This window comes from Lycorma delicatula, chromosome 12 (genome assembly GCF_047948215.1).
Source record: "Lycorma delicatula isolate Av1 chromosome 12, ASM4794821v1, whole genome shotgun sequence".
In the NCBI taxonomy this organism is placed as follows: Eukaryota; Metazoa; Arthropoda; class Insecta; order Hemiptera; family Fulgoridae; genus Lycorma; species Lycorma delicatula.
In genome coordinates, this window is record NC_134466.1 from 16,882,386 (window position 1) to 17,016,370 (window position 133,985).

The 133,985-nt window shown below is 29.9% G+C and overlaps 2 protein-coding genes and 2 long non-coding RNA genes across 14 annotated transcripts in view; 1 reads left to right on the forward strand and 3 right to left on the reverse strand.

Moving 5' to 3' along the window:
- LOC142332922 (G-protein coupled receptor Mth2-like) overlaps positions 1–2,486 on the reverse strand; it is an 18,496-nt gene extending 16,010 nt beyond the window's left edge. For all 3 annotated transcript variants that reach the window (XR_012758440.1, XR_012758441.1, XM_075379624.1), the window contains exon 1: positions 1,720–2,486. Coding sequence is in view for 1 of the 3 variants with exons in the window: in XM_075379624.1 (XP_075235739.1) it covers positions 1,720–2,308 (589 nt within the window). In the remaining 2 variants the exon portion in view is untranslated. The remainder of the gene's footprint in view (positions 1–1,719) is intronic.
- Positions 2,487–15,414: 12,928 nt separating this feature from the next.
- On the reverse strand, positions 15,415–28,314 carry LOC142333275 (uncharacterized). Its single transcript, XR_012758577.1, has 3 exons — positions 28,125–28,314; positions 19,249–19,456; positions 15,415–15,750 (listed from the first exon to the last, which is right to left on the reverse strand). It is a non-coding gene; the product is annotated as an uncharacterized LOC142333275 (long non-coding RNA).
- Positions 28,315–43,114: 14,800 nt separating this feature from the next.
- LOC142333318 (uncharacterized) lies at positions 43,115–52,858 on the reverse strand. The gene is made up of 3 exons (XR_012758584.1): positions 52,671–52,858; positions 50,120–50,406; positions 43,115–43,328 (listed from the first exon to the last, which is right to left on the reverse strand). It is a non-coding gene; the product is annotated as an uncharacterized LOC142333318 (long non-coding RNA).
- A 300-nt stretch (positions 52,859–53,158) lies between these two features.
- On the forward strand, positions 53,159–118,002 carry LOC142332835 (dynein axonemal heavy chain 10-like). 9 transcript variants are annotated; one of them, XM_075379460.1, is made up of 7 exons: positions 53,159–53,377; positions 60,515–60,746; positions 107,110–107,266; positions 109,039–109,240; positions 112,007–112,148; positions 113,598–113,759; positions 114,723–114,893. In XM_075379460.1, the coding sequence occupies exons 3-5, from the start codon at positions 107,117–107,119 to the stop codon at positions 112,036–112,038; spliced, it is 384 nt and encodes a 127-aa protein (XP_075235575.1). In that variant the 5' UTR covers positions 53,159–53,377; positions 60,515–60,746; positions 107,110–107,116; the 3' UTR covers positions 112,039–112,148; positions 113,598–113,759; positions 114,723–114,893. The 9 variants fall into 9 exon arrangements, with proteins under 9 accessions (XP_075235575.1, XP_075235576.1, XP_075235577.1 ...); XM_075379461.1 differs by lacking the exons at positions 53,159–53,377; positions 60,515–60,746 and adding an exon at positions 103,962–104,061; XM_075379462.1 differs by lacking the exons at positions 53,159–53,377; positions 60,515–60,746 and adding an exon at positions 105,581–105,711.
- Positions 118,003–133,985: the final 15,983 nt, after the last annotated feature.

Sequence of the window (133,985 nt, forward strand, 5' to 3'; positions counted from 1 at the left end):
TTTTATTATTTATAGCAGATTCTTTCTTCAGGAAAACTATTATATATTTTAAAATTGTTTAAAAATAAAAAACCTTAATTTTTTTTGAAATTTTACAGTATTGGGTTATATTTTTTTATTAATTACGCAAATTTATAAATATAAATTTTAAAATAATAATAAAATAAAGTAATTCTATCGAGTAAAGATTAAGATTCTGAAAACAAGATTATATTTTGTTGTTTTAAATTTCAGACCTCGATGCTAAATTCTATTTTTATAAAACCATTCGTTGTTAGATAATGACAATTCTTAACCGTCAAAATCTAATCGACTTAGGGAACACTATTCAGCAAGCCATATTTACTTGTGTCTAACATATATAGATTTTTAAATCAAATTTATATTACAAATTTCATGTTTCCTTTTTATTCCGGATGAAATGTAAATTTTTTGATAAACCTCATTTAGTGAGAGACTCTTAAAAATCAGTTTTAATCAATGCGCAACAGTTCATGGTAATCTTATCTCCCCAACCTCTTTACAGACTGTAACCAAAATTAGGTGCCATCAATAATCCATATTCAAAGGTTATGATACTTAATAAAAATCATTTTATCCAGTCTGAAGATAAGAAACAAAACTACAACTGGCAAACAAGAAAAACAAGGATTATAATCCCTTGCCTCTGAATGAAATTGTCCACATATATAACCAAAACGACCCACTAATGTAATGGAATCATAAGACGACATCTGAGGTCGAGTCTGAAAATGGCAATAAAAAAAAAGTTTTTTTTTATTATTACTCCTCTATGGATTTTGAATAAGACTGAACTTCATCAGAAAATATCTTAACTAAGATACTTTTAACATAATGCCCGTTAGATATGGGGCATTAAATTATGTTAAAAAATTTACCTATACTTTAAATAAAACTTTCAGATAAGGTCTTCATCTCCTTAAAAATAAAATTGTTAATCTTTATGTCAAAAGAAACCAAAATATTGTAAGCTTCAAAATATATCTTATTAATTTTTACTAAAATCAACAATTCTGAGATATTTTGAAAAAACCTCGTTTTATCCTCACTTAACCTCCTCCCAACTTCATACAGATTTTTAGTTATTATTCCTTTGGATTTATCTGAATCCAATGATGGATTCAGATGAATAAAACTGCACATCAAACAAAAAAAAAAATTATGGCCCATTTCCTTATTCAACTTCAATTTTTATTTCACTGGACCTTAGATTCAGAACCTGTTGTCTTGAGGCTGCAGTAAGAATATATTATGTTGCAATAATATATTATATTATATAATTAATATCTGATCATACAAAGCTAGGAATTTTAATCATACCATTATCAATAACGAATTTACTGTTTATTTTTTTTTTAATTCTTTTACTTAAGGGCTTTTGCGTTCTTACCACTTCATCAGAGGTATGAAAAATTTTTTAAAAGATTTAGAATTTAAAAAAGAAGGATGTTACTTCTTCTAAGTTGGATTGTTAATTGTCAATTGTCAATCAGATTTATTTGACTAAAAAGGGTAACAACCTACTTCTTTGAAATTTTTAATTTAAAAAAACAATAAGTAGTAAGTGACATTTTTATTTCATTTATTATTAATAATAATAATTATATACAGCTAGGATGCTAAACTACAAATGCATTAATTATATTCTACATGTATAATCATTTCAAATAAATAGAATGCATATAAAACTAGACTTACCTATGTATATAGCGATCTCTTTTTTGTCCTTAAAAAAAAGTGCATATCCAATAAGAAACATGACAAATATCAATATGACACTTATGATTTGACTTAATACATTTTTACCAAGCATGTTATTATTTAAATCTGGTATAATGCAATATAATACAAATGTTATTATAAGAAATATTAGTGATATAGACGAACTGATCAAATCAATTAACCCATAAGTATTGTAATAATTTTCATCATTACATAAAAATAATGCAACCTTTTCAGATGTTTTATGCCATTCTAAACAACTGTTGTCTATATTATGTATAATACCTGTTTTCTTGCCGTAATTGGTCAAACTTCCATTAGTACGTATAAAATATTTCTCAGGTTCCACAGTATATGTTCCCATTACACAGTCAAGTTTTATTGGGTATTTAATAACTCTGAATTTATTTAAATCTAATACAGATTCATTTAATGTATGATTTTTTATGTCGATAAGATTAAACTGCATTTCACTCTTTACACATTCATTTAATTCATTCATAGAAGAACCATCTTGGCAGCATTTTCTTACACAAAACTTTTCTGAGCAAACACAGTATCTCATTTCATCACCGTCAATGAATGTCAGATTCGATGGATAAGAAACACCATTTGATATGATACTACCGTTTTCACTTTTAACAGGATTTTTTAATTTAATACTTTTCCATTCTTTACAAGAAAATTTATTTTCACAATTAATAATTTCTATTAAATAATTAGAAATATTAATTTGTATGTAGTCGATAAATTAATCATTTTCAGTTTAGTATAAATGTACACATCTACTTACAAAAACCTCTTGAATCTTTAATGTAAGATAAATGTCATTTATGACTAATGATTTAGATAAAAGACTATAATTTAATAATCTGTCTGGTTACAAAACCATCCATATATAATGTTAACTGACTTAAGGAAGTGGTTTTCCTTTATTGCAATTATGTCTTTTTGTGGGTTTTCTAGTAAATTATTTTTTTTTTTTAAGGTGCTTGATGTAATTAACATTACTAATCTGTTAAAGTAAATTTTATTGATGTCATTTCTTTTTCTAAAAATTATAATACAGAAATAAGATAAAAATAATTTTTTTACAGTTTTATAAATTACAAAATCCTTTTAAAAATAATAAATGCGATTTCTGTGGAGAAGTGATACCATCTCAGCCTTTTATCCAGAGGTCCTGGGTTTGATATCCTGTCAGACACAGTATTTTTCATACATTACAAATTTCCATTCTCATAGGGCAAAATGATCAAAGCAGTTGATACCAGTCTCAAAAAAATTCCTTTAGTAAAATTGAAAAAAATTTGTAGTAAAACTAAATTATTTTAAACCATTTGTCCTCTTTTCACATATGACACAAATCTGCCTAAATATGAAGGTAATTACGACGAATAACTGAGAAATGTAATTCACGGTGTACAGTAATGGAAGAATAAAATATCACAACAAGCAAAAGATGGTACGATCTTGTAGTTTCATTTTTCTACTACTAACATTCTAACTGTTGACTCATGTCTTCACATTTTCAGTCAGTGTTGATTATTATGAAATGATGTACGCCTGCTACATTAAGCATATAAAAGTGTGCCGCAACTGAATTTTTAACAGCGGAAAAAGTTTATATTAGTGACATTCATCATCATCTGTAATCCATTTATGGTGATAAAACTGTTAATTTAAGTACTGTGAAGAGGTGGGCAATAAAATTTTATGCATCAAAATCTGGTAAAGCGAATATTAACGATGAACATGAACATTGCAGTGGTCAACCGGTTTCTGTGATTGATGAGAAATATCAAAAGGTAGAAACACCTCCTTTCGGTGCTTCTAAAACACTTTAGGAGATGTGTGAGTTGCGTTCGACAATCCACGTAGCTTCAACACAATAATGCTCGGCCACACACATCACATGAAACTGCTGAGGCCTTTGTAAAGTTGAGATATGAACTTCCATACTCACCTTTTGGTGTCCTATGATTTTCAATTCTTTCTGCACTTAAAGAGCGATATAACAGTACCCATTTCTTCAAGGAAATCAAACGATGCGACAAGATCGTGGATCAAGGAAAGACTGCTGACATTGTTACTTGACAGAATGAAAAAACTAATGGGAAAAATATGTGTAGCTGTATTTGATGATATGTGAAAAAATAAAAGTAAATTTTTTGTAATGATTAATGTACTTTTATACCGTAATTATTTCATTTGACTATTTCTTTTCATTTGTCAGTTATGAACAACTGAACACTACATTTCAGCCACTCATACTTAAAAAGAATTGAATATTCTATGATAGCAGTTTAAAAAATTGTCTGCTGAATGGATTGAACCATCTAACTTGAAATATGGTTAAAAAATCATTTCATTTTGCTTCTCAGATACACTTAACACTGTTGCTTATGTAGATAGAATTCTCATTACAATACTTATGTTTCCCATAAAGTGAAATTTCTGGAAGTTTTATTAGATGATAAATTCTCTTGGGAGAATTAGTTTCGAAGTGTCTTAAGAAAACACTATGCTTATCATTGTTATTAAATATTTATGTCTACATATATTTTTGACTGCGCCTCTAAAACAGTTTAGCGACCTCGTTACCTAAAAGCTCCTAGTGAGCTACCTATCAGCTTGAGCGAATTAAGCAGGGTGCTATTCACCACCCGCTTATGTGTCCCAACCTCTCACTTGTCAAACTAAATCTAGATCGAGGAGGCGCACCCCTTGTTAATAATTACTAAAAGTCATTAAAGTTAATAAAATAAAAGACAGCAATTTAGGCTGTCACGCCTCGGTCGCTGTATGCCAGCTAATGCCTGTCCACCATTTAAAGTGCTTGGAGCTTGTATCTGGCTGGTGGCCGGCCATTATCTCAGGAAAATCTTCCCACAGCGGCACTATAGGAATCAGTATAACCCAGATTAATCAAAAAACTCTAGCGATGCCGGTTAAACTTCGCAACCTCATCGAGGAACTCCCACACGGTCCGACAATGCAGCTCTCGCCACACTGACTCGCTGTTTATGAGCAGCCAGTTTTCCCCCTGACCACAGGTTCCAGGGTGGCCCGGTCTCTGCTCCCGCCCCCCCAAGAGCAGGGCAGTCGAACATCATATGCTCGTTCGACTGGACCTCCCCGCAGACACACAACTCATCAGCTGCTAGGTGAAACCGAAACAGACATTGCTTCAAATCCACATGGTTGGTGAGCACTTGGGCAACCGCTGCCCTTAAAAATTAATTCGAAACATACCATCCCCCCAGATCCTGTATAAACCTATACAAGGATCTTCCCTTAGTCGTGGTGTGCCATTCAAGCTGCCATGCCTCCATCGTGAGGCTCCATAGCCTCTTCCGCAGGCAGGAAATGGGCAACTGAACGAAATTTAGATCTGGTGCATTGTGATGCACGCCGTTCCGCTCCGGTTCTAGCCCGGCTTGAAACCGCATCCCAAATGCCTCGGCTTCCCAACCTCTTCGCAACTTCCACATGGCTGCCCGAACTTTCACCACTAAATCGATTGGGAGAGCCTTTCCCAATACGGTGGTAGCCTCGTAGGAGGTTGTTTTAAAAACACCAGTGCATACTATCAAGGCTCTGCGCTGGGCACTCCTTAAATTTTGAAGCAGTGCTCTATTTCTATCCAACCTATGTGCCCAAATTGGCGCCGCGATCATGCATTTGAAGACACCTCAGTACACCAAGTACATTTGACAGCCCGTAATCCTTCCGAGCAATCCTTCTAAGTTTGTGCATCACAGAGACGGCGTCCGCCGCAACTTGCTTAATGTGGTTACTAAAAAGCAACTTGTCATCAAACAAAACACCTAGGTACTTATGAACCCTTACTCGGCTGATTACGCAGCCTTTATACTTTGTGGAGGTTACGACTGCTTGATAATTTGTCTGTACCCTTCAGAAGCATAAACTTAGTCTGGGGTACATAAATCTTTAAATTTTGCATGTCCATCCAGCTCTCGGCGGTTGACAAAGCCGCCTGCGCCATATTCTCTAGCTGCGGTCATGAATTACCACGAACTAAAAGGAGACAGTCAGCAGCGAAAGCCTGGGCCGTAACCCCTTCTGGGAATGTCAACCCCAGAAATCCATCAAACACCAGGTTCCACAGCAGGGGACCAAGAACGGAACCCTGCGAGCTTCCCCTGGTGACAAATTTTTCCACAACTAGGTGCGCATCCTTAAACAGAGCCGTGCGGTTAGACAGATAGTCTCTTACCACGGCCTGCAGGGCTTCGGGAACATTGCGGCATTCCAATTCATAGAGGACAGAACTCCACAAGGAAGGAAATGCTGCCTCTATGTCAATAAAAATTCCCAAAACGTATTTGCAGTCAGCGCTTTCCACCTTGAGCATTTAAGATGCAATCCTTGGTGCCAACCCCTTTCATGAAGCCATATTGGCCTCGATTTAGAAAACAGTTCATATCGATGTTTTCCCAGAGCCGTTCCACAACCAGCCTTTCCAGCAACTTGCCGAGGACCGGCAAGAGGCTGATGGGCAGATAACTTGCTGACCTCACCAGGTTTAAGAGCACCCTCACCAAAGCCACCTTCCAGCAAGCCGGAAAGCAGCCCCAGCTTAGGCACCCCAAGAACAGTCAGCCAAGCAGCTCTCTTATGACAGGCAGCAGACTGTAAAAATATCCGGGTCAAGTTGGTCAATCCCCGGTGCTTTCTTCAATGCCATTCAAGAAACCACTCGATCTATATCTTCGGGTTCCACGGTCCGAACGCCAAGGAATGGTGTTTCACCCGCCCTAACACCGATTTCCGCTTCACCCTCTGCAGCATCTGGAAACGGAGTATCCAGGAACGCCTGGTAGGTCACCACAGATGTTAATGTGTGGTCACAACCACCAAACCTGCACCGAACACTGGACAACGAAATCGTTTGAGTAAGTCATTTTGAGTGTTTTTGTGAAAATGAAAAAACTCGAATATCGTGCATGAATAAATACTTGCATTTGAAAGGCAATACGCCTACGCAAATTAAAACCGAGTTGGGCGCTGTTTAGCGGGAATCTGTCCCACCATTTGCCACTGTGAAAAGATGGGCAGGTGAATTTAAACACTGTTGTACCGGCTTGGTTGATGATGAGCGTTTGGGACGGCCAAAAACTGCAACCGCCACCGATGTCATCAAAAAATTTCACTAAATGGTACTGGACGACCAACAAATTAAGGTTTGAGAGATAGCAGAGGCTATGGACATAAAGAACTTTGTTTGTAATATGTTAACTGAAGAATTGGATATGCATAAGCTATCCGCGCGTTTTGTTTATTCAAACTTCATTGTTTTAAGAAATTACCCATCATAATTGGTTTACCATCTATTGATAAGTTATCAGTGATAATCTATTATTTTTTAAATTGTAAGATATTTCAACATTTTTAGTGGAAAATAATATCTGTAATTAATTGATATTGTCATATTATTACAAAATAACACATTATGATTCAGTATATTGTCGGAAATATAATAAATTAAACAAAAATATCATACAAAAAAATGTTTAAAATTATTTCAATTTTAACAGTATAAATTAGTTTAACATATAATTTTAACATTTAATATTTGTTTAACGTAACAAATAAACTATATTTTTCCTTTAAAAAGTGTTAAATTATCACCCAAATGTACCAAAATAATGACTTTGTGTCTTAAGCAATATAATCTATGTGTCATCATTTACAGTGGTACAAAACATTATGTCCACTTATTTATGTCCAATAAAAAATAAACATTTTGCATTTCAACACCGGTTACAATACATCTAATAAGTTTGATTTATCAAAAAACTTTCGGTTATTCATATTTATTTGAAGTTAAAAAGCTAAAAATTATGCACAAAAAAACTTTGTCTAGCTGTCCTGATAAAATGTAAAAATGGCCTGGTTATGTACCTCGGGTGCTGAAATAAAAATGTCTATTTGTAAATGTAGTATATCTAGTAGATTGGTGGTAATGGGAATCATAAAATATGTCGAAAAAATTAAGGAAAATTGTGATTTAAAAGTAAATAATGACACTAAAAATAAGTATATTAAAAAAAAAAAATGTTAATAAATATAATTCCTATTCTTTTACCTTTCGCTTTAAACTGATATATCAACAAAAATTACTACATTTCGTTTTTTGTCCTTTGTATAATTGGATCCATGTCATTAAAATAGAACAGGCGTTAAAATATCATGGACGATTATAATTATTCACTAAACACAGGAAACTGGATAAAGTGTAGAAGAAGAAATAAAAGGAGGAATAGAGGAAAATGAGAAATTCTTCTCATTAAACCGGAAATAATATTAAACTGTTAATTTTCTGACAAAACAGGCAACGTCTGAGGCCCTTACGTCTTACGATCATTCAGTAATCTTTACTTACATCTGAGGCTACTTTCCTCAGACAGCATCGCTTTTTTTGTATAATAGTACCAGCAAAATTTACTTCTAACATTTTTTACAAAAGTTTGTTCGTTTTATTTTAATAAACGTTTGGTAACTTAGTATATATTGATTTTGGTTTTATATATTTCATAATTTTTATTCTTTTGCTTTTTACATGTAGTTATTTTTTTAATATTTCGGTGGTGGTGGTTTGTGTATTCCATTATTGTGATGTTTAAATAAATATTAAGTGCCTACATGTGTTCGTATCTGTTTAACAATGCGCCTTTTTCATCCAGTGTATATGTTACGGTAAATTTGATTAATACGGTGATTACGGATAATTATGGGTTATTATGTATAATCTCCTCTAATGTTGAAGAAATTACTAAATATGTTGCAAAAAACATATGTAATTTTTATATGTAATAGACGAGGCTAGCGAGCTAAGCGAGAGTAAGCTGTTTGATTAGGTTATCGTGATATACGTAAAAATTGTCAGTATACTAAATCAACATAATCTAACCAAACACAACCTTCGCTCGCTAATCGTGATTAATTAACAGTAATATTTTGATTAATTATTTAAATTATGAATTCAGTAATAACTCCTAATAGTAGAGTTGTTACTTTACTCAATCAATCGTAACCAAATTTTTACCCGTGTTTCTTTGCATAACTGAGAAGGTTTTTGATATATTTCACCTCAAAAAAAAAAACATATAAACGCAGTAATACAAATTTACCGCTTTAAGCACAAACTTTAATGAATTGAATTAATGAACTACGAACTGAGAGTTCTATCACTGTATGAGCTGGGTTTCAATTGAACGATTCAAATCGATCGAATGAATAATATTAAAAAAATAATAGAATTAAATTTACGTTAAATAAAATCTATACAATTATATAAGGAAGAAGAGGGTTTTTTTTATATAGTCGCATCAACAATCAAAGTCATTAGCGAATTAACAGTGTTGTAATGTAACTGTACCGGTAAATTTGTAGTCTTGAACAAGCTCAAATCGACTATTCCTGAGACGTGTGGTGATATGAAACCCAACCACCAAAGAATACTGGTATTAACGATATACTACTCAAATCCAAATTTTAACTTCAAAATCAACTGATTTTTGGTAACAACTCTACCACCAGACCAACCCTGGGGGTTAAAGGGTTTTTGTTTGTTCGAGAAAAATAAAAAACACTACTCGATCAATTGCAATCAAATTTTTACCCGTTTTTCTTTATATAAGAGAGACATTTTTAGATATAGTTGTAAAGATATTCATTTTCTCTAAAGATGGGAATTACAAATTATTTTTATAGTGTGATTATCAGTAGAAAGTGTTTCTAAAATTTTAAAAATTATTTTCTGAAATACATTTTTTTTTTAAATACTAATTTACTGTAAAATATTTTAATTGTTAAAAAACACCAAGTGAAATTTAATTAAAAAATAAATAAAAAGCTATTGTTTTTTTTTTTTTGTCTTCAGTCATTTGACTGGTTTGATGCAGCTAAAAAAAAAAAGCTATTGAAAAATTTTATATTAATATATCTTAGTAACGCATGTTTTGTTTAAAAATTCAGTCTACTATGGAGCTGGTTTGTGTGAGATTTCCCTACCTCAAAAATATATTAAAAGTATATTCGCATTAGAGAATTTATACGCTTTACTGAATCTAAATATTAAAAAAAACGCAGAAAATTACTTTTGGAAGAAGACAGTTATAATCAAATCTAAAAATTATTTGCATTAATTTTATTAATTATGGGTTTCTTCGATTCCGTTACAGCAACATAAATTTCAGCACTACAAAATGGAAAAAAGATAACAACTATACATCAATTACAATAGTTTATGCTCTATGTAGTTCTTAAATTTAATAATAAAATTAAGTATTTGTATCTGTAAGCATCATCTTCAATTATTACTAATGGTGTTTCGTTCCTGTAAATGTTGGCAATTATTCTTCTATCTCTGTACTTGAACGCCAATTTTTTTAAATGCTGAATTTTATTCCAGTGTACATTGTCGAATGTCTTTTCTAGATCTGAACTGTGCAGTAATTCTTCAGGTATTCCGTCTATTCCAGGAGTCTTTCTGCCATTCAAATCTTTTAATGAGTATTGTTTTTCCCCTTTCATCCTCTTGGACTTCCTCTGTAATACCGCTTTCTAATTAATTTCCTCCGTATAACTATTCAGTATATTCCAGCCACCTATCGACCTTTCCTTTCATATTATAAGTCGGTGTACCATGTTTAACACGTTATTAGATTTTAATTTATGTACCACAAAATTTTCCCTAACTTTCCTGTATGCTCCGTCTATTTTACCAATGATCATTTCTCTTTCTACTTCTGAACACTTTTCTTTAACCCGCTCTTCTTTCGCTAGTTTACACATCAAATTTATAGTATTTATTAATTATCGAAAGTTCCTTTTACTTTCTTCATCGCTAGCATTCTTATATTTTCTACGTTCATCCATCAGATGCAATATACCCTCTGATATCCACAGTTTTCTACCGGTTCTCTTTTTTCCGCCTAAGTTCGTTTTTGCTGATTTATATATATTATTATTTAAATTTATATGTTCTTTCAATTTTACCACAATTGGCAATTCTTCAGAATGTCTTAACATAACTCCCAAGTACAAAATAAAATTCATTTCACAACAGAAATTCTACGAATATCTTTAAACAGTATCAGAAATAAGTTAAATTAATTAAAATTTTTAATAATTTTTTTATTTTCATTTCTGCTGACGCAGGGGGAACCCGATGGGTTAAGTCCTACAGGACAATTTACAGAGGGGTAGTCAACTGCCATGGATCCTGGGTCAATTGATGTGCTGCTTAATGGCAGTTTCGGTTGCCCTGGGGGGTGCTTAAATAAAATTAAGGGAGAAAAAAGGGAATGTTGGTATTGTGAAGCCGTTGTTTTTCACTTATATTTATGTTTTATTTACTTTTTAAATTTTAATATCGGAGTCCTTTCCACCAAGTATTTTCAGTGTTTGTGTCTAAATTTTCTGTCTTGTTTAGTTTGGTGTTTTAATATGACATACCTGATAGTGATTTAATCCCTACTTTAAAGAGTGTCCAAAAAAAAAATATCCTACAGAAAAGATTTTATTAATATTCTTTTAAAATTTAATAATAAACATAAAATTGGTATAATTCATATTAAAATAATCAAAGTACGAAATTTTTTATATTTTAATTTATTATTCAGGAAAGATAGAATCACAATATTTAATTAAACAAAAGCTATGAAAATTTTAACATTTATTTTTTAAATAATAGATTTTTTTTTGTACAGATATTATATGTTAATCATTTTAAAACTGATATTATTATGAATTAAAATTACATAAAATTATAGAATAAATAGTAACTTATACCTGTGATTTCAATTTGTATAAGTATTTCATTATAAATAAAAATAAATAAGCTATATTAATTATTATTTATAATTTATACCTCCAAGACGGATGTCAACAACTATAGAAATATCTCATTGTTGCCAGTGACTTATAAAATACTGTGAAAATGTTATTGAATAGATTATAACCCCAAATAGATCACATATAGAAGGGTGTGAAGAAGGATTTAACAAAGGACGATCATATTCAGAAGAAATACAAGACTTTGGTCTGATCGATTCTAAAATATTACATATCCAGAAACAAACCTATCTTATATCTTTTACAAAATTTCAGAAAGCGTATGATTTTGTGGACAGATAGACTTTTTTCAAATTTTGAGAGAATATGGGTTGACCAGAAAAATTTTAACCTCATTAAACTCACTCTTACAAACACATTCTCTATATTTAAAATTACACGAAAAATAGGCAAACCTTCCCTAGTCAAAAAAAGGGTTGAGACGAGGTGATGAACTATCACTGATCCTATTTAAATTGGTTTTGAACAAAATAAAGAAAATCTTTTGTGAGATGGATGATTTGAGTGCAAAGATCAGATACACAAAAACCGAAACATCAAAATAGGATGCCTATTTTTTGTTGAAAACCTATAAATAATTTTAATATTATAGTAATATTTTACATTCACAATAATATTTTGTACAATGATATTTATTTAATACAAACTTTTTTATTATTTATGTACAAATGCCATACAAAAATATAAAATAAAACAATCATTTTGTTATTAACCAATATTTTTAACCAAAATATTACATTTCAATCCCCACAACAAACAGCTTTTGTCATAATGCATTTAATTTTGTAACACAATTCAATAAATATTAATACATATCAATTAGTTCTGTTTTATCAATCTATCCAACCACCCCAAGGGGCCTGCACCATATCAATGGTGCAGGCCCAGCAACTGCAACAATATCAATCTGTAGTTAAAATAAACATAACAATTATATATATATATAAGTAAGTTTGTACATTACAATAGAAAATTATAAGAAACTTTTATCATATTCGTGTTATGTCATTACAGCCTGCTTATTATAATAACTTAAACAAAAATTATCCAAGTATAACTGTACAATATTACCAAAAGATGTTAAAGTAATTGTAACCGGTTAAAACCATGTCAATATAAAAACACCATTACATGTATGTATACATACATACATATAATATATATAATACATATATATATATATATATATATATATATCCTTTTTTTATTTGAAATGGAATATTAATAGTTTCAACAAAAAAAATCTGTATGACACCATAATTATTAAAATTATACTAATATACAAAATAATTATACAAATCTATCAGAATAAATTATGAAGATATAAATCACATTTAAAGTTTATGATCATAAAAATGTTATATGCAAAAGAAATTAATAAAAAAATGACCAGCAATTTATTTAAAAGATTTATTAAATATACCAAAGTGATACAAGAATGTTAAGTATGTTGGCAATGAATCTTTGCAGATGATCTACTACTAAAAATATCAATTGTCAATTTACAGAAAAACTTTGTAATTAAAATAAAAATTTTAATATAAATAGGTAATACAAGTAAAGTAATTAGCAACAGATTGTCATTATTAAACCAGAACCAGATATCTAGAAAAAAAAGGAAAAACATTAAGAATAATTTTTAAATTAGGTTTGGACAGCCACAGAAAAGCAAATAAAAACAAACACGGGAAAGAATTACAATAAAGGAATCAACACTTTTAAATCAACAAATTATTTTATAAACAAAAAATAAAGAAACAATTATTTGTTAATATAAAAAGAAATGCTATAAACAGGAAGTGCAAACTGGCGAAAGAAGAGTGGATTAAAGAAAAGTGTTCAGAAGTGGAAAGAGAAATGAACATTGCTAAAATAGACGGAGCATACAGGAAAGTTAAGGAAAATTTTGGGGTACATAAATTAAAATCTAATAATGTGTTAAACAAAGATGGTACACCTATATATAATACGAAAGGTAAAGTCGATAGATGGGTGGAATATATTGAAGAGTTATACGGAGGAAATGAATTAGAAAATGGTTTTATAGAGGAAGAAGAGGAAGTTGAGGAGGATGAAATGGGAGAAACAATACTGAGATCTGAATTTAAGAGAGCATTAAAAGATTTGAATGGCAGAAAGGCTCCTGGAATAGACGGAATACCTGTAGAATTACTGCGCAGTGCAGGTGAGAAAGCGATTGATAGATTATACAAACTGGTGTGTAATATTTATGAAAAAGGGGAATTTCCGTCAGACTTCCAAAAAAGTGTTATAGTAATGATACCAAAGAAAGCAGGGGCAGATAAATGTGAAGAATACAGAACAATTAGTTTAACTAGTCATGCATCAAAAATCTTAACTAGAATTCTATACAGAAGAATTGAGAGGAGAGTGGAGAAAGTGTTAGGAGAAGACCAATTTGGTTTCAGGAAAAGTATAGGGACAAGGGAAGCAATTTTAGGCCTCAGATTAATAGTAGAAGGAAGATTAAAGAAAAACAAACCGACATACTTGGCGTTTATAGACCTAGAAAAGGCATTCGATAACGTAGACTGGAATAAAATGTTCAGCATTTTAAAAAAATTAGGGTTCAAATACAGAGATAGAAGAACAATTGCTAACATGTACAGGAACCAAACAGCAACAGTAGCAATTGAAGAACATAAGAAAGAAGCCGTAATAAGAAAGGGAGTCCGACAAGGGTGTTCCCTGTCTCCGTTACTTTTTAATCTTTACATGGAACTAGCAGTTAATGATGTTAAAGAACAATTTAGATTCGGAGTAACAGTACAAGGTGAAAAGATAAAGATGCTACGATTTGCTGATGATATAGTAATTCTAGCCGAGAATAAAAAGGATTTAGAAGAAACAATGAACGGCATAGATGAAGTCCTACGCAAGAACTATCGCATGAAAATAAACAAGAACAAAACAAAAGTAATGAAATGTAGTAGAAATAACAAAGATGGACCGCTGAATGTGAAAATAGGAGGAGAAAAGATTACGGAGGTAGAAGAATTTTGTTATTTGGGAAGTAGAATTACTAAAGATGGACGAAGCAGGAGCGATATAAAATGCCGAATAGCACAAGCTAAACGAGCCTTCAGTAAGAAATATACTTAATCTTTACATCAAAAATTAATTTAAATGTCAGGAAAAGATTTTTGAAAGTGTATGTTTGGAGTGTCGCTTTATATGGAAGTGAAACTTGGACGATCGGAGTATCTGAGAAGAAAAGGTTAGAAGCTTTTGAAATGCGGTGCTATAGGAGAATGTTAAAAATCAGATGGGTGGATAAAGTGACAAATGAGGAGGTATTGCGGCAAATAGATGAAGAAAGAAGCATTTGGAAAAATATAGTTAAAAGAAGAGACAGACTTATAGGCCACATACTAAGGCATCCTGGAATAGTCGCTTTAATTTTGGAAGGACAGGTAGAAGGGAAAAATTGTGTAGGCAGGCCACGTTTGGAATATGTAAAACAAATTGTTAGGGATGTAAGATGTAGAGGGTATACTGAAATGAAACGACTAGCACTAGATAGGGAATCTTGGAGAGCTGCATCAAACCAGTCAAATGACTGAAGACAAAAAAAAAAATAAAAAGAAATAAGTAATTACAGTAAAAAAAGCAGTAAAGTAATCATAATAACTTTTTAAACCAAATAACGTCACTTGATATAAAATACACATTATTAAAAAAAAATTGCATAATAAAACAGAACTATTAAGAGTATTTTTAAATTAAAGATAATAATTATTATGTACAGTACAAAATAATGGCCAATCTTAAATAAAATTAAAAAAAGGTAGACCGAATAAACAATTATACCAGTGTAAAGTTAAGTAGAAAATGAGCTCATTGTAAAAAAAATAGGAAAACTTAATGTTATTATAATAATTATTTTATCTCCTCTTAACAGTTTGTGTTGCTTGAGTAAAATGCATGCAGCCTTCTACGTTTTCTGGCCAATCACAGACATTTTCAGATTGAACAAAAGATTTTATGGGAATAGCATATGATGTTTTCTTTCACCTTCACACATATAGTACAAAGTGCAATCTGCTTTATCTGGGTGGTATGATATTTAATAGTCTTCCTCTTCACATGACACGGCATTTGCTGTGGAAAAAATATATTCATTAGACTTTTAGTTTTCTGAACAAAAATATTCAAATTTTTCAACATTTTGCTGGTTTTGCAGCTTAAAAAAGGAGGGAAAATAAGGAAATTATATAATATTTTTCCTGGTATACACTATCTTTTCCATTCTTTTTTATGATTATGATGCACATACAGCAACAACTGAGATAAAGAAGACACCTGTCAGACTAACTTTCTCTGATAATGATGATGTTCACTATACACAATGGCCAGTCCCTACAGTGAACAGAGTGAATATGTAATTTGTAGTACTGAACATCACCAGTATTTTTTTAGACAAATGCAAAAGTATATTCATTTAAATGAAGAAGGCACAGGAAAATCCCTAATAAGCCCATCGTGAAATACTAGGTATTTTAAAAAAAATTTTGATTGTTGAAAAAAAATATATATATTTATACAAATAGATATTATTGTAAATTGTAGTTACGTACCAAATATTAATAGTGTATCGATCAAGATTGTAAGGCTTTTTTATATTTATAAGTTTCATATCCAAATTCTAATGCTAGTTTCTAATTTAATTTTTTAGGTCCTGTTATTCAGTGTTTCATGATGCACTACATATTTGTCAGGATATAACTCAACTGATCTGAAATTTGCTTTCTCTGTAAGTATATGAAGAGCAAGAAGCAGGCTCGTAGACGATATAATAGTTGCTACACAACTATAGAACAGGGAATAGAAAAGTTGAAGGAATTTGATATACTTAGATAGGTTTGTGAACTGCAATTGCTCCATCCATCTCTCGGCAATTATCTAAAAGGTATGTGCCCCCTGTGTGGCCTTGTAGTATTTGTTGATGAAGGTGTTGACAGGTCTTGAAAATCTCAATAATTGGTTTGGAAGGATGAATATTTTTGTGTTTTATATAGGTACGTAGAATGCCGTCATGAGCAGAATGTCTGTCATGTTATTTTGGTATATCTACATTTGGAAGATTTATAGAGAAGATTGTGTTGCATCCAGTTACTTTTAAGATAATATCTACAATTGAAATTAAAAGAAAACGAGTAAATAATCACACTTAAATACAATTAGTGTTTGGGTATGGCTCAAAGAACTGTAATTCATTACTGCTAGTAAAGAATATAAAAAGCTAATATAGAAAGTAATTTTTATCTTAAATTTCAAATTTATTGTACCTTTTTATCACAAATAATAGAAAATTCACTTTCATTTGTTTTAAATAAATACTGATAAAGCTCTACAGCATTTTTATAGATTTCTCAAGTTTATACATTTTGTTGATGACAATAATAATAATTAACAATATCTTTTGATTAATGATAATTCGTGTTTAATAATTTTAATTATTATTTAATTATAATTTTATTTTTTAAAACTAATTCAATTATCTTTTGAACAATATATTTAATGTTCTTAACACAAAATTAAAGCAATAATAGATAATTAAAAAAAAAGTATAACAAAAGAAATGAAAATTAAATAAAATAAAATATCAAACACATCATTTTGATGTGTTTGATATTTTATTTTGTTTACTTTTCTATTGTTTTGTATGTAAAGTCTTAAAATATCCATCTTATTATAAATCTCAAATACAATTTACTTAAAAATTACATTACGTTATGGATACAAGCACAATTACAATTAGGCACTTACATCAGTTCAATTTCAGTCTGACAATTCATGAGAAATTTCTGTATTCTTTATCCTTATGAAAAAAGTAAAAAAAACAGTAACATGTAGGGGATTCAAATCCATTAAAAGTTCTACTTTTAGTAGCTACTTGAATCTGAGGTAGTAGCATCGCATATCAATTAATATCAGGAATATTATCTACTCACTCAAGTAAAGGATTACCACCACTTAACCCTCCATTGGGGGGTCTGGGTGAATGGTGTATAATGCAGTCAGATAATTCCACAGGGCATACAATTTTAGGAATGGAAGACTGTTTTGCTTAATAAAGAAAGGTTAAATTTGTTTTCAGGTAGCTGTTTAATATGTAAAGAATAGAGATTAATTGAGGCATACATTAACTGAGCTGAGGTTGCTGATCACTAATACGCAGTTCCCATCCTAGGTACCATAATTTCTCAAGGAAATGAAAGTGGAAACTAGGTGTCCACAGCGAAGCTTGAAATACTCCTACTGATGGGGCTGTTTTTCTTATTATGTGGTCCACTACAGATAGATGGACTGGATTTTTAATTATTCAGTCTCTTCATTAGTCCTGGATCCATTCCTCCCTTGGAGTGTCTAGTGGGTTTTATCTGATTTCTAACTGGGGTCTGTACTGTGGTATGGACATTTTAGATATTTAGATAAATGTTGATTTCTTTTAACAGAGTAACAGTATTTAAAATAACACAGAATTTCAAATAATTTGTAAAAGTGTAGATGTTAAGGGAATGAAAAAGATTTATTGTATTCCAGAAGATGAAGGAAAAGTAATAAAAGATTAAGAATAAAAAAGTCTATAAGAAATAAAACAAATGGAGCTTTACAATTGCAACTACCAAACATAAATTAAAAGTTATTGAGAGATTGAACTACATCAATAAAATTACTGTGAATAAGTTTTCACATATAAATAATGAAATATGAGGGAAATTTATTGTAATTAATGGACAATGAAAAACATCACTTATATTTTTTATATTCCTCACACTTCCTCAACAGCTGAAGTCTGTTACATATCAAAATCCCATTATGATTTATAACAATATTTTTGACAAAGTGAAAAATACAATGGAAAAACATTTCTTTCTTTTCCTAGTATGCCTGGTGTTGGATGCTCATTCTTGGAGATGTTTGTACATTACTAATTTTCATGAATGATTTGTATTTCATGTAAGGTCACTTACAACCGATGAGATTATATATTCATCTTCTAAGCAACAGCAGTTTTATACTCGCTTACAGTCTCTTAGTGATAACTGAATTTTATAGTGAATAAAAAATGCCAAGCCTTATTCGAATTTAAATTTTGTGACAGCCACTCTGGCAAACTAACAGATATTAAGTTATGGCATCTAATGGACATCCTCAGTAAAGAATCATTTATTTAACTACAGATGTATGAGCAGAAATTTAGTGGAAAAATTTCTGTTGGTATTTATAAACTGACATTAATAACTCTACATAATGATTATAGAGATTATATTATTTTTATATATTAGATAATGAGATGGTTATTAAAAATGTGTCAATTCTAAACATACAGACTGAGGAGAATATGGTTTCTTTAATAATTATTTAACCGGGTTGCAAAAAGTAAAGGTTATTTGGATACTCAAAATTCACAAAAAAAATCTATCACATAATATTTCTATTCTACTCCACAGTTAGTTAATTTCATTCAGCTTGGAACAATAAGATAATTCTTACATTAAGTAAGTAAATTAAACTAGCGATTTAAAAATTGGTTATCGTTATACAGAATGTATACAGTATAATTTATTATTTTATTTTTGGTAAAGAACTTACGATCTTTAGTTGTATAACCACCACCACCAACAGGATTAGAAGTTTCCTAAGGACCATCATATTCAGATTTTACTGTGTAACCATCTAATTCTTGTCCCATTGCATTCATTAATGGGAATTTTCCTGTTCCACAAGACCCTCTGAAGTCTTCCATAACTACAGACCAAACCATGATATCTCCAAATCCTTCTTCTTTTAACCAAGCCATCTACAAATGAAAAAATTAAATATAATTAGTAATAGTTATTTATACCTTAAAATACCTGCATCTTGTAAAAATCTGTAGTTCTTTTTGATGTTTACTACAATAATACTGCCAACTCTGTAGGATTTATGAAACCTCCTTGTGTTCTTAAATTCTGAGTCTGTTGCGTATGGAGTTTCACTATTGTTTAAAACTCTCCTCCATTCAATTGTCATCTGTTTAGCATGTTTATTTTATTTTAAATACACACAATATGAAATTTACTTCATTATCTAAAGTTGGATTAAGAGATTTTTATTTTTGTAATATAATAATTTGTTCAGTTTGAATTTTTCAGATAACTCAGCCAATAAATTTTTTCTTTCATTTAACTACTTATAGTGTAAGGTGATACACAATAGGCATAGATTTACAAATAACTTATATAGACCACTGCTACTGAAAAAATGTATAAAATGTGCTTTATTGACAGGGCAAAAGTAAGTTAAATTTATCAACTGAATTTTCTTCACAGTAAATAATAATAAAAATTGAATAATTCATTCAATGGAATAAATGATAGATTTGCATAAAATTCATGTAATAATTTATTTTATTTAATGGAATTTACAACTACATAGATTCAGACGTTTGGCTACCTCTGTTATATCCATTGAATTGCAGACCATGATTATTAATTTGCAGTATCATTATAACAACATTTATATTACACAAGTAAATGTAATTTTACCCATCATGCCTGATAAAGGCATTTGAGGTTCTTTATAGATTGTTGGTGTATGTCTTTGTCATGCCATTATGAATCTTGAAGTACAAAACTCTCAGTTTCCATTTCCTGAGCAAAAATTCTTTATTTAACAACAAACTTGTTCATTAATATTTTATTAAGCGACTTGCAAAAATAAAAATAATACAATATTTGAATCTTTGAGGATGAGCCTACAGTCACAAATTAAGCTTTTTATATGGAAAAATTATTATTAAAATATCTTTAATCCACCGGCAAAGAGTTAAAAAAATAATTGAAGAATGAAAATATATATAAATATAAAATATTGCAATTTATGAGATATTAATAAAAATCATTCGAGAAAAACTATTATTCCATTTAATATAAAGTTATTTTATTTTAAGATGAAGAAAATTAAGGTTCTTTATTTTTTTGTTGATTATACTTCAATTAGATTTTAACAACTGCTGTTTGTACAACAGCAATATTTGTGGATAAAAAACGTTTAATTTTATTCATATAAATTTATGTAAAGATCTTTCAAATAATTCAGTAATTTATTAAAGACTAGTCGGAACCTGGACCCCCAGCCAAGATAAAACTTCGACCCGTCAGGGCCTCCCAAGGGCGCAGCGCTCACCATTCCTGTGTTACAGAGGGACGGTGCCTTGAACACCCAAAGAGTTAACTTCAGTCGCCATTCCCGTCTACCTAGAAGGCTACGCTCCCCTGGACCTGCACACTGTTCATTATTCGAGAATAATACTGATAAATAACAAATATTCAGACCTATATACTGATAATACTGATAAATAACAAAAAAATATAGAAACTAGAAAAAGACAGAATAACAGTAGCTTTTCTTTTTCTGTTTAGCCTTCGGAATCACCATAAGACTTCACAGGATGATGGGTTTGAAGTGTAGTCTTGTACAGTCTCAGGTCGACCATTCCTGAGAATTGTGGTTAATTGAAACCCAAGAACACCGGTATCCATGATCTAGTATTCAAATCCGTATAAAAGTAACTGCCTTTACTAGAATTTGAACGTTAGAACTGTCGACTTCCAAATCAGCTGATTTGCGATGAAGAGTTAACCACTAGACTGACCTGGTGGGTTAGAATAACAGTAGCTATAACTAAAGTACACACACTTTTGACGACAAAAATTCATAACTTATTTCATTATTATAATAATGAAGTAAAAGAATTAATCTTATTTTTTCCGTAATGAATATCTTTAATTTACAACTTCACGCTCCTTGGTAGTGAAGAAATAATAAATATTTTAATGTTCAAGGGAGCTAGAGCCTCGGTCTGTGGCTTAAAACCAGGATTTATTCGTATTACACCAGGGAAGCCTGGTGTAATACAAATGTATCCTGAAAATTTGAAAGCAATCTATCAGTTGGTTCTTCGAGATTTTTTGAAATGAAATACATCAAAAAACCTTCTCAGTTATGCCAAGAAACATGGGTAAAAATTTGGTTGCGTTTGATCGAGTGGTTTTTTGTTTATCCCAAACAAACAAAACCCCTCTTCATCTTTATGTAATAGATATACAAGAAAGCATTTTCAGATGGCCGGGAATCAGTTGCGGTCGATCCACGCTCGGGAAGACCGTTAATGTCAAAAAAGTGACGACAATGTTAAGCGAATCAGAGACTTGGTACAGTACGACCGGCGATTAACTGTCAGAATGATTCCAGAACAATTGAATTTGAACCGTACCACAATTTATCAAATTTTTACAAACGAATCGGATATGAAAAAAGTTTGTGCAAAATTGGTCCCAAAAAACCTCACTGTTGAAAGAAAAATAACAGGGTGGAAGTGTGCAACAATTTTCTAAGGCTAATTGAAACTAATTCTGATTTTCTAAAAAATATTATTACTGGTAATGTATCTTGGATATTTGAGTACGACCCAGAAACAAAACACTGACGAAGGAGTGGCATACTTCAAATTCACTGCGTCCCAAAAAAGCAATAATGAGCAAATTAAAACAATGCAAATTTGTTACTTCGATAGTAATGAAATTTTCCATAAAGATTGTTGCCTACAGGATAGACTGTAAATCGATATGTTTACCTAGAAAATCTTGAAAGACTCCATAAAACAGTTGCTGGTGTGAGACCAGCCATTGAAGACAACTGGATGCTGCATCATGACAATGCACTCTCAATTAATGAGTTTTTGGTAAAGAAAAACATTCCTGTAGTTCCTCAATCACCTTATTCACCTGACTTGAATCCCTGCGACTTTTTCCTGTTCCCGACTTTAAAAAACACCTCAAAGGACACCATTATGGAACGGTAGAAAATATTAAAAAAATATATAACCGACACCTGAAGGATATTCCAGTTCTGAGTTCCAACACTGCTATGAAGAGTGGGAAAACTGTTTTCCAAAGACTTCTTTGGAAAAAGAAATTCTTTTTTTTATCTTGACGCTCCTTTTTTGGGGTTTTGTTACAGAAAAACACTGGCATTATCGCCCGGGATTATCTTGACAAGGGACATACAATATTCATGGACCGGTTTTACAGCTCTACAGCTGTTTTTAATTTGTTAATGGCAGCGACAGAGTAAAGCTGGATGTCCTATTGGAAAGAGCTGCCAAAAATAAATTTAGTAAAAAGAAACTAGTCTGTTTACATGATAAAAAATCATCTCCTGTGTGTCAAATGGAAAAACACTAGAAATATATTAGCCTTATCTTCAGTGAACAAAGTACACGTGCATTCTAAGGGGACACATTTTAGTTTTTGACTTCAAAAACAAAAAACTGGATATAATTATCAATTTTAATAAAAGTAAAACTGGGGTGGATAGAAATGACCAGATTGTCATACTATCCATACAAATGTAATCAAATAAAGTGGTGGAAAAGATTATTTTTCCATTATTTATGTCAATTGTTCTTTAACAAATCTACTTTGTTCTAGTTAATTTGAAATTCAATTATAGATTGCAATGCCAGGGATCAACATTAGAAAAAAATAGATGTGTGGATTGTGGCAGCTAAAAAACAATATTATAGAAATGAGGGAATTACCTACCAAAAGATAGTGGAGAATTATAAACCAGTATATTGGTATATCTATTACAAATAAACTATCAAAAATATGTATAAATGGTAATATTTTTTTAATGAATACTTTGTTGTAGTATCTAATAAAGTTATCAGTAGCACTGGTACTGTGAATGATAGAATCATGCAGAATTATCATGATCACTAATTCTCCCATTCTTTAAATGCTATTAGTTATTATGAGCTTGATATATATATAGTCTCTTAAAACCAGGTACCGATAAGATCTGTTCTGCTTGTGTTAAGGAAATCTCTGTTCATGTATTCCTATCTTATCCATAAACAATAGTAGTCTTGTTATGCGTAACTTTACTTACACCCTGAAATCTGCAGAAATTGTTCCAGTTGATAAATCAGGCTCTTTAGATGTGGTTGGCAACTATCAGCCCACTTTACTTTGTTTTTTTTTTAATTTCTAGAGAAAGTAATTAAAAAAAGTTGGTTAGGTTTTATCAAAAAATTTATTCGTGTAATTTGGGACTCAGGAGGGTGAGTAATGAATTTGCAATGCTTGTTTCTGTATTATTTTTTGTTATTTATAACATCTGAAAGTCATCAAATTCGCCTTTATTTAAAATGTACAGTACTGAAATTAGAAGTCTAGCTTTGAAATGGTTTGTGTATTATATGCAAAAAAAGAATGAAATGCATAAGTGTGGGTGTTTGTGTGAGCAATAACCTTTGGGTGAATTGTATAATCCCTAGGGCTCTGTTATTAAGGACCTATTCTAATTTTTATTAATGATCTATTTCACATAAATTTTACAGTAAGAGAAAGCTATATATATCTTATGCAGATTTTGCTCTAGTACATTCATCTAAGAATATTTTGATAAGTTGTAAACTGATCTGGAATGCATTAAACATCAAATATCTGATTTTTTCTTTTATCATCTGCTTCTAGGTTAATAGCTAGCTCCATTAATATACCAGAATGTTGATTGTGCTTGTATTCAATTACAATGTCATAACACTTTTCAATCATATCTTGGGTGAATTCTATTAAATACTTAGTTGATGGTGGATGGCAAATTATCAAGGAATTTACATCTATGTGTATGAGTTTTTAAGAGATGTTTGTTTATAGGCTTTAAAAAATGTTATTTTTTCAATGTTTTTCAACAAATCTGTTATAGTTCATTCAAAATTAAAGTATGCTATTTTACAGATAATGTGTGGTGCGAGTAGGAAAAAATTCTTTCTCTCTTTTTCAGTAAATATCTGTATTTTGCATTAGATCTCCTTATTTATAAGGTCTTCTAACCTTTTACAAATGAAGTGGTAATGTCTATGTGGTGATCGCTAAGGGTGAAAGCTGTTATATAACTTAGCAGACTTTTACACAAAATGTTACTGTTGCAAGGCCTTATTGTACATTGTTTCAAAAACGTTTCTTTTTCTACACCTAAGTTGTTTAACTACCTGTTGGGTAGTGTAAGAAGTACCTGTAATCTTAATTTAAATTTAACTTAAAAGGGTGGATTTTCTGCTTTACAATTGACGAGATGGAAGCACTTTATTCAATGGTGATTTAGTCTACACATGATTGGTGTCAATATTCTGTGTGTGTGTGTAAGAGAGGAAGATAACTGGGGTGTGTAATAAAACGTTTATTTTAATATTTTTCTCACTACATGTACTGATTTGGTACTACAGTAATATCCAAAACAGTGGGCATATTAATATGATTAAATATCAGTATGCTACATTAGTACTACATTGCTTGAAATTTGACATAACCTACAAATGTCACCTGAACTTTTATCTAAACAACCACAAGTGCTTTTTTCATCACTTCCCAGACGAGTTTTTAAACTATACATTTGGTTTCTTGAGGCCTTTTTTGTATTTAACCAAAGAACAAATGAACGACCAACTCAAACTATTTACAGACATTCATACCCAGTGCTTACTTGAAGCTGCAATAATAATTCTAGCAAAGCCAAAAAAAAAAAAAAAAAAAAAAAATTCTTTTTAACATAAAATACCCCTCTAAGAGCCAGTATTAAAAATTATATAAGTATTTAAATTGCTCAGAGATAATACTAAAATACGTGAAAGATAATCTTTTGGGGGACAAAATTATTATTATATTATTACTAAATTTTGTGTACTATCGCCCCTTAAACTACGATCAATTTGTTTTACAACTAATATATCCTTTCAAATTTATCTTGTGCTTCAACGAAATTGAAGATAAATTTGAAAGGATACATTAGTTGTAAAACAGCTTGACTTCTAAGTGTATACTTATAATGTCTTAAATCTATTGCAAAGATAAACTTGCTTTCAATTATTTGCAATATCTAAAATATTAAATAAAATAACTGTTCTAAATAAATGCCTCTTTTTCAAATTTTTTTTAAACATTATATATATATAAAACCTATGCACTCCCAGTAAAATGATTCCAAGTAGAACATCTAAAATCGGTTCAACTGTTGAGTTGCTACGGTAGAACAGACATACACTCTCCTTTACATTACACTCCTTTTTGGACAGCGTAAAAATACATACAGATATGTACACCAATATTCAATTTTCTTTCTCAAAATGGATTTTTACTTTCAGAAAAATAAAAATATCATCTAGTAGAGGGAGATTCAAACCTTCTTGCTCCATTAATTCTGTAACCTCCTACTTACACCCTTAACCCTTATGTTCATACCCAACTTTACCAACGTTGTTTCGCACCCGGGTTCCTTCTTACTGTTATATTCCAATTTTTTATATTTCAATAATAGAAAGTGTTTCCATTTTGTTTATTTTTATATGCCAACATCATTATTGAGTATCTGAGTAATTCTAGGAAAATAAAATTGCTGTAGAAACACAAAGACAGCATAAACCAGTTAAGATTAATTAATAACATTTGATGACAGTAATACTTGCAGTCAACGCAAAAAAGAAGTTACGGCAGCTCCAATTCGTGATCTGTGAACAATGCTCAATGCAAAAGTATCTCAGATGTATAAGCCTATGGAGAATTTAATGATTGATGAGCAGCAATAACCTGTTTGAGGTTGCACAGGATTTGCCCAATATATGCCTTTGAAGCTAGCTGCTGTGTATGAAATCAAAATTAGATGGATTTGCGATGCTGAAAAATGAGTATCCTTGCATGGCATAATTTACACTGGCAAAGCAAATAACAAAAAAAAATATCAGGGAGAGAAAGTGGTAAATGAACTTGCATCCGTGTACAGAGGAAGTGGGAAAAACATCTGCATGGACAATTTTTTCACAACTTTGCCCCTTGCCACTTGCACTTGCACTTTGCACTTGCTATCGTAGAATCTCACAATTTATGGCACAATAAAAAAAATGAACACCATATACCTAGTATCATGGCTCCGAGAGAACTACCAGACTGTTTTTGGTTTTCACAACATACTGACTATGTGCTCTTATGTCCCAAAGAAAAATAAAGCCGTAATTTTTATATCAACCATGTATTCGCATATGACTGTGAGTAACGATTTGAAAAAGAAACCTGATATCATCAGTTACTATAATAAATATAAAACTGGCGTTGATACTATGGAACAAATGCTAAGAAGGTATAAACCATTAAACATCAATGTTGAAGATGGCCGATGGCTAAGTTCTACAACATGCGATACATAAGTTCACTCATGGCACAGAAATTATTGTGAAAATAATAAAATGTTATCACAAAAAATAACAGAATGTCATGAACTAGTCAAATCAATGATTGAAACTCGCAGGTCAAATGTCCAACTGATGCACATTTCCACTACAAAAATTGTAATTGAGACCCCTACAGGTCATCAAGTAATATCTACAGAAGTTGCTGGTTCATCTGTTGAGCAAGACACAATAGGGAGGAAAAAGTTCACAGATTCTTGCTTACCACATGTTATAAATTAACTATAAAAAACAACGAAGTGCAAAAACTGCACTGAGTGTCAACTGCCTGTTTGTGATAACACTTTATAAGTATTCTAAAATGTAATGATTGTCATAAATATTTTTTAAACATAATTTTTTTTTTTTGTTTGGAAAAATAAAATAATTTACCTCCATGCGTCACAAAAAATAATTTTTAATTACAAAGTATATATGTAGTGGGTACCAGAGCGATGGCTTCCGTTCAGTTCAATTTTTTTTATTAAAAAATATAAATAAATCTAATTTATAATTTACTTGCTTTTCAACTAAATGACGAGCTAGAAGCTCAAAAGAATTTTTTTTTTTCATTTTAATGACATGAATGCACCGCAGTGTGTAGAGTCCACTATGAACATAAATACAATCTGCTTTCAAAAAAAACTTATGTATTATGCAAGGGAAGTTCATATATTGACTCTAGTGAATCTTGTACTCTAAAGAGAACAAGGGCATAAACAGGAATTCTAAGATTTGTAACAATAGATACAAATCTACTTCTAATTAATATTTTATATCTACGATGCTTTCTAATCTGATACTTACAATTAATCGTAAATCTGAAGAATACACATATTCTAGCTACTTTCAATAAAACTTCATATGTAATGATATTCAACATCTTTGTCGATAAACAATTGTAATATCAGTTCTGAAAATGCATAACTACTTAGAAAGCAGTATACTGTTTTATTATAATATTGTAAATCTACTCCAAGGATAAATTTTCACTTAAGAATTAACTATTACAACAGGCAAATAATAATTGGAGTAAAAAGATACGAGTGTATGAGAGGAGTTTGATTCAATGAGATCAAAACATCATTAGATTTGAATTTTTAAAAATACTTTTACATCATGAATGCCACTTTGATAATGGCTTCATCAATAACTTGAATCCCCTTCAATTTATAATTAGTACAAAATAACTTTGAACCACCTGTAAGAATCCATAATTTCAGGGCTGCAGAGTTGTCATGTTGGAAAGGTCAGAACCTGTATCCGATGTAGGCCAAATGTAAGAATCGTAAGAATAATGTTCTGCTTTTTGTAGGACATTCTCTAGAATCCCTTCTAAAACTGTATTTTTTTGATCTGGACTATGATCTGGACCCAATCGTTTACATACCTGGCCGTTTACATACCAGTCCAACATTTCTGTCTGGAAAATATAAAAAATAAAAACTTAATAATTAATCAATAATTTCAACTAAATAATTAACCTCAAAAATTAAAAATAAATAAGTTAAAACCTGACAGAAAATTATGGTGTGTAATTATAATTTAATTTTAACAATTTTTTCAATAAAATAGAAATTAATGAAAAAATATATCTTATATGCAAGTATAATTTTGCCTATTAGTGTATTACTCCATTCTTTCTTTATAGGCATCCAATATGGTACAAAGTTAAACTTGATGTTTTCATTTCCACCTGACCTTGCTGGTTACAAAAAACTTTTAAAAAATGTTGTTTTTCAAAAGGATAACAAAAGTAAATTGGGCTTTTCATAAGTTTTACTTAAATTACTCTAAGTAATACTTAATTTAAGTCTGAAATACTAGTTGCCCTATTTCCAGTTGAAAAAAATTAGAAAATATTTTTTTTTTCTTTAGATAAAAAAAGTATTATTACCAAATGTTATTCAGTTTCAGTTTAAAAGCCAATTAAAAACAGTTATTACTAGTAAAGATAAAAAATTGAAAATGACAGTTAAATTAAAAATATTAGTTGGTTTGATACAGCTGATCTTTAAAAGATAATAATCTTATCAAAAAATTACATCTGGAATATTTATTTTTTCTAAAATTCCTAGAGGCATATGATTCAATAGAGAATTTCTGGTTAAAATATTGAAAGTATTTATGTCAATAACACTACAACATTATAAAACAAACATACTCAAAAGTTCAATTTTTAAGTGTAATTTCCAAAATGAAGATCTCAAATTATTAAATATTTCCAAAGAAATAGTTTTTAATAAAATCTTTCAGAAAACTAGTGGGAAGAATCTACATCTCCAGAGAAACAGAAAAAGAAACACTGTGAATCGACCAAAGAAAGGAGAAATATTTAGGGGAAAAATGAAAGAATTTGGAAAACAAAGAACTTGGGACTATACATGGGTGATCCTTAGAAGATATGATAGGAAAATAATAATAAATAACAAACAATAAGATATGTTTATAAACTTTTGAAATGTACCATAGCTATCAGAAACAAAACTGAATCAATCTTTTACAACACTCTTGGCTATTGATTCTGCACATTATTTTATTATAGTTCACATCTTTTTTACATTGACAATAGGATTAACACATTTATAATTGAACCACCCTAACTGAATGACTGTAATTACCAAATTTATCAGGAAGATCAAAATAAAAGATTTTAGATGAATTCACTTTATAATTTCATTCGGATTAGGATGCCAAATTAAAATAACTTGATCAAAAAAACAATTTTCTCAAGAATTCTTAAGACTTATTTCCTTTTTTAAATTATAACTTTTTTTTAATAACTTACAGTGGCTTCTTCAAAACAAACAATATAGTACATTTACAAACTCATTCAGAATTATATACTACTGGACAATGTTTTATCTGTAAAAGTGTCATAAAAGGAATTTCATTTAAAAACATTTCATTGCAATGAATAAACTTTGAAAAGTATATATATTTTTTTTAATAATGACTAGTCATTTTTAATTTAGTTTAAAACAATTATTTTGAAGATACTTAATGCTACACATTAACTTAAGCCAATTAAGTAACATAACCCCTACGATCTCACCCATTTATGTTCCATTTTCTTCTGTTGGATTATATATAATTCTATGACAGTTTATGAAAAAAATCATGAAGTAAAAATCATATTATATTCACTTAAAAAAGTAAAATTAATACACCAAAAAACAGTAGTTTTAGTGGTCTATATATATATTTGTATATAGACCAAATAACACTTTTTAGCAGTAAAAGAAGATAAAACATCCAGAAACCTCTTCCATGTTTTTCTTCCTTTAAAAATCTAAATTCTAGTTTTTATTCTCTAAATACCATATTTTTTTCATTTAATTTTAATTAATGAGTCAATATTTATTTAATTAATGAAACTCTTTCTTCCAAAATGCCTTATGCAGCTACCACCTCATTACTATTTACTCCAGGAAGGTGCCAATTAGCTACATCCTGTTCAATGAATAAATGCACTATACATTTCACAATAGTATTATTACAAATTTGAGTTTCTCAACAAAACTTTTTGAGGCTTACATTTAAATCATTTGTGTGAGGAAGTAAAGCACAAGTATTAGACATTTTAAACAAATCATAAAACAGATAGCTAAGATGGTAAGTTATTCAGCAGGAATAACCAGTCTCCCTTAATAATATTAAAAATAATTAACATGGAAATTATTTACAAGCATCAATAATAAAAATAAACAAATAAATGTATAACAATTAAATGTATAAATGTAAACAATAGTATAAATTAACTATAAACATAACGTCTTAAAAGTTACTTATAGTTTTATATTACCTAGATAACACAATTAGTATGAAGTACAACTGTAAATAGTTAATTTAAAACCGGTTCAAAAACAAATTCACATAACGTACAATTAAGAAAATTAACTAGTCATTACTTTCTTTTAGTAGAACACCATGGCACAAAATAGTATTTAATTATTCTCAAAAACCAATCAGTACACCTATCTAATTATTTCTATTAGTAAGCACTCGAACTAAGATTATTTGGACTAACAAATTAATCTACATCGATAAATTGAATAGCCGTTTACGTTACCGTTAGAAAGGACGCTAACAGTTTACAACCGTGTGTGTTGATGTATTTAACGCATTCTTTCGTGTCTTACGAGAAATAATTTTAATCTGCCGCCATATTTTATGCAATTTTTAATATCTACGCGGGAAAAAAGTAAAGTTAGTGTTTTAAATGTACTAAAAACAATGTTATTAAGGAACTTATCAAAGCCTAATAAAGACGATAGCTTAAATTAAAATTCTATACTTCGATTATTTATTCACACGAATTCATTATCTTTTTTTAATACACAAACATTTTAATTTATTTTTATTCACGATCATAGTTTAGATGATTATTATTATTATTATTACCTTGTAATATTCTTTGATGATTTACATACAGTACGAATGAAAAATAATGTAAAACGGGTTCAAAGACTCTTTACTTTTTAGTAGAGGACCATGGTACAAAATACCATCATTTCATTATTTGACGAAACCAATCAGTAGACCTATCAAATTATTTCTCTTGGTCTGTCTGTCGGTTTGAAATTTATTATTTAATATATCACAGAAAAAACAATATTTATTTCCATCAAATTATTTAGTACAGATTAAATAGTTATTTTTTAATTGTTTTTCAATTAAAGTTTAATATTTACCTCTGTTAATTTATTATTTTGGTTTACCTATATATATATATATATATATATATATATATATATATATATATATGTGTGTGTGTGTGTGTGTAGGTTATTCAGATTCCTGAATATATATTTATAATAAGTAGAGTAAAATATTTAATAACATTAAGTTAACATTATTGTAACAGAAATATGAACTAAATCACCAAACAATAACGTATTGTAGTCCCAATCAACTTGTAATAAAGTATTTGTTGCCTTGATTTACCATTCCCTCTTTCCTAAATTGCTTTTAAGTTCCCTGTCGTAGTGTCGAGGAACTCTTGTTTCTTTTCTAGAAGGTTGCAAACAAAACCAGTCTGAGGTATAAGTCAGGTAAACCTCAACCCTTCTCCTAAAATTTAGAATATAAATCCTTTCTAATTCAACAGCTAAAGTACAAAATACTATAACTTCTGATATATGAACTTATCTTATTTTAATATTTAATAATGTTACTCTCTTTTTTTACAAATAACTGTGTATCTCTTATAGCAATGAAAATAGTATCATTATTACTTTTTTCATTGTGCCTATATGTCATATCTCAATTCTTCATTAAAAGTTAATTTTTTTAATAACAAAATTAGTGAATAAAATGAGAATTTATTATGGCACCTCCAAAATCAGCTGACCCTGGTTTGAAATAATTAAACTAACATGCAAGCATGCACATCTTCTTTGAAGCAGATGGCTGACGATGACTGGGAAAAGCAAATTGGTATTCAAAATTAAAAATATTTCAAAATAAAATGTCAAAACTGTAATTAGATATAGATATGCCCCCTAACCTTCAATCTGTTAACTTCCTACCAAAAAAATTTAAGAAAAAGCTTATGTAAAATAATAATAACAAAAGGAAAAAAAAATTGAAAATGGATATATAATATCCTATGTAATATATATATATAATATCCTATATATATATATATATATATATACTTTATATAATCATATTTATTTGATAACAAATCCTTGTGGTACAATAAAATTGATTAGTTTGCAACAAAATTAACCCGCATTATTGCTTGCTTGTAAGTATTTTAATAAAGCGCAAAGCTTATTATCACTATTAATTTTATTTATTTTTATTTTATTATTTTTCTTCAGATATTTAGGTTTGTTTTTTAGATAATTTTTTGTATTTAACAAATAATTAATACATTAAACAATTTTACCCGTACATCAGTCATTTATAAACCGATTTGTACAAATGAAATGCGATTTTGTTCATAATAAAAGGCTTAAAATTTTAATTAATACATAATTTGATTAAAAAACTTTAAAATCTGTTCTGAGATGTACATTTTTTATTGAACAAACAAAATGGCATGGAGAGGAAAATAATCAAGATACGGCATTTCTCTACTTTTAACTTTTTTGTTTACTTCGATATCCTGAAAATTTTGCCAACACTTCTTGGGATACCTGTACACTAAGTTAATGTCAAATAAAAAGTGTTAAACCATATATCTTACAGGGTTATATTTAAAAAAGTGGTGCCATTTACAATAAAAATCAACGGATTAATATTTCTGTTAAGATGTTATAACGTTATAATAAAATTAGAAATTGAAAAGGAAAACTATATCATTACTATATCATCATTATTATTATTACTATATCATTATATTATTATTGAACTGCTTCAAATTTAACAAGATTTTTTCAAATTTTTTTAATCGTTTAACCAGCTCAGGAATTGACTGATTTATTTTTTTTTTAATCTCCAAGACTACCATTAGATATTGTTTTAGAGGATGAGATGAATGATGAAGTAGTGTGTGAAAATGCCATGCCTGCCCAGGATTTGAACCCAGGACCTTCGGATGAAAGGGCCAAAACGGACTGATATATTTAAAAATTAAGGGAAAGAATGACTCATTTTAGCTAAAGCATCTAGAATTTATAAATAAATAAAGGAGAAAAAGAAGGAAAGTAAAGAGACCTTCTTAAATAACTATTTTAAATAGATTTTAATAACTATCTTATTACTTAAATAATTATTTATTTGATAAGGAGTAATAAAAGGTAAAATATTATTGAGAAGGTAAAACTTAACAGAGAAAAACAAAAATAAATCCATTATTGATAATGCATACGACTGATGAAACAAGTGAAAGCTTTCACCAATAAGGTACTGTATGCTGATGCTTGTTTTTCTTTTAGTTTGATTCGAAATGCTAAAAATTTAAAAGTCTTTGATCAAATTTTTCAACGGTATAATAATATTAACACATAATATATTCACGAGAAAAATAAAGAATATGTGAAAGTAGCACTAAGTTAATTCTCTGTAGTATTAATCTGACCCACGCTAAGTTTTATAATTGCAATATATAATTCTGAAATTAAAAGTGCAATACGGTTTTTAAATTCAGGAAACTTTCCGGCCAGTAATAATTTAAAAGCAGATAATGAAAATATACGGCAGTGAGGTTACGAATAAATCACATTCAAGAATTTTTCCTTCATCCTTTGATGATGGGAAATCAAATGTTCAGAAAAGAAAAACGTCCAACAACCCCTTTATTGTCATCGGAGAGAAAAAAATATGTCAATTAAATTCATAGGAATAAAATGATTCTCTATATATGAATAATGTAGTTCATTTCAGCAGTTTTGAAAGAATTAATGAAATTTTCAACAAATAATTTGGGCGATAAAAAGTTTGTGCCAGATAGGTTTTTCTTCTATCTAAAAACATAATAGACCGATAAAAATTTTTTTTTACAAATTCTTAGGATTAGTCTATAGAAAATACATAGTTTAACTTTTTTTTTTTTTTTAATTATATGAGGCAATATCATCAAAACGCTTTTATACCTGTTCTGCCTGTCAGTCACTTGGCCTTCTGAATTTGCATCTTCCACTAGGTTTGAGTAATCAAGGATGCTTAAAGGCCAATCTACATGTGCAACATGTAATTATGGCAACCGGTTTATATTTATCCATCCTATTAAAAATGTTGGAGCAGCAAATTTTTGAATAGTCGTAGTATTAGTTTCTCCAATTTTTCTATACGAGTTAGCTAATAATTCTAAAAACTATGTGTTCTAAAAATAACTGATACAATGATAATATTTAACAAATAGCAATTATTTTCTCAAAATGATGCCTTAGTAGTAATTAAAGGTAATTATTTTCTCCAAGTGCATCGTTGAACAACATAATTAATAGCAATATTACCTTCATTATGGAAATTTAATCATAAACAAATAGATTTATTGTTGCACTTAGTCGTGTGCTTTAAGTTTGTTTCAAAACAGCAAAGAAAATACTTTTGATCCGATAATTTTTGCCGTATATAAATGTTTATTTTCTGAAAGAATAATATAATGGACCAAAATATCCCTGTAATAAACCAAAATATCCGGGGTATTATTATCCCGTAATAATAACTAAATGTTATTATTGTTATATAACAATTATTATATAACAATTTATTATTGTTATTATTATTATATAACAATTATTTGTTCCTCAAACAAATAATTGTTAGGATATAAACGAATAGAATTCCAGATTTTAATGTAAATTAACTAGGTATTCTGCAGAATACTTTAGTGTAAGTTATACGGCTCAGAAATTGCATATACCAAGAAGAGTAAAATTTCAAAAAGTAAAAGAGAAAGATTTTGATACGATAAAGACACAGCTATTACTTTATGTTTTTATAAGGCCAATTTATCTTCAAAATAATCACTGAAACAACTTGAAATTAATATTTTATAAACATAGTATGTAAAAGTTACAAAGCTCTGAAATTCATATAGGAAATTTATAAAGATTTAAAAGGAATGAGAATCAAGTATTCCAATGTTTTTCTATGAATGTATTATTTCAACAAGTTTTACATGTCTAATTAAAATTGTACAAAATGTGATAGGTTCATTTCATGGATATTATTTTTTTTTAGCGCTTAGCATCAAAATTATAACAGCTCAAACTCTAATTTCTTCTTTCATCGGCTAAACTATAGTGGCATATTCATATAGATTTATTAAATTTACCTACTTTGAACCTTTGAACCTACTTGTAGGTTTATCTTCCGTTTTAACTAATACAAAGAAAAACGTCTGAAATCAACAAAAAACTTTTATGAAATTTATATACGAATATGTATGTAGGTATGTATGTTCACATCATACTCCTCATCGATCAGATGTAAATTCTATTTTAAAGAACTTCCTCTAATGGTCTTGTCAGTTATGTTCAGATAAATTAACAAGTGCCAGCTTCTGTGGCACAAGTGGTAGCGCCTCGGCCCTTCATCCGGAGATAACGAGTTCGAATCCTGGTCATGACATTTTCAAATGCTACAAAAACTGTCATTCATCTGAAGTTAGGTATTACTTCAGATGAAGTAATACTGAACGGTGGTACCGAAGGAAAAAAAACTATCTACATGACAATCTGAAGAAATAGGTCATCATTACATTGTCCGTGTCATTGCTTAATACTGAATTATTACAATGACAAATATCCTGATTCCATTCTGATAATCGCGTGAAAAATATATTTTTTCATTTCAGACACATTACATTTGATAGCGATTTCATTACATTATTTCTCTGCAATTTTTTTCATTTTTGCATTTCTTAAAAACTTGTTTTTATTTTTACAGGTTTATCCACAGTTTAAATAAAAATTATGTTAAATGTTTTTAAATAACTAAAAATGAAAATTAGTAAGATAATACCTTTGAGGGTATGCACCCCTCAAGTACTTACTATACGAGTGAATAAAAGCGAAGCAAATTTCTTGTCATCTTTAATAAACTTGTGTAGTTTTACACCAGCAGTAATATATAACAAAGAAATAATCTCAAGAAATTCTTTTTTTTCATCCTTTCTAAATGTTTCAGCCCGTTCAATAATTAGCGTCTAAAATAGCAACCGATATGCAATAGTAATTACATTAATTTTATAAAAAAAAGACGTAGCTACAAAATGCTTATCTGTCCCCCTCGGCAAATAAAAATAAGTTAGTTCAGAATGGTGAAGACTCCAGGTTTAAACGATTGAAAAATGGTGGAATCGATGATGGACTATCCATAAAGGGACTAAACATTAAATCCATTACAGTTCAAGAAAAGCAGAAAAACAATGATATTTATGATGAGATTTTGAAGAACGGTGTTCAAAACTAGCATTTTTACTTTCTGTAAATAACACTCTTTATTATTGAAGAGAGCATGACAAGAAATTTACAGATGATATCAGATGTTGAATAAACACCAGATGACTAGTAAAGCACATTGGTTTCTTTGAAGAACAAAAGACGTAAAGAATTCAAAAGCAAAATATTAACTGTATACACCGGAATGCAAGTGTGAGGAAAGGATGGCAAATGTAATGGAGATTTACATGTAATGTAAATGCGGACTGTAATATTTTGAACTAAACTAAGTATTTTGAAAAAGATGAAAGAGCAACATATATTCAAGAGGCAAGAAGAGTAAAACATGTTGAAGAGTGTGACACATATTGAGGTCAATATCAAAAGGAGAAGGGACAAAATCGGCAAGAGAATGTAAGGATATGAGCCCGACTTCAATTTACAAAAGCTGGCAGCTCTTTGAGATTTATCCATTTAATTACATTATTATTAAGAATGTGTTCACATATCAGAACATCATCATAAACAATCAAAATCAGTTCTCATTACTGCCATTGAAAGTTTTCATCACACCAAAATCATATAAACTGTGAATTATAAGTGTTAAAATATTATTTAAATTTATTATAGTTCGTAAACCCAACAATCGCTACTTTTACTAACAATAATTACTAATGGTCATATTAAAAAATATATTTTTAATCACAACACTTTAATTCTCAATTTGATGTGCTTATAATTTGTTCCTAATGCGATTTAAAAATTCCGTAACTGTTACCAGAAATCAAGCTAAAATTTTTTGCAAGACTCTCAAAGATTTAAAGAGATATGTCATTTGACATATATAGTCATTTGACCTAATTTCATTTAAATTTACAGCGACCAAATTTACAATAACATGAACTGTGGAATAGGTTGGAAATACTTTGCTAGATTTTAATTACATTATTTTATTTTACATAGTTTATAATTTAATTTAGGTTTTAGTAGCACTTTTTAACTTTAGCCTGACTTTAGTTTGACTAAAAAAATCTAAAAATGGAAGAAAAATTGTCTAAAGGACAAATGATATTAAACAAACAGGCACATTTTCTCCTGAACACATAGCTGCTTTTGGGTGGCAGTATCTGAGAGCTAACCTCACAGTCATGTGAATGATGCATGCTCAAGTTTTTGGTTAAGATATTTCTTGGTAAACCCCAAACCAAATTACAAAATTAATAGATAATTCACAGATGAGTTCCAAAATCTTGTCCACATTTTCCAGTATTTTACTGGTAGTTAGCTATCCTGAGTGATCATTTGTTTTTAGCTGCTATATTTATTCTTAATTCCTTTCAAACTTTTAACAATAGTTTAATTTTTTCTAACTGTACTTAAATTTAACTTTTAATTTTTATTTGGTTAATTAACTTTTCATTTTTATTAGTTAAATTAGATATATTGTAGAATAACTCTAAAGCTTTCTCAGTACTAAAAACAAAATATCACATTTATGAATAAAAATTATAATTATATAATTATATTATTAAATTATAATTATATATTTAAAAAAATAATAAAAAAGAAGAGAACACTTATCAATATTCTTACTCTAGCTATGGTGAGTATGGTGGCTTATGTAACAATAAAAAAAATCAATTCGATATTTCACAACCTTACTTCCATAAATAAGTAACCGCATTTACTAGGATTTGAACCTTAGAACTTTAGACTTCGGAATCAGCTGATTTGCGATGACGAGTTCACCACTAGACCAACCCGGTGGATTCATTTTTTTATCCCATTTATCTATTCTTTTTTTTTTTAACCTTCGAGACCACAGTTATGTATTGCTTCAGAGGATTGAGGTGAATAACAATTTTTGTAGAGTGAAAATGCCATGCCTGACAGGGATTCCAACCCAGGACCTCCGGATGAAAGACCGAGACGCTACCACTCGCGCCACGGAGGTGACTTAATTTTTCATTCTAAAATTTTTATGTCAACTGTAGTTAAATTTGCATATAAAACGTATACAGTACATAAAAAAATTATTGCAGTATCATACACTACCCTATTATAATTTGTAAGTTCTATGGGATACAATGAATCGGTACAAGTGAACAGGATAATTCCGGTATAACCAAAGTGGTTGGGTTTCAATTAACCACACATCTCAAGAACGGTCGAACTGAGAATGTACAAGACTACACTTCATTTACACTCATACATATCATCCTCATTCATCCTCTGAAGTATTATCTAAACGGTAGTTACCGGAGGCTAAACAGGAAAAAGAAAAAAGTAATATTAAGTTGCTCAAACAGTAACAATCAAACAAACTATAAATAAACATAAAACTTACAAAAACAAATGATTTCTGCCTTCCGATAGTAATACAGATTAGTATTGAGAAGGCATTTAATAATTGAATTAACAAAGTGTGAGTCTCAATCACAGTGTGAGCTGCGGTTGAACTGAATGAGTCGAATGAATGTTACAAAAATAATAGAATTAAATTTACGTTACAGAAAATAAAGTTCTTTTTAACACTAATAGGCTTCCCGTGGAGACTGTGTGAGGCTAGAATAGTGAGATATGCGAGCTCCTCACGGAAGGCAAAAAGAGTATCTATGGGGCGTCAATCGTCCGATTTTCAAAATTCAAACTGTATTTTTTAGCAAGTTGAAGGCTAACTTTTAACTTTTGCATGCATCCTGTACTCTCCATTTAACAGATCACGGTTGTTCAGAGACAAACTATATGTACATAGTTTGTCTGTTTGTTATCACATCATGCAAGAACTAACTAACCAGCCAACCAATTACTTTCAAATTTGGAGGGTATATTCATGTTTTCCCAGGGAAGGTTTAAAGACATTGTCTACATGGTTATGATATTAAAAATATTCATTAAGGAAAACACAGATTAATCCTCCTTTTATTGTTATATTTCTGTCATCATGGCAACAGAAATAAGTTATGAATTTCCTATTGTCAAAGGTGTGTGTACGTTAGTTACCATGTTACTATTATTTTATCTTTACTTTCTTTTTCAGGTTTCTATAAAGTTTGAATACTAAAAATATTATTTATCAGTATTATTCTCACAACCATGAGGATAACATACAGTGAGTTGGTTGAAGGGGTTAAGCCCCCTGGTTAGATTGGAATGGCGACTGAAGCAAGCTCTGTGGCAAATTGTAAGTGTGAGTGAAGCCATCTCTGCGGCCATGGGGTATTATTCTTCTTACAAGAAATCATTACAAAACTGAATAAGGAATTAAGAACACAAAACGTAAAGAAGAAATGGCTTTTTGAGACGCCTGCTGATATGTAGAAAATTCAGAAAAAGCAGGGAAGTACAAACTTATGTGCAAAAAAGTAAAAACAGCAACATGAAATAAGTTGATGTATTAAAGAAACTACCAGTAAAAATAGGTAGTAGTGTTATAGGAACAAGAAAATGTATTTGAAAGGTGGAATAAGTACAACACTGCTCAAAATGAAACCAAGTGATCTTCTTATGAAGGCTGTAATTAAATCGAAAAACCTGAGACAGAAGCAGCAAACCTAAAATTGGAAGTTTTATTAGCATCAACATAACTGATTAATTCTTATAAGAGGATTTCAGGAAATAACAAAATTATGTAATGATAACAGTGGGATATTGTCAGATTTTCTTAAAACAATCATGATTCCATTTCCAAGAAACATTGTGTTAAGTTTTTTAATCTTCTCTTCAACAGAAAGACCAAGTAAAAAAAAAACACACGATTTAAAACAAAATAGATTTACAAGGAATAGAGGCACTGCAGATGTGATTAGGCTAATCAAAACTATTAGCAATAGGTATATAGGAAGAGGAAAGGAATAAGTATAGTGTCAATTAGAAAAACTAATGTAAATAATAAGACAAAAACAAATGTAGAATCCAAATATACAAGATTAATTAGAGAATTCAGCTGAATCAGGAATTGGTTATTAAAATAAAGTATGCTCAAATTAAGTTTAACCTAGGAAGAGGAATAAGCAAGGATGCTGCCTTTATTTAATGTGTAGTTAGGAGATATGATCAAAAATGCTCTAGAAGATGAAAGAATACATCTAGGAGAAAGGAAAATAAATTGTAAAATGTTAACAGTGTTTGTAGAATATTTTTTTTGGAGATGAAGCACATGATTGCACATTATTGCTGAATAGTGACAATGTATGTTAAGAAAACAAAAGTAATGAGAGGTTAGGAAAAAATAAGCCATGAATATCTACAAAAAAAGAATAAAACAGTAATGGTGAACAATATCTAGAAATACTTAGCACAAATGGCTAGAGTTAATGCTAATAGAAGAGTTACTGAGAGTATGATAGGCCATCCTGTATTGATTACATTTTCGATCAATTTTACATTAACACACAATGTTTCTAGTGCTGTCATTCTGACACATTTTAATGATTATAGGGCTTTTGTCATAGCTATTAATAAGGACAGAACCCAAAATAATTTTAAAGGGTCCTGGATTAAGATCATATTTATATGAACATATAAATTCTTGATGTTGATTTTCAGTTTAATAACTTTTTTGATTTAATAATATATCAGAATCTGTTATTTATTTTAAGTCATGGATGAAGTTGGGCTGCACATTACCTATCTCGAACAGACGGGTTGTATAAGATGTGGCATAAAAAGACTGAATACATTTAGTTTAAGAAAAAGATAGATGTGTGGATTATGGCAGCTAAAAAATTTTTTAAATGCGAGGGAATTACCTGCAAAGAATCAGTCGAGAATTAAAAAAACAGTATACTTCTATGCCTACTACTAAATAAAAAATATATGTAAATGTTGTTTCTGATAAAGATAAAATTGCTAATATTGTTAATGAATATGGTTCTTGGATCTACTCTATAATTTTTAATGTACTACTCTCACATAAATTTTACGGTAAAGTTATAACTTTTGCAGATGATACTGCTCTAGTATATTCATAACAATCTTGATAAGTTGCAAACTGTAATGCAAGTGATCTGGATAATTTAGGCTTATAGTTTTATATCAGTAAATTAGTTCATAACGCTTTAAAATAAAATATCTAATTTTTAATTTTCCATATACTTTCAGCTTATTAGTTCCATGAATATACCATAATGGTGACTGTGCTTATATAAATGCAACTGTTAAGCGAAATATCAGGTGAATTTTATTACATACTTGGGTTGATGGTTTATTAAATTTAAGGAAGTTTTTTCCACTCGATCTTCTTCACCAAATCTACTTTGTCCTAGTTAATTTGAAATTATAGATTACATTGCCAAAGATCAACATAAGAAAAATAATAGAGGTGTGAATTATGGCAGCTAAAAAACAATAAAAAATTAGGGAATTACCTACCGAAAGATAGTGGAGAATTATAAACCAGTGTATACCTAAGTTCTTTAACTGCCTGCTGGGTAGTGTAAGAAGTACCTGTAATCTTATTTTAAATTTAACTTAAGAGTGGATTTTATATTTTGCATTTGATGAGATGGAAGCACTGTCTGGCATTGTGGCATTGACTTCTTACTAAACTGTATACTTATAATGTTGTAAATCTATTCCAAAGATAAACTCTATAGGTTAATTAAAGAGAGAGTGTGGATGATAAATTTGTATATTGTATAATTTTTATACATATATATATATATATATATATATATAGCCTAGGACACTCCCAGTAAAATAAGGAATCCAACTTAGTCATATGTCTAAATTGGTTTAACCTAAGTTCTTTAACTGCCTGCTGGGTAGTGTAAGAAGTACCTGTAATCTTATTTTAAATTTAACTTAAGAGTGGATTTTATATTTTGCATTTGATGAGATGGAAGCACTGTCTGGCATTGTGGCATTGACTTCTTACTAAACTGTATACTTATAATGTTGTAAATCTATTCCAAAGATAAACTCTATAGGTTAATTAAAGAGAGAGTGTGGATGATAAATTTGTATATTGTATAATTTTTATACATATATATATATATATATATATATATATATATATATATATATAGCCTAGGACACTCCCAGTAAAATAAGGAATCCAACTTAGTCATATGTCTAAATTGGTTTAACTGTTGTGCAAACAAACAAACAATCTAAATACATTACACTCGTTTTTGGGCAGTGTAAAAATTGAGATACACCAATGAACTGTTAAAAGCTTTTTCCAAAAAACTGTCTGCCTTTAAAAAAATCCTGTCCTTGAACCCACCTTCAATTTATAATTAGTACAAAGTAACTGTGTACCACCTTAAGGGAGGTACAAATAATGTTAATTTTTCCATTATGTTAATATAACAATATATATTCTATAACATTAAAAACAAACCTGCAAATCCACTTCTAATAACACTTTACTCGTACATCCGTCCAGCTTTCCTTTCTAATTACATGCTTCACTTTAGACCTGAAGAATACATGTGCTGTTGCTGCTTTTTGAGGTCACAAATCAAATTTTATGATCAAATAGTAAATGTAATCATAACAGCAAGTGTTTCCTTAAACCCAACTGATGCAGGGATGATATAATACTGCCTATTATTGTGTACCTAATTAACAGGATTTGTAATTGGATCTCATCAGTGATCAATGACAGCTGATTGGTGATTATAATTATTATTTATTACGTTAGTTATGTTATGTTAATGTGCTATAAACTAATACTATAATGCCAGATTAAACTAATGGTTAAAATGTAGATAGACATTGGCAATATAAGTTGTAAAAATGTTTGACTTCTTAGTAAGCAGTATTATATTTTACTTGATAATGTAAATCTATTTCATGTGTTCCTGTTGCTTTTTACTATCCTGCCTAGCGCTATAGCAGTGGAAGTTGAAAGTATGGTAACCCATCAAAATAACCTTTTAAATAAAAACTACAGTGAGACAAGAGGATGGTCTTACAATATTACTCGATTGTGCTCTGGAAAAATTAATTGCAGAATATAATAGGAAAATACAAATACTTAATAAAAATGGGTGGAGGGGGGGGGGGGTTAACATCTTAATACTTAAATGTAAATGTTCTACCATTAGCTGATGATCTGGTAACTTTGGTAAAAGACTTTAGATAGAGAAAATGAAAATCAAGAACTAGAAAAATGTGCAAACAAAATTAGGCTACAAATCTTATATAATGGATTCCAATAATAAAAGTAGAATCCAAACGGTGAAAATTTCAGAATAAGAATCAATCAAGAGTCAAAAATTTAAAGCAAAATAATTATGCTGAACATGTTTTAGAAAAAAATAAAAACCGGAACACAAAAAATCAAAGTGGCTTTCATCTTACAAAATTTCTTAGGAAAATCTAATAATTGTAACTTTACGGCCAAAACTCAAAATAATACTGCTAAATTAAGCAAATCTGAAGAATTTTACCAAAATTTTTAAAAGTCATACAATTAGAAAAAGAACTAATTTTATGGTCACTTGACTGGAATGGATGAAAATAAATTAATGAAACAAATATTTAACTTTTTTTTAAAAAAAGGAAAACCAAATAAGCTAGTTAAAAAAATGTAAGATCTCAAATTATTAAATATTTCCACAGAAGTAATTTCTGATGAAATCTTTCAGAAAACTAATCTTTCAAGAAAACTAGATAACAGCAATAAAGTAAGCAATAAATAGCAAGATGATAAAGCAAGCAGTAACGTATGCAAGGTAATAAATAGCAATAAAAGGACTAAAATAAAATAGCAATAAGATACGTTTCTAACTTTTGAAATGCACTCTAGCTTATCAGAAACAAAACTGAATCAATATGTATTGACACCCTCAGCTATTGAATCTGCACGTTTTTTTTATTTATTAGTTCACATCTTATTTGCATTGACAATAGGATTCACACATTTATACACTGAACCTAATTGAATGACTAATTACCAAATTTATCAGGAACATGAAAATAAAAGATTTTAAGACAGATTAGCTTTATAATTTCATCCAGATTAGGATGCAAAATTAAAATAACTTGATCAAAAATTTTCTCAAGAACTCTTATGACTTGAAATTATAACTACAGTGGCTTCTTCAAAACAAACAATATAGCACATTCAGAGTTGTAACTTATTCAGAGTTGTATCTTACTGTGCAATATCTTATCTGTAAAAGCATCTTCAAGAAAAGAATTTCATTTAAAAACATTTCATTACAATGAATAAACATTGAAACACATTTTTTTGAAATGATTGCCTTTACATAGTAATTTTTAATATAATTTAAAACATAATTTCAAAGACACTTAATGCTAAACATTGACAATATTAATATAACCATCTATGATCTCACCATTTGTGTTCCATTTACTTCTGTTGGATTATATAATTCTATGATAGTTTATAATTTAAAACATTATGAAGTGTTTATAAACATTATCTTAACACTAAAAAAACAGCTGAAGTTCATTACTGTTTGAAAGACCTATAGAATTTCTTAGGAAAAATCTTATAAAAGTTGTAAATATACAAATATGTATTTAGAGCACGTAACACTTTTTGGCAGTAACAGTAGATAAGAAATCCAGAAAGAAACACAACAGAACCTTTAGAATTTTAATTACATTGTTCAATGTTGAAGATTTTGTACCTAATTAAAAAAAATTAGTTTAAAACATTTGTTCTCAAAGTGGGCGATAATGCCCAATCTGAAAATTGGAGGCATTCAAGCTGTCTAGGAAGGTGATGGCTGATAGGAAGGTAACGGCAAAAATTATGTTTTCCTGATATTTCAAATTAAAATTAAATACTTACTAAAATATTTTTCAATTGAAAGCTTTGTTTTAAAATTATTGTATTGTTATACTGAATACGCTATCACTGTTATTATATAATTATATATCATTCATTCTGTGAAACCTCCTATGCGCCTCAAAAATCAATTTTGAGTTGTATATCACTGGAATCAGCTTTTCAAACTCTACAAGTCTATGCGGTGAAAAAAAGAAATCTCCTAGGTAAAAACTGAATATTTCTCAAACCTCTTGTGTAACATTAATCCACACGGGAGTTTTCCTCTATTTGATATCGTTATGTAGATGGCTTAGGGTGAACTATGTTATGTGAACCAGATGTTACTTAAGAGATTTCATGCAATCAGCTGTTTGTACTTGTTTGTATTAATGTGGTTAATGGTTTTTTGTTTTTTATGTAGATTTAACTGTGTTTTATTAATGGTTTTCGTAAATAATCAATGAAAATGATAGCTAAATTTAGTACATCCTAACCTTAAATTGAATTATACAAATTATATTAAAAAGGAATTGAAATTAACTTACCAGTAAATTTTCTTGTTGCTAAGCTCAGTAGAAGTTCCCCACAACTAAAAATGGGATTACTTTTATTCATATTTTCAAAAACACAGTTTTAATGGTCAAAATTTACTGGTAAGTTAATTTCAATTCCTTTAAATATAATTTGTATAATTCAATTTAAGGTTAGGATGTACTAAATTTAGCTATCATTTTCATTGATTATTTACGAAAACCATTAATGATACCATATGAAATTTGTAATAATTTTTTCCCTAATTATGTTATTTGTTTAAGGTATTGACCTATAAGCAGAATTTGTTTCAAGATTCTTTAGAAATAACTTTTAGTACTCAGATTAAAAATCTGTTATGGTTACATTTTTCCTTATAGCCTAAAGTATCTTATAATAGAAAATTCATTACACATTTTTTTGTTATGATTTTGTTGTATTATGTTCTTTTTCTAGAAACCCAAGGGGCAACAAAAGATGAATTTGTTAATGAAATTGAAACAGAAGCAGTCCAGAGCTCCTGTCCTTTAGACAAAACTGGTAAGTCTTGATGTTTAAAAGATTTTTTTAATTGCAGTCTCTGCAGCCATTTTTACACACTAAATTCAATCTATCCTTTAACTTTATTTTAATAAGTTTAAAATTGGTAATATGTTCTAGTAAGCTGATAATTTCTTGATAATTACTTTTTTTTAGATGTGCACTTTGCACATCTAACATGCTGAATGCCTTGCGTGATGATCCTATGCTATTAAGTAAACAATATAAATCGGTTAAATAATATCTGGTAGCTCTGTCAACAAAATAAAATTCCAACATTCATAAATTTTTGTTCACTACCATATTATTAGCTTTTATGATTTTTTCTTTCAGGTACCCCAGATCAGTTGAAGGTATATTGAAAGCAGCGGTAGGTGCAAATGCCAGTATCGAATTAGTTCAACGAAATGGATCTTCTTTTGATGAAGCCAATGAAGATAGAATCCTTTTTTGTAATTCGTTGATACCGATTTCAGGTAACACTGCTGTCTATATATTTTTAGATTCTAATAATGAATATTCACAAGACCAGCTAGAGTTTATTGATATAGTTGTCTCAAATAACACACCAAACAATAATTCAAGAGCTATTTCATCATTGGTTGACTCTGAGGTAAATTCTGAAAGACCTAGTATTGAATTGACTGTTATTTTGAGGAAGTTGGCTCAAATATTCCTACTGCGACTAACACCTCTTGTGAGGAAGTAAATAAGGTTAGAAAGCCAAAAAAATTAAGTATTGCCGAGATAAAAAAACATGAAACATAAATAAAAAAAAAAACAAAAAACATAGAGCTTCAGAAAAAAGTATTTAGGAGATAAAAGAGTTGGAAGACAGGTTGTAGGAACACTTGTAAAGGAAGCTAGATCCCTAAAAGGTAAATGTAACCATGTCTTATTACCCGGACCTTCAAAAAGAACGAATCAAACTTTTTTGTGCACTACGGTATCTGATACCAAGCAACAGGAAATATTTAATCATTTTTGGCATAGTCCTACCTCTTGGAAAGAAAAACAAACATTTGTGACAACTTTAGTTAATTCAAGGCCCATTATTAAAAGAAGAAGCTACACACATCTCAAAAACGTCAAATTGGAGGGACATGACAACCTACTGGAAAATGATGGTGGAGAGAAGATAAGGGTATGTAGAATTTTTTTTTAGACACTTGATCTTGGAGAGGATACATTTAAAAGACGGGTTTATAGATCAGGACAACTCAATAAGATAAGTGAGAATGGAGAATCAATTGATGAATTAGATGGACAGACTGATAAAATAACAGAAAAGAACCAAAAGAGAGATTATAAAAAAAAGAGCTAAGTCCCAATAAGTGACACAAAAAAATCAAAATCTCCAGGAACTTAAAAAAGTTATAAAGATTTTTGGCCCTTCTATGATGGTCTTCCATTCATTTGTGCAGGAAAACGAGGAGCAACAGAACATGTTAAGGTAAAAAGAAATAAAAAAAAATGTAAAGAAAGGTGTCAACAAATTAATATTTTTAATAAAATAATATTATACTGTACATTTATTATGTAGAACTATAATGTACAGAACTGTTACTTTAAACTTTTAAGAGTGTTTTTATATTTTCATGGTATACTAATGAAGCTACAGTTATTAGTTTTATTTTTAGTTGGTAAACCTAATTGTAATAATTCAATACAAAGTTTAATTTTTTGTTTATAAAAGTCTGATTAAGTTATAAGTCAGTAGGATAAGAAACTAATTAAATATTCCTTGTAATGTTACTATATTTTTTTTTTTATCTTTTAACTGTTACTTTAATTTTTAAGAGTGTTTTTATATTTTCAGTGTACTAATGAAGGAATAGTTATTCATTAATTTATTTTTAGTTTGCAAGCCTAAAGGTAATTAACTAATTAAATATCTCTTATAATGTATTTTTGTACTGTTATCTCTATGTATTTTACATTCTATCTGTACAATTACTTTGTTTCCTAGTAATTTCAATAATTAAGAAAAACATTTTATAATATGGACCTAATAATATCATAAACGTACTAGGTTTCAGTTTAAGAAAAAGGCAGGCAAAATTAAGTTTCTAGGCAGACAGATGTTTTTCAAAGCATATTTTTCAACTATAACTAAAACATCCAAGAATAAAGTTCAAAAGGCCCTATGTAGCTGATCACCATTGTTTGAAATCACCTACATGGCAAAACAAACACATAGTATTTTTTTTAATTGTAAGAAATCTTCTAAGCAAGTAATAGATGAAAAAAAGAATTTATCTTAAAAACAGGTAATTAGAAATCTTAGATTAAATTTACGATATAACTGTAATATTGCATTCTGTTAATTCAATTCCAAAGGTTTTTCTGCTCTCCTGAAAAATTTAGGTCTTTGCAGGTAGGAGGTTGCATAGAATGAATGATGATGTATATATATTGTTATATAACTATACAATTAAATATGCATTTTAATTGCTCTCATTTAAAGTGTAAGATTCAACTCAGAAATAGGATATGCCACATTTAAAAACAATTGCAGTTGTTTTTTTTTTAAGAGAACTACAATTATTATTTTTAACAGTTGGTAAGTTTTAGGCTAGAAACGTTTTGATTCTTAATGTGGGTGGTGGGTGAAAAAGTTTAAGAATCAATTGTTTAAAAGAACATTATTACATAAAAAAACAAAAAAAAAACATTGTGAATATTTACACTGTACAACTATGCTGGCCAGGGGTTTGTCAAGCTCATCATTTGGCCAATAACATTTTACTTTACTTTATAATCTTCAATTTCCAGGATCTTATTCTGCACATTGTTGTGGAATCATAATACTGTAAGGAGTTGTGGTTGGATATTATCTAACCCAAGTCTCCCTGCCGCCACTGAGTTAGTTATAATTTAGTAATGGAAAGAATGATCTATCGTAATTATAAGATATAATGTTAAGAATTAATTAACATATAGTATTTATTAAACACATCGAGATCAAATGTTAAGTAGAATTTTGGACAAGTGTTCAAATGACATAACCTGAGCCTATAATCACAAATAAAAATAAATTTTGCATTGTTTTGTAAAACGGAAAAGTTAAAATTTGTTTTAAAACAATTAAAACAAAATTTCTTCCCTTGGAGAAACTGATTCATTAACCTCTTAATTTTTTCTTCCTATAAAAATCTGAATTCTAGTTTTAATTCTCTAAATAGGATTTTTTTACATTTAATTTTAATTAATGATTCTATATTAGGGTTACAATTTGACTATCAGTTTCAGATTAATGCCTTAATAATATTCAAAATACTTATTAACATGGAAATTAGAACTAACAAGCATAAGTAATAAAACGTAACTTCGTTCATAAAAAATATTAAAAAAGTTTCAGTTAAAAGATACACCATTATTAGGTCTAAATACACTATAAACATAACGTCTTTAAAATTACTTATAATTTTATTTAAAACTATTAGTATGTTTAACTGTAAATAATTAATGTAAAACGGGTTCAAAAATTCACATTCATATTGTGTACAATTAACTATACATGTCATTACTTACTTTTAGGTAAGGACCACGACGCAAAATAGTATTTCTTTATTAGCTGAAACCAATCAGTCAAATTATTTTTCTATCAAATTCTCTTAGTAAGCATTCAAGTAAGATTACTTGGAATAACAAATTAATCTAAATCGTTTAACTGAGAAATAGCCGTAAACAGTACCGTTACAAAGGACGTCAACAGTATACAACCATGTGAGTTGATGTATTTAACGCATTCTCACGTCGCTTAAGAGAAAACAATGTTAATCTGCCGCCATTTTTGATGCGTTTTTTAAAAATCTACCCTGGAAACAAGTCAAGTGAGTGTTATAAATGGATTAAAATCAGCAATATTCTGGAACTTATAAAAACCTAATAATAAGGATAGATTAAATTAAAATACTATACTTACATTATTTATTCACACGAATTCATTATCTTTTTTTCTATATACACATACATTTTAATTTTTTTATCCAAAATTTATTTTATTTCCATCAAATTACTTATAAACATTATTGCAATATTTAGCAGAGTTAATTTACTATTTTTTTTTTTAACCTATCTATATATATATATATATATTAATAAGTCCATTCACAGATTCCTGGATATATATTTATAAGTAAAGTAAAATATTTATTTAATAACATTTAACATTATTGTAAATCAACACATAAATATACACTAAATCACCAGATAGAATATGTTCTACTTTTTATAGACTTTATGAAATGTTTGTCTCAATCTTTCCTAAAATCTAGAATATATATATATCCTAATTCAATAACATAATTACAAAATACTATAACTTATGCTATATAAACTTATCTTATTTTAATATTTAATGGTGTTACTTCTCTTGTTTTTACAAATAACTGTGTATCTCGTATAGCAATGAAAACAGTATTATTTTCAGTATTTTGTTTTCATCGTGCCTACATATCATCATAATATATCACAATTCTTCATTATTATAATAAATATATTTATTTTGAAACTAACAAGAATAATGGTTGTTGATTTTTATTTAGAACAAAAGAATATTCCATAATAATTTTACTTTAAGGTAAAAGAAAATAATGAAAATACACAATATACCGTAATTACATGAGCGATGTTATAAATTGATTTAAACAGGAATTGTGATTCACTGTTTACAATGTTATTTTGTTTCTTAGAATCGAGTTAAAATCTCTTAATTTTAAGACATTACCCCAGAATACTGAATTCTGGGGTAATGCATTGTTTCATCTCTCATAACAAGCGACCGACCGACACGGACAGTTTAATATTAATTTTTTTAAACAACGTTAACAAACGAACGTAATCAAGATATCCAAACGGTAATAAGGTTTTCCATTATTTCTTTTTACCTAATATAATTTACACTTACTTTACTTTATAATTGCACTTGGATAAAAAAAAAACCAGTCTGCGTCCTTCATATATTTTTTTTGGTTTTTTTACTAAATATCGCTATTATTTATTTTGATATAAAAAACATCAGTTTTAAAAAAACATAATAGTGCAATTAAAAATAAAATGTTATCTCCACTTTAGTATCACAAAAAGTAGCAGCGAGCTAGCCTGTTACACAAAAGGTGTCGGGGTCGATTCTCTGTCAGGATCTGAACAAAATTTTACAACTTAGACTATATCATCTTTACTAACTAATCTGAAAAAACACAAAAGGACCATTTATTTTAATTCAGATGATAAAAAATATTAATGAATAGTACAAAAGGGGATTATGATATAAAACGATTATTTCCAAATTTATCTCAAGTCGACTACCGTATTTCACAGTACAGCCCAGCACATCTATAATACAAATAAGCGCTATCTTCCTTCTTATCCGCCGAAAGGTCCCGGTTCGTATACCGGTCAGGCTTGAAACTTTAATTCACTTCAAAATTTCAATACGGTACTTCCCCACACAACCTCCAACTGAATATAGTGAATATTAAATAATAATAAATTATTGAATTAAAATAGTATTATCGTTTCTTCGAGCAGAAAAGGTCAGATTTTGTACTCGAATTTTTTTTTTATTAAATTTATATTTAATACAAAAACAATATTAAGAAAACAAACTTAAACGAAGAAATAAATATATCACGGAGAATATAACATCGATTTTAATTATTTAAAAATTTTTTTTTTTTATAAATAATAGTAAAATTATTATAATATATTGATTCGTTATTAAATTAAAAAAAAAAAAATTTACCGTAAAAATTATTTTTTTTTCCACTTCCTTACCTTGGAAGATTTATTCTATGTAGTGTTGAATAATTCAAACGCAACGCATCGAATTATATGATGCCAAAACTTGGCAGGTACGGGGCCAAGGGGGGAAGGAAAAGTCAGGCTAATGGCAACATGGCATCTGTTAATCACTAAATGTTAGAACTGTGTTTTATGAATACAACCCTCCCTATTAAGAATAATATTAACCGAAGCGAACGGGTTTCTTAAATAATTTTGAAGTAATTTTCAGTTTCAGTAAACCTTATTATCTCTAAATAATTAATATATTAAATTATTTATTTATTTGTATACTCACATACGCGCGCACAATTTTAATTATATATAAATACTGAAATATACTATTCTATATAAATATAATTTTTTTTCTCACTCAAAATCTCTTTTTGCTAAACCTTTGTAATGTTACGATTCGGTTGAATGCGAATTGTATAATAGAATAAATCATTTTTAACAGCAAAAATAAACAGTATAAAAGAAAAAGATGGCTTCTGAACGATATAATGAAAGAAAAAAAAATTAGTAGTGTGGTAAGTTTGTACGTATTGGAGACTGTGAGAGGGAGTGTGCACAGAGAATGGAACAAGATAGGTGAGTGCATTTGACTTTCTCGTTTTCCACCTGGTTCGTCAAAAACAACTGCGTATGTCAAAATGTGTTACGTAGATGAAAAATTATATTTATTCGGGAGTGTGCACGGAGAATGGAACAAGATAGTATTATAACTATTGAGTGCATTTGACTTTCTCGTTCATCAAAAACAACTGAGTGTGTCAAAATGTGTTATATTGTATTGTGTTTATTATATTATTAGTTGTTTCCATTATATTAAGCGATGTAGAGAAAATAAACAAATCTTACATAGTAATATTATTTAACATTTTCTTTCTGATAATTTATTAATCTAACAAAAGTGTTATTAACGACGTTGTCGTACAGTAAATGGTTATTTCTTTACGATCTGTAGTGGTGTTTTTTTAGAAAATATTTCTAAATGTAAACTAGGTAAGTTCTTTGAAATATTTTGTAATAAGAAAAATAGTACTCAATTAAATAATGGTTAACTTATGGGAATTTAATGAACTAAATTTTTATAAAGTACAGATTACTTTATAAAAATATGGAACTAAAATAATTTGCTTTCAAGTAAGTACCGGTACACTAGAAGAGAATAGGTACTTGCTTGAAAGCAAATTATTCTTTTGTAGACTAAACATTTTATTTACGTTTTAATAAAATAATATTATTATTTCTATTTAAATCTGCTCTTCTTACTAATTATTTCGGATATCAATATTTTATTGAAGTTATATTTTTTGTTTAAAAAAAATTAGATTTCTGTTAATAACAAAACCTTTTGCCTGTGTTTACATTTGGTGATTAATAAATTAACTATCTATTTTAGAAAGTAAATTCATTTTGTTCTTCAGTTTGAAATACTTAGAAATATTTTCTTACTTTTCTTGAAACTTACATTGATGTGTTATGCAGGTCGGTTTTATGTTAGATGGTCAGACTTATTATTAATTTTTTTTGACAAAAATTTAACTAAAATTTTTATTCTGATTTTATTTTTCATAAACCGTGATAACTTACAACATAATAAATGAAAACAACTTTTAAAATTCACTTGTATGTGTTAGCTAAAGAACATAGTTAACGGTACATAAACGAGCAATGCTTTCAATTATTTAATTTTATCTAATTTTTCAATTTATATATACAATTACATCCGCGCACGTAAACGTGATGATTCCACACACACATATATATATATGTGTACATTCGCGTGCGCGCTTTTATACCTTTTTTTTTTTGGTAAATATTACTAAATATTTTTATTTTAATTTAAAGCAGAAATTTAAAAAATCGAATATTGTAATTAACAATAAAAATATAATGTCGCCGCGACCGAGTGGTACATAAGGATGTAATGATATGATTTCACTATTTATAAATTTATCTAAAGCCGATTAGTACGTTAACAGTAAGCACATCTACAATAAAAATACGCGCGCCCGCAAACACACACACACAAAGAAAGAGAGAGAGAGATTTATTTTTTAATACTATCAAAAAGTAATGTGTGAAGTTTAAGGTCTCGGGATCGATTTTTAACTTGGACACCCCTTTCTTTTTCCTGTTTAGCCTCCGGTAACTACCGTTTAGATAATTCTTCAGAGGATGAATGAGGATGATATGTATGAATGTAAATGAAGTTATAGTCTTGTACAGTCTCAGTTCGACTATTCTTGAGATGTATGGTTAATTGAAACCCAACCGCCAAAGAACACCGGTATCCAGATCTAGTATTCAAATCCGTGTAAAAATAACTGGCTTTACTAGGACTTGAACGCTGGAACTCTCGCCTTCCAAATCAGTTAATTTGGGAAGACGCGTTCACCAACCCGGTGGGTTAACTTGGACACCCCCAGATCACAAGGTATTCACATATGACTATCGCCTCCCAAAAAAAAATCATTACTGAAGGTTCTAGATTTAATTCTTGGCTTTAATTATCATTAAAACCCGATTTACATGTTGAAAGTTCACATAAAAAAATTTACATGTCGTTCACTAAAAAAAAAGAAATATTGCTTTAAACTAAAAGGATCAATTCTTGGTTTCAATATACATAATCACATGCTCAATCGCTATTAATAATAGTGATTATTATCACAACCTATTGGTTTCTTATGCAAATAAATATTTTTTATATCGACATTTATACATAAATTCGTAATAAAAGATTTTAAAAACCTACTGATAGACCTGAAGGTCTGCGGTTCGACTTATCGTAGATAAGAATTGACTTATAAGGATGTTTTCAATAATTTCAATCGAAATAATCTTCACGATTAAAAAAAATAAATAAATCTGTGATGAATCGATTACAATGTTGAAGTTTAATTTTATATTTTGGTTCGGTTTAATCATTTTATAAATAATAGTTATATACATAACACCACTACTGAACAAGGCTGACACTGCTAATGACTGTCGTAAACTGTCTAACTTTAAACGCTTGTAGTTTAATGAAGTGAAGAAGGGGAAGTTGACTTTCTTAGCAACAAGATGTTGCCATTTAGAGTATCAAAAAAATGATTGTACTAAAACAAATACTCAATTAACCCATCTTAATTAATTAACAAATATGCTTTATTTTTGTCTCAATATAAACAATTTAGGTTACCGAATTTTGTTTTTTTTTTTTTGTATAAAACGACAACCTAATGAGAAAAATAATAAGACATTAAATAATTGTTACGACATTGATCTCAAATACAACACACACACACACACACAATATTTCATGGCAGGTACTAGCGCCTTTCTCTTCAACCCGAAATGTTTTGAATTCAAATTAAAATATATATATATATATACTTATACACAGGCGTTAGAAGAAACAATGAACGGCATAGATGAAGTCCTACGCAAGAACTATCGCATGAAAATAAACAAGAACAAAACAAAAATAATGAAATGTAGTAGAAATAACAAAGATGGACCACTGAATGTGAAAATAGGAGGAGAATAGATTATGGAGGTAGAAGAATTTTGTTATTTGGGAAGCAGAATTACTAAAGATGGACGAAGCAGGAGCGATATAAAATGCCGAATAGCACAAGCTAAACGAGCCTTCAGTAAGAAATATAATTTCTTTACATCAAAAATTAATTTAAATGTCAGGAAAAGATTTTTGAAAGTGTATGTTTGGAGTGTCGCTTTATATGGAAGTGAAACTTGGACGATCGGAGTATCTGAGAAGAAAAGGTTAGAAGCTTTTGAAATGCGGTGCTACAGGAGAATGTTAAAAATCAGATGGGTGATAAAGTGACAAATGAAGAGGTATTGCGGCAAATAGATGAAGAAAGAAGCAATTGGAAAAATATAGTTAAAAGAAGAGACAGACTTATAGGCCACATACTAAGGCATCCTGGAATAGTCGCTTTGATATTGGAAGGACAGGTAGAAGGGAAAAATTGTGTAGGCAGGCCACGTTTGGAATATGTAAAACAAATTGTTAGGGATGTAGGATGTAGAGGGTATACTGAAATGAAACGACTAGCACTAGATAGGGAATCTTGGAGAGCTGCATCAAACCAGTCAAATGACTGAAGACATAAAAAAAAATACACAGGCACGTAGCTAGGATTTTTTTCGGGGGGGGGGGGGGAGGGGATAAGGAATAATTTATGATGATGATAAAATAATAACAATGAAAATCATTTTATATTGAAACGGTTTTTATATTTCCTTGCATTTCAAAAATACTAAACAAAAGTACTAATACAAATTCTTCGCAAATAAGAATCATAATTTTTTCATAATCCACATTTATACTTCACATTCACACATTTAAATTCGAATAAAAGTAACTTTAATTATAATTCGTAACTTTTATTAGAATTTAAATGTGTGAATGTGAAGTATAAATGTGGATTATGAAAAAATTATAATTATTATAAAGCTAGTCGTCGATTTTTCTTTCTCGCCATAATACCTAAAACTTCATCAGCATTAATTCTATGCACCGACAAAGAAACTAACGAACTTAATCTTCACCGACAAAGAAACTAACGAACTTAATCTTTCAATCATCCCCACAGGTTCGGGATTGCGTGTAACAACACGCAATCGTTTTGACTATCTTTATTGTGGAGAACGAGCGTTCATTATTACATTTTGTTACCTGAAAATTCGCTAAAACATGTAAGATATAATGGATATTCGGCAAATATTCTTTACTGCAGAGATCCAATATTTCACTCACTTCTAAATCGCATTTTAATTTTAATGATCTCTTCGCACCAAATAAGATACTCCGCTTGGAGGACAGATTCAGAACATTTAATATCATAATACATAGCTAAAATTTTTAGTTCATCCACTTTTCCAGGACTAGCTTAACCTGGCAAAAGAGTTTGAAAACCTTTTGAAGATTCTTGGAACGCCGTCTAGCCGTCTACGCATGTGTTTGGAATGCGATAAGCAAGTGTTGCATTTCTTTCTGGCTTGCGGGAAATTCCTAGTAATAAATTATTTTTATTAGTATTGCGTCAGAGTTAGCCCGACGCTCACACGTCGAGTAACGGCGGGTTAAGGTATATAGGAAGGGATTAATGACTAGGCAGATGATTATGTACCGATTTATCTCAGATTTTGTGAAAATACTTTTGAGATGTTGTACATTACTTAAATTTAATATGCTAAATTTTTTTTTCTCAAATTACTAGATTTAACCCCTGAATGATAAAGCTTAATGATTGTCGGGCGATGGGAGCTGCAGCCCCCATCGCCCGACAATTTTGGCGGTGGCTATAGCCTCCTCAGCCCCTCGCTAGCTACATGAGAGAGAGAGAGAGAGAGAGTGAGATTTGGTGAAGATAGCTCAGTGGTAGAACAATAGAACATTTATTGTCTAACCAAAAGTTGCTGGTTAGGATCCGTAAATATATTTCCTTCCTTAATGGCGGTCGCAACGTTTCAATTGCAATTAGTGTCTCTTCTTCAGTAATAGAGTCTGAGAAAGATGTTCTCAAAATTCGTTATCTACCATCGGGTTCAGCGGATTATATACTATCTATAATTATACATTCTGAATTACTTGCTGTAAGTTTTTGAGAATGGAGGTCGGATAATCGAGATTTTGATAAATGCCAATCATAGAATATATTTATTTTGAATAGATTTACTTGTTCCATTTTTTTATTATTAATTCATACAACAGTTGAATTGTACAATAAAACTAGGACTATTTTACGGATAAATGAAACACGGAAGTCCGGGTAATTGAGAATCGGATTAGTAAAATCACTGAGTGTTATAGTAATTGTATCGTTTAATTTTTTTTTTGTAGCACGGCGATCCGAGCGGTAACGTAATCGTATATTCATTTTTTAAGGAGTAAAGCATGGTTTTTGTATGAAAATAAATTATTAAGTACAGACTATAAATATTTATAGTTTTTAAATTTTTATTTAAATTATTATCTAATAGTTTTTTTTTTTTTAATTATCTGATACTACAAATCGTGCTTGTATTGTGATTATTTTATCATAAATAACGCTTGAGTCACATATATTTATGATACATGACTAACTATATATAAAGATTTTAAACACCGCCAGAATGTCTTTAAAATAAGTAATCTTTTTATTACTGAATAAATCAATAAATTTACTCGGTTCATCGGTTGATATTTGAATACATCAAATTTTGTTGTTTTACAAATACTGTTATAAAGAGTTCCTGTGGGCATTAAACTATGTAAACTACCGGTAAGAGCTAAAAAAAATTTAGACGGTTCCGAAACTTCAAAATTTTCCGATTCAAAAATAAAATGTTAAATATCGTATTCAATATTCGTTAACACCTCGGAAATCAATAGTTAAAAATTATTTCAGATGATGCGATTCTGATCGATTAAAACGAACCGATCCCGACTGTCGGTTAGAAATTTTTCTTTTTGTTTTAAAACTTATTAAATAAAAAATACCATTTTAAATATATTATTATTGTAAATATTTTAAAACTATGGGACATAATGAAATGTTTATTCGAAAATTTAAACCAAATAATTTTACGTTAATATAGAACTATCAGTAACAAAAACCGACATTAAATCAAAATAAACTATAAAGAAAAGAGCGGGATAACTTTATGTAGTGTGCTTACGAGAGATGTATTAAGACACAAGTGAAGTAGTCTATATTGCGTTTGCTGTGTGCGTTATTTACCGGCTAGCTGGTGTACCCGTCTCGTTCGCTGTCTTTCTCATACGTTATTTGTCTCTTTCTGTACCGAACAGTCAGATCTGATTTACTACATGCAACAAAACATCGTGTTACGTCGATGAAAAATGCATTATTTATAGTTAATTTATCTTGCGTTTTACGAATATTTTGTATAAATACAAAAACAAAATAGAAAAGGATTCTTCTACACAAACTCGGTAAGTAATTTAAATATTAGTATTTTGTACTAAGAAAAATAGTACGGTACTAAATAATGTGGTGACAGAATAAACGGGAATGGTGAAAATTAAATGAACTAAATATTTTAATTTTTTTTTTTACAAATTACCAAATTGGTTTGTAAACCGATCGATTTAGACATAAACATTCGATATAGGCGATATCTCTCGATATATACAACTACATTAAATCTAGTAAAAAAAAGTTTTTTTTAGGCTATATATTTACAGGTTTTTTGTTTTTTTATTTTTATTTATATAGTAGTGATAGTAATGAGTTTTAAACTGTAGTAAACATTCCGGGGGTCATAAGAAGAAAGAAAGAAAAGTAATAGCGAATTAATATTATTATTTTCATAATATAAGTTGTCAAATATAATACAATAATTTATTTAATTCGTACAACATAATGCCGGTCCGCTAGATAAAAATTGTCGGTCCGCTCGGTTTACCGACTTCTCTCGTTCATTTATCCGAACGTTCGTGTTGTTTTCAGTATTCTTAAGTTAACATTAAACAAATCTCTTTGTTTCTCTTTCTGCAGCTGAAATAACATTAAAATATCTAAATTGAAGTAACCGTTTTTTAAAATTAATATCTGAAATTTCGATTATCCGAACATTCATAGATCGTTTATCGGAGGTAATAAGGTAATATACCTGTCAATTTAAATATTACGTCAGTTATTTTACGAAAATAATTCATTTTTTTGCTTCAAATTTAGGTATTTTGTAATTTATTATATTTCTATATTTCTATATTGTAATATTTTCTTTTCAGTGATTCTAATCCTACTGCGATCATTTTATTTTATTTTTTTTTTATTTTTAAATTTTAAGATAACAGCGTAACCTTTCACTAGATAAAGTAAACGAGATTAAAGTAACTAAATTTTATATGTATAAAATAATCATGAAGTCAAACCGGGAATGGAACTCAGGACCGAGTGTGCAAACCTCTCCTTGCAAAAAGTAGATTTTTACTTTTTAACTGGCAATATGTACATGTTTATCAAAGGTGAATCCAAATCCAGTCGGATTATTACAGGAAGGAGTAGTATGCAGTTTTATCGAATAATATGTATCTCAGTAGCGATTGAAACACAACCTAATTTTAACATTTTTTATATAAAAAAATAATCATTTAATTTTTTTTCTGTTTAGCCTCCGGAACCGCATAATGTATTATTACTTCAGAGGATGAATGAGTGTAGTCTTGTACAGACAGTGTCACAGCTCGACCGTTCCTGAGGTGTGTTGATTAATTGAAACCCAACTCGCCAAAGAACACAGTTATTCACGATCTTACTGTTCAAATCCGAGGATTTGAACCTTAGAACTCTCGATTTCGAAATCAGCTGATCTGCGAAGACAAGTTCACCTCTAGACCAACACGGTAGGTTCATTTTAAAACGGTTATATTAAAATTTCTTTGGTTACTGATCTAGGTTAAAGTTTTCAATATTTGGACTACATCTTTAACCAAAGCTGCAACTATCAAAAGCACGTTCTTAAAAATTAAATAATTAAATATTTATAAATTCTGTATCACAGTGTTCATTAAAAATTATTATTAGAAAATAAACATTCACAGTAATTATAGCATTTTGAAAGTAGCAGACATGAATTCATAATCGGGAGAAATATTTAAATAAACTCAAATACATTTTGTAACAGTGGATAAAGGTGTATAATTAATTTACATTTTTCAAAATTTTATATTTTGGATATTGGATGTAAAATAAGGTAAGTTTGAAAATCTAATTTTAATTTTATTAATTTACAAGACAATTATTATACTAATTAATTTATTTTACTAATTAATTCTGTTACATATAGATACACGAAATTTCTTAATTTTTCTAATTCAACAGAATGATTTACATATTACGTAATTCCATAAAATTATCTTCAATTTATGAAACTCATAATATCTGTACTGAGACTACCGGTCATTAATCTGATTTACAATAACATTTTGTTTGTTTTATTTCTTCTAACAATTTTTTATATTTTTCTCCATCATAAGCATGTAAATTGGTAGTAAAGAACAATCAAACCGAGACCATTAACAATTCGTCTTTTATTTCTTACTTTATTACTTACCAAGACTATTTTTAACTTATTCATTTTCGAACGAGTAATAAATTTTAAATAATTACTTCCATCTCTAGACTTATGACTGTTTTTACTTACATTATACAATTTATAATTAAAAGGTATAATTAAAACAATTTAATAAATATTCATAAATATTATTCAAATTTTATAAATAGATTTACTACTTTATCATAATGAATAAATGTACCGGTAAAAAGCCTCTAATTTGGCTAAATCTAATTCTATCGGGACCGTTTCCGAATTAATAGTTAGGACCTGCAAGATATTTTAAATACAGATTAGTTTCTGTATCGGAGGATTTTTCTGTTGTATCTGTTTAACCTTTCGAGGTCGTTAAATGTATTTTACTTTTTGTATATGTCGTGCTGTTTTTCACCGAACTGACTTTTCCTTCATCATATTTATTTTTCTCTTTACTTCATCATCTTTACTTTGATTTTTGACGTAATCGTTTATTATCTGCCGCTGTATATCTGCTTCTAACAATGAAGTTGGGTTATGTCTTTAAAAATTTTCAAACTGTTTTAATTTGTTAACAGAATAAATACTACTCTTGTACGCAATAACTGCATATTTTATTTCATTTTTAATACTATCGTTTTTAATTTCTTGTCGGTTATTAAAGATTCTGATATGTTCAGTTACCGTAGACTGAAATCTTTCACGTTGACGATGGATGTTGTGCTTGTAAAATATATTTTAATTTTATATATCCGCATTCATTTTTGAATTATTGAATTCGGTATCATTATTAGAAATAAATTTTTTCAGGTATTTTATGACGGGTAGATTAATTTAATAATTTATCAGCTGCTTCTGTTAATTGTGATCTTTCAATCCATTATACTTGTGTATACCTAAAAAAACTATCTAAATTGACAAAATCTTTTGTTTTTCAACAAACAAAAAAACGCCTATCGATATGAAGTATTTTCAGTGGTTTAGGTGTTGGAGTCAAATTCATTTCTGAATTTAAAGGAATTCTTTCACGATTTGTTTTTAAACGAATTTCACATTTATATAATTTTACATATGTATTTTTAAATGCGGGGTATAATATTAGCGGATCTAAATCTATCAAAAACATGTTCAAGTCTTGATATATGTTCCTCTCAACCAGGAATACATACCACTAATAATGCTTACATATGCTACATACTGAATCCTAACATGCGCGTGTGTGTGTGTGTGTGCGCGTGCGCGCGCGTGTGTATGTAAAATTTTTCATAAAAGGATATTGATAACATTTTAAAAATTACTTCTGCAGGAATATTGATAGTTATGCCCCAAAAGGGTTTGTATCTTATTTTTGATATATTTACGTACAAAAAATTTTTTAAATTGTTAAACAACGGGTTTCTTTTAAAACGAAATTGCTCTAAAAACTAGAAAATATTTGTAATTTGTAAAAATTTTCAACATTAGTAAAAATTTTGCGCTCACAAAATATTACTTAGTTTTATCATTTTAATTTACGTTCGTTCGCATTTTTACCTTTATTAATCCTCGCTGAACACCTATTCCAATTCTTCAGTAAAATTTTATGAGCCACAATGGATTTCTTTTTACAAATATTGAAAATTACTTTGATTATATTACAGTTACTGAAAAATTATTTCCTACTTTTTAGAGAAATTTTTTTAAAAGAATACCATTTTTTAAATTTATTTATTTTTACTTTTTGGTCTCCCGCCTTCGCTTGTTCGTTCAAATGCTATCGATTCATTCACATCGGTTTATAATTTTTTTCTCATTCTTTCTTACTCTAGTAGCGGGCGCGTAATAAATAAAATAAAAACTCAACTTTCGCCCGCTAAAAATCAACTCGTCAAATCTCGCCCGTTTTGCCTTTTCGCTTTCATTCGCTCGCTTTTCATGCTATTTCTCCAACCGTATTTTACGGTGTGTTGCAGTTTTTTTTTTGTTTTGTACTCTAGTTTCATCTTTTTGTTCCGATGAGAATCTACACTACACGAAGAAAAATGATTTTGTTATAGTAACAGAATTCATCTACTTACGACAACAAATCGGTTTGTCCTCGTAACAAAATCAGATAACTTACAGAAAAAAATCAGTAACGATAGTTAATAGTAACAAATCCATTTTCTAATCGTAACAAAATCGTTTCGCTGCCACAACACACCCTTAGTTACCGAAACATATGATTTGTTACCCGTAAGTAAACAAATAAATATGTTTTTACAAATGTTCGACATGTTTGTTTTAGAACGATATTAAATACGGTATATTATATTATCATTCGTGCCAAACGTGTATGATTTTTTTAAATAGTTTTCTTATGTTCGAAATCCTGTTTAGATGACACACGTGAAATGCAAAACACGTGTTTTGCATACGCGTGAAATTTCAGCTTGATTGGATAACGGGAAGTTTATCAGATTTCAGTTACTAAATTTCATCTAAACAGGATTTCGAACATAAGAAAACTATTAAAAAAAATAACTGTAATTGAGCGTTATTTCTACGCTCATTTCGTACGGGTAAAAATGTACTTTGCACGATTCATTGCGTTATCCGACAAACACCGCAAGAAAATGACCAATTTTCTTTAATCTAAACGCTGAAATTGCATACAGAATTACAGTTATTCTCTCTGGAATATGTATATATACGTTGTTTCTACATCAGCATAAAGCAAGCGACTTTATTTGAAAACTGAAGGTGTTTGAATCTAAAGGGCAAGTCTAAAGGAATGTACGCCGAACATTCAAAGGTATATTTACCGATAATTCAAATAGTATCGCAAAAGATAGAGACCTTTTTTTGTAAAAAATTTAATTTCAAAAACTGTAAATGGTGTCAGAATTCGATCGATCAACGGTTTGACCGTAGTAAATTTAAATATAGGAAAGGAACATAATCCGGTTGTTACCGCAAGCAATTTAAACGATTACCGTCATGAAACGATGGAATATTTCGTTACGGTAATAGTCGTAAATTCTTTTCGGTTATAAAACCTATGTTAGTACAAAATTTCACCTCAATCGGCCGTGTAGATTTTGCGTGAAAGAATAACAGCCTCATAAAAATTACTATATATTTACACAGATTGTATCACAAAGTTTTCCCGGGCCCTTTCATAACCTTTTCTACTCGTTTAAATTTCATTTAAACATTCGTCCTAAAATACTTCGTTTGCGATTTACGGATAATGAAAGAGACGTGAAAAAGTTTTCTTTGATTCAACTTACTCTATACCATTTTGTTTAGAATTAAATCCTCTACAAGTTTTGTTTAAAAGTTATTTAACAAAGTTATTGTACGTCTAACATTAAGAACAGGGTTTTTACCCCGATTTATTAATTTCACACTAGATTTCTACTACTACTGCAGATACGGTTCTAGGATATATTTTTTTTCGATTTTTCCGGTCAAAAACAAAACGATTCACTAATTTTGTCCCTTAATTAATGTTTTAAAAATTTCAGTGACATTATTTCACCGGGATAGCTGAAATCCGACGTAACTCGCAAACGAAGCATTTTAGGACAAATTTTTATTATGAATTTTCTCCATTATCTTCGCGAGTAGGTTGTGAAAGTCCCGGAAGAAATTCGTGATACACTGTGTATATATAACAAATAATTGTATATGTAATAGATAATACATTACCGGGAAGATAAAATTTTAATTGAAATTCAATGAGATTCAATTGAATCAGTTCTTTTTTCTACAACTGATGAATGATTCACCGTACAAGTTTACAAAGGAATGTAAAAATGGAAATTTTTAGCATAAGCAAAATGTTACACCTTACTGGTATTCGAATCCGGGACCTCCAGATGAAACGCCGAGACGCTACCACACCGCCACGGTGATCGGAAGAGTGGTAAGCTTAATATAATTTATTAAATCAGTATATTTTAAAATCTGAGTTCGATTTCTAAACGGTTTTTTAATTAAATTTTTTTAATATTAATCTATTTTCTTTTTTAAATAAACCTTTATTTAGTTTATTAACTTTTGATAATAAATAAAAATATTTATGTATAAAATTAAATTTTTAATTATGTTTAACTGTTTATTTTAACATTTATTTTATTATTTTAGTTGTTTAAAATAGATTTTTAATGTATATGTGAGGGTGCGCGTACGTGTTACGTAATTGATAATAAAAAAACTGTAAACAACAACCGTAACATTAATCTATATTGTACGAGTTAAGAAGATGTGTATACACCGAAGATCACCGATTGTACGATGAGATGGACGAACATGTATACAGCCTAACTCACTCTATCCAGTCGCTTAGCGTTACGGGCGATAAACGAAATTAAAATTTACGTTTCATCAATGTGTGTTGTTTTATTTAAAGAAAATTAACGTCTTTATTTTAACATCATGGTATGTGCTTTTTAATATAGACTTAATAATGTAAATATACTTAATATAGAATGTAGTGTATTACCATTTTTATTATATTTAAAAAAAATAGTATTGAATAACTTGTTCAACCCTGCTTGTAGTGTGTGTGCGTGTGTGTGTGTGTGTGGGCGCGCGGGCGCGCGTCCTAATCCTTTATTGCTTTTATATTAATCCTTTATAATCATCAAATTATTGTTGATTTTATTTGCATTTTTGTGCGAGTTTGCGTGCGCGCGCGCACATCTATGTATGTGTATGTATGTAATTTATTCTTTTAACTGATTGTTAAACGAATGGATTTTGACGTTTTTTGTCATAAGTCAAGCCGATCTTAACACACTAGTTATGATATATTTTTCAGTCTACCGGTTGTGAATTATAAAAAATAAAAATTATTTTTTTCTTATCACACTTTGGAGGTACTGAACCGACTTAAAAAAAAATTCGGGTTTTCTATATAACGTAGACGTACGTAAATAAATGATTTACCATAATTAAATAATAAAATAAAAATGAAGAAATTTTCCAGAACATTACCAATATAACTATGAATATAATTTAACCGTACTTAACCTACGCTCGCTTCGCTCGCTAACTTTGACTAGCGAAGGTTAAGTTTGGTTATGCTTTTAAATTTATTTATTATATATACATATTTATTTGTTTATCTCATAACCGAACACGGATATTGCCCTTTTTGTTATCTTCAACTGCTCATTCACGTTATCTACGAACTTTCGGGCAAATCGTGTCTCTTCTTTCGTCTTCGTGTTGACCTCCAATATAACGTATTGCAATCTGGGAAAAATTGAGGTCGGGGGAATAATTGCTCAGAATTACCAAATGATATATAATATAACTAATGTAATTTCACAACTTCCATAGAAACAAATTTCCCCGTTAGACCGAGTTACTTTTTACACTTTAAATATTATTCATTAATTTAATTCTACCGCTCACCTGTGACGTCACAACATAGGAGTAAATTGGAGCAATTTTTGTGGTGCGCATGCGATTTAAAAAAAGTTTTTTTTGCAAATATTGTTATTTTTTAATTATTAACAAATGCGCCTAAGTAAAATATGACCTTAATTAGGCGAAATCTCGAGACTGAGGGTGACCTTGCTTCACAGCCTCATCCCTTTGAACTTTTAAGTTGAAAATTTAATGGCATGTGCCTCATACGAAGAAGTAATCAGACCAAGTTTGGTCTAAATCGGTCCAATAGTTCTGGAGATATAAGGTGATTTATATGCAAACACCGAACACATGTTTATACGAACATTAACAACAGGACAATTTCCATTCGGTTTTTTTGGTTCCTTAGGCGTCAAAACGTCAAGATCCGGTGAAAACCGCATATGCCGAAATCGGACCGATTTCAATACTTTCTAGAGCTGTAGCGCTATCGAGACGGGAAAGTTAAAGGTAATTTAGTAACTCTTCTTTGCGTTTGTACTGTTAGACATTGTGTGACGTATAATAAATCGACTATTCTAATTAAAAAGGTGCACTAATAAATTTATTTATAGGAAAATTGCTCTATTTATGAAAAAGATGCAAAATCTCTGGTTCCTGTATATTTTATGTCCACATTTAATAATAAATTTGGTAATTATATAAGTTACGGTCTCGCCACTGATTTTGATGAAATTTGGAATATAACTTACATAAAAGAAAGTTATTCGTTACTATTAAAATTATTAGTGGGAAACGCCTTCCTTCGAGTTACGCCTTCCCCTTGCAAGTTACGCAGCACCCTTACCGAAATTTCGAAATATTACAAGTGTAAATAAACTTTATTTTGGGACTGAATAAATTGGTTTCAATGAAATTAAATTCACTTAAGGTTAAATTAATTTAGGTTTAGTTTACGATGTGGGTTTTGGTAAATGTACAATATACATTATTTGCGGAGTAAAACGCTTGGTTTAAATGAAATTTAATCGAGTATAGTTAGTTTAGAGTTAGGTTTACGAGTAAGTCGGTTGAAATTTTCCGTAGTTTATCCGATTAATTCACATTTCAAGATTTCTGTTCGACTCGACTTTAAGCAAATCTAACCTTATTCTTAACTAAATTTATATGAAACAAAATTTTAGTCGACAATTATTGTATGTTACTGTGAAAGCTCGATATCTGACAAATATGGATTTTCTCCGGTACATATCGGCTCACACCAAATACATCTGTGAAATATCAAAATATTTACTTATTCAGACCTTCCCCAGAATATGTGACAACACAGATAAGTTCTGGGGTAGAGGGTTGAAACGATAACTAAAAATTTAAAAAAAGTCACTCGATACCAACGCTTACGGTAAATAGATTACAAGAAATGCTCGTAAAAAAGGAAGTTTAAATTTTCGCCATATGTAACCTACGTTTGCTAATCTCGTCTAATTAACGTTAAATTTACAAATTAAATATGTTATTCTCCCACACTGGAGGCGATTAATCAAATTCACCGCATTGATAAACAATCTAATCAAATTTTCAGAATTTTATAAATGGAAAGGTCCAGTCGCTATCAGCGTACCCTGAATTCGGTGAGTCAAATTAATCGCCTTTGAGAATAACATGTATAATTTGTATATTCGATTTAAAATACAAATTTATTCCGATAATACTTTTACAAATAAATACACGAAGTTCCATTTTCTGGAATACCTAAAGTTACATTTTTTTATCCTCCGGGAACACCTTTAGGTATCGCTTCAGAGGATGAGATGAATGACAATTTTTGTATAGCGTGTGAAAATACCATGTCTGACCGGGATTCGAACCCGAGTCCTCCGGATGAAAGGTCGAGACGCTACCACTCGCGCCACAGAGGACCGCTTAAAAGCTCCATTGCCGCAGGTAATTCTATCCTACTAAACGGCATTTGTATATGTGTGTGTGTGTGTGTGTCCCCTTAGCTTAGCCGGGAATGTACTGTTCACTATCTGAAACTCCTGATTCGTTAGTACATGTCTAGCGGTGATTAGATTTATACTTGTTATATTATTATTTATCGATATACCTTATTAATATACGTTATATTTAAAACGATCTTTGGGGAATATTTAATACTTTTTAACCGCATCTGAATTTCGGTAAGAAAATCGTAAATATCTCGAAATCGGTTGGTCCTAGCGCTCTGAAAGATTTTTTCGAACCCCCCAGGAAGTAAATGTATCCGCTCCCAGTGGTACCCATCGGATGATAATATTTTCAAGCGCCCCCGGGGCGCCGTTCGGAAATCGGTGAGGGGGTGTGATGAGTTGACACCGTAGTATTTCGGCAACCGCTCGTCCGATTTTCACGATTCAAACGGCGTACGTATCGTCAGCCGGTTGAACGCTAACTGTTAAACGTATCGGATACACTGTTGTTCCGCTGTATCTTAGTTATACGGAAATTAAATAGTTTACCCTGTGTTCAGATTGCAGTCGGTAAAACGTACCGATACGATCTTTCGCTAAATACGCTCAAACATGTGCTCTAGCGCAGCTGTAACGTATAAACTTATGAAGATAAAATGTAGAAAATAAAAAATATATTAAAAACACTTTTTATAAACCTCCTTAAATTAAACACGTTTAACGGTAAAAAAAAAATTAGGACTGTATCTAAGAATGGATTTGACAACAAATACTTTTGTCGTTACTGTATCAGAGGAAAATTCCGATTCGTTAGTATCTTTCTTGAGTTAAATTTATAATTTAACTTTCGTTATATCGGTTTTCATCATTCAAAAAAAATATTTTCGCACAAGAGGTAATCGATTTTGGACACCTAATAATCCCATTCCGAGACGCCGCCCGCCAGAGCAACCCGTCCGGGGGGGGTCTAGCTGCGAAGGGCGTGCCTACGGCAGGTCTCTACAGCCAGTAATACAAAAATGTAGCCTAATCTAAGTACAATTAATCTAAGGTTTGTCGCATCGAGTCTAGTTCATATTATTACTCATTACGTGTAAGGTGGAGGTTCATTCATCAACAGGAGCACAAAACCGTGAAAATTTGAACGTATTTTAATTTTATTCGTTCTATATTAATTTTATTCGATGTAATTTAGAAAACATAACAGTAGTGTCCTGAATACTGGTAATCCATTTCTTCACCTCTTTATGAAGACATTTTCAACAGTTATACGCTTTATACTATCGTCTAACGTGATATAAATTTTAGGTCCTAAATAGATAAATGATTTCGAAACTGTTCTTTAAATACAGCCGGGATTTGTGAATCTTCTGCATCCGTACTTCTTGTATTATACACATTATTTTATGACTTTTACAACTATTGAAAAATACTCTTAATAATTTTTATACGTATAGATTCTTACGGGTAAAACATTCAGTTTTTTGGAAACATCAAGAGATAGGTTGAAACTGCTTTTGAATTCCATTATTCTAATTATTATTTTTTGTGGTATTTCCACAGTTAAGTGAGATTTATAAGCGATTTAATCAGTGCATTATATAGATACAACCCGACCATTTTTAATTGCAATAATTGTTTTTAACGTTAACCGAACGAGGTTAGCGAGCAAAGTGAGTGTAATTATTTTTTTTTTTTAGGACTTGGTTTTTTAGCAGGATTTCTCGTAATCTATTAGCCTTAGAGATTGGTTTCGGGTAATTTTTTTTTTTTATTTTAATTTCTAGTTATCGTTTCGACCCCCGCCACAGCTTATCTGTGTTTATCGACATATACCGGTGAAGTTCCGAATGTATAATACGAAATAGTAAACATTTAGATCTTTCACCGACGTATTTGTTGTGCGTCTTCATTCACTGAAGAAATGTCGATCGACATTCTCTAATTTCGATCTTTCACGTTTATATGTGTATTACACGCGTATAGTGCAATATAAAGATTTTTTGGTGCGGGTACTGCATAAATTAGGAGGGATTTAATTCGGGTGAAAGGGGTTTCTGACAAAAAAAAATTGTTTTATAACTCATAACTTACGTCTTTATATTTCAAATTTTATAAAAATCAGAGACGAGTCCGTAACAACTGTAACTACCGTTACGTTTGTCATGCAATTCTAATCCGGTATGAAAATAAACCCGTTATTTAAGAGCTTAAGAGCTAGTCAGTTAAACTGCAATATAGATCTACGAGAATTATTTTAATACATTAAAATACGTTTAGTATTACACAAGTGAAGTGTAGAATAACATTATTTTCAACCGCATTAATGAAAGAAGTTTGTAACATATGTTTCGCAAGCATATATAGTGTTTCGTTTACGTTCCTTTTCTATCTTTAACGGTTTTTGTTTTGCTTCGCCTGACGATATTACCGTACAGATTAAAATTAAAGTACGGAAACGGATTCATATTATGAAACCGTGGAATACTAGGAGGTAGAAACAAAGACGGATCTATGTAGTAAGAAAATTTCTATTTACGATGCGTTTGAAATCTTTTGACAGCCATCTTGGATCCGCCATATTGAAACAATTTTTTTTTTAAATAGGAAACGATACACGATTTTAATTTAATGTTTTACAGAAAATACAGTGTCGAAAACCATTTCTCTTCAACGCCTCGTTTTTTATTTATGAACAATAAAAGTTGGAAAAACGGAAAAATCGCGATAGAAGTAAAACGAGTTAAAATCCCCCCCCGTTGTAACTTTTTTATTACATATTACCTTCAGAATTACATCCGATAACAAACTGTAAACAGTTCATGTCGGAATTAATGGCCCAAACCCTAATAACAACAGCCTTCTCAATAATTATAATAAAAAATAATAATTTGGAATACTACTAGAAATTAAACGGCTACATAAAGTGAGGTATTATTTACTTAAATTATAACAATATTTAATTTTAAAATTTAGTTAAATGTGTTCAGTTCTAAATTATTTAATACAGCAAACTTTGAAAAAAATTTAACAATTTTGAAATTAAAAAAATTGTTACAGATTTATAAGGTAAATTTGTTATTTTACAACATTACGAATTATTAATTTATATATATATATATATATATATATATAGTATCCCCATACGGCTTCGTCCCCACTATATGCTTACTTGCGTTTCCCGACGCAGTCAATTTTTCTAATTTTATGTATGTTTTTTAATCAATTTATCGGAAGGCGTGTACTACTCTTCGTATCGAACATACAGTAACACTAACAAGGGCTGTGTTAGTTCAGCCGTCATGTTGTACAACGTCGCATTCCTTACAAAATCAGAATTTAAAAAAATGCCGATAACAGTTTTTAGATATTTATCTGAAGGGTATTTGCAAGCCCAGAAATTTCTACTGAATATCTGTTTTTTTTTTTTGTTATATATATTATAGCGCTGTTTAAAATTCGTTATTGTATGCATTATGAATGTAAAATACAATAAGATTATAGTATTTTGTATTTATTGTATTAAATGGAAAAGCGCGTTTTACCTCGTTTTATTGTTAACACGATTTTTCCTTCATCGCAAATTTGATTGCTTATAACTCGACAACGAAGGAATTAACAGAAAAACGGGTTTCACCATTGTTTTTGTTGTAAAATTTTATATCGAAATCATCCGTCATACGTCCACCTTCCTATTTAAAAAAAAATAAGTGATTCAACATAGCGGATAAAATTTTAAAACCAACAATAATGCTGATATTTTTAAAATGTGGAACTCCATTTTTTCCCGTTTCCAAATACTTCTCAGATACACAGCAAAAAGCTGTTCCCGTACTTAAATATCACCCGGTATGTATAAAAGAACATGTCCTGAATGACTGATTCATCAACGTCCAGCAAAAATACTGAAAAATGGATGAAATTTGAGTACATGTTCTTGCGCTGTTCCATTTCAATAAAATGGATTTTTTAACATTCCGAATATAAAAGAGTGAAAACAAAGTAACAATGAAACTTAGTATTTTTTTTAATTTTTAATTTGTCGGTAACAAATGAAGATATCAACTTGATTTTTGAAATTTCATTTAAAGATTTAAAAACAAGTTTCTACTTTTTTTTTGAAAGTCAGCCTTGAAAGTTATAAGAAAAGTAAAAAAAAGAAATATTTGATCAATCCTTGCAAATTTTCCCCGTTTTCGACTATATTAATTGAGATACCTAATCACCAGATTGGGGCTTGCAAATACTCCTTCATATTTTTTTTGTCTTCAGTCATTTGACTGTTTTGATTCAGCTCTCCAAGATTCCCTATCTAGTGCTAGTCGTTTCATTTCAGTATACCCTCTACATCCTACATACCTAACAATTTGTTTTACATATTTCAAACGTGGACTGCCTACACAATTTTTTCCTTCTACCTGTCCTTCCAATATTAAAGCGACTATTCCAGGATGCCTTAGTATGTGGGCTATAAGTCTGTCTCTTCTTTTAACTGTATTTTTCTAAATGCTTCTTTCTTCATCTATTTGTCGCAACACCTCTTCATTTGTCACTTTATCCACCCGTCTGATTTTTAACATTCTCCTATAGCACCGCATTGCAAAAGCTTCTAATCTTTTTTTCTCGGATACTCCGATCGTCCAAGTTTCACTTCCATATAAAGCGACACTCCAAACATATACTTTCAAAAATCTTTTCCTGACGTTTAAATTAATTTTTGATGTAAACAAATTATATTACTTACTGAAGGCTCGTTTAGCTTGTGCTATTCGGCATTTTATATCGCTCCTGCTTCGTCCATCTTTAGTAATTCTACTTCCCAAATAACAAAATTCTTCTACCTCCATAATCTTTTCTCCTCCTATTTTCACATTCAGCGGTCCATCTTTGTTATTTCTACTACATTTCATTACTTTTGTTTTCTTCTTGTTTATTTTCATGCGATAGTTCCTTCATATATATATATATCGAAAATACAGTTTTCGAGATTTCTTAAGGGGTGCGACGGCTTACAGTATATTTGAGAATATTAATAAAATTGTTTGGGTTATTATTACGATTATGTTCCAAAATATGTCTGGTAAAATTAGATCGTTGCTAGTTGGTGTATTCTTTATGACTGCTATGATACAATAGAAGTAAACTATTTTTTTAAATTTTAATCCTCGATTAGATTTTAACCTTAAATATGAACTAAATATAATTCATATGAACATAAGAAGCATAAGAAAAAGAACTAAATATAATTCATATGAACATAAGAAAAAATTCTGATGAAATTTTTTTTTACTTAAGTAATAGTAAAGTTAAGTTTCAGATTTTTATATTGACCGAACTTGGATCGGTGATGACATTGTATTTAATTTCAGTTTAGGTTATAACGTATTTATTATTCAAAATAATAAACTCGCAAAGAGTGACTGGTATATGTTTATTTGTAGATAAAAATATTAAACACGAAATAGTGTAAGTAGAGTTAGAAAATGCAACACATCGGGTTGGTCTAGTAGTGAAAGAGTCTTCCCAAATCAGCTGATTTGGAAGCCGAGAGTTCCAGGTTCAAGTCCTAGTAAAGTGACTTATTTTCATACGGATTTGAATACGAGATCGTGGATACCGGTGTTCTTTGGCGGTCGGGTTTTTAATTAACCACACATCTCAGGAACGGTTGAACTGAGACTGTACAAAACTACATTTCATTTACACTCGTACATATCATCTTCTGAATACCTGAACGGTAATTCCCGGAGGATAAACAGGGAAAAAGAAAGAAAGAAAGAAAAGAGTTAAAAAATGCGAATTCAGTCGGTATTAATTTTAGAATTAATAACGGGAACCGTAAACTGATTGCCGTTTATCGATCGCCTTTCCAGAACATACGTTTTTGCCTGACTAGCTTAGATGCTTATCTACAAAATATAAAGACGGATGATAACGTAGTTTTAATAGGGGGATACGAATTTGAATATTATTGATAATAATAAGCTAATAAATGAATTTCATTTCTTAGTATTGTGCAATTATATGAATTTAAATCATGTGTAAACAAATCTATACGATTACAAAACAGTCTCGATGACGTAATGCTGTCGACCAGCTGCATAGACAATATTTTCTTTAATAGCGGTTCCGTTGGAAGAGTGACGTGATCGGGGCGACCGTGAAGGCTGCCATCATTGACCATTACTATACTTTTTTTTATACGACACTTATAAACTTTGTAAAGATAAGACAACAACCGATAATATTATCGATAAAATAAATTATGATGAACTTAATCTTTCTTTCTCCTGTTTAGCCTCCGGTAACTACCGTTTAGATAATTCTTCAGAGGATGATATGTATGAGTGTAAATGAAGTGTAGTTTTGTACACTCTCAGTTCGACCATTCCTGACCCACCGGGTTGGTCTAGTGGTGAGCGCGTCTTCCCAAATCAGTTGATTTGGAAGTCGAGAGTTCCAGCGTTCAAATCCTAGTAAAGCCAGCTATTTTTACACGGATTTGAATACTAGATTGTGGATACCGGTGTTCTTTGGTGGTTGGGTTTCAATTAACCACACATCTCAGGAACGGTCGAACTGAGAATGTACAAGACTACACACTTCATTTACACTCATACATATCATCCTCATTCATCCTCTGAAGAATTATCTAAACGGTAGTTACCGGAGGCTAAACAGGAAAGAAAGAAAATTACGTTAAATAAAATAGACTAATATTAAATAGATTAAAAAAAATTCTGTTTAATAAAGATTTCTAGTTAATATTAAAATAGAAAAAAATAAAATAAATAGATCTATCTATCTAATAATATGGCTTCCCATGGGGGACGGAGTGTAAGGCTACTGGTGAAGTGATGCAGAAACCTCGTGCGATCATCGATTGGTAATACACGTATAATGCTCGTAGGGTGCTGTTTTGGGAGGTGCAATGGGATGTTCTTATAATATTTTTGCAAACAATCGTCCGATTTTCAAAATTTGTTACTTAGTAGATTGAAAGCTAACTTTTGCGTTTATCAAATACTTTCGATTTAACAAATAACGGTTATTCGGAAATATTACATCTTCGCAACCGATCTTCCGATTTCGGGATTCAAGCGGGGTGTTTACTAGTATAGAAAATCATAATGGAACCAAACCAAAAGAAAAAGAACAACGTTTGTCAGCAGTTTCTTTTGGGCAGTCGTGTTTTTTAATTTTTAATATTCATCTCTTGTTTATCTTATAATTTTTTTTGTAATTTTTTTAGACGTAATCTATATAATGTATTATTGTGTCTCGATCAGAATGAAGGTTAATCTATAATAATTAGTTTTATAATGTGAGATTTGCCGGTTCAAATACTACCTGCTGCGAGAGGTTAAAATTTGTAAACCAAATCGAAAACTCTCCAACTAACTCATAAAGGGTACATTGATAGTTTAAGATCAGGCATGTTCCTTTACTAAAAATAGTTCTTTGTGTACCGTCGACTATCAAATTAGGCTAATTTTAACGTCTAAATTTTACCGTGATCGCTTGCTTGTTTCTATTTTTTCTCGAGAACAATCGGTCGGTGTTTTTGTGCCCTCAAGTGTTTCTTTATTAATAAAATATTACTTTTTAAAGGACCTGCCAGAAAATTTTCAATAATATTTTGAGCATTTTTGTCAGGGTATCTTAAAATCTAAGAAAGTTTTGTTTGTTACGTTCTGTAACCAAACGGTAGACGGTGACATGATTAAACTTTTTTAGTTATTAAAAAAAAGCGTAAGTATCTCTAATATTTCATACCACGAGTACTAGAAGAGTAGCGCGTGGCTTTCCCGTTCCCTACTCGTTGAGCCGAATACAGAATCTTTGTCATTCGATCAACTTTTGTAATAATTTCACCAAAAATTAATGTTTAAATCAGTCGAAGTACGACCGAATGATTTTTTTTTAAAATGTAACATTTATTACGACATTACAAAAAAGTGTAAGATTTGTAAAAAAAAAACTTCATTCGCGAACCAGGTTGTATTTTCGAGGGTTAAAAAACCCCATGAAAACGCTTTCGTGCTTTTAACGCAATAGTTCAGTTTTTATTTATTAACTGTTCTATAATGTATATCCAACGAGTTAATTGTTAAACAAATATTTTGTTTAAAGGAGGAGAATGCCGTTCGAAGTGTAAGACCCTTTTTTTTTCTATAAGATAATTTTTTTTTTGGATTTCTTTGAGAAGAGGAAATGAGGTAAACGCTAGTTTTAAGTTAAACAAATTTTGTAAAAAATTAATTTTCTTAATTTATGTCCTTTGAAATGTTCTTTAAATCTATTTTCAAAGTATTATATGAAAAAAGTTTCGGTTCGGTTCAAAATTTCCAAAAAATATTTGCAATCGCATTTCTTGAAATTATATTTGTACAAATAAAGAAAATCAATTCAAGGTGATAGGCTGAAGTAGAAAAGGATTTATTCTAAGCGATATATTTTTGTTTAAAGAAAGATAAAAATTAGTTTTATTGCACCCAATGAGGTGTGTGTTATTATTATTTATGTTTTTTTTTTTAAGTTCAAACTCACTTTTAGGTTTACTAATGTAGATGTAAATACTGCGTATATCTTTGTGCAGTAAAATTGTAATTTAAATCTACTGTTAAAACATAATTTTGGAAATTATCAAAATTCTGATTTTGTTTAAAAAAATAAAACGTCGATTATTATTATTAATATTTTAATTATTTTAAATGAACTATCAGAATGTAATGAAATTTACTATACGTTCCTGTTATCGGGTTACAAATAATAAATATATATATTCGTTAACCTCTTTGATGTAGCGAAGGTTTTTCCTCTATTATTCTACGTTTAGTAGGTGACACGTCAGGTTGGCACCTCAAAGTTTTTTTGTGTGAAACTTTTCTGCCGTAAGTAATTTTTACACGTGTACGTTGAATGAAATGCGATAAAAAAAGCATTGAATTTATTTCAAACGCTAAATTCCAAGTCCTTAATGTTATATGAATTTTCTTATAGTTATTTGATTTACTTGATTTAACTTTATGGTTTTGTACTTACTATTATTTCGCCTCTCAAGCGATGATGAAAATATATTTTGGGTTACCTTGACCGGGCAGTGGAGTTTATTATTAAAGAACTTTGGATCCGACTAATTTTTGAATTCGGCTGACCGATTTCACTTATTACTTTTGTATGGAAAAAATTACGTTACCGTTTTTGCGTAATTAGCAGATTATTTTGTTAATTGAGGAATTTAACTGTGCAACAAAGTTTGTTTATATTATATTTTTACGATTTCGCTGATCTTTTAGTACGGTTATCTGAATTCTCACGCGGTGCTAGTTTCTTTCACCGCCGTAATGTGGACATCTACTTTGTCGAATCAAAATCGTAATGCATTTTAAATCCAAGATAGTTCCAAGTACTGCGTTAGGTATTAAATAAATACTATGTACTGTATGTTATGTACTGTACTGGAATTTTTCTATTTTGTTAGTTTTTATATAATGAAGGTAGAATGTGATACGTACTAAATTTATCAAACGCTATTTTTACCGAATTCCCGATAGATTTTAATTTAATAAATAATTCAAAGGATAATTAGCCAAACCTGTTTTATTACGACGAAATTCAGTTGTCATATACCTCGCATAGCTTACTCTTGGTTTACGAATTCTGTATGCGATTGTTTTAAATTTTATTTTATTACCGAAAATTAACTACTAGTGAGCGAAATTACTTTCATATGTACAGGATGAGAGACTTAAAACCGAACCGACCCGGTTCGAACTGTAATTATTAGCGTCACTTTTAACATTGCTGCTACTACGAACTCCACTATTAATTGTTTATTTTATTACTCTCGTCTAGCGACGGGCATAATCGAATTGAGATTAATCGGACGGCTCATTTGAAATATGAATGTTACTTATTTTTTTCACAAGTACAAACATCGAATAAGATTAATTACTGTTGAATAATACCCTAATGTTTTGACTGTCTACGGGTTATTGGCGCCGCAATAAGCAAATGCTGGGGTTTCATTTTAATTATCTCATTCTCAATCAGTAGTTTTTGTTAATATATCTTGCGTGTTAATTCGTACAATGTTATTTATTACCGTTTACTAAATTTACTTTTTATTCTTTGGTGATGGTATTTTTACGAAAAGAATTCGCGTTCAAATTTTATTTGATTACTAGCATCCCTCGTCGCGGGTTCGCCCGTACTATATGCGTAAAGAACTTCAAACATTTGGAATAGATTTTTAGTAATTACGTGTGGACTGTTGATCTCAAGATTTATCGCTATTCACAATTACTTGTTAAAAGTAAAATGTTAAGATAAAATTCAAATTCCAAATTCTCAGATTCAAATTTTTAATAATCATATCAACATAAGTCTTGCTCGGCTTTGTTTTCCTTCGGACGCCGGTTTGTGATATTAAAAAAAAAAATATTTCTCAGGAGCGGGTAAACCTACATTAATTAAATTTAGAAAATCTAGTTTTTTATTTTACAAAATAAAAATTTTGAAAACTTCACCTTCAAAATGGCGGCCATCATAATTTTTATTCGTCAATATCTTTGTAATTGTTTCATAACATTTTTACTAATTACAAAATTTATTAAGCGTTTTATTTTGAACAAAATGACACCTCACTTTTAAAATTCCGTTGACAAACAATCAAGTTGTAGCAGACAACCCGGGGCAGTACGCTTTTGGACCGTAATGGAAGCTGATAATTATTTTTTCTGTTTCTATTACCTCCTTTAAATGTAATAAAAATTAATAACAAATAATGATAGTAAATTAATAAAAATTATCAACTTTTAATATTTTAAAAGCCCTCGTATTCATTCTAAGTTATATGCTTGGAAATGTAAAAATTTTAAAAACATTTAATCAAAGACAAAATTATATTCGTATAGATAATGTAGTTTTAAATAGTTATTTCATTTAATTCTGCAGTCTAAACATTTTATTTGCCTTGCCTACATAGTCAAAAGACCAAGAGAATAAAAGAAACGAACAGATTTGTTAGTTGTTCATAATAATTCGTTCATATTTGCCCAGCTGCGCATTTACTAGCTCACTCACTATCATCTCTCTCTTTCTAACATGAGTTACAAAACTGTTTTTTAATATACTGGACAGCTGTCGTTATTTGTCTATTAATAATGATTTATGTCTTTTGGTTGTATGCGGTGTCACTTTGTTTTTTAACGGCAATGTATTATACTACTGTAGTCTGCAGTTGCTTCATATCTTTCTTTTCTAATGTACTTAAATCAGTTATATTCTTTCTAATAATAAATACAATAACATTTCTTCAAAAATATCTTCACTTATTTGAATTATTAAAAAATCTACAATCATTTTTTTTTTTTAATATTTTTTTAATTTGAATATTTTTATATTTGAATTTATTAAATAAATCCCTTGTACCAGTTTAGTTTAGTTACACTTTCTTTTTCATTCCTTTCTTTCCAAAAATAATATGATTCTAAATTATAATTTTCAATTATTATTAAATAATCAGATGTTTCACCATCTCTATTACGTACACACACATGTAATAATGCCTGTGAAATTACATATAGTCTACTCATTTTTATAAGTACATAAAATTTTATTTCACTAATAACTTTTAATTTTTTTTCCATATTTTTTTATTATTGAAAATAATTATTTATTGTAAAATTCTTTTTACAATCACGGGTTAATAATTATTAATAAATCAATATATTTAAAAAAATAAAAAAATGTTAAAAAATGGAAAAGGAGATGTCTGATCGAACCGATATGCCTTCCCGTTATAGATCCAGATATTTCATAAATTGAATTTTCATTTAGGTTCAACTCTAGAACCGATGGAAAAAGTATCACTTGTGATATATCATTGAAAAGCCTCGATGAACGCTTATTACTGCGGTTAAGAAAAAGTCCAAAATCAAATTTGTTTTGGATTTTGGTTTTTTGGATTCCTTAGATGTCAAAACCTGAAGATTGGCTGAAAACCACATATGCCCGAATCGGACCGATTATAATACTTTCCCTTGTAGAGCTACAGCTCTGCTATAGCACTACGTAGATGGGAAAGTGAAAACGCTAATATTGTCCAATATTAGCGTTTTCACTTTCCCATCTACGTAGTGCTATAGCAGGAGCGCATGAATATTTCCTACCGAGTTAAAGCAGTGTGTTTATAATCAATCGTTTCAAAATAGAAAGGAAAAAATTAACACGTAGCGTTGGACTGTTTGTCCCGGTCTCTTTTTACAACAACTGTAATGCATGTAAAGATAACAAAGCACAAGAGATACCGGTTAGAGCAGCCTTCTATGAGAGCAGTGATGTTTACTAAAAAGCCAGTCCGTGTATCGAGCGTAGTAAAAAATCCATTGTCAGCTAAATATTAGTTGAATTTTTTCTGCAGACTCGGCACGCTGATATGTTTGACTCGATGAAGAAGGCCGTAGGAAACATATCATTTCTCGCATTTTTTTGGTAAATCTGGCACATGATTTTTTTTGTTCTTGAGGATGGCTCTACTATTTTTAGAAGTAACTGGGATTCATTTCAGGTCATCTACAACTTTATGCCCTTATGGAATTTAATCGTACATAAGAACGCATAGTCGTATTTGCTGTAAAATATTAAATCAAATATTATGGATGTGTAATAATACATATATGTACTGTCTTTTCTTTTTTTTTTTCTTCAGTCATTTGACTGGTTTGATTCAGCTCTCCAAGATTCCCTATCTAGTGCTAGTCGTTTCATTTCAGTATACCCTCTACATCCTACATCCCCAACAATTTGTTTTACATACTCCAAACGTGGCCTGCCTACACAATTTTTTCCTTCTACCTGTCCTTCCAATATTAAAGCGACTATTCCAGGATGCCTTAGTATGTGGCCTATAAGTCTGTCTCTTCTTTTAACTATATTTTTCCAAATGCTTCTTTCTTCATTTATTTGCCGCAATACCTCTTCATTTGTCACTTTATCCACCCGTCTGATTTTAACATTCTCCTGTAGCACCACATTTCAAAAGCTTCTAATTTTTTCTTCTCAGATACTCCGATCGTCCAAGTTTCACTTCCATATAAAGCGACACTCCAAACATACACTTTCAAAAATCTTTTCCTGATATTTAAATTAATTTTTGATGTAAACAAATTATATTTCTTACTGAAGGCTCGTTTAGCTTGTGCTATTCGGCATTTTATATCGCTCCTGCTTCGTCCATCTTTAGTAATTTTACTTCCCAAATAACAAAATTCTTCTACCTCCATAATCTTTTCTCCTCCTATTTTCACATTCAGCGGTCCATCTTTGTTATTTCTACTACATTTCATTACTTTTGTTTTGTTCTTGTTTATTTTCATGCGATAGTTCTTGCGTAGGACTTCATCTATGCCTTTCATTGTTTCTTCTAAATCCTTTTTACTCTCGGCTAGAATTACTATATCATCAGCAAATCGTAGCGTCTTTATCTTTTCACCTTGTACTGTTACTCCGAATCTAAATTGTTCTTTAACATCATTAACTGCTAGTTCCATGTAAAGATTAAAAAGTAACGGAGATAGGGAACATCCTTGTCGGACTCCCTTTCTTATTAGGGCTTCTTTCTTATTGTCTTCAATTGTTATTGTTGCTGTTTGGTTCCTGTACATGTTAGCAAGTTCTTCTATCTCTGTATTTGAACCCTAATTTTTTTAAAATGCTGAACATTTTATTCCAATCTACATTATCGAAAGCCTTTTCTAGGTCTATAAACGCCAAGTATGTTGGTTTGTTTTTCTTTAATCTTCCTTCTACTATTAATCTGAGGCCTAAAATTGCTTCCCTTGTCCCTATACTTTTCCTGAAACCAAATTGGTCTTCTCCTAACACTTCCTCCACTCTCCTCTCAATTCTTCTGTATAGAATTCTAGTTAAGATTTTTGATGCATGACTAGTTAAACTAATTGTTCTATATTCTTCACATTTATCTGCCCCTGCTTTCTTTGGTATCATAACTATAACACTTTTTTTGAAGTCTGACGGAAATTCCCCTTTTTCATAAATATTACACACCAGTTTGTATAATCTATCAATCGCTTCCTCACCTACACTGCGCAGTAATTCTACAGGTATTCCGTCTATTCCAGGAGCCTTTCTGCCATTTAAATCTTTTAATGCTCTCTTAAATTCAGATCTCAGTATTGTTTCTCCCATTTCATCCTCCCCAACTTCCTCTTCTTCCTCTATAACACCATTTTCTAATTCATTTCCTCCGTATAACTCTTCAATATATTCCACCCATCTATCGACTTTACCTGTCATGTACTGTCATGAAAAATAAAATAATTTAAAAATATTAATATTGGCAATTTCAATAATCGATATCTTATGAAATAACATGGCATTTACAATCGGTGTTAGTAATATTCATTAAGTTTTTTAGAAAAAATTGAAAACGCACATTTTCAATATCGACTTGGTCGAATCTAAAGATTTTTTCAAAAATCTAGTTATCGGTCATCCAGTAAAGTTTAAGTCAAATTTTGTATATATACTGAGCATCAGGAATGCTGAATATAATAATCGATGTGATGTAACATTTTTTACATGAAATTACAGGCGGTACATGCAAACAACATAGAAACCTGGCTGAAATGTGTTATTAAGCGTGTAAATAATACATCTTGATAGTATGAAACAATTCTGAGGCGGGTATCTTAGACCAGGTGAACAAAAATTCTGTTTCACTATTTACTAATTAGAAAAAAGTTAATAAAGAAAGGTTTTATTATGTCCAATTCACATAGGAAGAAGTGTTAAGAGTGTTGTCTTTCTGTTCTTACGAGTTCATACAGCGTTTAACCGATGAAGTACATATCTTTTATTTTTAATAAAGTTTCATTCTGATTTATAAAGTCAGAACAAATATTTAAAAGCTTGAAATTGTTCGGGTCATTTGTATTTAAAGGAAATACCGTGTTTTTTTGTTTAAAAAAAAAATTAAAAATTGCAGGCTTCAAATTACACGAATGCGGTTGCTATTCAGTTTTTCCTTTGGTGGCTTAAACATTCATAAAAATTTTGATCGAGTTATTGTCTAGTTTAACCCTAACTTGCTCAAAAATCAGGATAACACAGATAAAGGCACCGGGGACTGATCAACTCGACTCGGATATTTTCTATCATATGTTGCTATTTTCTATCAGAGTCGCTTGACAGGCTGTTCTCGGGGTGCCTAAGCTAGGGTTGCTTTTCGAGTTGTTGGAAGGTGGCTTTGGTGAGGGTGCTCTTAAAATCAGGAAAGGATCCGAGTGAGATCAGCAGTTATCGACCCGTCAGCCAAGTTGCTTGAAAGGCTGATTGTGGAACGGCTCTGGAAAGCATCGATATGAACTCGCTTCTTAATCGAGGCCAGTACGGCTTCGTTAAAGGGGTTGGAACCAAGGATCGCATCTTAAATGCTCTTGCCGAAGTGGAAAGCGCCGACTGTAAATATGTTTTGGCAATTTTTACTGACATAGAGGCAGCATTTCCATCCTTATGTTGGAATTCTTTTCCTTTTTCCTGTTTAGCCTCCGGTAACTACCGTTTTTAGATAATACTTCAGTGGATGAATGAGAATGATCCCGCAATGTTCCCGTAGCCCTGCAGGCCGTAGTGCGTGACTATTTGTATAAGCGTACGGCTCTGTTTAGAGATACGTACCTGGCTGTAGAAACGTCCGTCACCAGGGGAAGCCCGCAGGGTTCTGTTCTCGTTCACCTGCTGTGCAACCTGGTATTTGACGGATTTCTGAGACTGACATTCGCAGAAAGGGTCACGGCCCAGGCGACCCTCACATTAAGTATAAAGGCTGTGTGATCAGCCGAGTTAGAATTCATAAGTACGTAAGTGTCTCTGATGCACAAGCTTAGGAGGATTGCTGGGAAGGATTACGGGCTATCGGGCCGTCATTTGTACACGGTGTACTGAGGTGTCTTCGAAAGTATGGTCTTTTATGCTGTGTCCGTTTGGGCCCATAGGTTGGACAGAAACAGAGCACTTATTCAGAATTTAATTAATAATAATTGTTTATTTAATTGGGTCGGTTCCAATCCGACTTCATCTCTTTTTTTAATTTAAATACATTGATTTATAAACAATTATTAACCTCTGATTGTAAAACAATTTTTACAATAAATAATAATTAAATAAAATAAAGAATATGAAAAAATATCCGAATTTATTAATGAAATAAAATTTTATTTACCTTTCATTCTAAAAAATGTGTATATGTAATTTAATAGACGTACAATTAAAGTCATGCGGGGTCCACAGTATTTTTTTTTCTTTTTGTCTTCGTAACTTTGGAGACAATATTGGTGATGGGAGAATCGATCAAAGTTTAAAAATATCAAATTCTGGAATTTTTAAAAAAGTTTCTAGTTTATTTAAATCTTTATTAATAATATTACAATAAAAAATCATCATAATTCACCCCCACCCCTTAAAAAGAAACCTTAGATAACTTTTTGTTGTACATTTTTCAGTGAAATTTTCTTATTTCTTCCATTTAACATACTAAATGAAAATAAACCTAATCATTTTCTTGGGATGTGATTTTGGGGGTAGGAGAGCAGAAAAAGTAATAAAATAAGATTTTTTTGAATTTTTTAAACTTTTTTCTTGAATCATTATTTTTTCACTATATAGAAATAATTAACCGGTGTCAGGAAAATATTAAAACAGCCTGACACCGGCCAAAAGCCGCAACTTCAAATACATTCTTAAGAACAACAATCAAAATATACCAAGTTTAACTAGGAAACCTCAGGAGTGAAGCGGTTTCCTGTTTCCTTCTTCGTTAAAGCTGAACGAACAGCTTCTGCTATATACCTGCGTTAAACTAAAATTCAGGTGATTATCAGCTCTACAAATGACATCTCTCCGTTCTCACTATGATCGCGGATGTAGTGAACATCATTACTATCAGAAAAAGTATTATCTGAATGACGGTTCTTGTACCTCGTTTGTTTTAAATGTGTTCGATGCCAAAAAAATATACTGTAGTAGATAATAAATATATTTAAAATTTAAAACGTTCTTTAATTTACTGTATATACAACTAAAAGTAATAAAACGCAATAAATCCACGATCGGAAAGGATTTTTCTCGGTTATAAAATTACATTTTCTTTTTTAATATTTATTTTATTTAAATAAGTATTCGGATATAACAAAAAATAGAAAGTAGTTTGTAAAAAAATATTCAAAATATATTTGTTTATTCCACAATTTCTTTTTTCCTTAGAGCTTTACAAAGGGAAACAATGTTTCCCAATGTTAATGAAGATTCATTCCAGCGTAATAGAATTTACAGTTATTATTCAAAAGCGATACCGGCAACAATTTATTACGCGTCTAATCTTTGTGATCATTAATAAAAATTAGATTATGCTGAATAAAATAATCGTAATTAAATAAAAATATATTTATATACATCGGTAATAAGCGTTGTAAATGCAAAGATAGAAATTTAAATTAAAAAAAATGAATTTATAAAATGATACCCTGTAACCGGCCGCTACTTCACTTTTCTTATTTTAAGTTTGGTATTATAAAAAAAGATTTTAACTCAAGACTCGATGACATGAAGATTCAATATCGTCAACCGTTAAGAGTAACGTTTAGCGTTCTAGAAGCTTTTGCGAGAAAGAAAAATTAAAAGAAAAAAATTTTAATTTTAAAGTTTTTTAAACGGTGTTTCCGTACTTTTATTTAACGATAGTTTTCTGCATTGCTGTTACAATAAGTTTCCGATAATTGTTTTCTAACTTAAATTTATTTTTTTTTCAGTCGCCTAGCGCAAAGGCGTATTTCTCTTTTCTTATAACGAATCAAATTGGTTTTTATTCTAATTTCAATATAAATTTTCCGTAGGAATCTGTAACCGGTTTTATTTTCTTTAAAGAATAATTTCGCACCGTCTTGACAAAATTAATTTTACGTTTAATATTTCCAATCTTAGAGATTAGTTTGCTTAACGCGATCTCGTTAACGCTAAAATTACGTTTATTTATTTATTTTTTTCAGTGTCTGTATTCTTTTGTTTTACGAAAAGTGTAAGCGGTTGTTTTTTGATTATTATTCTGTCCTTACAATCTTTTTAAAATTAAGATTGTTTGTAGAAAAAAAATTTGGTCGATTTCCTTTCTACGTTCACGTATTAATGACTATTTTAGTAATACCGTTGAACTCATCTGTATTTTAACTTCCCGACTAAAATTCTGTCGATGCTGAAACAGCATAGCTATAAACAAATAGTATAACGATTTGGGTTTTGGGGCTTTTGTAGATGCTGAAGTTTGTAAGCGCTATTAGATAAAAAAACTCAAAATAGAAATTTCTGGAATTGTATGTTCGTAGCATACCTGTATTTTTATTAATTACTTCAGACAGACTCGACATAAACACTTGGAAAACGACTCAAAATGTTCTTTATGAGGTATTGATAGGATTAAATTTTTGAAAAACAAAGTCGAGGGAGGGCTAGTTTTCGTTATTTTGAATTTTTATATAGCGATTGTAGAAAATTGAGATTTAGTAGAATGAAAGTACGTATTCAAGTTTTAAATCGATCGGTTTAACGGTAGGAATATTCAACATCATTTCTAATCGGATTTTGCCTCCTACCTAGTAAACGAAAACCAGTTTACAAAAAAACAATTGAAAGTTGCTACAAATAGTCGGTTGACTATAAATCGGTTGATTTTTCGTCTCCATTGGACAAGGGAGAATCAAACAATCCATTTTTTTCGAATTATTTATTAATATTGCATCAGATTGAACCAACCGATTGAAAAAAAATAATATTCATAGTTTTTTACTTGGGTTTTTTAATCCGTTTTACAGTCTTTATAGGGGATAATACTATTTCGCTATAAAAACATCTATATCTGTTTATAGTTTTCTTCGGGTCATTTTATCAAATAATATCGCAATACTAATTTTACGTAACATTTGCATTCTATTTCTGTTAAACGTACGAGAAAAGATAAAAGATTTACTGAAAGTGAACGCTGCATTTAGGGATGAAAACTTACTTAATCAGGTACGGTTACTTAATTCACAAAACCTCATTAAATCTATTCGGTAGAAGAGAGAGAGTGTTGAGTGTGTCTACGAGCGAATGTGTTATACGATGTCGATAATTAGACGCAAAAATTATTTTACTATTTAATTTAATTGTATTTTTAAGGGCTCCTTTTTGCATTTTGTTACAGGTATATTTATTGATCGGTCAACTTATACTGTACTTTTTAATGTTTGTGGTAGCTTTATATAATAAAATAATAACTAAGGTAATAAATTAATAGTTCAATTTAAAATATTTAATTAATCTATCCGTATACAATCTACCGATTAAAAAAAAAAAAAAAAAAAAAATGTGGCATATTTTATTGTAGTGTTTCTAATTCTGGTGTATATTATTATATTGTTTTTTGGGATAATATTTAGATTTCGAATAAAATAAAAAACAAACGTGTAATATTAAATCGATTTTATTACGAGACCGGTAAAGGATTTTGAAATTTCAAGGAACGATTTATTTAGGTTCAACGGCACAAAACAATCGCGTATTAGTTAAACAATCTGTAACCTATGAATTCGTTTCAAAATCAAAAGGCAAATTTATAAATTGACTACGTATATTTCGATAAATGGATTTGCGTTAGTGTAATTTGATACGGTAACGGCATTTTGAGTATAAGTAAACCAATTTCAAATTCTTCTACCTTTTTATTATTTTTTTCAAAATTAGACGTTCATAATTAAAATTAATAATTATTAATTTTAATTAAAGATTAAAAAACAGATAACAAACTAGAAAAGTTAGCTCTTATTCCGACTAATGAATATACAAGGATATTTTCACTAAACAATAATACTTATGCGATAAAAAGCAAACTTACTGTATTAGCGATAAAAATGGTAATTAAAAATTATTACGGAATAAACTGGAAACGGTGTTCATAATTTCCAAAATAATGGATCGTATTTGTTTTCCGATTTAATAAATCAAAAGGATATCTCGATGGTGTGTGACACGACTGAGTGTCGTCGGTACGAGGAAATCGTACGAATCAATAAATTAATACATACATTTACGTAATAAATATTTTCTAAATAAATAAAATCAAAATATTTCGTATATTCTACTTACATTATTAAAGTCGTGTTTTGCCTGATAATCATTTATAAAATTTTATTTGTCGCTTATTAAAACATTTCATCACAAAACTTTGTTTCACCGCAGTATATCGCATTAATGAAGGAAATACGCTAATGAAAATTAAACATATTAAAAAAAACTTGCAATCCAAAAGCAGCATAATTCAAATTCTTATTTTACTTTATTTTAAATACATAAATTTTAATTTAATCATTTAAAGGCTGTTACAAAAAAAAAGAAAAAGATTAATTTTAAAATTAATGATTTATCTTTGCTAACTATATACAACTTAATTCTAGTTCTCTCTTTAGACAGCATTACGGGCTGATGAAAAAAAAAACTTTTACGATGACTAATATTTTCATGCCTCACCCTCTAATCGACTAGAACAGCGGGGGGAGTGAGAGAGAGTGTGAGAGAGCGCGCGTAGCGGTCACGTACACGCCATTTGTTAAGTTTTTTTCTATAGTATCACTTGTCCTTGAAAGCATTACAAATAATAGCGTCTGTCTTTTTGTTTTAAACTATTGTCAGTTTTAACTGAATTCTTTTTTTCTACCACAAGCGGCAGTGTAGATATAAAAAGAGAAAACTCTTTTATGTTATAGTCTAAAATAGACTGTAACATATATATAAATATATGTTAAAGTTTTATGGTTGTTTCATCAATTCCTTTATAGATAGATATACATAACTCTTGTACGAACAAATACAAAAAAATTTCAATAAATAAAACTTTTTTTCAGGCTTAATAGGGAATATAGAATGAGAAATTAAATAAATTCCTGTCTTCACCAAAACACGAATATACATTTTATATACTGATATACCGATTCAAAATGTTTATAATGATCGCCAAATGGTTATCTAATTAATAAACATCATTACTTTCATAGTAAATATTACTCTTAATTAGTAATATTATAGTAGCACATTTTTACATACATCACAGTCATTAGAAAAAATAGAAATAATATGTAAAACAATAAATTAATGTACGAGTTTTGCGCAAAATCCTTTAAAAAAAAGAATGACAGAATATGAATCATCAAACCACAACGATCCAATGATGTTGCCAATGTGTTGTGTTTACCTTCAAACCGTTTGTAATCTTTGCAACGAATCCTACATGCGTAATAATGTAATAATAATATTGAATACGTAATAAATAATTTGATCAAACCGAGTAATAAACCCACCGGGTCGGTCTAGTGGTGTACGCGTCTTCCCAAGTAAGCCGACTTGGAAGTCGAGAGTTCAAGCGTTCAAATACTAGTAACGGCAGTTAGTTACTTTTATACGGATTTAAATACTAGATCGTGGATACCGGTGTTTTTTGGTGGTTGGATTCGATTAACCACACATCTCAGGAAAGGTTGAACTGAGACTGTACAAGACTACACTTGATTTACATTCATACATATCATCCTCTGAAGTAATACCTGAACGGTAATTCCCGGAAACTAAATACGAAAAAGAAAAAACTACGTAATAAATAATTTGAACATCTGCCCGAATATTTGTACATCTGAGAAACGTACAATTCACAGAGCTAAACACTGTCGAAACAATTTTATCGAATGCATTTACGGAATTACTCTTGCACTTCTCACCGATAAATTTATCGACGATGATAAGACAACACTCGCCGATAACTTCTTATCTTGGTTCTTATCTGAAAAACAGAACGGGAACGGAATATCATTTCATCTGTAAGCACACAACAACCGCATTCTTAGTGTTATTTCACGATTGTGTGCGTTACATTTTACTTTGATAATAAAGATGAAGATGATTTTGAGGGTGTTTTTTGAAAACACTTAGGAACATTCTTACTATCGAGATACCATTCTACGTTATATTTGCGGATTTACCGCAAGACGAGTTGCAATGCGAGAATTGTAGTTCTCAACTTGTACCGGACAACAAAAATCTTAGTTCGTTCACTAGTTTGGTAGACTTTATCGCTAAAGGTAGATCGATTAGGCTCATGAAGGCCTACAGAAGACCGTTTAGTTTACGTATAAGAGATTTCAGTTACACTGTCTAGAACAGCAACCGATGCGAGTGAACTCGAGCGTGTAACTCAACGACTACCTGAAAAAATAGGCAACTTATAAATTCATACTTTTCAAGGTAATCGATAATATAATTTTTTTAATCGAATACAATCATTTAGCTTAAGAAAAGATTATTACTGCTGTTATATAAAGTCTGAAAGCTTTATCTGTATTTAATTATTCATCTGTACTATCTTTACGTAGTATTCATCGGTATTCGATAAACTACAACGAAAAAGATTTGTGAAGTTATTTACACGGTAAACTACGGTAAGAATTTAATAAATTATTTAAGCGCTTATTTATACGAATAACTAATTCGATGTGAGGTCGACGGATAAATGAATTTAATTACCGGTTTTACTAAATATTTAAAACGTAAATATATTACACAAACGGAAGTTTAGAAACCGTACGAAAATTAATACTCGTAAATAACGGGATTCTAATAAAACCTGATCGGTTGTTGTCTGATTAGACGTAAGAGAACGGGGGAAACTATGTACAGGACCAGATTTACAATTCTCGGCCAGCAATCCATATATATACGGTATATATCGATGATTACAATAAAGTAAATAGGGGAATAAGCAGAATCGGTGGAATAGATGAGGAAGCGGCGTGACATACAAAGCGCTATTATCGTAATTATAAAACGCTCACCTCACCTCGGAACAAAACAACGTAATTACTCGTAGTAATTTTGGCGGTTTTTTTAACAATGACATAATATTATGTAGGGACAGAGTCTGCTGTTCTCCGTCGACGTATTACTCCGTAGTAACCTCCAGAAAAATCAACTCGCGCAGTGAAAACGAAACAATAATAACTCTTGGAATGTTTGTCGATCGGTGTTGAACTTTAGGTACGTCTGAAACGCGCAAAAGAATTCCAAAATATGTTTTATTAACCGTCTAACAACTAATTTTATTCCTGTTTGTTCAGAGGAACGGCGATCAAAATCCGGCCATTTATCGAGCGATAACTTTCGATCAGAATTATTTTTAAATTTAAAAAATACGTTCTTTTAGATAAACAGAATGAGAAAATGACTTCGGTAAATAAATATTAGTTGCCTACTGTATTTTTTTATATATAGTTTCATTCTTTTCGTAATATCTGTTATTACGGAAACAATGAAACTATTTTTTTAAATTCTTTTAAAATAATAGCTATACTTACTGTTTAGGAAAGGTAGAATCTCAGTTACCAAGTATTGACTTAAGAGTCAAGTTGCTGTTGCGATCATAATAATGAAAAAGATTTTCTTACTCGGCTTATAAAGATGTTTTTTTTCTTATTAGAAGTAAATATAACCGACAGAAACAGCTATCACTATAATAACCGTCGGTAGCCAAAAGGTCAACGACCCGAAACATAAAAATCGGGTGATGAGAAAATTTTAATTATATTATTAACGTTTTAAAATCCGTCCAAGTTTTACAAAGGCGTAAAGTCGAATCGGGTTAAAAAGAACACTAAAACGTAATTATTTTTCTTTGTTTAGTTTTCCTTTAATTTTTACGCGATTCAATAATGTAATGAAACCGCATAGGTAAGCAGAAAAACAACCAGAAAATAAAACATAACAACCTTGTTATTTTATCATCATTATGGGGCGAGTTTTTAAGCTTTAAAAACATTGGAAAATATGTACGGCGACACTCGACTATTACAAAATGTATAATTATAATAAACGATAATTAATTACTAATATAAAACAACGACAAAATTAATAACTAATAATGTTATTATTTATCGAAGTCTATTTAAACAAATTATACTTTTCTATTAAGTAGCGGTCACAATACACGGTTTTCTCTTTAGTCGGCAATTAAACGGAAACATTTTTAAACAAACGGCTGTATTACGTATCGATTAATAAAAAATTGTACCGTTAATGAAAATGGACAAACGTTTCCTATCGCTCGAATAAAGGAAATGATTTTAATAAACTTAAAGGGTGAAGTAATCCCGACCTCGATTCTATCTTACGAGATAAAATGTTTAATCCTTAGACTTTTTTTTTTGTCTTCAGTCATTTGACTGGTTTGATGCAGCTCTCCAAGATTCCCTAACTAGTGCTAGTCGTTTCATTTCAGTATACCCTCTACATCCTACATCCCCAACAATTCTTTTTACATACTCCAAACGTGGCCTGCCTACACAATTTTTTCCTTCTACCTGTCCTTCCAATATTAAAGCTTTAGACTGTTTTTAGCTGATTTCGCTTTCGACTCGAATCGTCCTAAAACCAAATTACACTTAAAAGCTGCGATTTTAGATTTACATTATAATTATTACTTTAATAGTTTTTCTTTCGCGTTACGTATTTGGGTTTTTTTACTCTTTCCTAAAGATTTTTTTTTATTCCTAATAGCATTTACTAACTACGATGTATAATTATTTTATGTACTTGAAATAAATATAAGATATTTTTTTAATTTATACATATAAAACAGAACATTTTGCAGCCTTCCTGTTTTGCAAGTCCAAGTCGAGTTGTGTACGTTGTAAACTTCATTAATATCATTTATTCCTCGATCACAAAAAAAATTTACTATTCGCTCATATCGACTGGATTAATGTTCATGAATTTCTAAATAACGTATCGTTTTGCGATTTTTTAATGCTCGGGATATCTGATCGACATTTTGAAAAGAAAAGAATACAAAGTGAAGGTATATTATAATAACGCGATGAAAATTACACGAATATTATAATAACGCAAAAAAATATGTACTACGTATGTGAAAAAGATGACGGTAGGAGAGTACAGTATAGACTTAATATCTTGTTCTATGACAAACTCTGTGTTATGTAACAGTAAGTAGATCTTTTTCACGTTAAATTTTCCGCATCGCGGCAAATAACAAATTCAAACTCCGCTTTTAATTAATTACCGTTTTTAATTTTTACGGTATTTTGTACATTAATAACACAAACGTTTTACGAAAGTAAATTTTTTCACGTTCTACTCTACCTCACGCGTATATATCGCAACACCTACTCTTACCTAAACCGGCGTCTTAATAGAAATAACAAATACAAAGAAATTAATGATAAAATTCTAACAAGCGTCAGCTACAATTTTGTGGAACGTGTTTACCCTAACGCCTCCGATAAAGTTTCTCGAGTTTTCGCGCCATTTATATCATAATGACATCGGGGTTTTTATCGTTACTCTGAAACAATTTGATGATAATCGTAAGAAAATACGGTTATAAAAAAAAAATAATATCTCCACATCATCTATCTAAAAAATGTAATTTACCGATTAGACATTTTTCCACTAAAAGGAGAAAACTATAATCGGGAATTTCCTTTACGGAATAAAAAATTTAAGTTTAATGAAGAGAAGGCTTGAAAGTTTATTGAAAAATACATACGGGATTGAGAATTTAACTTTTAAAATATATATTAGCTATTCTTATTATCAGAATTTTGTTTTTAACTAATAATCAATATCGAGTTTTAGTTAAGAACAGTGTACTACACTATTTTTATAACTTTCAAAGTAATCTTTCGGCTATTTTTAGAGTAGAGTTAGCAATTTAGCAGTTTACTAAGTCACTGTGATCGCTATTATTCTGTCAGTTTGATACTCCTTAAAATTTGTCGATCGTAATAACAACTTGCTACTACTACGCTTTCTTAATATGTTACTTCAGTTTCGTGTAAGAATTTGTGTGTGCGCGCGCGTGTGTGCATATTACCTCGGTTAAACTTTTAAGTGTGCACCTTTCTTTCTTTTTTTTTTGCTGTTTAGCCTCCGGTAACTACCGTTTAGATAATTCTTCAGAGGATGAATGAGGATATGTATGAGTGTGAATGAAGTGTAGTCTTGAACATTCTCAGTTCGACCGTACCTGAGATGTGTGGTTAATTGAAACCCGACCGCCAAAGAACACCGGTATCCACGATCTAGTATTAAAGTCCGTGTAAAAATAGCCGGCTTTACTAGGACTTGAACGCTGGAACTCTCGACTTCCAAATCTGCTGATTTGGGAAGACCACTAGACCATTCTGGTGGGTCGATTTAAGTGTGCACCCAAATTCACATAAAGTTTGCAAGTCGCTAGATTTAATATATACTGTAAAAAGACGGTTTTAGTTATATCTTGAATTATAAAATTTCACTCTTCTGCGGAAGTACGAAAACGAGTAAGGTAAAGGACCTCGTTTGAAAAGTTACACGATGGAGACGCGATTAACACCATATACGACCTCCTTTGCTTCCCTTACTTGTGTATTATATTAGGTTACTTTTGATACATTTGATCGGGGAAAGAAATTATACGTGCGGTTTAAATTTAACCGGTCCAAGCCAGAATCAAATACGCTACCTTTAAAATAACCGATACTTTTTAACGCTTAGCGTTATCGCTTAATGGATTTTTATAAATATCAATTAGCTTATAAAACGCTTCCTCGACTTATAAAAAATAAGAAAAAAGTCTTTTAATTTTTTTTTAAATAGCCATTTCTGACTAAAATAGCCGATGTTCGGAAAATGTTAGGTCTAAAAGCGCCTAAATTTGGCTAGGAAAACGAGAAAGATTAGTTAATAGGGCGTATTTTTAGAATATTTTTTGCGTATTTCACACGAAAAATCAAGTAACCTTCAAATATCGGTAGAAAAGGGGTTTTCTTCTTTTTTCCTACTGCGATTAAATAAGAACCGCTATGAAAAGTACAAATTCAACAAAATACAAGATTGCGATCACAACATATTAAGATAGCCGCCGTATCGCTCGACCCGATTAAATAAAGTCAAGTTGCCGAATAATATGTATCGGGTCAGAAAAATATAATTAAAGAAACATCTCAGAAAATATTTTCTGTACTGCCGGCTTAATTTTGTTAACAGTTAAGCGAGCACGTCTTAAAAACGAAACAGAATTATTATGAAACACACCCGAAACGATTTACCGATAAGTAATCTGACTGCACACCGAGAGCTCCATCGTCACTCCCCACTCTGAACAGTATTGATATAGTAATAAATAATATTGCGTTACGTCGATGATGTAATTCGTGGTATGTTTTCGATAACAACGGGGTTTGTTGAATTATTCTAGCCGTATTGCGACATCGACTAAACTGTTGGTTCTCAAACAATGTTGTTTCTGCGACCTTGACCGAAAACAAGCATTGGAAAAGGCAAGGAAGGAAATATAGTGGGTGAATACGGGCTGGGCAAAAGGAATGAAAGAGGGGACCGACTTATAGAGTTTTGCATGAAGTATAATTTAGTAATTGCCAACACCCGATTTAAAAATCATAATAGAAGAATATACACTTGGAAAAAGCCAGGCGATACTGCAATCAGATATAATCTATCTGATAAGATAGATTATATCATGGTTAAGCAAAGATTTAGAAATCAACTCGTGGACTGCAAAACTTACCCTGGAGCAGACATTGATAGCGACCATAATTTGGTGATAATGAAATGTAGATTGGGGTTTAAAAACCTGAAGAAAAGTTGTCAGATGAATCGGTGGAATTTAGAGAAGCTTGAGGAAGAGGAGGTAAAGAAGATTTTTGAGGAGGACATCGCAAGAGGTCTGAGTAAAAAAGATAAGGTAGAAAATGTATAAGAAGAATGGGAGAATGTTAAAAAGGAAATTCTTAAATCAGCAGAAGCAAACTTGGGCGGAATAAAGAGAACCGGTAGAAAACCTTGGGTTTCAGACGATATATTGCAGCTGATGTTTGAACGTAGAAAATATAAGCATGCTAGTGATGAAGAAAGTAAAAGGAACTATCGGCAATTAAGAAATGCTATAAACAGGAAGTGCAAACTGGCGAAAGAAGAGTGGATTAAAGAAAAGTGTTCAGAAGTGGAAAGAGAAATGAACATTGCTAAAATAGACGGAGCATACAGGAAAGTTAAGGAAAATTTTGGGGTACATAAATTAAAATCTAATAATGTGTTAAACAAAGATGGTACACCTATATATAATACGAAAGGTAAAGTCTAAAGATGGGTGGAATATATTGAAGAGTTATACGGAGGAAATGAATTAGAAAATGGTTTTATAGAGGAAGAAGAGGAAGTTGAGGACGATGAAATGGGAGAAACAATACTGAGATCTGAATTTAAGAGAGCATTAAAAGATTTGAATGGCAGATAGGCTCCTGGAATAGACGGAATACCTATAGAATTACTGCGCAGTGCAGGTGAGGAAGCGATTGATAGATTATACAAACTGGTGTGTAATATTTATGAAAAAGGGGAATTTCCGTCAGACTTCCAAAAAAGTGTTATAGTAATGATACCAAAGAAAGCAGGGGCAGATAAATGTGAAGAATACAGAACAATTAGTTTAACTAGTCGTGCATCAAAAATCTTAACTAGAATTCTATACAGAAGAATTGAGAGGAGAGTGGAGGAAGTGTTAGGAGAAGACCAATTTGGTTTCAGGAAAAGTATAGGACAAGGGAAGCAATTTTAGGCCTCAGATTAATAGTAGAAGGAAGATTAAAGAAAAACAAACCGACATACTTGGCGTTTATAGACCTAGAAAAGGCTAAAAAGATAACGTAGACTGGAATAAAATGTTCAGCATTTAAAAAAATATAGGGTTCAAATACAGAGATAGAAGAACAATTGCTAACATGTACAGGAACCAAACAGCAACAGTAGCAATTGAAGAACATAAGAAAGAAACCGTAATAAGAAAGGGAGTCCCATGACAACATGGGACTCCCCCATGGACCTTGCTGATGAGACTATTGACGATTCAGTTTTAGAAAATATTGAGGATAATATTCAGAATGCAAAATATATGATACTCGACAAGTGTAAAGATAACGTTTTAGATAATCGTCTACATAAAATATTCAATGAAATTGACAGTGCTAGTAGTGATGGATTCAGTAATGACAAATCATTAGTATTTGAACATGATATAAAAATTAATAATAATGATGTAAGTGATAGATTAGTGGAGTGTAATAAACAAAATATTAATGACGCTAAGAGATATACTTGTAATCATTGTGAAAAAACATTCCAAGTCAAAATATAATCTTAAGTATCATAATAATATTCATATCGAAAAAAAAAGTTACCATTGTACAATATGTCAAAAATCATTTTATCGGAGAGGTGATTTTAACAGACATTTTTCTTCTCATATCGCTGAAAAAAGATTTAAATGTAACACTTGTGGAAAATCTTTTAATAATAATCGTAATTTGCAGAGACACCTTCTAATTCATACAGGGAAGAAAAAAGTTACATGTAATATTTGTTTACAGTCTTTTAATAGGAGTAGTACTTTAAAGAAACACCTTGCAATTCATAATAGCGATAAAAAACATTCATGTAATATTTGCTTTAAATCTTTTAATCAGAATGGATTATTAAAGATACATCTTTCCACTCATACTCATGAGAAAAAGTACTCGTGTAATATTTGCCTGAAATCTTTTGGTCAGAGGTGTACATTAAATACACATTTATCTACTCATGACAATGAGAAAAGTTTTTCATGTAGTATTTGCCTGAAACCTTTTAGTCGCTGTGATACTTTGAAAAGACACCTCTCTATTCACACTGGTGAGAAAAAATTCTCATGTAATTTTTGTCAAATGTCATTTTTTGAAAATTATCGATTAAAAATACATCTTTCTGTTCATACTGGTCAGAAAAGATTTACATGTGATTTTTGTGATAAGTCTTTTAATAGAAAAGATAGATTTTTAAAACATATTGATTTTCATAATGAAGAAACGAATTGTGTAAAATTGTTTTCATAAGATTGTATACATATAATTCACCCAAGATTAAGATATGATGCATGATTTAAAATTAGTTATATTTTTTTATTTTAAATAAATTTTCGTATGAAATTAGTGTTTTATTTATATATAAGTCATTCATCTTGTTTCTACGAGTTATTTATTAAATTTATTTCTACTCTAATACATACAAATTCTGTTCAAAAACTAGCTGTAGGCCAAGGAAAAAATAATTTCCTTAACCCAGTCTTCCATTGCTGGAAGTTCTCCTTTGGTAACGTTGTTAATTGTGCTGTCACGTTTACTTTTGTCCTCTCAGCCCTCAAATTGGAACACTTTCATAGGGTTCTTTACCTTGGGGAAGAATCAGAAATCATATTTGAAAAGTAAGGAGCCCACAAAACCGAAAGAAATTTTTGCTTGGCAAAGAAATCATGAATTGGACACTAGGAATGGAGAGAAGCATTGTCATGATGGACAACCTGAAGTCCAGTTTCTTACAATGAATTGTATCTTAGTTTTAATGCTATTTCACTAATATTTTAATGTCCAAGAAGGAGCCTCGTGTTATTATTTTGACTCAGGTGATGATAACGGAATAGCGTTTTTCGCCCCCCCCCCCCCAAAAAAAGAGTTCTGCATTAGATTATGAAGTAGCCATTGTTGTTAATACATAATGTGATGTGTATTCATAAAGTCATGGGAACATAAATTTTTGTTTGTACATCATATTACATTGTATGTAATGTTCTGAGAATGTTTTTGATTTTATGAAAATATTTATTTTTTTATTAAATACTCATTTAACACTATAATGATATGACCTTTTAATTAATTTCTATGATAAACCTTTTTTAATTTTATAATTATCTTTATTTCTGATTTTCCGAATTTACTCTTGCAAAAAGTCAACCCAGGTAATCGGTGTTTTTCTGTGTGTGTTTGTGTATATATATATTCGCACTTCTACAGTCTATATAAATTATATATTAATGTACTTGAAAATCTTCTAGAACAACTCTGACAGTTGGTAACAAATAAAAGCCATTTAATAATAACTTGTCTTCTTCTTAAAAAGAAAAAAACATGTTCTAAATGAAAATTAATGACAAACACATAAATATGAATTACTCTATTTTGCGGTTTCAAAATGCTATTGAATAGGTTAGAACCCCAAATAGATCACAAAATAGGAAGTATCAAGGACATTTTTGAAAGGGACAATCATTTCTGGAACAGATACAAAGTTTCTAGTTGATGTAAAATACTTCTTTTTTTCCTGTTTAGCCTCCGGGAATTACTGTTCAAGTATAACTTCAGAAGATGAATCAGGATAATATATATGAGTGTAGTTTTTTACTGTCTCAGTTCGACCATTCCTGAGATGTGTGGTTAATTGAAACCCAACCTTCAAAGAACACCTGTATCCACAATCTAGTATTCAAATCCATATAAAAATAACTGACTTTACTAGGACTTGAATGCTGATCTAAAATACTATATATCCAGGAACAAACCTATCTTTTATCAAGTTTCAGAAAACAGAGTGACGACTCCTTTTCAAACTTTCGAGAGAATACAGGGTTGACTGGAAAACTTTAAATCACATTAAACTCACAATCATAGTCTAAATTTAAATTTATGGAAAAAATAAGCAAATCTTTTCTAGCCACAACAAAGTTGAAACAATATGATGCACTGTCATTGATCCTCTTTAATTTGGTTTTGGTAGATGAATGATATGGGTTCAGGAATCGAATCCAAGAACTGAAATGTCAAAATAAGATGCCTAGTCCTTTTGATAACCCGGCTGTTTTACTTGAAACAAAGAAACATACAGTTAATAAAGATAACCCAAAAAAACAGGCCTACAGGTATACTTTTCCAAGTTGAAAATCAAGTTGAACATCAACTCATTAACAATAACGACAATAGAGATTAAATACAGAATGATAAATGTCACAAACTAATTTTAGTAACCAGGAGAGATTATAAGCAGAATAGATAAATCATCAATTGAAAATAGAATATTAAAACTGAAGAAGTCTAGATTTATCACCAAAAAAAATCTAAAATAAGAAAAATCTCTCTAAGATCACAAAATTAAGATGTATGCAACTGTACCAATACCAGTAATCGTATATGGCACTGAAACATTGCACCTAACTGACCTTGAATAATTGTTCAAGATCAAAAGAGGATTACTGAGGAAAATCGATGGTCCATAAGAACTGAAAAAAGGTACAGACTGAAATCTAACAAGAATATTACTGATATCAAGAAACAGGGATGAAGAAAAGAAGGTTAAATTTCTTGGAGCATACAATTGGGATCAATCCAAATAGATTAAATAAGTAATGAGCTATGGAACGTAAATTACAAATCAAATTACCTGAAACAGATTGAAGGTTCCTTTCAAAGGATAGGCTTGAAAGAAGAGGACTGTTGTGATTGAGATAATATCTGAAGAATAATTTACAGTATAAAAGTTCTTGTGGCAGAAGAAAGAAAAACAGGAAGAAAATGGACAGATGAGCAAAAACAAATCCAAGCCAAAAAAATGAGAAATGTATATAAGTGATACTTGTGTGGTCCTAAGTTTGTCTTTTTACGTAAAAAAAAATTATCTTCGTAGTCTTGCTGGATGGTGAGTCATCATATGACAAGGAGTAACTCCTTGTCATTACTATGATGTTACTAAAAGGCTTCGTGTAGAAAAATTGTGCCTTTCAACTTGATACAAAATTTAGAAATTCTTCGTCATCCTTTTTACTCTTTGTACTGATATTATTATATGTAGTTCACCAGTCTGTAGCAGTTCTTTCAATTTCACACAAGTCTTTTTTTATTTCTTACTTATTTAAGTCAGCTGGTAAGAATTCATGTCAAAAAAATTTTTATTCCTATTTTTATTAATGAAACTTGCTGCTTCCACATTAAAAATTTGGGAGCTTCATCGTCAGCATAGACTACATTCTTTTTTTTTAACTTAAAACTCCTCCAGTATTTTCCTAATAATTTAAATGTTCCATGTTCTTTAAGAATGTTATCATAATTTGGTGTTAGAATATTCTCTTATGCGACGTAAAATCTTTCTATTCTGCCAAATACATAGGTAGTATAAAACTTTATCCACATAAAGGGAAAATTTATTAAATTTAATTAAAAGCTACACTTTGTTGATATAATCAAGTAAAACATCTGTAACAGTTGAATTCTTTTTCTGACTCAAAGTGGCATCTGAGAAGAATTTCAGTTTCGTTGTAGTAGAAATACTTTTTGCTCTGAAAAAAGTAAGTGAACATTTTTAAATTGCAATGAAAAATTAGTAATTGAAAAAAAAAGTAGTGTTTGGAAAGTAGCAGAATATTTTATGACTGGTAAAACATGGTTGAATTATTACAAAAGAAATTTTTTTTAAATATTCATGATATAAATTGTAGGTGTAATATGTAAGACAGAAAATTCCTTTTCTAAGCCATTTCTTAAAAAAAGGGCCCTTGATGTTTTTAAGGAAAAGTGACTTCAAAGAAAAATACTGAAATAGGCATTTTATTTCTTTTAAAACAATGTCAAAGAGAAGCAACTGCAGTAAAAATGTAAATTAATGGGTTAATTACACACCAAAATTGTCAGAATACTTATCTGGAAATGTTTTTAATGCAGACAAAACAAATGCTTTTATTGGAAAAAAGCATTATTGCATTCAAAAAGTTTAACTTATATTAAGCAAAACAGTGCAGTATAGAAAATAAGTTTTATTGTCATAAAAGGTTTTAACAAAAATATTTTTCAAAAAATACAAAAACATCTTGCAGCATAAGATTTTGTGAAAAAAAATATTCTTCAGAAAAGAGAATGGATTGACAAAGCATGTAGGTCATCACAAAAAGTATTGTTGGTAATTGCTTCAGAAAAACAGAAGTCTGTAAGGAGACAGAGCTACCTGAATCAAAATCAGCTACATGATGACTTAAGAATTTGAAAGTTATTTTAATTCACACAATAGTTTTTAAGATATTCAATGTAAAACTCAAAATTCGGTGTCAAAAAACAAGGTTTTTTTTTAGGTTTGTAGAACAATAGCTTTGTTAAATGACTAATAAATGCGGAATATTTAGTAACAAACCAGAAAATTTAATTCTGAGAAAATTAATATAAATACACCCAATAAAAACTTTTAAAAATTTATTTTTTATTGATGTAAAATAGACAGAACATCATATTATTCTTTCTGTACTTAAAAACCATTTATTTTAAAAACCAAAAAAGTTAGTTACTGAAAATAATTTTAAAAGAAACTCAAACTTTATAAAACAATATTTTATCTATGTATAATCAATAATTTACAGAGGTAAAATGAAATAAATACATAAAAACTAAGTTGGAATGTACGGGAATGTGTACTGGAATGCATGGGAAAGCTGGTCAACAATGAAAATTGTGTACTTTGTTTTAATCTGTTGTCATAAATTATCATACATATTAAAGAAGTGTAGTTTTATCCTATCATAGTGTAAAACCACTACGATGGCCAATTTCAATTTCAATTTTCTAACAAGGAATATGCCAATGTAAGTTTTGTTTATGGATTTTCTAATGGAAATTAGAAGCTGCTCAACATGAATATTAGGAGAGATTTCCTGAAAGGGAAATTCCAAATATGAAAACCGTTTCTTCAGTATATAAGCATTTGATCTTCTCCATTATCTCTCACCACTGAATTTAATCATGCACATAACTAAGTTTTCATTAAAATTAGAACTCCATTTTAAGTATACATCGAATATTAAGCTAATTATTTAAAAATTTATCATATAATAAATATTATTTTTAAAATAATATTAACAAAAAACGTAAAATAATTAGCTTAATATTTATCTTAGAAAAAGCTTTGGTAAAATGTACTTCCAATAAAACTGTATGTATTGTTATCTAACGTACTGATGTATAGTTAAATGGAGAATAGATTTCATGAAAGCATTATTAGTTCAAGTGCATGATTTAATTCGGTAATGACAAATAACAGAGAATCGGTGGGGGAAATTGACAGTAAAATTCTAAATGCAGGATTGCACTGAGAACTTGCGGTGCTATTCAGTTATTCTGATATGATTAATGTTGCTTGAATATCTGTTGTTAATATGTTAAACTGATAAAAGAGTAATTTAAATATAAAAAAATTAAAGCAATTTTGGAGTCTCTTCATTACAGTACAGCAGCTATAACGGAGCTTGTTCAATCAGGATAGAAAGATTTGGATAACGTTGCAAGAAGAAAGGTCAAACGCGCTGACCAAACCGTTAGAAGCAAAGTACGTACTAAAATTTATGTTTTTTAAGCAAAGAATTGTAAAAAAATTATGTAAAATTTTCAGGTTTTTATATTTATGAATATATCTTTGCTTAAAATTATTTTGAGAGAGATATATTTATGTTTTTAACATAAATATATCTCTATATTATCTCATATTATATCTCTTTTAGTAACTATGTATAGAAAATTGGCCTCTTTCCTAAATAGCAGTAAGGATAAAAATAAATCTTTCAAAACAGCAGACACTTTAATATTAATTTATGAAGACAAAGACTAAAATTTAGGATACAAGAACTGTGTAAAAGAAAGAAAGAAGATAGAATTAAGGGGAATTTGACAATTTTAAGTAAGGGAGACCAATATTGCTAGATAATTTGGTTCTAAAATAGATTAATTAGATACAAATTTTAGTTAAATGTCATTGAAGAATAGGCTCAATCAGGAAACTTCAGTAACCTCAGGATTTGAATTTTAAATATATTCAGAAAAATATTAATTGAGAAAGAAAAATAAACACCTTTTTGTTTAAATTTTAACATAATTAATATGTGCAATGTAGTTAAATTTTTGTTACCTCACTTTATTGAGATTATATTTTATTTAACACTAGTAAGCATGACTAGCCTGAGTAGGGAGTAAAAGTAGAAAGAGTACATCTAAGTCAACCATTCATTTCAGAGCTTTCTGGGACGATTGGTTTGGTTTTTTATTAATAGAGGTAGATATATATATCATTAAAAAATAAAGAATACCAGGGCATGTTTTACGAATGGAAATAAATAATTACTCCATGTTCATATAAACATAGATTAGTCAGGAATTATTTGAATATGGAATTTACAAACCAATGGATATATCACCAATGACTTATTATTTGTAGGGTCAAACTAAATCGTTATTATACGAAGAAAATTATAACAGATTTAGTGACTAAATTCTCAACAATGAAATTATATGAATCAGTTTGGAATACTATGTGGTTCTAAAAGTAGAAGCGAGAACGTAACAATTTTCAGTAATTTAAAAGAAACATATTTTTTAATGAAATGGTAGTCATGATGGAACGGAACGTTGAATTAAAAGATGTTAAAAATATAATTTTAATCAAATTTTTCGTTTCGTCATAATTAAAAAAAAAGTAATAATGACTTTTTGATTAATAATATAATGCCAAAATTCTTACGAATTTTACTATTCAAGAACAAAGAAAATGAACAGCTTAGTCCCAAAGTGTACTAATTACATTGGATATCAGCTGATATTTATTTATTATCATTACCAACATGACAAAGCTGTAATACTATCGAAGACAATTTTTTTGTTGAGATATTTAATTTCAGATTAGTTCTTATTACAGTTATATTTATTTTAGGATAGTAAGTCTATATATTATTATAACCTCAACTAGTATTTCCTTGTTTTTTTCCTGAAAAATGTATTTTTTTCTTTGAAGGTTTGAAATTTTAAATATTTTTTTGAATATTAAGAAAACATTTTTCAGAGATTTATACCATTTTGTTATGAAACATTTATAGAAATAATGTTGATAATGGATAAGAAAGCATTGTGTCGTTTCTTCCCGTGCGTTGCTGGTATCTGTTGTGACTTTAGGCAGTTGTCAGAGGGTACTTTGTTAAGTTGTTATAAAGTGAGTTTTAACAAATTTTCGCAAAGAGTAAGTTGATGTGTTTTGTATCATTAGACTTTGATTAGTTAATTTTTCACCTTAAAACATTTTGTAAACGACTGTCGGTCATCAAATTTTCAAGTTAGTGAGTTCAGAACTATTGACCAAAGATGATTTTTGAAAGCCTCGTATTGTTAAAAAAATAATGTAGGCTGATGAAAATAATTTTACTTGGAAATATTTTTGTAAATCTAACCCAACTATGGTTTTTTTTCAGTGGTTAACATTAATGTATTATGCGTTGTGCTTCTTATTATTGTACCTATTCGATTAATTTACAATGGTTTTGTTTCATTTCAAACTTTGTTTTATTAAATTTATTTTGTTGATTGTTTGTGGGGATAATGTTTTATAAAGCTGGTTCAGCTAATAATTCAAGTGAAATGTTAGCAAACCCAAAGTGTTCAGATAAATTCACGAAACATATATTCTCAACTTAATGAAAACAGTATAACTAACATAACACATTTAATATATTGTTTCCACTCATTTTTTAACAAATTAATTCACTTAATATCATGTCGAATTGAAGCATTAAACATATTACAAGCAAAGAGCTGGATGCTAAACAGTTAAAAATGAATTGAAATTATCATTATAATCTCAGAAAGGATTAAAAATATTTCATAGAATTTAAAACTGAAAACTGTTTCAGTTGTTAAGTCTTCAGTTAATTAAGGAATAAGTAGAGGGAAAAATTTATAATTATATTTTAATCATCAAAAAAAAATCTAGCTTAAAATCATTAAACCATTGAAACTTGCAAATCAGATTGCCTGCCATTATCTAATGCATACCACTCGAGTAGATAAAAAAAAGAACCTTAAACTAAAGAAATATTCCTATCATAAAATTTGAAGGATGGGATATTATTTTGTATATCACGATTGTAAACTTTCACAATAAGATTTTTAATGTTACTTTGGCTAGATTTAGGAAATTGGTTTCTGTCACTAGAAGTGCCAAAGATGAAATTAAATTTAGTCAAAAGAGTAGTAGAAGTAGCTGTCGCTTCCATTGCTCTAGACATGCTGGTTGAAGTGTGGTACAAACTATTCCATTACTTAGGAATCTGGATTTCATACTTCTAAGTATGAGATGATAGATTTGGTTGGATGTTTGTCACGGCATACATCCAAACAGAAAGTGTTCAAAGGTATTTATATTGTACACTTGGTTGGATCTTTTCATTGAGAGCAGATTTTCAGCTGATGCAGTGATCATTTTATGGTTTTATTGTACATACCTTTATTTTTATAAGTATTTTATACCATTCATTTAATATTTTTATCTTGTCATTTTATATGAACATCAATATTCTTATTAAATTCTTTACTGATAAGCTATTTATTTTTCCAGTTTCGACATGATATATGATCAAAGTTCTCCTGGCACCCCAGTAATTTTCATTTTAAGTCCAGGGTCAGATCCAACTAGTGAACTAATGAAACTAGCTGATCGATGGGGAGCTGGACCAAAATTTAAGTACCTTTCTTTAGGTCAAGGACAAGATAAGGTAAGGTATATTACAGATACTGTGATGTATGTTTATATAATAATATTACTATGAATCAGTTTTCACAAAAATGAAAACAAATGTTACAAATACTGTTTATTGAAATAAATGTTACTTAGAACATTGTAAAAGATATTAAAACTCCTTAACAATCTTTTTCAAACAAAAAAAATTTGTTTAAGAAATAAAATTCTTCATGCTTAGCAAAGATTGAAGAAGAAGAATTATATTAAAATATATTATTACTAGCCTATTGGGGCTCTACCCCCTGGACTACAGGGCCCAGATTAGCTCAGACAAACCCCAAAGCTGACCCAGGAGCTTCCCAGGGCCACAGGGCCTGCCACAGAGCTTGCTTTGCTAGTCATTCCCATCTACCCAGAGGGCTCTGCCCCCTGGACCCTGCAGTGTTCATTATCATCATGGTTGTGAGAATAATACTGATAAATAACAATTAAAGTATTCAGGCATAGAAACCTGAAAAAGAAACTTATTTACAAAAGGCAGATTATTAGTAATTATGGTAACTGAAGTACACACACCTTTGACGATGAAAAATTCATAACTTATATCTGTTCTCAAATGGTGCGAGAACAAACAGACAAAATTTTGGCTTTACATATAAGCATATTCAAATAAATTAGAACTATATTTAAGATAAATAAATAGTAGGTTAAACAATAAGTATGTGCATGATGTTGTGTTTTCATGTGTAAAATGAGAATATGAACTATGTTCATATATTCCTATTTTACAATATTATTATAAAACATTCTGTATGTTTATTGTTATCTTTTTTATTTGAATTTAATTCAAGCTCAGGTATGATAGAGTTCTATACTGATAAGATGCAGGCTTATTGCATTAAAATGATTATTTTTGAATTTAGTTTACTAGAATTGCTACAGGATCTAAAAGGAATTTGGTTATACAGAATAGATGTTTGATTCCTGCTTACTATTTTTAATACTAGATTACAGTGAGTTGAAGAAAAGCTAAAGAGATAGAAAGGCTAATTTTGTACTTTACCAAGCACTAGATTAAACTGTTTGGTAAAATTTCTGAGATGTAATTTAATGAAGTATACCGCCAAAAGTAATTTTAAATTATTTTAGAATCTTTATTTAATTTTATACATTCACTCTCCACTTAATTTTTCGCTTGTCTCTGTTGATTTAATTTTCACATGGTGTTCCACTGTCAAACAAGGATTATCCTCATTCACTGAATTAAGGAGCCAGAGTTAAGGAATGCTTCTTGTGAGCATCGTTAGTAGTTCCTTCTGTTTCAAAGTTATCCCAGTTACAGGCAGTGGATCTCATTGGAGCATCTTGTTGAAACTGATTTCTATACTCTCTCTGTAGTGCAACTATGTTCTCTATCTACCAGTAAGCCTTAAGGATAAATTTTCTTTCCTCAAAGCTTAGCCTTGATTCAGTCATTATTTAATCACACCTGAAATCAAGATGATAGTTATTAGCTGTAAAATAGTGTTTACTTTTTTTGGGGCACCTGATATAAATTCTTGTAAACTAATGTACTTTTTGTTGTGGTCAGGTTTTTTGTTAATATTTTATGTATTTCTTTCCTTCAATACTTGAGCTATCTTCTCTCCTACTGCTTCCTTTCCAATTCTTATTTTTCCAGTTTCTCTTCAATATGACTTATTTATCCTACTAAAAGTATATGATTGCTTATAAATTGCAGTTATTACTTATAAAAAGCATTATTGATTATAAATATTTGTATAAATTTACTTTCTTTTGTTATAGGCGGCAGTTTCGCTTTTAGTAAATGCAATAAATCGTGGGAATTGGTTAATGTTACAAAACTGTCATTTGCCGATCAGTTTTATACGAACGTTAGAAAAGATATTAGACAAAAATACAAAACCACATCCTGATTTTAGGTTATGGCTTACAACTGATCCAACTCCGTCATTTCCTATCAGTGTCCTTCAGAGGTCAACGAAAGGTAAGTTTACTTAAAACTGACTTATCAATATGGTATTTCATTTTCAATTTTTTCCTTTTTTTTTTGGAAAAACTACTATAATTTTTTTAAATACATATTAACTATAAATGGCTCTTGATATGATATGATTCTGGATGCTGTTTGATGTAGTGGAAACCATAGTGCCATAAGTAATGTTTTTACCCTGTAAATTAGTTATATTGTTTTACCGGTAACTATTTATCAGCATATTTACTTATAAAAATTAACTTGTTAGTGTGGTTCTAAGGAAAAGGGAAAAGATGTTAGCCATTTATCTTATAATTCTATATTTAATATATATGGTTTTCCTTTATTTTACAATGTCATGTCACAGTTGGCGTGACCCTTATCTCCCGATATTGTTCCAATGATGGATAGATTTTCTCCTCCTCAACCTTATTAAATTCCCAAAATCTTGTTTTTTTTTTTTTTTAAATTTTTGTACTATTTTAGTTTTGCAATTGGTGAAAGTCTTTTATGCTCTAACTTCAGTTAGATGTAATTTACTTAAATATATACATGTAAGTACTGAAGAAAACATTGATGTGTGAATAAATAAATTAATATTTAAACATAAGTTTATATGACACCTGTTAAGAAGGATCTAAATTATTATTTTTTTGTTCATTTGAATTTGAACAGAAAAATTCAGCTTACCATGGCAGTAACCCTAGTTTGCTTGCATGATTTTTTATACCCTAGTAAAATGATTCATTTGCTGCCAATAAAAAAAACCAGTCTGTAATTTGTACAATACGTAAGTATTATAACACCATTTACAATATTTTTTTTCTATACTCTTCACATTTTTACTTTGTGTACATTGACAGAATGCATTAAACAATGCTACTATGGCAAATTTTGCTAAAACTTTGTAATATTCAGGATATTACATCATTTGTGATGTAATATCATGTAATGATATTATGATGATGATGATGATGTAATATTATGTAATTTATATCATTTTGTGATAGCTAACTATGACACTATGGAGTTATATAAATTTAAAAATTGTATAACCACTTAAAAATAGGTAAACATTAGTTATCACTGATCAACATTCTGTCTACTGATGTCTGTTTGTGGTGGTTTCTTTGTAATGTGTAATTATATATTATTTTTTATCATTTACTTTGAAAGATTTTATTTTTATCACTATATTTATTTATTCTCTTACTCATTTTCTGAAAATTTTTATTAGATGTAGTTCATCTGACTTACAGTATTTTATTGTTAATGACTTTTATGTGATAATAACTCACCTGGTTGTTCATTCCATGTTAACTGGTGAAGGAGAACTCCTCTATCACTTCCTTCTCTTCTTTCTCCTTGGAATGTAAAAAGTAATTTTTTTGGATTGTTTTAGGATACCATCTTCAACTTGTTTTATTAGCAGCTAATTTACCAACAAATTTGTTTAAATATGCTATTGGTCACAAAAATATAATGTTAGGCTAATTTATCAATAAAAAGTATTGATATTGAAGTATATATGTAATTTATATACAACCAGAGTTACTAGATTTTCAAGATAAAATCAACTGAATAAGAAATTGGTAGTGATTTAAAAAAAAAATATGAATGGTTAAGAAATAAACTGGTACTGATCAGTACGGGTACTGATCAATTGGATGGTTGAAATTTATATACAGATTGTATTAACGATTTTAGGATACTATCTATTAAATTTCTTGCTAAGAAATTATAGGTATCGATCAATTACAGGCAAATAGCTGGAAATACCAAGATGCATAAAATTCTTACACAAACTTAATTATTTGATTTTACTTGTTCAGTTAGGGGGGATATATTTTTGAAACCGGAAAAAGGTTTTTAAGTATCGGTGGTTATAGAACAAATGCCAACATTCAATGATGGTCAACAAAAGGGAAATTCGTTGAACAGCTTGTGTAAACTGCATTAATTAAAATTACAGGTTACCGTCTGCTAACTTTGTTGCTAGTTAGCAGATGATCTTTTAGACATGAGTTTATTTTAATTTATGAAAGCGGTAAGGAATTTAAATGCACTAGTAAATATAATTACAAAGAAATAAATAAAAGAAATATAATGGTAAACTATTGCATAGTTGAAATTCATGAACAACCTTAGTTACTTGAGACTTGAATAAAGTAGTCTCTGCCATCTTCCTTGTACAGTTATGTGAAGGTGAAAAGATTAATTATACCGCTCAATTATGGTTAGAAAAACAGAAAGTTAATTGATAGTTACAATATATGTGTAACCTGGAAGGGTTTTCTAAAAACTGAATTATTGTAAAATAAATAAGTCCATGATAAAATTGCTGTCAAAAAGTAGGAAATATTACATTTAATAAATATTTAATCCTGAACTTCTTCTGATAACTGGAAGTACTTCTACATCTCTTATTCTTGATAGAAAGCTAGGAATTAGGTTTAGCTTAAACTAAGTTTTAACTTTAAATTAGGATTTTACCTTGTTTTTAGTTTTCCACAAAAACTGCTCCTAGTTATTTAACTTTTTATTTATCTTTGTTTACCTTTAATTTATTTACCTTCCAAAGTTCTGAATTGGGTCCTGTTTTAGATTAGTACACTAGAGCCAGATTTTGTGTGAGATTATTAGAAACACAAGACAGTGTGTATGTAAAAATTTATAATTGTTAAAAATATTTTATAGATAGCAGTTATAGTTTGACTGATTTATTGCATTTGATTATTGTAATTGGAATTAACATTTTCGTATTAATTTTTCTTATAGTTGTAACTGAGCCTCCAAATGGTCTCAATTGAATTTACGAAATACTTACTTTAAATTGAGACCTGAATTATTGGATAGCTGTTCTCATCCAAAATTTAAAACTATAATTTATGTATTAGCATTTTTTCATGCTATTGTTCAGGTAATGTTATTCATGATTAATTTATTAATTTAAAAATATAGTTTATACATTTAAAAATTGTTTCTTTTTTAACAGTTGTTTTCCCCTTTTTTATGCTTTAAAAATCTGTTTTATTTAAATCTTTTACACCTTTTACATAAATTTTTATTATAGATTTGAATAGTTTGAAGCAGCATGTAATTCACTTTTTTGTGTTTTTCAAGCAATAGTAACCTGTTTTTTTTGCGTTGTCTTAAGTTTGAGTATGTAGAAAGACAAAGTAGGTACAATACAGATTTCAAAATTTATTCAGCTAGGTCATAACAAGATGGGTAGTGTGAATATTTTATTTTTTATTAAGATACACTATCTAGAAATATCTTTCAATATACTGAATCAAATGACTTTCACTACTAGAAATAAATAAATTTATTTATTGATTGTTTTCGTTGTTATTGTTGCTTCTATGTTTTATAAATTTTCTTAATTTAATTTAAGGAACAGAAGTACAAATAAGCTTCTTATGAGTTAGTCTCATAATAAAACCAATAATAACTACAACTTTATTCTTATGCTTACCTTAAGCACAGCCTTTAGAAAAAGATATGTCTATATAAAGTAAACATAAATGTAAAGATATATTTACAAAAATTAACAGTAATTATTAATGAATTTTATTGAAATGAGACCACTGGTCTTTTATTTCTCATCATATTCTTAACAGCAAACTTACATCTGCAAAAACTGTAACTGTGCATGGTTCTTCATTTATTGAGCAGACTGAAATATAAGTCAACACACTTCATACGTTTATGTATATATCATACTATTTGAACTTGTTTCATTGCCATATAGTTAATGAAATATATTTATACAGATATTCACTACATATAATATGGCTACAAAAGGACAAGTTCTTATATTATAAGAATGTTGTAATTTAAAATAATGATATATTCTATTGTATTTTTCATGCAGTTATACTGAATTTCTCATGACTTAAGAGGATAAACTTCAGGAGTGCATTATAAGGTCAAAATAAACAAAAACGTGTCTTAAATGAATGTAGGTGCAAAAATGCTAAACATTCAAGTTTTAGTTTGCGGAAAATCTTTTCTGATTACTGCTCCAAAGGTGAAGTGATGCTATGCTATATAATACTTAGAATGGAGATAAATGAAGAAAAATTAGTGACTTGTATGTTATTTGATCCGAGAACATTTTTTTATTGGGCCCATAGAACTGTGTTTGATAGTTTCCAATATAAATGTTATAAATCATAAAAAAATTGAAATTAAAAATTCACTTTTTTAGTATTTTTATTAATAAACCGAAGCACATCAGCTTCCTTGTGGGACATTGTAGTTATTGAAATAATGAAAGTTCTATGAATAATATCATAATAATGACATGGCAATAAAATTGTTTTCAGATTACAGTTATAATATTAATTTTCACTTTTTCCCTTAGGAACGACGTAAATATGGTAAAATTGGATGGAATATTGCCTACGATTTTGGTGAAATGGACTTTATTGTATGTACTCAAATAATTGAAACATATCTGAAAAGAGTTGTGATGAGTACAGACCAACGAATACCATGGGCTAGCCTCAAATACCTAATTGGAGAGGTCACTTTATTATTTTATCTTATAACTTTTAAAATTTATTTTTTTTATTTCTGCCATTATCTTATGTTTTGTAAATTAAATTTATTATCAAAACTGAAATTTAATTATTTATTTTTAAATTTAAATATAAAAGCATCTCTTAATATTAAGAATTCTTTTACAATTTCTCTTTCCCTTCTAGTCACTCCAGATTGGAGACCAAATATTTACCAAAATATTGCCAAATATATACTTGTACTCATTGTGCCGCTATTTAAGTTTACTGAGTTTCTATATTTTTTGTTGTAATGAAGCCCTATATTTTTTATTGTATTTATTTATAATATTCTTGATAATGTGAAAATAGCAAATATAATAATTTCTTATATTTAATACTCTCTGAGTAGGATATATTGTTAAATTTTATAAGTTTTCCTAAATTTATCTTATTATATTTGTGAAAAGTAATATAGAATAATAAGTTTTATTAAGTATTCAAATTTTAACTTATTTACTTTAAAAGTTCTGAAAACAAAGTAATTAATTAGTTGCTATGTAGAGATGGATATTATATTGTTTTTTTTGTAGGATTACCTTTGTAACTTTTTCAGGTTTTGTTCATATATAAAATTTTAATGTTTTATTTTGAAGTATATTATAATCCTTATAACAGTTACATGTAATTTCTCATTATATAAAACATAATTAATAAAATTCAGCACAACTGAATTGTACAAACTATATGACTAATTATCCTTAAAAATTTTTCATAGATCTTTGTTTTTTTATAAGACAATTCAGTTGAAGAAATCGTAAAAATTTTCACAAAGCTCTTCATGTGGAAGAAATGATATTGTAGAAAGGATAATCAAAGATAATTAAGGATGATTGAAACTATCCAAAGAACTATAAAAAATGACACTGTAACGATGGTTGATTTTATTTACTGTATATTTTTTTTTTATATAATGAATTTCTTTTCAGGTTATGTATGGTGGACGGGTAATAGATGATTTTGATAGACGTATAGTAAAAACATATATGAATGAATATATGGGTGATTTCTTATTTGATTTCTTTCAACCATTCCATTTTTACAGAGATCCTACTGTGATTATGTTATACCACCTGATGGAACCAGAGATGATTATATGGGTAAATAATTACATCAGAATTATAATTTAATGGTTATAATGCTATGATATTATTTAATGCTTAGATATGTCTTAAGTAACATCCTTAATCTTTTCAGACACTGACATTTAGAGAATACAGTTTGCATTTCTGAAGAGAATGTTAAGAATATTATTAACCCATTAGGTATGAAGATCTAAACCGCTAAATATTTTGGGATGTAGAGGAACGTAGGTTACCCAGTTGGCATCTTGGCCACTATTTTGGCTTCTTGTTCAATTCCTGGATAGGAAATATAGACCCCCCCCAATAAAGAACCAGCTGGCTTACCAACTGCTAGAAGGTGGCTGCATGATACTGTATTTTGAGGATAAGAAAATGATAATGAGGATAAGGATAAGAGTAGTAAGAAGAAAAGGAAAAAAAGGTTTTTAAAAAGATGTAGAATTCAGTAGGTCAAATAGTACTATTTAACTTCTCTAAATATAGTAATTATATAATACTGTTAAAATTACTTTTTCCATAACTTTTTAATGAAAGATATGGAATATGCTCATGTTAAGACATCAGTTTGACAAATTTGTTTTTAAACTATTCCACTGACTAGTGTTTGAATAGAGTAAAAATATGAAATTTGAGTGGATGGTTTTATTGTGTACATAAAACCAGTTTACACCATGACTGCAGTACCAGCAAACAAGATATTTACTTTTGCCAGTTTTTGAATAAACTAGTCTTTTAAGAAAATTATTTCAAAATAATGTTATAAAAATGTAAAATTTTATTTTATTTATGTTAACTGTTATCATGGATATGGGAAATATTTTTGGCCAAGAATTGTATTGGCCTCTTTAATTTTTGTTTATAATGTTTCCTATTTGCATTGTATTAATGTCCGTATTTTTAAGTTTTATGTATTTTATTTAGAGTTATGTATTTACTTTTTTTTATTTCAATAAATTTTATTTAATTTCACAATAAGTAAGAAAGTAAATCATAAAAAAGTTCAAATTTCATAACAAATTGTGTATTGGGTGATGAAGATTTGTTCACTTTATTTGTTAGCAAGTTATTTTTTTGTTAAGCTATTTTTATTACTGACAATTCACTTTCAACATACTGCAAATACAATTGAAAAAAGCTGGGAGCTATTAACAAGAGTTTGAAAAAGTGAATTATTAAATGTAGCAGCCATTTTTTTTTTCAAATAATGGAACATCAATCATAAAATTTTCTTCAAAAAATTTGGTAATGGCAAACTACATTAATGTATTACACGATGAAATGTTAAACAAAGCTAATGTTGTCTTGTTTCTTCATTTTTGATAAAATAATGAATGATTTATCAGGGCCAATTATACAGAAGACCCTGGTTATATTTTAGCTTGTAGATGGTTGATTTAAGTTTCACTATGATGTCAGACAGCTAGCTTAAAGTGAGAGCAATTATCTAGCAGTAAAATAGTGGAGATAAATTTTTAAAAAATGACCAAAAATCAATGTTTGCATTAAATATATAATTGATCATATAGTTGCCCTGGAACCTGTTATTCAAAACGTCTTCACCAACACCTGGTTGTTGTATTTTTCAATATGCAAAGGGCATATGACAAGGCATGGATGAGAGGAATCCTAAATACACTGCATGAATGGGGTGTAAAAGGGAATCTCCTTGCATTTATCAGGGATTCCCTCAATAATCAGTCCTCTCGAGTTTGAGTTGGAATGGCAGTATCCATACCCATAAATAAAAAAATACCCATAAATAAAACTTTAAAGTTTTTGCCTTTTGACATATGGCAATTTGATGTTTTATGTTACATTTTTAATATTGTTTTTATTTTGGTTTTGTTTTGCATTTAACATACTGCATAGACATTTTACATCTGTTTTATTTTTAAGATAAATTTTAAATGTTAATTTTTAATTATTTACTCTAATTATTTTTTGTCTGGGTGCTGATAGTGACACCTCGTTGTGCACGCAGGAAAAAATTCAACTTACTTGAACCTTAACAAATACACAATAACACAACTATGTACTAAACCAACAAACACAATTCACAGTAAAAACCTGTTTAAACTTACATTCTAAATGTATATCTACCTAATTCTATAAAACTGATGGCAATAGTATTAACTGATGGCAAGATGAGAACAGCAGGACCAGCCACTGAAGCGAGAAGACATACGCGTAATCTTAGCTTTAAAAAAGAGCCATCATGAATGTTAATATGCTTTACTTTAAAAAATTCATCTTAGTTTGATTTAAAAAGTTGATAGGTTTCGACAGTTTTTTGTACATACAAATTTCAGGTCAGGAAAGAACCGATAGAGCTGCTGAGGGTACCTATGTTTAGCTGGCTTTCACTTAGCACATTTCTTTTCTGATTATGCATGCTTCATAAAATATTATTTGAGAAGTACATCCACAAGAATGAAAACACGTAGACTGTTTAAACTATTTTCAAAATTTATGTTTTTTAAAATGTTGTATGAACTATTGATCAACTTATACACCTTAAAAAATAAGATTAATAAAATACTGCAAGAGAATCATGAATGACATTGAATTCTCTACCTGAAATGCTGAAAAAAGACAAAATAGGACAAAACAGATTTTTTTAAATATAGTGTACAGTAAACAGAAAATACAATAACTGATTGCAAAGATTTGCTTAATAGTTGGATTCTGGAAAACTGAAAACTACACCTTTTACAATGTATTATAAACGGTTAAAGTCTCATTCACCAAAGTCAAATATTTTCTATTGCAATTTCACTGCATTCTTTTTACACAGTAACATCTTCTTTTCTTTAGCATCTTAGTAGATGCTACTAAAAATTCATATTTTTTTATAAGTCTTAACCAAAAAGGATCATTATTATCCAAAATTTATGAAAAATATGTGCCTTACTGCAGATTAACAATGTAATGCAAATATTCAAATAGTAGATAAATAACAAAAAATTGAGTTTTATAATTATATGCAATAGAAGGAAGATAATTTGGGGTTGTAAAGGAAGCTCTCATAAACAAAAAAAAATGAAGCAAAGTTTGGAGGAGGTTAAATATGGAATAATATGTCAGCCAAGTGCTCCATAGGTCTTTTTTTTCCCCTACTTCCCCGGGCCGGGTATCCATTCAAGTATGCACAGCCAGGGAAAGTGTCCTTTAAACTCAAAGGAGGCCTCCTCACCCGCCGGCTGTATGTCCGGCACAGCAGGTCAGCTCCCCCGGTTGGATCTTTTGTTTTAATGTGCCTGCCTCTAGCCCTCCCCCGACAGAGAACCAGGCCCGACAAAACCGTCCCTAGCCCCCGCCGAGGAAACCGGGTCTCGGTCTTTTCATTACCCAGTTGTTATGATCACCAAACGAAGGAATGATCTTCTCCTCATAGCTGCTTGCCTTAACGAAAATATTAAACTGCTAAGTTACCACGGGGCCTCAATGGCCTCTTAAAAGGGCTACATCATCTTTAGCCTTTAGCACTATCTTGGCAAACTCCTCCATTTTGTTCCAATTGTCAGTGGATCGTAGGAGAAAAAGAAGCAGATTCTCCAGATTTAATTCTTGCAGCCCTGCACGTCGTCTATGTATAGTCCATCTATTACAGTGGAACAGAGTATGTTCGGAAGTATCCGAATCCTGGCAGAACATGCAAATAGGTGCTGGTCTTCTACCGAATCGATGTAAATAATATTCGAAGCTACCATGCCCAGAAAGTATTTGAGTAAGATAATAACCAACCTCCCCATGTCCTCTATCAAGCCACATGCCCAAGTCGGGTATCAGTCTCCTGGTCCAGGTAGCTTTAGTGGAAAGATTCCATCTGTCCTGCCATATGCGCCTGATGTTAGCTTGGACTTCTTGTTTTGGCATGCCACGATACCTAAGTGATCGCTCCTTAACTAAGAGGTCGATAGGGGGAACCGATGATAAAACACAAGCCGCATCATAAGAGATGGTGCGGTATGCAGAAGTGATGTTTATAAGAGCTTGCCTATGCAGAGTTCTAAGTCTTACGACATTTCTTGCAACACAAAGTGCTTTTTCCCATATAGGTACAGCAATAATACAGAGGTTAAAGTTGAGGCAATGACCTGCCGCCTAGATGCACGTGGAGCTTCATGTCCAGCCAACAATCTTGTTAAAGCCTTTGCGGTATTCTTGACCTCTTTACATTTCTGTGCGAGATGAGGACTAAACTTTAGAGGTGGGTCTATAATGACCAAGATATTTTGTTACTGCCACACGGTCTAGTCTGCGATCTCCCACGCGGAGATTTAGGTTTCTAAGTCGCCTTCTTCCAGCCAGAAAAATATAGTGACATTTATCTAAAGACAAAGATAGTTCTTGGTCCAAGAGCCAGTTATTAACCAATGTTAGCACTTCATTACCGGTAACTTCAAGGTCACGTTCAGTTTTGGCTTCAATTAATATAGCCAAATCATCGGGATAAGCAAAACAATCGTTGCATCCGCTGTTTAGGCGCTCATTCACGGAAAACTTGTACGTCACAATTTAACTGAAAAAACTGTAATAATTCCTTGCATCATACCTTATTGTGTCAAAAGTGTAATTTCGCTCTCTTCGGAACTTCAAATGACAGCGCTTTGAAACGTTTCACATCGTACTCTTCCTTCATCCCCTACCTTTTCCCTGCAAAATATCCCACAGAATTGTCCCTCCCAGCTTTCCAATAATTTTCAATCTCCCCATCACTCTTCTCTATTCTCATCTTGTTGTCATCCTGCTCATAGCGCTTGCCCCTCACCCTGTGTCACCACGCCTACTCCCACGACACCTTCCATCACTCTAGCTCCCAATTCTCTTTCAAATAATCCACTCGTAACCCGTTCCACTCATATCAGCTCCACTCCAATTTCACCGCAGTCTGATCCCACCACAACGTGTTTTTCCAGTCATTCTGCTTGTGAACAGTCTTCCACTGTGCTCCTTGGTACTGCCATTGTCTCCTTAGTGTGTCAATCTCTCTGTTGTGTCTCTTTCACACACTTGAAATTTGTATTTTACATCATACACACTTTTCATACGATGTGCTCAAGACAATGGAACAAATTCTGCTCCAGAACCTCTATTAAACTCTCTGTTATTATAGTATTCATTCATCGGATCCCAGTCATGCATAGGTATTCATATCAAACTTCCTTCCTGTGAATAAAATTCACCCTCTGGTCTTCTCTGCTTGATTTTGCTCGCTCGCCCCCCCAGTATGTTTACGCCAATGCATAAAGCGGTTATCAGTTAATTCAACTTGTTTGGTGTTTGACTTGTTTTCATCTAAAATTTAACAGTATTTCAGTGTAATGAATATTTCATTTATAATTAAGAAATTTTTCATACACTGAAATTTATGCATTCCATTCAACATACATTATTTATATGCTCAGCTGATTTTTTCATTTAAGCCTTCAGTATTGATTATTTATTAAGATTTAACTCTGTATTATTTCATGTGTTTATATCTTGAATAGTAATAATAAGAACTTTTAATGAAGAAGAGGAAAAAACATTCCGAGATTGTTGTATTGTTTTCTTTAATTTTTTTTCATAATTACACATGTACATCTTTTTTCTTTCAATTTTATGTATTTTGACGACATTGTAAAATAAACTCTCTTGATACATTCTCTCTCAAGTTGTTAAGCTGTCTTGTTAAAGTTTTATAAGTTTTCTTGTTAAAAAGTGTGTTTCAATTAATTATGAAAGTACTAAACTCAAAGGAATTTATGTAGACATATATAAAATCCACGATTGTGAGATTATATTTTGTGCAAGTGAATATCAAGATATTAATGTTTTTCTTTGTACAGTAATCTGTTAAACTTTGTTATGATAGTCCAGATTACATCCTGTGTAAGTGAATAGCAAGATATTAGTGTTTTTCATTGAACGGTAATCGCCTGCTAAATAGTAAGGTAATCGTCTGTTAAATAATAAGATATTATCATTATACTCTGTATTATTATATACTTTGTGTAAATAAAAGAAACATTAAAGGTAACAAATTTATCTATACTTTACAAAGGTTTGTTGTATATAAATTTCGCACATGGAGATTTTGTGCAGTCTTAACAAAGCACAAAATTATACAATATATAAATATGGTTATACAATTTTGATTTCATTCTGTTAAAAAATAAAGTCCAATATTCTTTTGGCAAACACAAGCTATGTGTAATTTTATTTTTGTAACTTGCCCCAACAGTTATATCTCTTAGCTTTATTTTAAACGCGATTAGTTAAAACTATTTGAAGTATTACACAAAAGCTCTAATTTTTATCTGAATTCATTACGGGAGGTGACTTAAAAGTATGAGACCAGAACTCTATAAGGAGGAACAATTAGAAAATTTGGTTAAGCTTCAAATTATTTGAATCTATGAACTGATAGTTGATAGCTTCAAGCCCTAAATGAATAAGCCTATTTAAAATCCAGCATACTTTAACCGCATTCTAAGTACATGAATGCCTAACTCAAAAAAGCTGCTAGTAATAACATAAGCCGATGCAAAGGTGAGATTCACAACACTAGTCGGTAAAGAAGACCACAAGAATGACTATGAATGTTGTAATAACTGTTTCAAATATATTATTAAATTATAAAAATATTACTTTTTAAATTTGATTTGCCATTTAAAAAATAGATAGTATCAAATTTTCTTTGTCAACTATCATGAGCAAAAACAAGTAAAATTGCCATTGAAGTTCCCCAAAACTGAAAAAGTTTAACCAATCTCTGTACTCGAGTTGAAAAATGTTGCCTACCGTTTTTTGGGATGAAGGGGTGCCATTTTGGTTGATTTCATGGATTGTGGATCAACAATTACAGCTGACATTTACTGCAAAACGCTTACCAAATCGAGACGTGCGAAACTGTTGTTTGGCATAATCCTTTTTCACGACAATGCACACACTGCTGCCTTAACCAAAAAAACGATTCAAGATTTTCTTTGGAAAATTTTTGACCACCCTCCACATAGTCCTGACCTTGCATCTAGCGACTACTTCTTGCATTTGAAAAAGCGGCTTGGAAATGACAGTTTGAAAATGACTAACTCAAGGCTACCATTGTCAACTGGTTCAATTCCCTGAGGGTGAACTTCTATGCAGAGGGATTAAAGAATGCGGTGCAGCATTACAAAAAGTGCTTAGAACTGAATGGCGATTATGGGGAAAAGTGAAGTAGATATGTAGTAAACTAAAACTGTAAGTAAAAACCTTTTCTCACGTTAATGATCAGACTGCCCTTACTTTATGAATATGCCTCGTAATTACAAAATGAAAGTTCCTGTGACACCATCTAATAATATATCGTTATTGACAAACTCACAGGAAATTTAATGCACAAAATTGAAAACAACCACAGTGGCATAAACAAACATACAGTGGAACTGAAGTCAGATATTACACTTAACATTCTCACTTAACATTCTTAATATGTTAAAGGGGACAATAATTGTAGGTTTATATCGTTGCTGAAATAGAAGTTCTTCTGGAATGCACGTCTATCCAAAGCTGCATTAGTGACTATCAGAGTTTTTGCTCTCTTCCAAATTCTTAGTATGTTCTAATATTGGGTAGGGCTAGTGACATTTATGTGCATATTGTTAAATCCTTAAAACAGGTTCTGCTGTTTTACCTTTAAAACTGATATTCTTAACATTATATTATAAGAGGAAAAAAAGGAAATGGAACTGAATACTAACTGATTTTGCAAATTCAAATATTCATGGAAGCTGATTTTGTAATAAAGCAAAACCATTAAAACTACTGTTCATCAACTTTGGACTTAGTATTATTTATAGTATTAGGGCAACAAACTTATTTTAGTTAACTTAACAGATTCAGTGATTGAAATCATGAGAGCATTATTAAAATTGAAGATAATACAGTTTTATATAAATTTAGTCAAGGTTTAGATAAGCAAATAGAAATTAAAAAAACTATTTTAGTATTTAAATATTTATAATTTAAATAGAATACCAGTTTTAAAAGTAAGCATCAGAATCCTTTTTAAGGCTTTATTTATATTTTTAGCATATGTTGCACACAAACGTAATTAGCCTTACCTGATACTAGAACGTATCAAGGGTTTTTACCATCAGTGTTGCAACATATTTAAAACTGATATAATACGAATGAAATTTATAGAATAAAATGAAATCTGTGCTAATACATTTATAATGGAAAGACATGCAAATCTTAAATATATTTTCAAAAACACATGAGAGCAATTAAATATTTAAAAAATATCAGTAATGTAGCACATCATTTATTAAAAAAACAAAAAAAAAGATAACTAATAAGCAACAAGACATGAGTAGAATTAAAATTAATTATACATTATTAGTAATGTAGAAACAGGGCATTTTGGAAAATTATTATATATATTAATATATAAAGATACATTAATTAAAGAATTTACTAAAGTGAATAAAAAAATTAGACTTTATTCTATAGAGAATAATTTAATTTCAGGTTGACTGTAACGGTCAAACCAGAAGCAATAATTCATATTACTCTTATCTGAATGTTGATAAAGTTAATTGGCTATTTTAAACTTATGAGAAAATGTTTTACTAAATACTGCATGCAGGAACTGATGCAGGGCATCTTTGAAAATATTATTACTCTATTAAATAAAAAGGTAATAGTAGAATATTTTCTGGCTTTGGAAGTTAAATATAAATATTCAATCAGATTTCAGAGTAGTAGAAATTAAAAACACATGTTTTGAAGATAAAACATTTTTTAAAATAGTATAATATATAAAATTCAAACATTTAAAAATATAATATAAAACATACAATTGATTAAGGCAATTCATACATAGATAAATTCAACTTTTCTAATAACTTTGTGAAGATAAAATATAATTTAGTTATTGGACACACACATACAGGTTATAAAATTTTAACATGCTTAGATAATATAACATATTTCAAATTGTTATTATTCTTTTTATATCAATATTCAAATCAGTAGAAAGAAAATAATTTCTTTGCATTCATGGGGAAATCTTTTAAATGGTTTGTTAACTGATTGAAAATGAAAACAGAAGGATAATAAGGTTCTTTCTTGATAAGCCGAAGTATTGTGTTGAGTTTCAACAATGTGTGGTTTGGTAGAAGGGGAAATTGTTATTTTTTAAGAATAACTGATCATTCTTTTTATCAATGATCGCATATTCATGAACATAAACACAAGATAAGTTAACATTTTTATTTCTAAAAATTGATTTACAAGATTCATACTTGTGCATACTAGATAATGATTTGACAGCCCATTTTTGAATCTTAAAGAAGATGGAGCCACAAAAATAATTATACTTTAGATGGAAATGTATGTAAGCATAATATATATTTAATAATGATTACCGTTTCAAGGTTAAGACGTTTTAAAGCAAAACAGAATGGTTTTTTTTTGTAAGAAACAAAATTAATTTGATCATCCCATAAGAACTTAACACCTCACCCAAAAATAATGTAATGGAACACCCTGAAATTTTGCTTTATGGATAACAAAAATAGTACTGTTATCATTAATGTAAATTCTATTCCCATGACATCAATATGTACCCGAGAAGTACAGTGCAACAGTTCTATCCATATTAAAATTAAATGTTTACAATCCATCCAGTGAATTATTTTTTGGCCTGCTGTTATAAAATTTTCAATTCCTTTTAAATAATTATTTTCAAATATAGATACAGTTGTGTAGTCTGTGAAGAGGGTTGCAACAAATGGCTCAAGATTTTGAGGCAGATCATTAAAAAATTTGTTGATGTTTTGTGGTTTGTTAATACATTTGACCAGTCGGTATTCAAAGATAAATACATAAGCTTAAATAAATACTGCAGGCGCTATTTACATACTGTAAAACAAAGCATATAAGAATTATTTTGCAAATATACCAAGTAAATATAAAGCTGCAGTCAGCAATTAAGAGCGAGAGTAAACTAGGAAAAAATATTTGTAAATCTGTTTCAACAATATTTAAATTGATAATTTTGTTAAAACATAAATAATATGGGAATGTTATTCAAAAAAGATAAAAATAAATTACCTGTATCTCTTGGGTGTAGATTGTAGGGTAACGGTAAATTTTGTGAAAAAAAATGTTTTTCAAGTTTGAAAAAAGCACAATTTTTATGGTCTTCCTAACTATTTTATTCCCACCTATAATCTAAACCCTTTGGCTTGTTAAAAAAATAATGTTCTTGTTTCACATGCTTCCTGGTTTATTACAGATTTAAACGATGCGTTTAATAAAAGATAGGGAAACTTAATAATTATGAACTAGTAAAAAAAAAGTAGGGAGTGTGTATACAATCAGGTCATTCAGCACATAAAAAAAAAACAAATAATTTTGTACTAGTAGAATTATAGTTAACTGCAGTATATTATACTGATATACTGTGTATACTAGGTTCATTCCTTTTCAGTGCTATAATGAATGACTTAAATCAGTTTTGTAGCCTGATAGAATACAACTTTAATTTATTAATTCAACTAAAATAAATCTCAGCATAAGATTTAATGGTGCATAGCATTAATGTTTTTTAGTTTAGTATTAAACGAAGGAGAGATGCAAAAGAAAATATTGCCTGACTTAAGAATGCTGGAAAATGAGGTTGGCAAAGTTAAATGTTTACATTTTTTGTTTAGATCCACCTCTCTTGAACAACTGTTGTAAGGTTTTTATGTACTAAACTATTAATTCTTGTTTATTTACTAATAACATTTTGAGATACTCTGAAATTAGCAGTTCATTTCAAGGCTATATAAATTAGAGTTCACACTTAAGTTTTGGGGCCAGTCACCACCGCATATCTGTGAAGTGCTGCTGTGTCAAAAAATTAATGATATAGAACAAACTTTATAATAAATGTTGTAGGCCATTATTTGTTAAATCACAGATTATGGCTACTATTGCTTTGTGTATTTTTTATACACTAAAGGAAAAAATAATTTAAATAGCTGCAGTCAACTTTAATAATTACATTCTCAGGATGTCAGTTTCTTGATCTGGTTCTAGCTAAATGAAAAACCAGTTAAACTTCAGTAGAAAAATATATAATTAATTTACGCAGCATTTGCGTACCAGGATAGTGTAAGTTCTATTTTAACCGTAAATAGTTAACAAATGAATAAATATTACTATTACCAAAAACAACATAATTATAAAAAAACCTTTCTTTTTTTGGTCAAACTAAAACATTAAATTAGTTCATAACCTAATTTTGTGGAGAAATTAATACATTTTTCTTTTTTTTTTTAGAAATAAATTACTATATTTTTTAAGCAAAGAATTGTAAAAAAATTATGTAAAATTTCCAGGTTTTTATATTTATGAATATATCTTTGCTTAAAATTATTTTTGCTTTAGATTATATATTTATGTTTTTAACATAAATATATCTCTATATTATCTCATATATCTCTTTTAGTAACTATGTATAGAAAATTGACCTCTTTCCTAAACAGCAGTAAGGATAAAAATAAATCTTTCAAAACAGCAGACACTTTAACATTAATTTATGAAGACAAAGACTAAAATTTAGGATACAAGAACTGTGTAAAAGAAAGAAAGAAGATAGAATTAAGGGGAATTTGGCAATTTTAAGTAAGGGAGACCAATATTGCTAGATAATTTGGTTCTAAAATAGATTAATTAGATACAAATTTTAGTTAAATGTCATTGAAGAATAGGCTCAATGTCATTGAAGAAACTTACAGTAACAAAATCCATTGATTAATAACAGCATTTGCCTATAACTAAATACCTCAGGATTTCAATTTTAAATATATTCAGAAAAATATTAATTGAGAAAGAAAAATAAACACCTTTTTGTTTAAATTTTAACATAATTAATATGTGTAATGTAGTTAAAATTTTTGTTACCTCACTTTATTGAGATTATATTTTATTTAACACTAGTAAGCGTGACTAGCCTGAGTAGGGAGTAAAAGTAGAAAGAGTACATCTAAGTCAACCATTCATTTCAGACCTTTCTGGAACGATTGGTTTGGTTTTTTATTAATAGAGGTATATATATATATATATATATATATATATATATATATATATATATATATATATATATATATATATATATATATCATTAAGAAAAATAAAGAATACCAGGGCATGTTTTACGAATGAAAATAAATATTTACTCCATGTTCATATAAACATAGATTAGTCAGGAATTATTTGAATATGGAATTTACAAACCAATGGATATAGCAAGGCACACCATTTAATTGGCCTCCTAGGTTATCTGACGTATCCCCAATGACCTATTATTTGTAGGGTCAAACTAAATCGTTATTATATGAAGAAAATTATAACAGATTTAGTGACTAAATTCTCAACAATGAAATTATATGAATCAGTTTGGAATACTATGTGGTTCTAAAAGTAGAAGCGAGAACGTAACAATTTTCAGTAATTTAAAAGAAACATATTTTTTAATGAAATGGTAGTCATGATGGAACGGAACGTTGAATTAAAAGATGTTAAAAATATAATTTTAATCAAATTTTTCGTTTCGTCATAATTAAAAAAAAAGTAATAATGACTTCTCGATTAATAATATAATGCCAAAATTCTTACGAATTTTACTATTCAAGAACAAAGAAAATGAACGGCTTAGTCCCAAGGTGTACTAATTACATTGGATATCAGCTGATATTTATTTATTATCATTACCAACATGACAAAGCTGTAATACTATCGAAGACAATTTTTTTGTTGAGATATTTAATTTCAGATTAGTTCTTATTACAGTTATATTTATTTTAGGATAGTAAGTCTATATATTAATATAACCTCAACTAGTATTTCCTTGTTTTTTCCTGAAAAATGTATTTTTTTCTTTGAAGGTTTGAAATTTTAAATATTTTTTTGAATATTAGAAAACATTTTTCAGAGATTTATACCATTTTGTTATGAAACATTTATAGAAATAATGTTGATAATGGATAAGAAAGCATTGTGTCGTTTCTTCCCGTGCGTTGCTGGTATCTGTTGTGACTTTAGGCAGTTGTCAGAGGGTACTTTGTTAAGTTGTTATAAAGTGAGTTTTAACAAATTTTCGCAAAGAGTAAGTTGATGTGTTTTGTATCATTAGACTTTGATTAGTTAATTTTTCACCTTAAAACATTTTGTAAACGACTGTCGGTCATCAAATTTTCAAGTTAGTGAGTTCAGAACTATTGACCAAAGATGATTTTTGAAAGCCTCGTATTGTTAAAAAAATAATAGTAGGCTGATGAAAATAATTTTACTTGGAAATATTTTTGTAAATCTAACCCAACTATGGTTTTTTTCAGTGGTTAACATTAATGTATTATGCGTTGTGCTTCTTATTATTGTACTTATTCGATTAATTTACAATGGTTTTGTTTCATTTCAAACTTTGTTTTATTAAATTTATTTTGTTGATTGTTTGTGGGGATAATGTTTTATAAAGCTGGTTCAGCTAATAATTCAAGTGAAATGTTAGCAAACCCAAAGTGTTCAGATAAATTCACGAAACATATATTCTCAACTTAATGAAAAGTATAACTAACATAACACATTTAATATATTGTTTCCACTCATTTTTTAACAAATTAATTCACTTAATATCATGTCGAATTGAAGCATTACACATATTACAAGCAAAGAGCTGGATGCTAAACAGTTAAAAATGAATTGAAATTATCATTATAATCTCAGAAAGGATTAAAAATATTTCATAGAATTTAAAACTGAAAACTGTTTCAGTTGTTAAGTCTTCAGTTAATTAAGGAATAAGTAGAGGGAAAAATTTATAATTATATTTTAATCATCAAAAAAAATTTAGCTTAAAATCATTAAACCATTGAAACTTGCAAATCAGATTGCCTGCCATTATCTAATGCATACCACTCGAGTAGATAAAAAAAAGAACCTTAAACTAAAGAAATATTCCTATCATAAAATTTGAAGGATGGGATATTATTTTGTATATCACGATTGTAAACTTTCACAATAAGATTTTTAATGTTACTTTGGCTAGATTTAGGAAATTGGTTTCTGTCACTAGAAGTGCCAAAGATGAAATTAAATTTAGTCAAAAGAGTGGGCTTTATAAGGTGCTGTAAATTCAGTAAAGGATACATGGTCGAACTGAAAGAAATATATAAAGTAGAATTTGCTCATAAATACTGAAAACCAGATCAGTTGACTGTCGCTCTACATTTCTTTGAAACTATTATAAAATTTGTTAGAAACTAGTTAAAAAATGTATGCAAATAAACAATTGTGAAATATGCTTTATCAATAATAATGTGTAATTAGTCATAGGGTAATTGTTTACAATTACAGTTTCACCTCCAGTTTTGACGAAATTTAGAATATACATTATTTAGAACCAAGTTATTCGTTACAATTGAGATTTTTCATCAACTCCTTTCTCACAAGTTACATCCCTCTAAATTACACAGTACCCTCCAAATATTTTGTAATTTAACAGTGCATAACTGTAAAATACATTGTTTTACAAAGTAAATAACTTGAAAATTCAATTGATAGGTTAGGTTCGGTGATTCTGTGTACTGAACTTTGTACAATATAAACATAACCCTAATGCTTGCATTGCTCATCAACTTCATCTAATTAACCTTAAATATTAAATTGACCAATTCTTACGTCGAGTTCATAATTATATATCACAAACATTATTTAATCGAAAATAATGTATTTTGTACAAATTTAATGTTACTAACTCAACCTTGACCTAAACCTAACTAAACTCAGTTGAATTTCACTTAAGCCAAGTTACTTACTCTTTAAATAATATATATTGCTGGTGCATTCCATTTTAATTCAACAAATGATCAATGCATCACTATTTTTGATTATATTTGGTATATAACTAACCTACCTTGTAGTGGCCAAAAAATATTTTTTGAAAACATCAGTTTTTAACGTGAACAAACATGAACAAATACAAACATTAAAACATAATAAAACAGAAAATTGAACAATGAAATTAACTTTACGTATTGGCGTAAACAACAGGTAATGCACATTTTCTTTCTTTTAGATGTGTTACTTATGATTATTATCAAAAATCCTTTTCATTAATAGGCAGTATTTTCTGACTTTTAGTTAGAATTCTTAAGAGTGTTATAGATGAAGTACAACAAGGCAATCATTAACTTAATTACTAATTTATTTTTTTTGTTTTTAATTTCATATTTATTTACTATTTTCATTTATTAGTTTAATTTATTTAATCATATTATATTTTTTATTTTCCTATTCAGTTAAATAAATATTTTGTTATATACGCTCAGCATAAATACAGTAACTTAAGCATAAATTTACTGAAGAGTTATTAATTCTCATTTATTTTTGTTGTTTTGTTCTGATAAATTTTTAAATTTTTTCTCTTATTGTTTTTGCTTTTTTTAACATCCATTGAATGAATACTTTTGCAGTTATCAGTTCATTTCAAAATGTATATTTAAAAACACATCTGAATACCGTTTGTGGCAGTATAATTTGCTGATTTGAAGGGTCAATAAAAACAAAGATGTTGTAGGTAATTATTTTTTTCCTCATATGCTACTGCATTGGAAATTTACTTTTACACTGTTTTGAAAATGTTACCCAACAAGTGGCGCCCCCCCCCCCTCATTGGCGATACACTGATTTACCATAATTCAGAAGCATTGATCGACTCTTTCCAGCATAGCAAGGGGTATGTTGAGTATTGTTTGGCGAATATTCTGCCTTAGTTCAGCAAGGGTCCTTGAAAGATTGGTATGTACGAGAGATTTCAGATTCATTTGTCACTTTATCCACCCATTTGATTTTTAACATTCTCCTATAGCACCACATTTCAAAAGCTTCTAATCTTTTCTTCTCAGATACTGCAATCGTCTAAGTTTCACTTCAATATAAAGCAACACTCCAAACATATGCTTTCAAAAATCTTTTCCCGACATTTAAATTAATTTTTGATGTAAACAAATTATATTTCTGACTGAAGGCTTGTTTCGCCTTTGCTATTCAGCATTTTATATCGCTCCTGCTTTGTCCATCTTTAGTAATTCTACTTCCCAAATAACAAAATTCTTCTACCTCCATAATCTTTTCTCCTCCTATTTTCACATTCAGTGGTCCATCTTTGTTATTTCTACTACATTTCATTACTTTTGTTTTGTTCTTGTTTATTTTCATACGATAGTTCTTGCGTAGGACTTCATCTATGCCCCGTTCATTGTTTCTTCTAAATCCTTTTTACTCTCGGCTAGAGTTACTATATCATCAGCAAATCGTAGCATCTTTATCTTTTCACCTTGTACTGTTACTCCGAATCTAAATTGTTCTTTAACATCATTAACTGCTAGTTCCATGTAAAGATTAAAAAGTAACGGAGATAGGGAACATCCTTGTCGGACTCCCTTTCTTATTACGGCTTCTTTCGTATGTTCTTCAATTGTTACTGTTCTGTTTGGTTCGTGTACATGTTAGCAATTGTTCTAATATCTCTGTGTTTGAACCCTAATTTTTTTAAAATGCTGAACATTTTATTCCAGTCTACGTTATTGAATGCCTTTTCTAGGTCTATAAACGCCAAGTATGTTGGTTTGTTTTTCTTTAATCTTCCTTCTACTATTAATCTGAGGGCTAAAATTGCTTCCCTTGCCCCTATACTTTTCCTGAAACCAAATTGGTCTCTTAACACTTCTTCCACTCTCCTCTCAATACTTATGTACAGAATTCTAGTTAAGATTTTTGGCATGGCTAGTTAAGCTAATTGTTCTGTATTCTTCACATTTGTCTGCTCCTGCTTTTTTTGGTATCATGACTTTAACATTCTTTTTGAAGTCCGATGGAACTTCCTGTTTTTCATATATATTACACACCAGTTTCTATAATCTATCAATTGCTTTCTCACCTCCACTGCTCAGTAATTCTACCGGTATTCCTTCTATTCCAGGAGCCTTTCTGCCATTTAAATCTTTTAATGCTCTCTTAAATTCAGATCTCAGTATTGTTTCTCCCATTTCATCCTCCTCAACTTCCTCTTCTTCATCTATAACACCATTTTCTAATTCATTTCCTCCGTATAACTCTTTAATATATTCCACCCATCTATCGACTTTACCTTTAGTATTATATATTGGTGTACCATCTTTGTTTAACACATTATTAGATTTTAATTTATGTACCCCAAAATTTTCCTTAACTTTCCTGTATGCTCCGTCTATTTTACCAATGTTCATTTCTCTTTCCACTTCTGAACACTTTTCTTTAATCCACTCTTCTTTCGCTAGTTTGCACTTCCTGTTTACAGTATTTCTTAATTGTCTATAGTTCCTTTTACTTTCTTCATCACTAGATCAGCTGCAATATATAGTCTGAAATCCAAGGTTTTCTACCAGTTCTCTTTGTTCCGCCTAAGTTTGCTTCTGCTAATTTAAGAATTTTCTTTTTAACATTCTCCCATTCTTCTTCTACATTTTCTACTTTATCTTTTTTACTCAGACCTCTTGCAATGTCCTCCTCAAAAATCTTCTTTACCTCCTCTTCATCAAGCTTCTCTAAATTCCACCGAATTATCTGACACCTTTTCTTCAGGTTTTTGAACCCCAATCTACATTTCATTATCACTAAATTATGGTTGCTATCAATATCTGCTCCAGGGTAAGTTTTGCAGTCGACGAGTTGATTTCTAAATCTTTGCTTAACCATGATCAATATCTATAATTTATCAATATCGCCTGGCTTTTACCATGTGTTTATTCTTCTATTATGATTCTTAAACTGGGTTTCGGCAATTACTAAATTGTACTGCGTGCAAAACTCTATAATTTGGTCCTCTGTTTTTCATTCCTTTTGCCCACCCTGTATTCACCCACTACATCTCCTTCCTTACCTTTTCCAATGCTTGCCAATTTTACCAAGGAAGGTGTCTCCATCATTGCTATATGAAAATACAGAGAGCTGCTACATTTTCTTGGAAAAAAAAGCAGCTGTAGTTTTCCATTGCTTTCAGCTGTGCAGTACTCAGAGGACTGAGTGATATTGATATGGCTGTTTAAGTCATCCTGACCTACGCCCTTAATAACTACTAAAAGAGCTGCTGCCCTCTTTCAGGAATCATTCCTTAATCTGGCTCTCAACAGATACTACTTCGATATGGTTGCACCTTTGGTCCAACTACTCTGTGTCACTGAGCACTCAAGTTCCCTCACCAACAACAAGGTCTCATGATTCATAGAGGGAGAGAAATTAGAATATTAGAATAAATAAAAGTACATTTTTAAATTTAGGCCCAGCTAAAATTCAAAATTCCAGTCGTACTCACTTGGATTTTGAATTATCTGGAGTTCACTATTTGGCATGATTTTGAAGTTATGAATAATACATCAGTCGATGAAATATTATATATCTTATATATACAAATGTGAAAGTTTGTCTGTTTGTTTGTTTGCAGCATCACACAATAACTGACCAATCAACTGCTTTCAAATTCTCAGGATACTTCATGTTATTCCAGGGAAGGTTTCAAGCCATAGATCTAGGCTCCAGCCCTCTTGGGTTAAGATATTAAAGATTTCATTTAAGAAACAAAAATTAATCCTTTTACTTCATTATATTTTGGTACCTTGGTAATAGAAAAATAATTAAATAGGGTATTATTATTAAAAATAATAAGAAAGGAAAAAGCCAATTTTAAGTATTAAATTAAAATTGATTTTAAAATAAAAAATTTTTTTTTTAATTTCAGACCTTCCTATCAGGGGAGGGTTATTAAGCTAGTTTAGTGAATTTATTGTTTAACAAAGTATGTTTTGAGCATTAAAAATTTGAAATTGTGAAAAAAAATTTTTTATCAATACATATATATTTACGTAGCCCGTGACATTCCCGGTAAGGATTCCAACATGGGGTCATACATCAGTTAAGTTGTTGAGCTGCTGCAGGGGAACAAACATACATATATACACCCTAAACACATAATACTCTTTTTAGGCAGTCGTGTAATAAGGGCCAATTCTGAGTATATCAGTATTTGTTCTGGTTTGGTTCCATCGTGAT

Excerpts from the sequence above, each read along its gene's own strand:
- LOC142332835 (XM_075379460.1), top strand. The coding sequence starts at position 107,117 with ATGATATATGATCAAAGTTCTCCTGGCACCCCAGTAATTTTCATTTTA. Across the intron at positions 107,267-109,038 it reads TAGGTCAAGGACAAGATAAG|GCGGCAGTTTCGCTTTTAGT; the intron begins GTAAGGTATATT and ends CTTTTGTTATAG. Across the intron at positions 109,241-112,006 it reads CCTTCAGAGGTCAACGAAAG|TTGTAACTGAGCCTCCAAAT; the intron begins GTAAGTTTACTT and ends TTTTTCTTATAG.